Below are 144,179 nucleotides of genomic sequence, written 5' to 3'. Positions count from 1 at the left end.
TGCCCAGGCTCAATGTCGTCGTCGGTCGGCTCGGGCAGCAGCTGACTTCAATGACGATAATGACTCATGGACGGACGTGGTGAGCTGCGGTGGATCACCTCGCTTTACAAGTAGGTGGAGGTAACTACGGTTATGGTGGGGCGTGGCCTTTTGAAAAAATCTGCCCGCGCTGCCTGCACAGCCCCTACCCCCCAACCCCCACCCCCAACATTCAGCCCTCCCAAAGTGTTTGTGTCCCGCGGCACGGCCACCGGCAAGTGGCAACACTGTCTGCAACAATCAACACTGCACTGTAGTGTGAACTAAGGGCCGCGGCTGCCATGATGTACATATATTTATTAATTCATGAATCTTTTCTTGCACTTGGGCTCAGCCTCAGGGCAGGCTTAGTTATTAAAGACTCTCACACAGCCGCAACTAGTCACTGTAAACCGCCGTGACTCACAGTGAACACGCTGCAGCTGCGCACTGTAAATTTGAAAAAACATCAATGTGTGATGTGCGCCGGTGCAGCAGATGTGTAGACCCGGCCCTGATAATTAAGTGCCGGTGCTAAGCACCGGAAAGCACCGGCACAAATTAAGCACTGCAGCCAACCCAGCTCCTCCCAGCATCTTGGTTCATAGGATGAGTCTATTTTACCAGGTTTTGTGTGACTTGCTCAATATTTTGTTCATGCTGGGACAGTTACCTGCAAGATGGAAGCACGCTACTGTCATTGCACTCCTTAAAAACTGACATCAGATCCGGCTGTACCAGGAAACCTTAGGACCATTTCCCTGCATCTGGTCTTCTCAAAAGTAGCTGAGAAACACATCAACAAGCAACTGATGACTTTCATAGAGATCAACAATCTTCTTCATGACACTCAATCTGGGTTCTGTCTTCAGTATAGACACTCAATCTGGGTTCTGTCTTCAGTATAGCGCAGATGGGGTGCCTCAGGGCTCTGCGCAGAGCCCTACATTATTCAGTCTTTATATTAACCCCCTGGCAGAGGTCGTCGAGTGACACAATATTACTATTGTGTCTTACGCTGATGACACACAGCTTATTATTGCACTAACTCGGGAAGAGGAAGGTGTGGTAACTCTATTCAGATCCTGCCTGGTGGATCTCGTAGCATGGATGAACCAGAGCTGCCTCAAGCTCAATGCCATTAAAACCGAGGTTCTTATTCTAGGCAAACAACCTTCTGTTTGGGCTTCTTTTTGGGGATCAGAGGTCCAATACCAATTCCTAAGCCAAAAGTGTAGAACCTAGGGATATGGTTTGAAGTAATTCTAACTTTGTATAGGCAAATGGCTTGCCTAGCTGGGAAATGCTTCTGCATTCTCATAACGCTGAGTAAAATCATTGGCCTCCTCCCTGTAGCAGCCAGGAAAAAATACTCCAGGCTCTAGTTTTGTCCAGGCTGGACTATTGCAATGTGTTGTATATTGGTGCTATGCAGGGTAGATTAAAAAAGCTTCAGAGAGTACAGAATGCAGCAGCACATTTATTACGGAACCTACTGAAAGGCTCGTCCTCGGGTCCTGCTCTTGCTAAACTGCACTGGCTTCCCCTGGAAAAAAAGAATATCTTTCAAAGCTTTGCCCATTTGCTACAAAATTGTAAATGGCAAAGGACCCCCCTAACTCTAGGGTGAGACCCTATCAGCCCAGCCGAAGACTCAGGTTGCCTGGTACTGCACTGGTCATGGTCCCTATCATTAAAAGAGAATGTATGATAGGCTGTTCCTTCAGTTGTAGAGCCGCTAAAATGTGGAACACTTTGCCCGCTTGTTTGAGACAAGAACTCTCAGGAACAACCTTTTGGAAGAATCTTAAAACATGGCTGTTTAGACTGACTTAAAACATCAAAACAAGAGGTTTTTGCACTCTCCTGGCCCCCTCCCGAGATCTTCTTTGCTCATTTTTATTAAATTTTTGATGTTTCATGTAGATAGTGACCTTTTTTGAATCCTAGTGCGGGGATGCTCCAGTTGGAGTAACAATGCCTTTTATAAATGTTATTATTATTTATTATTATTGAAGAAAAAGGTGAAAATCCTGATATTTGGGCTCTTTGCAACCATGAAAGCTCTTGTTCGTGCCAAAATTCTGCCACTAACGACCACGCCAACCTCAGAGCTACAGTGTGCTCCCCACCAACAGTGACCTTCCGCGAAGATCCACCACTGTGGAACTCCAGCGATGGACAAATTTTCGCTCTACAGCATTGACTGTCTGCAATACTCAACCTGCTTATCATGCCGATAGCCTCCTCCATGCGGCCTCCTCCAACGCGAATGGAACTCTTAGCATCAGACTTGAGAAGGAAACTCTTCAGCGGGACAAACCTAGTCCCTGTGTATGGCCCGCGTTCCATCGTGGTCAGCCTAAACTTTCCCCTAGTTTAGTGTGACCAGATAACCACGAGTGGTGCTTTCTGCTTCTTGGTGCCATTTTCGCAAAATTTAAATTCAAAATAACCGTTATACTGATAGGATTCTTGTTCCTCTGATATCATTCTATTTTGTAAAATTAACTCTATATTTCAACAGTGTTTTTTGCTGTTGTTTTCACTTTATTACTATTTCTGTGCTGCATAAATACCGCACACATTGTCTCTAAGTTAAGCCTTCCTATTTTGTGCCAGCATAGCAGGGGGTTAAACACAGGTTAATTTATTGACTTTTGCAGTTCACCCTGACAAAGATTGTGGTTATTGTCTGAGAGGTGCTTCAAACCCTCTCAAACAAAACCCCAATTTCTCACATGCAGTTACATTTCTAGTTCGAAAATTACCAACAAGCTTATTAAAAGGGAAGTTTTCACCAGCTAAAGACATTCTTACAAGAATGGCCCTGCTCCTGAGGCTTGGGAAATCAGCCGTCTACGGCTCACATGGACCGCAGAGATCTCCAGATGCACAGAAACAGCAACTCTGCCGAAACCTCTTCTCCACATTAATTTGAGTAACAACGTAATTGACGTAAGATATTCTGCCTAGAGAAAGCCCCGGCCTGCTGGCCCATGGGCGAAACATGTGTCAGCTGTTTTTTGCTTTTGCACATGCTTACAAATAAAAAGACTGCTATAATCGAGTACTCAACTTTCTGCATATACTACGCTCAATATGACATTTTGAGCTTTATTTACCCTGACATTTCATAAAAATCAAGAGGGCACAAACCAATCAAACACGTGAACAGTTACATTTCCAGTTCAAGAATACCCAACAAGATTATTAAAAGGGAAGTTCACACCCGCAAAAGAAATTCTTACAAGCATGGCCCTGCTCCTGAGGCCCGGGAAATCAGTTGTCTGCTGCTCACACGGACCACAGAGCTCTCCAGACGCACAGATGCCGCAACTCTGCCAAAACCTCTTCTCCACAATAATTTGAACAACAACCTAATTAACTTAAGATATTCCGCCTTGAGAAAACCCCGGCCTGCTGGCCCCCGGGCAAAACACGTGTCTGCTGTTCTTTGCTTTTGCACATGCTTACGAATCAAAAAGACTGCTATAATCAAGTACTCAACTTCCTGCGTATACTACGCTCTATACAAAACTTTGAGATTTATTTACCCTGACATTTCATAAAAATCAAGAGGGCACAAACTAATCAAACACGTGAACAGTTACATTTCCAGTTCAAGAATACCCAACAAAATTATTAAAAGGGAAGTTCACACCTGCAAAAAAAATTCTTACAAGAATGGCCCTGCTCCTGGGGCTTGGGAAATCAGTCATCTGCTGATAGAATGTCTGTATTGTGTTGTTTTTTAACGCTCTGTCCCTTGTCCCCATTGCAATTCATTTGTGCAGAAACTGTCCACACTCCAATTTCTTGACACCTTCTTGTTTTACCTTCGTGATTCCTTGTTGGCACCTTGTCGAGTGCTGAACAGGCACCCTGTAACATTTGATATAACCATCCGATCCGGTGTATGTGAATCCTGCTCAAATGTCATTTACTGGCAAAAGCATTCAATCACAGAATGAAAATAATAACCTCAAACCTGATTACAGCAGTAATAGAAGGTGACTCTGATATACAGTGTCCAAGAAATGCCACCTTCCATCATTGTGCCTGAAAGTTATAGTAACAGATAGTGACTGCACCAAATTAAAACAATATTCTTGAAGATAATAAATCAACAGATACTCCTGTATTTAATAGAAGGAAGCATCACTGGCTCTATACGTGCAACATTTTTAGTAAAATGTGGAATTAAACCATTAGTAAAAAGACAGCTGAAACCTGCCTCTCTATGCAATTTGTTGCTGCTGCTGAAAAGGCCAGCGGTATCAGCAATTATGTTTTCAAGGCAAACAATTAGCCCACTACAAAAAAAAACTTCCGATGAGAATTAACAGCCACAATATATAAATTCAAACGTTGCTTGCTAAATAAACTTAGCAAATGTGAAATTCTGATGTAGTTTAGCCTCAGGAGTAGATACTCAAGTGGACAGTGCGTAGAAAGAGACGCTTTCTTCAGAAAGTTAATTGATAATGATGTCCCAACAACACTCTGCAAGTACATATGATGGCCCCTTTTTGTAGTTTTGGAGCTAATATTAATTAAACACCATCTTTTAGGATAGACAAGAAATTGAAAAAAACCCACTAAACATAACAAGACAGCCCACTGGGACTGATATAAAAAGACATTTCAGCAGATTGAACTAGATTTTTAATTTCTAGTTTTTCAAAAATATGATAAGATGAGTTGATGGGATGTCTTATGGGGTCCATGAGGAAGGCACGTATCATTAAACTTTATCTCTCAATACGACTAGAGGCTTTTAGCATTAGTACTTTGCTGGTCTCTGATGCAGGTCTTAATGATTTCTTTGTTACATCAGGACAGATCTACAGCTATGTTTATAATGCTGTTCACATGCAATCAATTTGTGATTCAGGTTTGTTTACTCAGGTGTAATTCACAACTTAAACACAAAGGGGCATATCAGCAAGAGCCGGCGATAATTATCGCTCAGCGCTAACAGCGTGAGGATAATTATCGCCGGTCAACTCTGAATTTTATTGTGGAGATAGCGTGCTATCAGCAACGCTTATCTCCAAAGCGATAAAATTCAGAGTGCAGGCTGCCAACTGTGCGATTATCGCTGGAAATCCAGCAATAATCGCACAACTTTTGGCGACAGCTTGCTGATAGGGCCTCACATACTTAGCCATGATATCCACCTTACATAGGATATCATGGCTAAGTCAGTTTCAAAGCAGGCGTAAGCAAAGTAGCGATACCAGAGGTTATTGCTACTTTTCTTGTTGCTATGCTGCTTTGCGTGAGGCTTGATAATAGGAGAAGTGTTGCTTAGCGACATTTCTTCCGTTATCCTGGGGAGGAACGCCCACTTTGCATCCCATTAAAGATGCAAAGCTGGGCGTTAGGGGAAATGGTGATAACGCAAGGTTTCACGTGATAGCTTGACCTTGCTGATAAGGTGATGAAATTATCGCAGTTTTTCGTCCGAAAACGGACACTAAAGCGGCGATAATTTTTTCACGCCTCATTGCTGATATGCCCCAAATATTCATAGAAAAAAACTTTGTGAACAAGCCCAATGTCAGAGCCAATAACCCACGCGTTGAGCTCTGAGACTTCATATGGTTTTGCTCTCAGATTGATGAAGAAAGTGATTTATTCTTCTAATCTTCCCACTGATACATTCATGGAGGCAGCTGATAGAAAGTACTTTTGCAAGGGGTTTTCACAAAGAGGGGGTAATAATTAGTTTTTCGGGATTAGATCATTTGTGCTGGGTGTGCGAAGGGTAGTGTAGTGAACAACAATGAAAGTACCTTTTAGAAAATCAATTATAAAAACACATTTGTTCCACGATTGCAGAGGGAAGGTACACGCTTCATTTTGAGGACTATTATATGAATTAGACATATAGAATAGAAGGCTAGACTATGTGTTTGTGCTACAAATATTATGCTTGGTTTATGATTTGTCGTATGATTCTAATTGAAACAATGAACAGTGGCGGGAAAAATACATGACATTTCAGTTGAAATGTATGCAAAGGATTTAAACAAAGTAAATTATAGGGAATCTGGGATGAGCCTCCCAACAAAATATATCACAATCATGTTAGGTGACAATATCGTTTACTGAGAAACCCTGCTTTTTGATTACTGACAGCTATGGGCCAGATGGAGGATGGCAAATACCGGTCGGTAAGGGCCGATTTTGGCCGTTACAGACCGGTATTTGGTGTTTGACATGTAGGGGGCCTTATATTTACAGAATCGGTATATTTACCGATTCTGTAAATTTACCGATTCTGTAAAATACCGAATTGGTAAATTTACCGAATCGGTAAATACAGATGTAGGTGGCACCTTAAACAGTTTCTTTCTCTAGTTTCTTTCAACTCGGGAAGATCGGGAAAATTGCCCACCCTCTAACACACTCTGCACTCATTCAAGTAGTGATCACCCTTATTCTCTCCCGGCTAGACTTCTCCAACAGTCTCTACTTCGGTCTTCCGATCGGCCTATTAAAACGTCTCCAGATGGTTCAAAACCAGGCGGCAAGGCTCATCTGGAAGCAACCAAAGTGAAAAACTTCACTGGCTGCCAGTAGCCCAGCGAATTGCTTTTAAAGCAGGGTGCATCACCTTCAGGGCGCTCCATGATAATGCCCTATTTTCATCAGGCAGTCCATTACTAACTATACACCTCAGCGCAATCTACGCTCTACACATCTAAGGCTTGCAAATGTCTCTTCATTTAAGAAGAAGCGCCAGGGTGGCAGCTGCTTTCACCACCTGGCTGCTTCTCTCTGGAATGCTCTTCCACTTTGTATTAGACAGAGCAATGATCTTCTGGCATTTCAAAAGTCTCTAAAAACGTGGCTCTTCCAACAGGCCTATGCTTAAGATCTGTGTCTAGTGTCATGAACCTACAGCGCCAAGAAACCCAAGGGTGTACGTGCGCTTAAGAAATTGTCATTAACATAACATAACATAACATAACACAGGCCCTTACCGATTCGTTATTTACCACCAAATACTATTTGGTGGTAAATAACGAATACCTGTGTACATGCACATCTGTGCATGTACACCTGTGCCATGTGGCACACATACATGCCCTAAGGGCATGTATGTGTGCCACATGGCACACAAGCCAGAAACAGGGGTGCAACAGGGTGTCAAAGTGACACCCTGTCCCCCTTGGCAATTCGGTAATTTTACCGATTCGGTAATTACCGAATCGATATTTGCCATTGATTCCTATGGCCTTCAAGTCCCATAGGAATCAATGACAAATACCGATTCGGTAATTACCGAATCGGTAAATACCGAATCCTACCGACTCGGTATTTTTTACTGAATAATTACCCACATTAGATTTACCGATTAATCAATACCGAATCGGTAAAATTTGGTATTTATGAATAGGTAAATCTAATTTACCTACATCTAGTCCTATGTCGCAAGAAGCAGAGACATGACCAATAGTTTCATAACACTGAAGTTATTAATACACCACAATAACATTCTCAAACAAATTTTGAAAATTAACCAAGAACATCTAATAAGCACAATGGCACAAAAATGGTTAAAATATAATTAGAGTCTCATCTACTTAATATTAACGACTAGTTTTACAGTGGCCAGGTGGATCTAGCTTATGCTGCGGAGAGGTGGACGATGGGCGGCCGGGTTGCTTCTTGACTTCTTTACAGTCATAGAGGGATGGATCATCTTCCCCAGAGACCCGTGCGGTCATACGAGTATAGAGGCAGATTATTAGACGGGTGGACTGATGGGGGAGTAATTGATTAGGGAACCCCTTTGTGGCACGGGATTGTTCTTCTGCAGGTGTCTGCATACCTCGGCTTTGGGACTGAGATACCATCGGACTTTCTATGTTAGGTGATGTCATGAAGGGTACTGTTTTGAAATCCTTCCAACAATTACAGGAAGAATATCAACACCATCACAGCCAGTTTTACAAACACCTACAATTTCGTCAAGCTATACTTTCACATATGTACGGAACCTTCAGGAATTGCCTGAGTTCAGCTCACTGGAGTGTAGGCTATTATATGGGGGACTTGGTTGTCCATAAAATGAGACAAATATACCAGACCCTGATTATGCATAGCCCTACTACTTTGACAGTTCTGTAGTCGACCCGGTGGGGGGGACTTGGAGGTCTTGCGCAATGATGATTAGACGAAGGCAGTGGCGAACCCTCGTGGTGCGGCCATTGGGTGGGATATTTTTCCCCATGTATCTCAAAGGGGCATGGAGGAGGGGACCTTACATCACACATTCTGGAGTTGTGAAGTGTTGCAGCATTTCAGGGGGGGTGACCTCTTGCCTTGCCCAAGTTCTTTTGTGGGAAATCCCTCTCGATACCAAATTGATCCTTCTCCACAGTACAGAGGTGATGGGGGAAATCGGTATAAGCAGCATTGACTGTTTTTGGGGCTTACCTTGGCCAAGTGGGACATATCCCAGAACTGGAAGGCAGAGTCGCCACACTTGGTGGGGGTTTGGAAGAAGGCCATGTACAGATGCATGGGGTTGGACATTGCGGTTTTCCAATTGTGGGGCTGTCTCCTGAAACATGCAAAGATTTGGTAGCATTGGGTAGATAGATTTTAGAGATATAATATTAACACTTGTGCAACCTGCTATGGCATTGATTGAAATGGAGGTACAATCAAATAGGTACGAGTTGTAAGAATGGGTCCATTTTCTTTGTAGAGTAAATGTGTCTATAGATGCAGGTGATGTACAGGGCTCTAGGGGGTTTAGCCAGGTCTGTGCTTGTTTTGTTTGATTATGCATTACTAGTACTATCAAGACTTGTAGCCTTTATGTCTATACATCCATGCGAGTTTCAATCAGGCCTTCATGTACTGAATAAGTTAATAACATTTGTTGTGAAAAAAAAATATAATTTGAGGAATTCAAGATATGTATGGTTAGAATTTTAAGGCAAAAACTTTCCAGACACTGCAACCCCCCCAACTAAAATACATATTTGTGGTACATCAGGTCCTCAGTGTAATTTCAGGCTGAGAGTGATGCAGTAGAGGTTGGCAAAACCTTGCAGGTAACACATGCCAAAGGTTACTACTCCAAAGGGTACTTCTCTGTCAGAAATCTGTAATAACCATAATCTGAACCTTCTTTGTACTGTCAGGACCAAAGGTGTGGCTACCTAAGGACAACGCACCCACAGGAAAACCAGTTTGGGTAGGGGTTTTCCCTCTCTGGTCCTGTCTCCAACTTGTCTACAGGAACAAAATGCATCCTGCTCACTACTATTGTCTTAGGCAGCACTTCAAAGGCAGCTTTCCTTTTGAAGCTTGCCTTGTGGGCCAACACCTCTTGTAGCCTTCCTGGGAGAGGAGGTCACACCTCACTCTTCATCAACTGCCTTTGTTCCTGAGCCTGGTAGTCATTGACACATCTCCCCAGGTGGGCAGAAAGCTATCTGTGTAGAAGAGCTTTTGGTAGGCCATTAGACTGCATGGGGCACAAAGTGGCACTTTCTAAAAGTTGCTTAACTGTAAAAGTGACATACATTTTGATGTGGGCATCAAGTCACATTTAATGCCACACATAATTTGATACCTTACAGTACCCAGTGAGGTAGTTTTATTCAGAAAGTTAGCCAGTCTAGGATGCCAGCTGGTAACCCTGTGCTAGCCAATGGGGCTACTAACTTTTCTTGGCAAAACATCAAACATAGGGGTGTTGCTGCTAAGACATAGATAAGCCATCATGCCTTGCGCAACAATATGCAGCTCCCAGCCATAGGGCTTCATAGTGGATACTTACATATACTGTTATGGAAAGGGGAGGCTTTGCCATTAATGGTAATTGCCAGTCAGGTTTGCAGTGTAAACACTGCCCTTTCAGTCTGCAATGGCAGGCTGGGGTCAATTTTGTCCTTGCTCACACAGGGTAGAAAATTAGTGCTACAGCCCTGGGTGGACCCTCTGCCTTACATGCCCTTGGTACCTTGGGTGCCAAATACTAGGGACTTATAAGTAAGTCATTACCTGTCAATTGGGTGTATCCAATTTAACATACTTTTTGCACTGGGTCAGAACACTGACACTGAGGTCTGGACAGCTGGCCTCAGTGCACACTCGAAGTCACAGAACCAGCAGCTAGTAGTCCAAATGGGGTCAAAAAGTGGGGGGGGGAATCCTGCAAAAGGCCTGCTTCCCTACAGTTATTAAAAGACATGACATAACACATGTTGACATTTCTGATTGAGATACCAAAAACAAGTGATAACATTCTATAGGCTGTTGTTAAAGGACATGACAAATCCTAATGTGACATTTCTGAATTGGACGATAAACAAGTTAGAACAATTCTCTACAGGCTGTTTTTAAACACATGGCAAAACATATATTGACATTTCTAATTTGGATACCAAAAACAAACCAGAACAACCCTCCATAGTGTGTTAGTCAGCTTGTTAGCATGGGGATATACCGGTCTGTGTAGGATGTTTGTTCTCCAGGTGGTCTGTGTGTTGCCCTGCAGCAGTGGCACTTATTTCTGCCTCAGCTGAAACAATCAATCCAGCAGTATGAAGAATAGTAAAATAAACATTAGTACAACAAATATCCATTTTTAGGGCTAGTGATACTAGGCATTTAGTAGGGGTATATATGCGATGTGCAACTAATAATGCAGGTATGTGGAGCCACGATATTGATGTGTACTTGTAACTAGGCCAGTGCCACGCCACATTTGTTCTTAGAATTCTGGGACTTGTGGTCTTAGAAAACTCAGTATAAACTAGGATTACACATTCCATTATTCGAAAATAAAAACCAAGACTGCCTTACCTTGTCACCCATGGACCTGGAATCTTGCCAGCTATGAAGAGTAGGGGTGGTTATGATCCTACCTAGCACCTAGCAATGGGGCGTCCCAGCGCTAGGTCCGTCCGCAGCGCTGGGACGCCCCATTGCTGGGGTAGCCATGCGCTATACAAGCAGATTTAACATAACATAACATTAGTGTTGTCCTGAATAAGCAGCCCATTCAGCAGGTGGGTGTGTATTGTCGAGAGGATGTCCTTCTTGAGGGATTGAGACAGAGATGGGCTACAGTTGTCCTCCAGGAAGCACTTTATCCAGCTCAGTCCTGGAAACGTTTACTCCATCTACCTCCTCCCAACTTGCCTCTTTCCTCAATACATTGACTAAATCAGGCACCTACTGCTATATGGATGCCTTGTTGGTTCCACTCAAGGAGTAAGGGTGTAGTCCATGTAGTTGCTTGTAGTTTGTAACCACAAATTTAACTACAAGGGTTTCCTCCTGCTCAGTGATAATGTTCTTCCTCTTCAACACTGGCAGCATAGTGGCTTCTCAACAATGCGGTGGTGGCTGCAGGATCCGCCAGTTGAAGAGAAAAAACCCAGAACCTAGGGTGTGAGCTGTCTTTATGCATTTCTGAGGGATCGCATGTCAGGTGTGTCTGTATTCTTTCAGGTGCATATTATTTTCCCAATAATGGATATGCAGAGGTCATGTACATGTCTCCGCCACGTCAGCAGATATTCCACCTCAAGTGCGGAGCTCTACTATTTACTACCATGGGAAATATCCACACACAGGCCAGAGACTGCGGCAATTCTGTGAGATGTAAAATACAATTGTAAGTTACATGTAGTAGCTTTACAGTTGTAAATTACAATTATTGTGACTCCTCCCTGTAAAGTGAGGGGAGTAGTTAGGTAAGTTACACATTTTGAGTGACTTTACACTCAGATTTTGTGAAAAGTCAAAAGCAGTAAAGTTACTCAAACGTGTAAGAGAGAATTACATGTCTAAATTTACTCGTACGTGTATATAACCTTTGTGAATAGCACCAACAATATTTGAGAGGTTAAATTTGTGCAGTGAAATGAACTCACAACAACTAGGCTATATATGACTTGCCGAAATACATGCTTTGTAAAATCCTAAACTAAAGAAATTAATTATTTGGAGGTAGTGAATTTCTGATATGACCTGCCATTTTCTTGTAATTTCTGAGCAACTTCTTTCTGTAAGTTGCATCTAATATGACTGCATCAATTGTGTTAAGCTGTATATAATCCTGGAATCAAAATTCTACCCGTAAGCTACCCAGGGCTCAATGTGCGACCATTTCATTTTGCGGGTTGCAAATTGCGATTCTTTGCGACTCGCAATTTGCAACTTGCAAAACGAAATGTACCAACAAAATGTACTAATGTGTCCTCGACACACTTGGTGATTCCCAATTGGGTCGCAAATGGACCTGCCTCATCAATATTCATGAGGCAGGTCGCAATTTGGGATCCATTGGGAATGGGCAAGAACACAGGGATGGTGGCCTCATTTTTTAAGGGCAGGCAGTGGTCTGTGTGACCACTGCCTGCCTAGGTGATAACTGTAATTGTTTTGCGACTGCATTTATGGTCACAAAAAATCATACATACCGCCTCGCTATTAGGAATGGACGCCCCTTGGCACCTCCCTTTCTAATAGCGAGTCGCAAACCCTGTTTTGAGATTTGGTAATAGGTTACTGACTCTCAAAATAGGGTTTGCACATACTAAAGCCCTTTCTAGTGGTTGCAAACGGCCATATTTTCCATTTGTGACAGCTAAAACCGATCATACACCTGGCCCATAATGACTCTATTTGGTAGGCAATTACAGCAGTAGTTGGACTTCACCCTGCTCCCTTACAAGGAAAGCTGCTGAGAAGTGGCGCCTGTACTGTTTGAGAGATCAGAAATATGAAAGTATTATTATTTTTGCAGAACATGTTGTTCTCTGCCTGTGGGCATGCAACAATAACAGTGGACTGAAAGGGACTGCCGCGAGGGAGCTCAGGAGATTGAGAGTGCATCCCATGTCTACATTTATAAGATGTACTTGCTCCAAGTAGGCCACATTAACTTTAATAAGGCAACATTCCCATCAAAATTTGCAACAGAAACGAGGTTTTCGAAAGACGTCATTACAGATTCAGAACATTAAAATATATTATCAGGGTGTCCAGACAGATACTTTCATTTTATGTTGCTGTAAAAGGCTGTCTTTTTTTTAGCAGATTTTTTTCTTTGTGTGCTTCCTGACATGACCCATCACAAACCTATGAAAAAGCTGTGATGAAATTTTTATGAGGCAGAGGAAAAAAAAGATGTGAGAGTTCTTTTGACAGAGAGATGACTGGAGGTTCAAACAGGAACAATTTATGCACACTTGAAGGGGTGCCAATAAAATCAATGTATTTGGCGCTTGAGGTGAGAAGAGTCGCTTCATATTTCTCTGGTGAAAGGTCCCATTAACACTTTTAAAGTTAGTGTGCTAAATTGTTTTCTCATGACCTTTATTAAAAAGGTTTGTCTGCATGCTTAAGCATAATGTGCTTTGTAACACGTTTGCAACTGAAGTATTCGCAACCTCTGAAGGGAAGAAGTTGTTAATGTTATTATTATGTTTATGAGCATTTTTCATAACAAAATCAAGCCTAGATTGCTGTTCATACCTTAAGCTACATTGTACACTTTAAAGCACATCATTTCATGAATATCTTTCCATGGGCGTAAACCTATTTAGCTATAAATTTAGTGGTGTGGAAAGTTTTTATTATGCTAGCAAACTCTTGCGTAGATTCCGTCTACTGTCCTACCCGAAAGTTATGGGGTTTACGGCTTTTCCTACAATATTCTCACACACATTTCTTGCCCGAAAATGCAATCTTTCATCTCAGATAATACTTATCATTTGAAAAGGGTGTTATGTTTTCCGTGACTTAACTTTAAAAGTGTTTTTATTACAACTTTGATGCTCTACAGACAATAGCCATGTTTTTTTGCACATAACAGCTTATACGGGCCATAAAATTCACAAACTACACATGAAAATTCACCTCTTTAGAGTTTGGCGACCCACAGGCAGTAACCGCAGTATTTGTAACAGTGGTGCTGAGAGTGTGCGATAGGCAAAAATAAAATATAGTAAAAAGAGTTATGCTGATAGCCAGTGCTTAATTTGAGCAGGTGGTTTCCGGTGCTCAGCACCAGCACTTACTTGTCAACACCGGCACTTATGACTGTCTGCCACATGATGGCACTGTTCGTCTGATTTACAAATAAGTGTAACAACAGTTGCTTCTTAATTTTACATACATAAAAATTACCAATACCTGCTACCCAAGCCATGTTTATACCTTTAGGGGCCTGGTAAAGTCTGAATTGTCCCAATTGTAGGACTGTGATGGTTAGTACTTGTGTTGGTACTTTCAATGGCCGGGCTGGCAGGGCAATCGGTGGTGCAAGCTGCAATGGCCTCCTGGCGAGGGCCATAACACTTATTTATTTTCAGATTAAGCACTGACTGTAGGTTTAGTGGGCCTGCAGAACTCTGATGCTATTGTACCTCATCGGTAACTATGCCTCTCTATCTGCGAGATTTACAGGACTACTGTGAGAAAAAATATTACCACACAACCACTAGCTAAAACTATGAACAAACATAATCTGAGCGCTAGCCACTATAGCAGCAACACCTCTGCAAAATGTTCTGGTTCTGTAAACATTAACTCTTGTGAGGGTAATGGAGCAGGGTTGACACTTGGCTGCTTAGGTGAATCAAAAGGAGATGGCTGCAATGCATAATAGATGGTAACTGGACATAATATCGACTACATAATATCGAATGGACAAAATATCGACGGAAAAATATCGACATTAACAAAATATCGACTATAGGAATATCGTTGAAAAAAATATCGACTGCAAAAATGACCCAAAAATATCGAATACAAAAATATCGACTTAAAAATATCGACTAGACAAAATATCGAAATATAGTGAAAGTAAAAAATATCGAGAAAATGTTAGAAAATATTGATTTTATAAAATAATATATATATAATATATAAATAAATAGTACCAAATGTTTAGGAGCGGGTTGTGGGTTTATAGGGGAATAGGGTGGGAAGTAATTTAATAATAATTAATTAGTTAATATATGTGTGGTAATTGTTTTTATTAGATTTTAATTGGTTATTAATTAATATTAATTAGTTAATTGTTTAATTGATTAATTAGCATATAATTTAATTGATTAATTGATTAATTGATTATTAATAATTAATATTTTTAAAAAAAATTTGTATATGATTTTCATTGATACATTGGTTATTAATTAAGAATAATTAGTTATTTATTAGATTAAGAATTAGTATATTATTTACATTTATTAATTGCTAACACATTAATTATAATTAGTTAATGATGTAATTAATATATTGCATATCATTTAAATAAATTAATTGGTAATTAATTTATAATAATGACTTTATTACATTAATTATATACATTTAAATGTAATGTGTTAATTAATGTTGATGTTAATTAATTAATTGGAATTAAACAATATTAATTAATCTAAATTATTATTATAGCTAATGTGATAATATATTTTATAATAGTTTTTTGAAAAATATTTGTTTTTTGTATATATTTATGTTTAATGTTGTGTTCATTATTATTTATAGTGTTCTGGCTTAGTTTCATAGTTTTTGTTATAGGTTAATTGTTTAGGGTTCAGGGTAATTTTGGTAGTCGTGAGTGAAGGTGTATTTAGTGGGATTTGGGAAGTTTTTAAGTTTGTGGGTAAATGGGTATTTTTGAGGTTGAGGGTCAGTTTTCTGTACTTGTGTAAAGGGCTATTTGTAGAGTTCAGGGTCAGTTTTAAGTTTGTAGGTAAAGGGGTATTTGTAGGGGTCAGGGTCAGTTTTCAGTTTGTGGGTAAAGGAGTTTTTTGGAAGTTCAGGGTTAGTTTTCAGGTTGTGGGTGTAGGGGTATTTGTAGGGTTCAGGGTCAGTTTTCAGTTTGTTGGGAAAGGAGTATTTGTAGGGTTCAGGGTCAGTTTGTAGTTTGTGGGTAAAGGGGTATTTGTAGGGTTCAGGGTCAGTTTTCAGTTTGTTGGGAAAGGAGTATTTGTAGGGTTCAGGGTCAGTTTTCAGTTTGTGGGTGTAGGGGTATTTGTAGGGTTCAGGGTCAGTTTTCAGTTTGTTGGGAAAGGAGTATTTGTAGGGTTCAGGGTCAGTTTTCAGTTTGTTGGGAAAGGAGTATTTGTAGGGTTCAGGGTCAGTTTGTAGTTTGTGGGTAAAGGGGTATTTGTAGGGTTCAGAGTCAGTTTTCAGTTTGTTGGGAAAGGAGTATTTGTAGGGTTCAGGGTCAGTTTTCAGTTTGTTGGGAAAGGAGTATTTGTAGGGTTCAGGGTCAGTTTTCAGTTTGTGGGTAAAGGGGTATTTGTAGGGTTCAGGGTCAGTTTTGAGTTTGTTGGGAAAGGAGTATTTGTAGGGTTCAGGGTCAGTTTTCAGTTTGTGGGTGTAGGGGTATTTGTAGGGTTCAGGGTCAGTTTTCAGTTTGTTGGGAAAGGAGTATTTGTAGGGTTCATGGTCAGTTTTCAGTTTGTGGTTGTAGGGGTATTTGTAGGGTTCAGGGTCAGTTTTCAGTTTGTGGGTAAAGGGGTATTTGTAGAGTTCAGGGTCAGTTTTCAGTTTGTTGGGAAAGGAGTATTTGTAGGGTTCAGGGTCAGTTTTCAGTTTGTTGGGAAAGGAGTATTTGTAGGGTTCAGGGTCAGTTTTTGGTTTGTGGGTAAAGGGGTATTTGTAGGGTTCAGGGTCAGTTTTCAGTTTGTGGGTAAAGGAGTATTTGTAGGGTTCTGGGTCAGTTTTTAGTTTGTGGGTAAAGGGGTATTTGTAGGGTTCAGGGTCAGTTTTCAGTTTGTTGATAAAGGGGTATTTGTAGTGTTCTGGGTCAGTTTTGGCCTTTAGGGTCAAGGGGTCTTTTTAGTGTTTTGGGACAATTTTGGGTATTTTAGAGTGCTGATGTATAGTTTAACTTAACAGTGATACATTAAATTTATTACACGAAAATAGATATTATTATAACTTTACATTAGTATACTTTATTTACATAAAAACAATTTATGTATTAGCATGTTTCCAGACAGTAGCTAGAGTGGAGTTGGAATTCTAATTATTAATTGGTTGGTGTCCAGCAACATCAGTAATATTACCAACACTGGAGTTGGATTAATAAAAATACATTGGTTAGTCTCCACCACATTTTATGGTATTACCTTGAGTGTAGTAGGAATAGTAAAATATTTTTTGCTAGTGTCCTGCAGCTTCTATGATTTTAGATTGACTGGAGTAGTAACAATACATATAAAATTGGTCAGTGTGCAGCACATTTGTATAAATTTGTTCATTACTGTATTTTAATAATAAATAATTATGCAACATAGATGTTTTCAAATTAGTTTATTAAACAATTTTTAATTTTTTTATTGTGTACTACAATAAAATCAAAAACAAATATAACATCACATTTTTTTTAACTTTTATTATTCACACAATAACATATTTACATTTATATACATGTGGTAAATGTAAACAATAATTTGGATTACTAGATTCTTTCTGTAAATTTTACATATTCCCATCAGTCATTTACAATTTAAAGTATTTATATAGAAATAACTTAAAACAATGATTTGTTATATATTTCTTACATTAATATTTAATAATGTTAATATTAAATATTAATATAATAAAATATATCATACATATTTCTTTTTAACAAGTAACATGACTATTATTACATTTCTTAGGATAAATTGAAAAAGCAAAATAAATTTTCTTGGTGTATATTTTACACAATGTTGTTTTTACATAAAACATATAAATTGCTTTGGTTATAAAGTTTATAATTGTATAGGGAAACAATATGTTTAATTATAATATCTGGTATTTATCAAATATTAGTAAAGCAATTATATAATTTTGTTATAATTAGAAATAATTATATAATATTTTTTTAATAATTAATAAAAATAATAATTATTTTAATAATTATTATTATTATTAATTAATAAACATAAACATTCATTGATTATTAACAAAAATATATATATTCACAGATAAAATAGAGACTTTTTTCAGGGCATTCTTTATGTACTAAATGGTTCTACTTGTTATATTAATAATAATAAATAAGTTATATTATTTATCATTATTAATTATTCCCATAAACATTTATAATGTTTTATAAAAATTATACACAAAATTATTCATATAAATATACAGAATAACTAAATATTTACATCTTTTATTCAAAGTTTTACATAATTATTTTATATTATTAATATATAATACATATTATATATTAATTTATATTAAATATAGTATTTTTTGTTAATAAAGGAAAATTGTCATGAGTATAGTGTATTCATTTGTTACATTATACATGTGTATGTATTATATATTTTTTATTTCACATTGTTTATTCTATTATCCTTTTACACAAATGGGTTAAGGGGACTACTTTTTTACCGCGTAAGGTTATTGCGCTCCATTCAGGACTGGAGAAGCTCGCGGTTGGGAGTTGCTTCGCGTGGAGAGAGGTAAGGTTATTTTTTATTACAAATTATAAGTAAGTGGTCATGTTTGAGGGTGTAATCAAAGTCTGTAGTGTTTTTTGGTGTATGTATTATTAGTTTAAGTAGCGTTTGGGTGAAAAGTCTGCGTTATAGATGTGTCGTGCTTTTTTTCCTTCAAGTGTAATTTTAAGTGTTCGGAAATGTCTTCTTACATAGTTAATGTTAATTGTTAGTATATTTACAAATGTGAAGGGGGTATTTGTGGGTGGCTTTCGTTATGTATGTTATTTTACAGGTTTCGGTTCCTCGCATGAAAACTACATGGAAGGAAGCGTGTTTTTTAACGGAGAAACAAATGTTTAAGTTATTATGCTTATATTTTGACTTTTATCTCCTATTTTTCGGGTTTGCCTGGAGCGGTTTTTTCACTTTTAAAATCTTTTTCGGGTTTTTTGGAGGGTTTCGAATCGGATTGATACTTTGATATGCGTGACCGTTTTTTTAAAATTGTGTGTATATAACTTTAAATCCTAACGTGTACACACTACTGTTTTCGGGATTTCCTGGAGCGTTTTTTTACGTTTTATAATTTATTTTCGGGTTTTTGAGGGTTTCCCATATTGGAATAGTAAGATATTGGATTGGATTGTATGGATTGATTTTTCCTTGATTGCGTCTCTCAATTCCAAAAATTGTAAGTATTTATTTTACAATTTTGATTGGGTGGGAAATGTCTATTTCTAATGTTATGTGTATGTTATAAAAAATTATAAACATTGCATATTTGTTACGAATTTTTTAACATATTTTTAAAAATTTTGTCAAACAAATATGTTTTATTTATAATTCTTTATATATGTTTATGACATGTTATTTTTATTAGTATTGTAAGAAGACATTCGTATATTTACTTGACATTTTTATAGAAGACTTTTTGCTATTATTGCCAGGTATTCTAAACCTCTAGTTGTAGGGTATAATGTGACTTGACTTTGAAGCAGTCGGAACATTTGTTGGGTTTGTTTAGTGAGTTTGGGCCCTATTTGTGACACTGATTGTTCCATTCTTAGTTCCTGATAGCTTTGTTCTTTTTTCAAAGCTTCAAGAAGGTTGTGGAATGTGGGTTTGCCTTTCTTTGTAGTTGCTTGGAAAGCATTATGCCACCCTTCAACACTGTTGTTTGTTTTCGCCTCCTGGTTTAAAGTACTGAGATAGACATTCCACCAAGGGATTTGGAATTTGGGCTGGCGTCGATGTCCTGATCTGTGCAACCTTCCCACCCAAGTGTCTTCAAAATAGTCTAGCAATGGTGTTAGCTTATCCTCATTCCTCTTATAATATGCGCTGTCAATTAATAAATTGTAATGTTCTGCAACATCTGTAACAGGGACGTAGGCCAGGGCTATTAACTTTTTAACTTGATAGGCAAAGGTGCTATCTGTAGAGTATAGTACACTTAAAGTAGATTTTTGGAGATGCCTCCATATACTCTGATTAAAATGATAATAGCAACCCTGGATTGCTGTGTGGGGAAATGTTCTCAAAATGCTATTTATCATAGCTAATTCGAAATCAATAATTATTTTTTCGGGAAAATAATTATTGATTTCCGTTTTGAGAACATTTAAAATTTCGGTGTATGTTGTTTGCTGTTTGTTGGGTAGCAAACAGTAAATGAAAGGTATGTTAGAATGATGGTATAAACCGTGGATGGAATACAGTTGGTAAAAAGGTTTTGGGCAGGGTTTAAATGTTCCGTCCATCATCCATTGGGGACACTGTTGGATTTTTCGTAAATTACTTGCAGTTGCAAACATAATTATTCTGTTTGTACTGCTTTCATTATCAAAAAGAATAAATTTATCTTTATTGTGTGTGATGGACATTTCGGGTGAAATAATAATTTCTTCAAAACAAGTTGGGTTGGGTTGGGTTGTGCTAGTGAGTCGTTTGGTGCGTGCAATTGTGCGTTTCAGGGAATCAATAGAGGGTAGTTGACCTGAAGCATGGTGAGGTATTTTTACCAGTTCTTCTTTAAGTATTTGGGTGGTGGGTTTGTCACTTTGTGTGCTAGCACTTTTAATACTTTCTAAGGCATCTCTAATTTCAATTTCGGTGACATTTGGGGGATGATTATGTTCTCTAGTAAATAGCACATTAGTTTCCTTGGTAGTGGCCCTCCCATAACATTTGTTGGAGTAATATTGTGTACACTTCCAAAAAACCTTTCTACCACTTTGTCTCTCCTGATTATACACATAACCCATGTAGCATAATAGCAATTTATTTTTCTGAGACATGACAAATTCTGCACCTTCAGTCATTTTGATTTACTTGTTCTAGGAAAGAGTAGAAAGAAACAAAATCAGTACACATTTTTTTACTTATGTGGTGCTAACATCATTAGTGATGCATTTATACTTACAGTTAATCAAAGTAGTAGTCACAGAAGCAGAAATGTCTTTTGAATGATGTTCTTGTATGTATGTCTTTATTTGCTGTTGGTATGAAAATATAGAAAAACAACGTTAATGTTTATATATAACAAATGTATTTCCTACTCAAAAGCAGTTGTCATTTTTGTCTACTAGTGCATTTGATGTAAACATTACATATACTTACTTGTTTAAATAGTAGAATAGTAGTAATTGCTGGAGTTCATCAATTTAGTACAGGTATGATCTGTAGAGTAGATAGAAGAAATAAAAGCAAAATATTATAATTTTAATACTGAACCGTTTGGAAATGTAACAGATTTAAACGTATACTAACTTCTAAATATGTCGTTTTCTTTGTTGTAGGTAGAATAGCTGTATGATGTATTCAGAATATCTGTAGAGGAAATATAAAATAGATAAGATGTTGTTAAGAACATAGACTGTGTTATTTTAGGCAGTTTTAGAGAAATGATAAATATACTTACATTTTTTAAAAGGCGATTCTTCTATATTGGTATATTTTGTGTACAATGTTTTCATATGATATGTAGAATAGATGTATGATGTTTTCTGAATATCTGTAGAGGCAATTTAAAATAAATAACATGGTGTTAAGAATATAGTTAGCGTTTTTTGTGCCAACATTTTAGCAAATAACAATTATACTTACATTTTTCTGAAGGGTATTTTTGTGTTTTGTTATAGTTGATTTTGGATTTTTCAAATGATCTATAGGGAAGATGTAAAAAGCAAGATATGTTGTTTAAAAATGTGCATTAATGAAATTGGCCGTTTTATAACAAACACATCTATACTTACATGTGTAATTAGGTTAATTTTATCGTTTTTGCTGTAGAAATAGCACCATTTCTGTATATCTGTAAATATAATGTCAATTAAAAATAAATACTCTTGTAAATTAGTGTTTAAACAAAGCAGTTGGTGTGTAACAGAGAATTATTATATACTTACTATCTGATTTTGCACATGAAGAAATATGACCATGTAATAGGAATTGTGTTGGAGCAGTTTCTATCAGAAAAGTAGGAAGACATGAAAATAAAATAAGTCTAAGAGTTAGGATATGTAAGGAAAATAGTGCACTTCTAATGTAGTTTTCTACTAAAATGCTGTGTTACTTACTTTATTAATTAGCTAGTAAGCTGGATCTTTAAAGATGTTTATTCTGCAGCAAAATCTTCAAAGTGTTGGCATCTACTTTCCAGATAGGTAGCAGCAACAAATGGTAGAATGCATGTAGCCCTTTTATAGTATATGTGTTATGTGTGCTTTGATTTGATTGGTTTTAGGATGTAAGGAAGCATAGTATAGGCTAGTTTAAATTTTTTTAAGTTAATTGGAGTGTTTGTTGATGTGAGAATGGTGGTATGTGGTTGTTCCCGCATTAAAGCAGGTTCGTGTTTAAATGAAATATATTTATATGTGAAAATAGGTAATGAAAATGTTAGTTAAATGCAAATAATAATAGAAAATGATAAAATGCATGTAATAGAATGTATAGTAAATGTGGATTAATAGTAATTTTATGTAAGAAACAGGTATTATATGTGAAATTTTTTTTTTACTGAGAAATGACTTTTATTGATGATAAAGATGGTATTTTAGAAAGAAAAGTGTGCAAACATGAACTCGATATTATTTTTTTAACGATATTGTGGTAGTCTATATTTTTGTAGTCGATATTTTTGTAGTGTTAGGGCTAATTTCATGTCCAACGATATAATTGTAGTCGATATTTTTTTAAGCGATATTTATGTATTCGATATAGTTAGTACTCGATATTTTTTACTCGATATTTTTGTAGTTTGTGTAATAAGTATAGTAAGTCGATATTTTTGTTGTCGATAATTTGTCAACGATATTTTGGTAAGTCGATAATGTGTCCGTCGATAATATTTCAGTGATCCATAATAGATGAAGCTCTGCCTTTTGTTGTGCCAGACAACAAAAACATAATCGATGGAAATGTTTTGCAGCCTGCATCCATGGACTACAAATATAAGCCCTCACAGAAGCTCTGTCACATTGCATATCCTGTATATATTCGCTTTAGAGGGTGTCAGGAAGCACAAACCTGGAAATCCAGACCTGACCTTCCACACTTTGCAAAACCTTCCGCCATATCCACAGTACAACTGTGGAGTTACACTGTAGACTCGGAGAAAGGGGAATGGGACAAGGGAGCAATGCAGCGATTGGATGTACCACACACATTGTCACGCAACTACGTTTTGGCTGTTTGGTCAAATAACTGCGCTTAGTCAACAATACCACAGCATTGTGATTTAAATAGCAAAGGAGAGCTTCAGTATAACTGTAGCTTGAACAAAGTTGGCCTTTATGCTGAGCAAAATACAATTACGTTTCATTTAACCCCTTCACTGCGGCGGCTATTCCACCGCAGTGCTAAGGGGGCAGGGCGGCCGAGCGGCGGCCGCATGCTGGTGATGGAACCACTCCGTCATCAGCCGCGGTTGGGCTGTGCTCATGACGGAGCGGTTCCGTCATGGCCCCGCCCGCTCAAGTGCAGGCGCGGAATCCGCGCCGTGCAGGCGCAGCGGCAGGGCCATGACGGAACCGCTCCGTCATCAGCACAGCGCCACCGCAGCTGATGACGGAGCGGTTCCGCCATCAGCGTGCAAAGGGTTAATATCTGAATCACCATCAGGATTACAAAAGGCATGTTTACCAAGGAGAGTTAGCTTGTATATTACAAAATAGCTCTATGTAGCATGAAAACATTTGTTAGCACTGCATGTCTAGTTGTCTAGTTTCTAACCTTGGTCATATATGTATTCACTATCTTTACATCAGCATACCATGCAATACAATAGTACTTCTGTGCAACTATACTCCCGTTAGAGTTTGCAATAACTCATAACCTACAGGGTTGATTCTTTGTAGTTAGTTCATAATCCTATTGATGACTCTTGTGAATATAGCAATTATATATGTATCCCAACTGCATAGAAAGGACACTATGGACAAAGAGGAATTTACACTTTATGCTTCAAGATGGCTGCCATTTTCAGTAGGTCGTTTGAGATTCCTGTGGGTTCATGGGACATGTAGTCTTTTTTGGCTCAACTCAGGTGATTCATGAAATACATCCTCCTAAGGCGCGTATGTTTTGTCCAGACAGGACCTAGACCTTGTTAACCCCATAATACTCCTCTTCTTCATCACACATGCATACTGTTGCGCTCGGAGAAGCACGTCATGCTGAACCAGTGAGCAATGATAAACATATCCTATAAAGTATCCTGGCAAGGGGCAGCTTTCCACTACTTAGGACTTATGACAGAGGAGAAAGTGCTCTGCCTACTCTGCTCCCTTTATAAAGTTATCCCGTGCAAGCTGGGATGGGTCCCATATAGACCATTTCTTGAAAGTAAAAGGGTTATGGCTAGACATTCAACTCTCCTGACCTGCTAATTATATAGGTAATACCAAGGAACCACGTTGGATGGCCGATATTATTGAAGATTGGGCCAATAAACTTTAAGTGATGTGTGTGATATTACCATAAATGTCAGCAGCTATTTCACTTCTTTCCACTGACTTGAGTTTATGTTCGGCACAACACTGACAGTATTCATATCACCACTCATATCAATAAATATCTGCTACCCTAAAAAAACATTGTAAAAGACTACTACCTACTCTTCACTGCCCCATTTCCCTTATTGTTACTGGTATCAGACCTGGACTTGTACATCTCTCAGTAAACAGTTATACAGATTGCAAATGGCCCTGAAATATCCATGCAGTGTCAAAATTCCAACTTTGACTATAATTCAGTGGTTGAGCAGCACCACAACGCCCTCCCTTCTTTTCAATAATCCAACTATAGCAGAGAACCCAAAAGATATTTAGACATGTGGTTCACTGAAAATTATTAGGATCATATGGCAGAATTATCTCCCGATCTCACTAATTTGAAGATTGTCTCTGAAAAACACGAATATCTTACAGCTTTCATTATTTTTCTTTTCTACCCTGATGTATGTCTTATAGGATCTTCAAAGGAAAAAAGGTAATTTAGCTCTTCCCGATTTATATAACTATTATCAGACATCTAATTTGGTATATTGCACTAGATTCAATAACAGGATCTTTTTGACAACCACTTCTGTGATCAGTTCGTAGGAGAAACATTTATTTGGTTGGGTTATCCAAAACAAGTATGCCATAACCCTAAACTGGTTTACTATTCCACCCTAAAATGTTTACTACATTTCAATCGCAATTACCCAGATGGTTATGTACTCTGAACATACATACAGAAACTCCTTTAGGAGATGTCTGTGGGAACTAAAGTCCTACTGAGTTAAAAAAGATTAAAAGATAAGATTAATATGTAATTTGGAGATAGGCAATTTTGAAGATTTCAGTAAAATAGCACCAAAAAGCACAAAGCACCATCTGGGGATATCTGGTCACTCCGGAACGGGACAAAGTCACAAGTTCTGGCAGACTGCAATGGTGCACGTACCGCCTACAGGGACATAGTAAGGCTCGCTGAATACAGTACCTTAAATCCTGATTTCTAGAGCCTTTTGAGGACCAGTGCAGAAAGTGCATCATGCAGCTAAAGTGATGGGTACGTTCGGAGTCACGGCAAGGCTGCAGTGCAAGGTCCTTTGTCGCCGTTGAGGATTCTGTTGACTAGGGCTTGTGATGCGAAGTCTGGCATTGAGGATGCGTTGCGCAGTTGGGGCGAAGTGTCGGTTCCGAGGAGCTGTGAGGCTGTGATGCAGAGTCTGGTGTTGTCAAGCCTGCTGTTGACGAGGGAGGAGAGGGCTTGTGCATAGGATGCATCACGTAGCAGCGGCTTCGATGAAACAATGGGCTGTTGTGCAATAGGGATTTTTGGGACATTTCTGATCCAAGCAACAGCAGTCGTGCATCGGGTCTGCTCAGGGTTGCGCCATGCAGCAGAAGAGACATGTCAGTTCCGCTGGACCCACAGAGGCTGGCAGAGCACCTTAGGCCCACTTCCAAGGCTCCAGAACTGGGCTGGCACCACTTGCAGATTTGTGTCACAGATGGCAGAGTCCAGCTGCAGGTGCAAGGTTGTTTGAAGCCTGTTGTGTCCCTGACGCTTCAGATCAGGAGGCCAGCCAGCTAGACCTTGGAGTCATTCTGGGTTTCTCGGTTCAAAAGATGCAGATCCAGTTCTTCTCAATTAGTCAAGAGGGCAGCAGGTCAGCTCAGCAGGGCAGCAGACCTTCAGAGCAGCAATCCAGCAAAGTGGCAGACCTTACAGAAGCATAGCAGTCTTTCTTCCTGGCAGAGTATCCAAAGGTCCAGAAGTGTACTGAAGACATGGTTTCTGAGGTCCATTATTTATACCCAGTTCTGCCTTTGAAGTGAGCGAGAAGCTTCCAAAGGCTATATTTTGAAGTTAACAGGTGCCATGCCACCCCTGCCCTGAATCCAGACTCACTATAGGGGCTAAACAACCTTTGTGTGGATTTGGGCCACAGCCTATTCAAGTTTAAGTAGGGCTGCATCCAGCTTCTAGCGGCCATCCTGCCAGGGATGGCACACCTGAAGTTTCGATTGTGTGAGTGCCTGTCTAGGAGGAATACACAAAGTTCCACTGTCAAGTTCACCCCGTCATGTGACCCAAAGACAGGCAGCAGACACTAAACGGCTAATACAGGAAAATGCAAACTTTCTAAAAGTGACATTCTCAAAATTATAATTTAAAATCTGACTTCACCATCAGTTAGGAGTTTTTCATTACAAGTCCTATGACATCAAACATGAACTAGTTATCTGCTCCCATTTGGAAATTGTAGCCTATTAAATGTAATACGGTACTTCCAAACATATCCCATCGGACAGGTAGGCCTTGCAGTAGTGGAAAACAAATTTAAGAGTTTTTCACTACCAGGACATGTAAAACTGAAAATGACAGGGCCTACCTTAAGGGTGACTTATATGTATAAAAAGAAAGGTTTTGGCCTGGCAAAAGGATTATTTTTCCTGGTCGAAATAGCAGTTTAAAACTGCACACACATCAATGGTAGACCTGAGATATATTTGCAGTGCTACCTAAGTGGGTGGCACAATCTGTGCTGCATGCCCACTAGTAGCATTTGATTCACAGGCCGTGAGCACAGGTATACGCCACTTTTACCATGTTTTAGGGAGTGAGCACATGCACTTGCAGCTTGGAAGGGAAGAAAACTGGTTAAAACACAGGGCTATGAGAGTAGTAACCATAGCAATAAAGTGAATTAAGGGAGTTCATTTAATATGTTATCGATGCTTGGGACAACAACCTGACAATGGCCCAAACGGTCCTTGTATTTGTCTTCTGATGAAAATCTAGGGTGAATACATGGTTAAATATAGGTCTCATATCTTCATGAGAGTTGTTGTGTAGCATTTATAGCAGACTTCAAAGGCTGTGTTTGGCAGTTCAGGACAATTCTTGATATTTCTTATATTACAACTTAGGCTGCCTTACACTCATATGTTTTATCTGTTTTGTATAGGTAACGCCTCTGATATAAACCTTTGAGGTAGATATATGCCTTTTCATCAGACCTCTCAAATGACAGTCACACAAAGCACTATTTTACTTTTTGCACAGTAATATTAACATAATTTAGCAGTTTCTATACTCTTGTGCAACATTATCTCATTTCCTATGTTTGTTTGGAAGAAATGGCAAATATTGGTCTACATTGCGCCCGCACTTTCACTCAATGGGAGGTTTAGGGCTACGATGTGAGTCTTTGTAGGTGCCACCTGATATGCGAGCAGCACTTATCGAGGTCTTAAAATGTTGTTTTAGACTGCATGGGTCTATCTCTGGCGTTGATGTATTCTACACAATGACTTTACCCTGCATGGATGCACCTTAGCTGTTTTGCATAGACAAAGCATTTGAGGTGGCCTAATAATTTGAAGCTACTAGCCGCCCTACATGACAACTATATATAGCACTTTACCTTCTCACTGTACAGATATAATTTCTTTCTTACCTAAATCTTTGCGCTGCACGGACACACTTTAGCAGTTTTTGCATCGACAAAGCTCTGAGGGGGACTAATACTTTTAAGGTACTATCTGCCCTAGACAAATACACACAGCAATTTACCTACTGGTTGCATAGATACAATATTATTACTCATCTAAGGCGGCACCCTGCATGTATGCACTTTAGCTGTTTTAGCACCAATAAAGCTCTTGAGGCGACCTAATACTTCTAAGCCATCGCCGTTCTAGACTAAAACCACACATAGCACTTTTATCCACCTGTTGCATAGTTATAATACTATTTGATGTCCTTTTCTTATTGTTATTCATATTTAGAATCATTGTACAATAGTTGTATTGTTTTAATATAACTAGATATGCCTGGTTTTATCCCAGTTCCTTTTTGCACTGGAGGTGTGCGCCCTACCTAGCTAGTCTGCACCTCAATTGCGTTGTAGTGGAGGATGATAGATACACCAGACTTTTGAACCAGACCAATGGCATTAAGGGAAGCTACATGAAGTAAATGTAAGCCCATTGAGGTGTACAATCTATGTAGGCTGCATCTTGCATCTGTGAAAATGCAGAAGGGTATGTATTGTTTTAATGTAGTGCATGTATTTAGGCAATGTGAAATGTATATATTTTTATAAATGAAACTTGACTTGATTTGATAAGCAGTGATAAAGTGCCCAGAGTCCTGTGGGCAACAAAAGCGAGATCAGCAAAAATAGTGTATGTAATAGCAATAATTCTGTTGGGAAGACCACCCTAAGGCTGACGAGTTTAACATCTACTCTCAAAATGCTGACTGCCCACGAACCAACATATGAAGGAATGGGTCAACGGGCTACATTTATTTGAAATACTGAGAACTTTGTAAATTTGATTGGGAAAACATAGAACATGGTAGAATAAAATAGGTTTACAGAGGAGTGATGTAAGGGCAGAAGGTTCTGAGAACAGCCTTAAGTGGGGTTAAATTAAAAATGCAACTATTTTCTCAGTGGTTGTTTTACTATACCCCAGCTTATATGCATAAATATAACCAATACATTCTAAATTTATCACTAGATGCACAGGAATAGAAACATGTGGTTACAACATGATACAAGGATTGGTCATGTCTACTTTTTCAGGATTCCTGGTACATATTTTTGTATGTAATAAAAGCGTCAGGTACAAATCTGACTTGATGCAATTTATGTTTTACTAGGAAGTGCAAAACACCTAGGAATATCGTCTATTGGAATGTGTGGGTGGTGACGGTGATTGCCAGAGCTGTATTTACAAGTTTTTGCTAAGTGAAATATTCTCCACATTTTCAGTTATGGATTAAGAAAATTAAGGATTAAGAAAAGGAAAAGGTGTACTTTAAAAGAATACGAGCATACAATGCATTAAAAAAAATATGGGGTTGGTTTAAGTCAATGGTCCAATGATTTTCTTTTGGCTTATTTATTTCTTAGTAATTTAGATAGATTGCAAGTGCTTTCAGATTCAGATAGAAGGATGGCTTCACGAGCTGCCTCTCTACCTCCAGGAGCTTCATGTCCGCCCTATGGAGTACCACCCAATAGTCCCAGCTTACAGGCCACATCCTACTCCTCTCAATGTGCATCATGCTAAGTCGGCTATACCATTGGACTATATACAGAGCTTTGCTTCCCAAATCCATAAGAGGGTGAAAAGTAGAGGTGGAGGCAGGGTTCTTGTGTAGGAGTTTATTAAGATACAGGCAAGAACAGGTGGTGCCAGGAAGCACAACTGTACTGCAATGAGTCAGGCAGCAACTGACTCTACAATCCGAATACATACTATGTCATACTAAGTCATAAGCATTCTAAAGGTAGGCTCGCACCAACACGAGCCTTAAAGGAAAACACATGGGAAATGAAGAACGATACAACACATCCCCCCCCTCATAAGGAACACAAAAGGGGAAACATAGGAGAGAGGAAGAGGAAACCCAGAAAGGAAAGTAGGGAAAAACGAGGGAGACAAATGAACACTAAGGAACTACTTAACATAATCCTTAAGCCAACTAGGCAAAACTTTTGGCCTCTTAGAACTTGAACACATACTGCGACCAGGGTCATGCAAAGCTGTACCAGCTTGATCTAGGTCATGCGAGGCTTGAGAATCAGGAACGTCACCTAGCGTCCTATTAGAAACTTTATCAGCAGGTAATGTGGGAGCTGGAACTGTGTCTCTACTAACAGAAAAGGATGGGGTTTCTTGTTCAGGATCAGGAGAAACTGGAGAACTGGTTACCACATCCCCCTCCCTTAATTGAGGAAGTGAAACAGCGGATGCAAGTTGGGACTGCAGTTCACTGCCATGAAAGTAGTCTTCAACCCAATCAAAGCTAGAAAGTTTGCCTTTCACGATATTACCCTCATCATGATTCTGACAAATATCCAAAGCCACATCTTTCAAGTTCCAGACTTTACCATCACTTAACCTGACTGAGTTCTTGAGAACTTCCAGGACTTGTTTAGGTGAATCAAACTTATTCTCACCCTTCAAAACTTTGTAAGGCTTCCTAATCCTAACCCAATCTCCAGTCTTCACAATGACATCTTTCACACTATGACGTTGGTCATAGTAAGCCTTACTCCTGTCATGAACCAATTCCAATTTTTTCTTGACCTCAACAGGTGACCACTGTTGGACACTGTCTTTGAAAAACCAACTAGGGTTAACCTTACATCTTGGTAGCCTACCTCTCATCATCACAAAAGGGGAAACTCCTGTGCAATTATTCAAGGTCACTTTGTAAGACCACACAGCCTTTTGTATCTCCAATTTCCAATCCAGACCTTTGTAATTTGCAGCTTGCAAAATGCCTTTAATCACTCTATTGAAGCGTTCGACAGTTCCATTGCCGCTAGGATTGTACAAAGAGGTTGTTTTGTGCGTAATACCACATCTCACAAAATAATCCTTGGCAACTTTGGACAGAAATTGTACACCATTGTCGGTTAGGATATTAACTGGTAAACCTTCAACTATGAAAATTTTATCTAAAAATTTCAACACAGCCAGAGTATCTACTTTATCCACAAATTTAACTACAGGCCACTTGGTAAACAGATCAATGGCAACCAATCCATATTCCTTCGGGTCCCCTACAGGGCCAAAAATGTCCACAGCGATAGTTTCCCAAGGCATGCTAGGAATGAGCCCATCACTCATAGCTGGTCTCAAAGTCCTCAAGGATTTGTCTGCTGAACTGCAAACAGGGCAACCTCTGACAAAAGCTTCTACTTCACTGTCGACTTTGGGCCACCAAAACAAACTTTTCACTGATAGTTTAGTCCTTACTATGCCAAAATGCCCCTCATGACATAATTGTAAAATCCTTTTCCTTAGCCCAGAAGGTGGAACGATCCTGTCCCCTCTCAATAAAAGTTCTTTCTCAAATGACAATTCAGATCGTACTTCCCAAAAAGGCTTCATAGAGCCAGGTAAGGATCTTTCTTTTGGCCAACCATGACAAATAAACTTGGATACTTCAACTAAATCCTTATCAGCATTATGTTCACTCAACCAATCCTCCCTGCTAATGGCTGGGAACCCAGAATCATGTATAAATGCCACACTAACGCTTCCCCAAGGGTCATCCACACATTCTTCCAGAGGGGAAGGAAGTCTTGACAGACAATCGGCAACCACATTGTCTTTTCCAGGTACATATGTGATATTGTAAATGTATTCTTTCATGCGCATAGAGATCCTTGCCAACCTAGCAGAGGCTGTAGCAGTGCCGTCCGTGGACACAATGTGGACCAATGGTTTGTGATCCGTCCTGATGTGAACCATTTTCCCCCAAACAAAGGCACGAAAGTGTTCTAAGGCCCAAGCGCAAGCTAGAACCTCCCTTTCTATGATGGGGTATCTGCTTTCCGCAGGTGACAAGGCCCTGGATGCAAATAAGATGATTCTGTCTCTACCCTTTTCATCCACTTGTGACAAAACTGCGCCCAAACCTTTGTCACTAGCATCAGTTGTCAGGACACAATCTAAATTAGGGTCGAAACTAGACAGAGCGCTCACTTTCTGCAATTCCCATTTGATATCAGAAAACTCTTTCTCACATTCTTTAGACCATTCAAATTTCACATTTTTCTTCAGTAAGGATCTAATGTGATATACCTTTGAAGCAAAGTCTTTGATAAATTTGGCACAATACTCCGCCATACCCAAAAAGGATTTGATTCCTTCTTTAGAATCAGGTGCAGGTGAAGTAACAATAGTCTCTATTAGCGAAGTTTTTGGTCTGACACCTTCCTCACTAATTATATGGCCAAGATATGAAACACTTCTTTCCCCAAATTTGCATTTAGACAATTCAACAGTCAACCCAGCAGCACTAAGTGTGTCAAAAACTTTCCACAGCTTTACGTCATGATCTTCTTTGTCAGTGCCAGCAATTAGAACGTCATCTTGAAAAAAACAAATGCCATCCATATCGCCAAATAATTTGTGCATTAAACGTTGAAACACTGCCGCGGCTGATGCAAGGCCGAATGGCATCCTAATAAACTGGAAACAGCCAAATGGTGTGATGAAGGCTGTTAGATGTCTGGATTCGGGTTCTAAGACCACCTGGTGGTAGGCAGCGGAAAGGTCTACTGTGGAAAACCAAGTCGCTCCCCTTAAGGAGGAGACCATCTCGTTAATTTTTGGTAAAGGGAAACGTTCAATCACAATATTTTGATTAAGATGGCGTAAATCAATACATAAACGGATTTTACCGTTGGATTTCCTGGCTACGACTATTGGACTAATCCACTCTGAGGAGTCTACCTCCTCGATGACACCCTTAGCTAATAGGCCTTGAATTTCTTTTTTTACTTCGTCTCTTATCAACAAGGGAATAGGCCTAACCTTATGTACCTTGGGTTGTGCATTTCTTTTGAGCATTATTCTATGCTCGAAACCCTTAAGCTTTCCTAGTTGTCTGCTTACTACGCTGGCAAACTTGCATTTCAAAATATCCTCTAATTTGCTGCCTTCATCTACAACTAGCACTTTCTCCTTGCTATTGGGGTCTAAAATGATATGGAGATTCTTCTGGTCATACCACCCTAGAACAGAGGGTCCTTTTTTTGCTATGTATAACTTGCCCCTGGTCATCCTACCTTTAAAAATGAAGGTGAGCCACCTGAAACCCAGAAGGTCAATTCTTCCACCTGTATAACTCACAGGACTAACATCTGAGGCATTTAACTTATCACCTATCTTCTGTGTGAAATTTTTCCTCCATAACTCTTCGTTGATAATTGTATAAGGAGATCCTGAATCTGCATATACCTTAACTTTAACACCTCCTAAGGAGACTTCACAGATAGGTTTGCCCTCCATTGCTTCATCAGTAATGTTCAACATATAATTGCCTTCCTCAGTAATGTTCAACATGTAATTCCCTCTCACATTTTTTACACAACCATCCTCATCATCACTACTTCCATCAACACACACATCTTCATTCCAAATACATTTGACATTAGTACGTCTGCGGCACATTTTGCTAAAATGGCCAATGAGACCACAAACGCTACACTTTTTCCGTAAGGCAGGGCATGACTTGTAGTAAGCCATATGTTCTCTGCTACCACAACGGTAACACTTTTTATCTTCCAACTTGTTATCTATTCCTTGGCTCTTGAAAGGTTGACCAAAATTTTTGTTATGAACTTGCTTATGCTGATATTTTGGTGTTCCTTGGATTTTGAAAACAGCTGATGACGCCTTGTCAGAATCCTTAACCGTATCTTTAATTACAGTGGCGCACCTTCCCGACATTTCTGATTTCCTCATTATTGCAAGTACATCGTCGAGAGGTGCATCGCCATTCACCCAAAGGCGATCTTGAATAGGAGAGTTGTCGTTGTGCATAACCAGCTGATCTCGAATAAGTTCGTCATGCAGGTCTCCGAATTTACAGTCAATAGCAAGTTTTTTAAGGTCATCAACCCATTCATCAACTAATTCATCCTTTTTCTGTTTCCTTTGGAAGAATTTGTGTCTCACTACACCTATACACACTTTAGGTGCGAAATACCTGTCCATATCAGCAATGGCATTGTCAAATTCACTTGAATCAGCATCAGCTAACTTCTGCATACGTGAATATGTTTTTAATCCTTTAGGACCTAGGGAATGTAGAAGTATTCTTTTCTTTTGCTCTGGCTTCATTTTAGCATTCTCATCAATAGCACAGATGTAATTATTAAAATACTCTTTCCACTCCACCCACTTCATGTCTGGTTGTGAACCAGTAGCCCAAAAGGGTTGTGGGGGACTAATAACAAAGCTTTGTTGAGCCATTATTGCTTGAGAAAAGCTTTCACTTTGGGACTGATCCCCAGAATCCATAAATAAGGGTACGCAAAGGAGTTATTAAATTGCAGCTTATTTGCAATAAATACAAATTAATAATTATGTGCCCCGACAATCTCACCTGTTCTCCTGGTAATTGCCTCTTAAATAAAGAAACCACGTTAAAGTTCGTTCGTTGTTTAAAAAGATATTCCCTTTGAAAGAAACCCTCAGCGCTGCTTCGTTCGTTGTTTGGTCGTTGTCCCGGTAACTGTGAATTGCAGCTCCTAAGATGGCCGCTTCGCGGGGTCACGCAACGTGACCTTGCGTGAATACATCATCGAGATGATTACGAAGCTGGCGCGATTGTTTGTACGCGCAGGAGCAGAGCGTGCATGGATAGTTGTTTCGCGCAAGAGTAGAGCGCGCATGGAACTTTGGAGGCGCTTTAAAAAATGCAGGCAGCGCGGTAGTAAGTAACTTCTCGTTCTCTTCTTCAAATTAAACAAAGTCAATCAAAGTCTCAAAACGCTGGGGTTAGGGGGAAGGGGTTAAGAATAATTACCCATTTGAGGCTATTTTCTTTCCTCTGTGAAGTTTTCTTAAACGACGTGGTTTCTTTTCTTTCTTTCCCAAGAGATGGAATGAAAAAAAAATAATCTTCAGGTAATCCCGATCGTCGCCACTTGAAAAGTAGAGGTGGAGGCAGGGTTCTTGTGTAGGAGTTTATTAAGATACAGGCAAGAACAGGTGGTGCCAGGAAGCACAACTGTACTGCAATGAGTCAGGCAGCAACTGACTCTACAATCCGAATACATACTATGTCATACTAAGTCATAAGCATTCTAAAGGTAGGCTCGCACCAACACGAGCCTTAAAGGAAAACACATGGGAAATGAAGAACGATACAACAGAGGGCCATTTCAAGGGATTAGAAGATGGGCTGTGATTGGTCAACTATGAAAATAAGTGTTGGAGATACCAGATCTGAAATAAGAACATCTTAGTGTGTGGATCCACCATTTGTTTCCCTAAACCACTTCTCTAAAATTTGATAAAACTAGAACAGTCCGACTGTATGATTTACAGTTGGAGGATGGGCACTCTGACAGATATCACACCCGCTTTATTACAAGTGCATACAGATATCATACTGAACTTACAATATCCTTCATGTTCATGGCAAAGTACTTGTCCACCAAACTCTAAATCAGGGCCTAAGATATTATCCACCCAAAAAATCGAATATACTCCAGGGGGACACTGTAAAAAAATCACCCCCTAGAACTTTACCAAAAAAAGCAAGACTTAGTGTGCCACTTTGAGTTAGATGGTTGGTCCCCAAGTGAAAGTGTGGCCATGGCCCTACCTCAGCTGGCCCAGCAGAGGACTGCTTACCAAAGGGCCTCATTTATGAGGCCCCTTGCGCCATTGGAACTTCACTTTTTCTGACGTTCCATGGCGCCGAAGCCTGCATGATATTTATCAGGCAGCACTAACCACTTTTTTTGGAGTACTGCTGCCTGACAAATATCAGTCCCTATTCTGCGTTAAAGGGGAATGCAGTGGGTGTTGCTGGGGGTGTTCCCAGCAACATCCATGGCCTTTTGACACTGCCCCAGATTTACGAGAAATCGTAAATCTAAGGCAGTGCCAAAAGCTTACGCCTCCCCAGGGGAGGCGTAAGGGAGGCACAACGGGGAGAAATATCTTTATTTCTCCTCGTTTTTCCTTTTTCTATGTGTGCTGCATTCTGCAGCACACATAGAAAGAGTAAACGCCTCTTGGGGTTATTTTTGTTCAGAGAGGTTTCCCTTCCTGTAAAATAATCATCCCCGCAATGCCGGCACTCTTGCACCATTGTGCAAAGGTGCCTACGCTGGCGCAGGCAGCCCATTGTGTGCCGGGGCAGGGGAAAAGGACAGGAATGCGCCGTATCTTATAAATACGGCGCATTCCTGCCCTTTTCTTTTGCCATACGGAAGCGCAGCAGGAAGGCCTGCTGCGCTTCCCTACGGCAAAACCTCATAAATGAGGCCCCATATTTTTATATCCTGTCTGGCTTGACAGGGATTTGTACTATCAAGAGTATCAGCCACTTTAGGTAAAATTGCAGTGCTGGCCATTAGACCCGGGCAAGGAAAATCAGTGTTGAAGGCCAGCCCAGAATAGGGTCAGCTTTCTGACTTTTACAAGCTGGTGGTCCCTGGTGAAGTGGTGGCCGGCATAGGTAAACGCAGTGAGGCATGATTAAATAAATAAATAAATAATACGTATTCCGTCGCCCGCCGACTTTCCCCCCTGCCGCGCCCTGATACACGGCACTTACCTTTGACGGTCGCCGCTGATCAGGTGATGGTTTCCAACTCCGCGCCAGCTGAAGCTCCAGGATCAGAAACCAAGATTTCCCCCACCTTTAAATGTGGAGGGGAAACCATACAATTGGTGGAAAGGGCATCCGCCTATTATTGGCAGATGCCCTGTGCCTGACAAACCTCAAACAGCCTAATATATATGTATTGTGCTCAAACTGCTAGCCAAACTTAAATTCATATAAGGACCTTTGCAAAGGTATAGAGTTAAATAAATACTGTTATATTTTCTTAGGGGGTATATTGTATAATATTCGCAAGGAATCACAAATACAAAAACATATTCTACAAGGCGGCCAGTGAGGATGCACACAGACAAGGAATATTTGAGGTAGGGGCATGGCTAAGCCTGAATTTAATAACCAGAATGTGCATGAACAACAGGTGCATAATATAGTCAGAACCTCGTCAAAAATCAGTAGATGGAATTCCTGGTAACGCTTTCCAAGAAACGTGATTACTTTGATTTCAAAGGCAGCATAATGGACAGTTTTCAATGAGCAACCGGGAGTTTTTGTAGCAATCTCGAGGTGGTCATTCGACGCACTTTGCAAATGGACCAGCTGGCGTCGAACCAATAGTAACGTGCAATTTTCCTGCCACTCAAAACACAGGTTCATACCTTTACTCCAGCTTACGTCCACCCAACCCATGTCGTGGTAATGATATAGTCAGTGAAACAGATATTTGTTGCCACCGTTGTGCACCTGAGTAAGAGAACCGCAGGCACGCGTCTGGAACTATTCGCGCCCATTGTTCTGCCTCGCGCACCTTCGAGTTTTTCTCTTGAGAGGCTCGCGCCCTCTATGAATGGATGGAGAGACTGACACGTGCAATTCAAGCAGCAGTGAAACGAGAGGTTTCCAAGAAGGGCTCGCTTCAGAACTCTCGAGTGACAACTTTCACTAATAAATACAATTTGACACTTCTTTTCTCCTGCTGTCTAGTGCTCTTCGTTTCTGTTTTCTGTGTTCCGGCATCCAGTGTTTTCTCCATTATAGTATTGTTTGCAATAAAAAGATTTAACCTACTCAGAGCATGGAATGTGGCAGAGAGCTTTCGCCTAATCAGTTACAGTTTTTCACTGCAGAACATTTATCATTCAACAATGCCTTGGCAAAAATATATAAAACTTGAAAGATTATGAAAACAGTAACTTTCTCGTTGGTTGAACACAAATGTGTACCAAGGGGCCTGAAGATTCTTATTTTTCCATCATTTGCAGACTTGGGACCTGATTAAAAGTATAGGTGCAGTCAAGGGAAAATCCCTGGGTGCACATATATGTATGGCCTTATTAAATCTCCATACCTGTCTCATCTAAACACTCGGTCATCGGGTTAGGGAACCTAACCAAAGAATTTAAATTTCCACACTAAAATAGGAACGTTCACAGTCTTTTTTAATAAAACATTAGACAGTTTATACACAATAACAAATTAAAATTTCAAAGCGCGATCTTTGAAAGGATATATATATAAAAAAACAATTAGTTTTAACAGTTGATCATAGCAGTTCAATACATTTCATACACATAAAAATTATTAAATCAGATATTAACCATCAGAATCATTTAAAGTAAAAAATCACATGCAAGGTTTACATAGAGTGAAAAAGAATCTTTTGTAATATACAAGCAAACACAATCTTCAATACACCCCTACACAGTGTGGCTGTATGATATTATTACCACTCTTAATTGTTTGATCCAAAGGTTGTTAGGTCATGGGAAAGTGACATCAATGGTACTACTTTTATATGCGTATCAATTGTTCACTGGACCTGGTTTGGATTTTACAAGAAAAAATTTGCGTCGACGCGTTTCGGTGCGGAGAACAAAAGATATTGTAGCACCTTCCTCAGGACTGCCGTTTCTTTGGGGTCACCGGCTTCAAAGGTTATTATTAAAACACCCTTTCTGTAAATATATGGGGAAAAAAGCAAAGTATCACTATTTTCGGATAATTCATGACATTATAGAATCATCTCATGGTCTCATCACCCAGTTAATTTATACACCCTTCCTTTTGTCTAATAATTTTATCAATATTTCACATTTTTCTCTCCCTCCCTCTTGCTGTGAAATCTTAGGAGAGCTTCACATTTTCACACACCTGGCCTTTCTCATCTAGGTGTGTATTCTATTACATTCATAGTAAATGAACAAGATATGTGTAAATCATGACATTTGACTTAAGAGAGCATAACATCATCTTATATCCCTCCGTTTCCCTTTTAATGTGGAAATATTAAGCCCCGTATTCTACTGGGGGCCTAGTCTGATCTTGTCATATCAACACTATCATCGGGTTAAACTGATAATATTCTAATAAGTTCTTACCAACTGGGTATATAGGCAGGACACCCCTGTTGGTGGGGATTAGGGATTCAGGTCCTGGCTTCTGGTATAAATATCGATTTTCCTGATAGGGGTATAACAGATAATCTCAAATTCTTTGTTACATATGTTCTCTCCCTGTTTTACACTAGATAAATGAGGCCGTTTACCTTTGCACTCTAGAAATAATTGTTGCTGTGCTTCTTCTCCTCCTTGTTTGTATTTCCTGGCATTTACACTTTTCTTGAGCCAGCTACATAAAAATCGAGTCAAAAATAGAAAGACATGGTACTATTTCTAGCTATAATCCCCCATTTCTTCTAATACTGTGTCATTCTTTCTTTTTCTCATCATTCTTTTTGAAAACAGTAGCGCATTATCTACGCCTATATATTCATTCAGGCTGATTACCTTTCTTCCCGGGTGTGGAATGCGGCAGTAATGAGCCACTCATCTATCTTTGCGATATTCAATGGTGTTTCCACTCTTCTTAGACCGTTAGGGTTTTTTTTATCTATTCAAACAAGGGATGTCACATTAGAGTTCTAACAGTGTTAAAAGGCTAAGCCCACCTCTATTATACGTCTTTGATTTACTCTATTATAACCGGCAGTATCAATTTGAAACTATCTTACCTTAAAACATAATAAAACTTTTCTTGGACGGGCATATATCCACGCGATTTCGTCCGTGAACTGGATATGTCCTGTACGGATAGATAAACAGGCATATATATGTGTGCCTCTGATATTCGTTTTCCGTTACGTTTAATCTCTCACAATCGGGCTCACTAGTTTTGGTCTCTCTCTATCTAAACTATTACTTGGTGGATTTGGCTCTCTATCTACGCTTAAGCTGTCCTATGTTTCCCGTTTTCCCTAGCCTGTTAGCAGTCGGTAAACCCTCGCCGGTGTACTATTTCTGACATTCATTATTTACGTTTTATACGTTTTGTACTATTGACGGGGACGGCTTACCCCTTTTCTTGCCACTAAGTCATCTGGGTGTAATGATAATACCCGTTACCTCACGTATAAGTAAGTTATCCCTTCCTCCCATGAGGCTTCTTTAAAGAAATAGAAGTGGACATTATAATTTATTACCGGCGGGTTCCCCCTTCGTTCACCAACTAGACGTATGGGACTAAGGAGGAGAGAGACTACCCCCGTATTGCGTCTAATCGGTCTACTGCTCTCACCTTTTCCTTCTGAAAATCGCGTTTCTGCCTCGTCCTCTCGCCTTGGATAACAGCGGCCGCAGAACGCTGTATTTATGTGAGTTAACATCTAGGATAATTGATTACACCTGAATCGCGCGCATGCGCTTAGTAATGACGACCTTGGCAAATGGTGGCGCCATCTTAAGATGGTATTATTATTATTCTATGCAACGGTTAAACCCTGTATCCCTACGTATCCTGTATTTTTTATTTATGATACATCTTAGTAACTCTTGAACTAATGATGTTCTTTACTGGATTTTAAGTGCTTTGTTTTATGTTCTCACCGCTCGATCCAGATTTTACATTTTCTTTTTTTTTGCTCTGTTTGTAGTTTCGTTTTATGTATATAATTCAGGGGCCGGTATCACTATATTATATCGATAACGGGAGATTATTACGGGGGAAGTATTATGCACATTAATTTTATGTTTTACTTATTTACTACTAGCACTACAGACGATATTATTACCCGTAGGTGCTCTTGATGGTATAATTCCCCGGTGATGCTCGTGGTAAATTCATCATCAGCTATAGGGGTCCCTTTCCCCAAAGTAGTATCCGCTATTTCGACGGCCTATTCAATGGCCTTACATGTTATGGAACTGGTAGAAGGAAGTGTCAGTTAGTCCATTTCATATCTAAAGGGTAATTATACTGATCTACCTACTCTGTTCTATTTATACATTGTTTTCTAGCATCTCAGGTTGCTTCTTATTCTATAGCTTTTCCTTAGTGAATTATATTTATATTAGGGCTTCCCACTCTTCTCTTGAATTCAATCCGCATCTGATGGTGTTGAATTTTACCATGAACCATTGTTCCTGCTGTTTCCTCCTATTCTTACTGTTTCCTAATCTGGTTTGTTCCCTTATCCTTTCTAAGATGACCCATCTCAGGTCTTTTTCAGTGTGTCCCTTCTCTTTCCATAGTGTCACTAGTGGTGCATTCTCCTTATTATTTTTAATTGCGGATTTATGTTCTCCTATTCGTAACCGCAATTCTCTGCCCGTCTCTCCTATGTATGCCTGATTGCATGGGCACAGGATCATATATATTACATTTTTAGTTTTGCAGTTGTTGAGGGTGGTAATTTCTTGTAAGGCTCCATTATGTTCAACTCTTTTGGTGACCATACACAAGTCACATAGATATCTCTCTCTAGATATCTAAAAGTATAGGTGCTACTTATCGCACCTGGTAAATAGTGATACCACGGGGTTCGTTAGTTATTGGGTTGATAAATAGAACCTATTACACATTTCTGGCGAATAACATACAGATTTTGATGTTTAACGCAAGCTAGAAATTGGGTTTCTGGTTGTCAGGGACATGCACCCTGTCCCAGCAGAAACTACAGTCCTAGTTAGGGTAAGCCACAAAACACACTAAATTATCCTGTGCTCACCCTATGGTAGTTTGGCACAGAATAGCCAGGCATAACTCAAGGGTCATTGTGTAAAGTATTTATGCCACACTTCAAACAGTAACATAATTTTAAAAAAAACACCACAAAAAGAATTAATACCAGGTTAGCAAAATAGAGAATAATTTTATAAATAAAACAAGACCAAACGACAAAAATCCAATAAATAGAAGGCGAGATACAAATTTCTAAAGAATAAACTGTAAAGTAGTGCTCAGAAGCGATAGACGCCTAAGTGGGATATCTGGGCATGCCGGACCAGGACAAAGTGAAAAGTTTAGTCCGACTGCGATGGAGTGCGGGCCATACACAGAGACCCAGTTAGGCCAGCTGAACAAGAGTACCTTGATCCGGACTGCGACATAGTCGACCAAAGCAGCGGGTACAGCCAAAGCTATGCATTGGCGTCGAGCCACACAGTGGATGAGATGCATAGATTTTCTCCATGAAATGGCAGTGATGTGTTGGTTCCAAGTGCGATGAACTGCTTCTGAGTGTGATACACTGCTACTGCTCCTTCAGCAGAGGATGCGTCAGTTATGAGGGCAATGCACTGGTTCCACAGTTGTAACAAAGGCCCCCGCAGCCCCTGTGGTGCGGGGGGGAACCCGAGCTCCAGTAGCCCACGAAGCGCACAGTACACTCACTTAAAAAGTCCATCTGGGAGCTAGTTTTAAAGTTACATTTGTCGCTCAATGCTCATAAATTAGAAGGTGCATGCTGATCAGGTTTGTTGTCTTCAGGGTGGGGCATAAGGTGGGCAGCCAGGGCTGGTCTGACTGAATTGTTATGCGCAGTCAGTGTAAACTGTACATACGGAGGCGGTGGGTCTGAGTCGGCAACTGGGATTAAAATGTAATTGCAACAGCCATGCCCTTATTTTATTTTCCTGTAACGTTCGTATGTATATTAGGCAATACTTAAATGATTATTTTCTGCAGCTTTGGCCAAACATAAGCCCCTGCTGTGGGGGCAGAACTCCAGAGGGCCTCCTCAGCATGTGTGGCAGGTGGTGGGCCGGGGAGCCCCCCTCTGTGTACTTTGCATGGGGCCCCCTCAAGTTTTGTGCTGCCACTGGCTAGTTTCAAAGGCAACACGCTTGGTCTGCTTCACTCAACGCCGATGATAAGCCAGGTCCAATCCACCTAAGGGTAAGATGCACTGGTTCTGAACCGAGAAAATATAAAGATGCGTTGATTCCAATGAGGATGAATAGGTTGGCTTATAGAAGCACTTTAGGCCTCACTTACAAGGGCCCAGGACTGGGGTGGCATCAGTTGGCAGGGCAGACTCACAGATGGCAGAGTCCAGGTGCAGGTAAGATGGAAGTATTTTATGTACTTGAGACTTAAATCAGGAGGCAAGCTAGCAAGCCCTTGGAGTCACTTTGGGTTCAAGTGAAGCAGGTCAAGTCCTTCTCACCCATACAGGGAACAGTAGGCAACATTGCATCGTAGCAAGACAGTAGTCCAGCAAAGCAGCAGTCCAGATGGTAATCCTTTCAGCGACACAACCGTTTTTTCCCCCTGGCAGAGTCTTCACAGGTCCAGAAGTGTACTGATTTGGAAAATTGCCTTTGGGAATAGACCATCAGTAATCTTCCTCTATGTTTCATCCTCTTGAATAAACATTGGTTGATCCAATGAGCTGATATGGAGTGAAGGGCTCTGGTTAGGGCTTAATTAGACTCCAGTTTCTGCAGCCAGAAAAGTCCTTACCCTTATGCTTTGTGGACATACAAATAAGCAAAATAATGACTTTAAAAAAAAGATATGAATCAAAGGCTTTTGGTAAAGTACATTTTATTTTAATGATGGTTGCTAAGGGGATTAGCTTGGATCTACCTCAAAACACAAAGAGATAAGCAGAGAATAGTGCAAGGCCAAAACATAGACCCTGAAAATAGCAAGGTGGCCCCTTTATGAGGCCTTGCTTTACGTTTTGTGCCACCAGATTCTGCAAACAGGCTAAACAGAAATGCTCCCAGAAACATTCTTCCTACAGCCACTTTCCAATTCGATGCAGCATAGATGCCTCCCGTCAAGGTAGCACATACTTGGCTGCCTTCTTTGTGATCTCCATACCCTTTACCAATTATCTTCAGCTGACCTTCGAATTACCATAGGCCTGCTCGACCGCCTGCCTGATATCGCTGTCCCTCATGTCCATTGCGGAGCCTGAATCACCAAGCCACTTCTTGGTGTGGTGTGCCATTGCAGAGCTTCCCAGTGAGCAGCTGGAGCCTTTGAGGTGCTCAACTTGGGTCTGGAAGCTTCACAGCACCATTCTTCACCGGCTTAGTGTGCATAATTCTGGAAGCTCTTTCTAGAGAACAAACCGAAAACCTAATGGAGCTCGCACCACTAATTCACTTTACTCAGCATTATATGACCTTGCCAAAGGCTATCTCTGGGAGGCTGTCACTTCATGTCTTTGTGCACTGTGCTCCTTCCATCTCTAAGTCCTCATTCAGTAGGAATAAGAGCCCCTGGTGGAGATCTTCTGATGGGCAGCAGCTGGTCAATTGTCTTTGCCCCCTCGCACACATGTGGGTTGTCAACAAGAGCTCAGGTTGGAGCTATATGGTGACCTGCTTCCAGAATTGGTTGTATAACAGAGGCCAGACATCATTGCCTGGGCGCAATTCACATTAACCTGATAGGCAAACCCCATCATAGCTCTTGCTGCTGAGATGATGCTCTGCTCTTTCATCCACCTGTGTTGCGGATGAGTTCATGGTTCATCGTAGCCTGATCCTCATCCTAGGACTTACTTGATCAGGTTGATTTTCCTGAGGTGCAGCAATGATGGCCAGGAAGTGGCCAACCTGCTCCTTCTATGCTATGATAATTTTCTGTATGTGGAGTTGAAGTAAAGCTACCCTGGGGGTTCAAATGCATCACCCGATGTGAGATATTGCTTTCTCTGATGTCCTTAATGACATCCCTTTTAATAAGGCTTCTTTCATCAAAGGTGATGAGCCCGAAACACCAAAAACAAGCCTCGTAATTCAAAAGCTGCAACATCAGCCTTTTTAACCCAGCTTTACATGTAGCATCCAGGAATCAGCAAAGGCAATGGCTCGTATGCATATAATGACAGACATTTAAGAAGCAGCTCTAAGAACATAATTCAAATTTAACAAGTGCTCCCATGACCAAATACAGCAGCCATCTTGGGAGTAGGACTATCATGTTAATGAACCACAGAAACAACACAGATTTTTACTGTATTTGCAGGGTTTCAACTATTGTGCATAATGGTTTATCTGATTAATCAATCTGACTAAATTAGCATACAATACATTCCAAGTTACCAAACGTCTTCTAAAATTGATTTAATCTGGTGTGTGCCCTCATGTAACATGTTATATTGTCCAACAAACCAGAGTGACTTCTGCATCCAGGGCCTATAACTTGTGTCAGTTGCACATGACCCACCATAACTACAGCTGTGAAGATTGTTTGTTCACAGCTGACAATGTGTAATGGGCTCTACTCCAAGCTTTAAGGCAGTTGGCACCAAAGTGGTCACCAATAACCTTAACCACAATATATGTTCAATCTGCATCCTTTGTAATACTAATGCTTAGGGACATTTTTCTTAGCTCATATCGAAATCCAGTAGCCCTACATCCTTATCACCTGTCAATCCTGACAATTTACATATAGCTCCCTAAAATAGTCCAACCCCCACAATCCCATTTCCATCTCTAGCACTCACAACCACCCCACCAATATTTCTGTTAAACATTCTTCTCAAATGCATAATTCGTAATGTAAGATTGCAAATAAACATCACCCAAAGATACCCTTCTTATAAGTACCTAAAATCCCGACATTCTCTGCTTCACTAATACATGTTTAAATACTCAATCACAGGCAATAACGAACTCTCTTGTACTCTAAGGCCACTCCCTTTTATGACGCAACCAACACTGTAAACAAAGTGACAGCATTGCCATCATCTTCAGACACTATCTGCAATGCAAAACTACTTCCATAACATGATTGAACATATTTAAATACCTTAAAGTTTCCTTTTCCAGATATCCCTATCACAGCATGCGTATCATCAACATCCCACGAAACATGAATCCAAGTTTATAGATCAGCTTGCTGGATGCCTCACAAAAAGTAAATAGTTCTCCTCAATAGCATCAACTGGGAAATTACCAATTCCAATTTGTAATGACAATTAGATGGTCATCTTCATCTAAATGATTTACATCAACACAGCTCACTCCAGACTTCCAACAGCAGTTACATTCTCCATCTAATTGTCTGTGATGCTACTTTGGTAGAATATGTGAGGTTACAATGCGATCAAAATTATCGCGGTATGTTAACATCGCAGTTTTTACAGCGCAAGTCGTTATAACGACTTGCGCTGGGGGGCGCTGGACTTAGGAATAGTAAGATTTACTACACCAACACCAGTCTACGTACAGTAGGGAAGGTATTGGAATAGTAAATCTTACTATTCCTTAGGTTATAGCGCCATCCAGCGCAAGTCGATGTAACGACTTGTGTTGTAATGGCTGCGTTCTAAATGCATTGCGGTGTAATCACCGCGATCTAAAGGATGTTTCCCACTTTGGTACAATGCTTTCCCCCTTCAAGGTCAACAGGTGCAACCATTTTGTTGTTCCCTTCGACAACTCTCTTCCATTACAACCTTCCAGCTCCAAAGGTAAGGCTCTAAAACATGGTCTCATACCCCTTATGAGAATCATTCACCCTTCCTTTCGAGACTTGCTACCTCCTTAACTCAACACCTTCAAACCATCCATGATCATTAACACCATGAAGAATATCATCAGCATTATTCTCAACACCATCAATTCAAATTGTTCAATGGCTGCCTAGAACTTTTGTATAGTGATTATAAGAATGGGGGATTGAGTCCTTAAGTCTTTAAACTTTCCCTCAAGGCTCTATCCTTAACCTTTTTTTGTCTTGCCCTAGAACTAACCCAGGATGTCAGGGGTTAATTGGCAAAACCATAGAGACACCCATCCCATACGCTGGCACATAGACACACAGACACATGCATGCACATGCAGACACACACAAGCACATACACAGACAGCCCATTCACGGAACCACACTGATCCCACACTTCAAATCAAACAAATTATTTACTTGTCTGCCTCTCTCCCCCACTCCTGTGGTACCTCTCCTCTGTTCTTCTGCACATGGGTATTGCTGAACTCCTCTAAGATACTACGTTTGTGTTGTTGTTTAGTAAGGTTCCTCTAACAGAAATATTCCATTAGTGGTGGTATCTTTGCTTATCTCTGCAGTTCCACATTTTTTTTTTAAACAAATTTTTATTGTCATATTTGCAAAAGCAACATAGGACCCTGTCGCCCAGGGGAGCCTGCAACAATAATTATCATGATATCAATTGCAAATGACATTTCCATGGTATCAACAAACATTACAAAAAGGGGACTAAGAACCACCCCCCACCTACCCTACTCTACCCCTCCAACTACACCTCCCAACTCACCCTACCCCCGACACCCACCACCACCCCCCCTCCTCCCCCACACACCCCCAAACGGTTGCACAGCTCACAATATGAGGAAGATGAAATTTTACATGACCAATATGTCCCCTGCGTGTACCCTATGTTTAATGTATGTGCATGTCATACATGCATTTTCCCTTAAGTGGCCTGAATCACAAGGCCTCTGCATTTACGTCCTGCATTAGGATGCCAGTCATCAAGTCTCCCATGTAAGAAATATTAAGTTAGCATTTAAGGCCCATGTATTTGCATTGTGCACTTTTAAATAAGTCACGATGAACCAGTTTTGTGGTTCAGCCTGAGCCTGTTTCTGAATTAGGGCTCCAGGTCTCCAGACACTCTGAGAGCTACAGTTACGTATCCCTGACCTCGCATACTTCTGGCTCAGCCAAAAGAGACCCAGCACGGAGTGCCAAGACAGTGTTTTGCAAAATAGTTATCTGCTTGTTGTACAGAATCACATTCCTGCCCAGTGAAGAAGGTAAACAGAACCCGTCTGCAGAGAAAGGGCCTAGCCTTTCTGTCTCCGTTTAAGTAAATTACAGAGCTTGCATCCGTAGAAAGCCCACGTTCCCCATGCAATGCACGAAGAAATATATGCCCTCTCTGGCTCTTAGTGATGAGCGACCTTTGCTTCAGATAAAACATCCCCGGACTCAAGATATCAGATAATACCAGACGTGCTGGTCGCCCTGACACTGAAGGCCTATCTACTAGACTGAATGTCAGCTTTCCCCCCAGTCACACGTCAGTTGCACGTCATGATCAAGTTGCACGCACAAGTAGGGCAAAGTTCCAAGCCTGCCATGCACCCCCCTCCATGTATCCACCCACCTATGACTCACCTATGACTCATCAAGTGTACACCCTCATGCACGCCCACATGCTCTTATCTTCTTTTCTCTCTTGCTCTGCCTCGAGCGCTCCTCCTATGTACAAGATTGCACGTATAAATATGTAATCAGAAAATAATGTTTAGAAGACCCTTCCTGAACCTTAGAGGTGATGGAACAGATTCTCCCTTAACTCGAGTTATTGGAATAAAGCCCTTTGACTCGGATACCACGGACTCTGCCTCTCATTTAATGCATGACACTTTGTTTATTTATAGAAATTATGACAGGGTAATATTTTATTTACCACAAATAGGTCCACAAAAACCACTCCAGTATGTACTACACCACCCTCATAACAGGATGGAGGCCATCCGTTCGTCCCGTCCATTCCATGCTCCAGACTCTCCCACATCTCCCCTCTTGCCCATCCTGAGGGAGCTCATCCTGCTCTGTCGGGGGCTCCAGCCACACCCCCCTATAATCTGGCCAGCGTTTCCAAATTTTAAAATGCTTCCGCGGGCAGCCCCTGGCTACAAAGATCGGGCGCTCCAGGCCCATGTAGAAATCCAGACCCCTCTTCCAGACCGTCATCTAAGGGGCCCTGGGGTCTTTCCACCCTTTAGCTATATCTCTCTTAGCAGTGGTAAGGCCTAGTAGCATCAAGTGTCTCTTGTAAATGTTGCCCCCAACCCCATCCATGACATGCAATAAGGCAAATTATGGCGTGCTCAGGAGCTCCCAACCCAACACCTCAGCTAAACAGGCCAGAACCCCACTCCAGAAGCGCACCACAATCTCACAGCTCCACACCGTATGGAGGAACGTCCCCTCCTCACTATGGCAGCGGAGACAGTTCGGCGAGGCAATCAGACCCGCCCGATAAAGGCGAACTCTTGTGTAATAGAACCTGTGTAAGTATTTGAACTGGATCAAGCGGAGACGTACCGCTATGGCAGCGCCCCTGGGTGAAAGCCAATGCCTCCCTCCAATCCTCCTCCTCCAACCCACCCACGTCTTCTTCCCAGTGGTCCCTGAGCTTCTGAAGCGTTAGAGAACTATGTGTGACTAGCGTCTGGTATATGCGAGAAATCTTTTTAGTTACAAGGTCCCCCACAAACACTTTCGCCTCCAAGGGGTTGAAGTCCGGGAGGGTCTCCAGTCCTACCAGCCTAGGGGACAGGGCGTGGCGAAATTGAAGGTAGCGAAAAAATTGAGAGTTGGGCATATCAAAATCAGCTCTGAGCTCCTGGAAGGATTTCAACATGGTATCATGCATCACATCGCCCAAGGTCAAGATGCCCACATTGTCCCACCCGGTAAAGCCTTGTAGGGAGACCAGCGTGGGGAAGCGGCCATTGTGCCATAAAGGCGTCTCTGCCGTCAGAACGTTCCACCGCCCCACACGGCGTAGGGCTTGCCTCCAAATGAGAAACACCGCCCGAGCGACCGTTGGCAGTGCACTCCGCAGGGGTGCGGAGTAGAGGATGGTATGGAGTGTGTTGGAGCCCATCAAATCGCGCTGCATAGCATAGGCTGGATCCGCACGATCGCCGTACCACCAGTCATTTAGTACCAATAGATGAGAGGCCTGAAAATAGGAGAGAATATCCGATGTGGCCAGTCCTCCACAATAGGTGGAGAGGAAGCACATGCGCTATGCCACACGAACTGCACCCCCCTCCCATAGGAACTGTCCCAGAAGGGAGTTGACCTTGCGAAACCAGCTAGGGGGATTTGGATACGGGTGGTTCTGGAGTTGACATAGCAGGCGCGGAAGCGCCACCATTTTGAAAATTGCCGATCTGCCATAAATAGTAAGCGGCATACGCGGCCAGGTCTTAAGGTCTGCCCGTACTCGATCCCACACCGGCACTAAGTTTCGTTACCAAGACACGGCTGGGGTATCTGGCAGAAAACCCCCCAAGTATTGAAGCCCTCCAACCGCAACCTATCGGACGGGCCCCGCAACCAGTCAAACCCACTCAGCTATGCGTCCATCTGCACCCAGGCAGCGAGCGGCTCCATGGCCAAGGCAAACAGGTACGGCGACAGCGGGCACCCCTGCCGGGTACCGCGCCGGATGTGGAACGTAGAAGACACGGCTCCCGCCACCCGAACCGAGGCTGTCAGATCGGTATACAAAAGGCGCATGTAGGATAGGAAGCGAGGGCCCAGGTTAAGCCGCGGGAGCAAGACAAACAAGTATACCCAGCTAAGGGAATTGAACGCTCTATCCATATGGGCTAGGAGAAGCGCCGCCTGCCGCCCTGTGCCCCGAATCGCCTCCATAGCCACATGGGCCCGTTGAATGTTGTGTCGGGTCGCCCGTTGTGGCATAAAGCCAGCCTGGTCCGGATGCACCAGATCCAAGATATAAGGGAGGAGCCTATTAGCCAGAGCTTTAGCGAGCACCTTGGCCTCCACATTGAGAAGCGAGATGCGATGATAGGAGGAGTGCTGCTCTGGGGGCCGTGCCGGCTTATGGAACACCACCACCTCCACATGCCGCCAGTCTGGGGGAGGCCTGCCCTGATCCCTAGCCTCTTCCAACGCCGCCCGATAATGAGGGGCCAGTTGGGTATATTGTTTTTCTTAAAAAATTCACTGGGGAAACCATTGGGACCGGGGGGGGAGGCGCTGCCGCGATCTGGACCACCAGTTCCCTTCTCAACGGGAGCTCTTGACATTCCCAGATGGGGCTCCAGTTCCACTAATTTAAAGGTAGGCTGCCACCTGCCACCCTCCTAGAGAGCTGCAAACATCCTCAAAACCTCATGTTCCCAGGGGTTTGTCCAGTTATCCAAATATCAAGTCTAGAGCTGGGTAATATGAAGAAAACACAAACACATAACTACCATTGATTTTGCATATTTGACATTTTTTGTAAGTGGACTATAAAGTGCAAAGAAATTAAACACAGATAGGACGTCAAATTCTGAATATGGACCTGTAGGGAAAGCTTTTTCCTCTTGTGTTTGAAGAAAACCCTGTGTTATGAGCGGATCAACAGACATTTATCATGCAAGGCTAGTCATGGATATGAAAAGAAAAGCTGAACTAATTTTTGCTTTTAAAATGCCAACTGTAACAATGTGTAAGTCAGCTGTAACTGTACATTTCAAAATTTCGAAGTACCAACTGAATTGTGCTTAAAAAGGAAACGTAGCTTCACATCCATACTTACATTTAAAAATGCAACCACTTGCTTAAGAGCTGGTTATCAAGGGAGCAACTCCAACGCTTTGAAACTCTGGAATTTGCTAAAACTCCTTCTTGCGAGTTGCTTTTAGGAAATAGTTAGGAACATCATTCTGGTGACATATGTCTAATTAAGTAAAATAAAAAACATAAGTCACAAGCAATATTCAAAATATGTTCTGCTAAGGTGAATTTTCTTACTTGTCATATTTTCTGTCTTTAAAGAAACCAATCTGCTCTGAAGGCCTAAAATCCTTCCCTTCAATTGAGTGCTAAGTGGCTCATAGGAAATTATCGCTTTTCAAACCTCCTACTCTCTTCAGAATTGTGACCAAATGTCATAGAGTAAAGCTACCTTCCAACAAAGGCTTCTTTGGGGCCTTCCTGATCACATCCACATGACTAAAGGTTTGAAGACACGCCTCTTCTTTGAGGAGAGAGTCTATGACTTATCTGTAGAAGCTCTTAGAATGGATGCTATTTTTTGTTGATCTGGTGTGGGCCGTATTGGATTGGCTTTCAGAGGACATGTTAAAGGATGATGGTTAATTGTAAACCAGGCTCAGTTGTTCCAAAACTGGAAAAGAAAGCTTTGTGTGCTTGATTTAGCAGCAAGTCAAGAGGAACTTGACTATGCTGCTTTAAAAGATCGAATGAGATTACCTGGGAACCTGAGCTGGATTTGGTTAACCCCTTCCACGCTCATGACGAGCTGGGCTCGTCATGAGGTAGCCTCCTCGCACGCTCATGACGAGCCCAGCTCGTCACGTAACATGCGGTTCCGCAAATCTCAGCGTGCGAGCGGAATTCCGCCCGCACGCATGCGGTTAAGGACTGCTGCAACCATTCTCAGATGAGAGAGCTGAAACAGACTGAGAAGAGAGAAGCCAACCTGCTTGGAAAAAAATCCTATCTGCCTAGTGAAAGTCTGAGAAGTAAATACTCCAGCTTTCTGGACATAGAAGCTGTTCTGTAGGTCTGAGAAGTTAGCCTCTTGCTCACCTCCAACAGGAAGGGTCCAGGATCTGAATGGTAGAACTCTGCCTCTTGTCAAACATCTCTGAAACATTGAAATGCGAATTCAAGGAACAGTAACAGATGCATTTGCCTGTGAGACAACCAGCATGTCCTCTGATGATGGGACTTTTGGTTGAGGTAACAATCATTTTCCACTTAAACGCATGGCCAGGTGTCCAAGAGACCTTCAGTGAATGTTTTGGTCTTCAGCACACTAGTGAAAAAGTTATACAACTTTTGAGAAAAGTTGGGAATTACAAATATTTAATCTTTTCATCACTGTGGCCAGGGGTAAAGTATATTCAATGAACATTCACCATTGGTGAATACATGTTCCTAGTTTGTCCTACTTTGACCGTTTATTTATGATATTCAAAGCTACCTTGGGGGCTTGAAAGAAAGGTATCCAGTCTCATTGACCCCTGCCTTGCCATACCTTCCAGCCTCGTCCTTCTGAAAATGTTCAAAATGAGGAAATGTTTCAATGTCCAAAGATAAAAGGCTTGGATTGGGACAACCCTGACTAGACCTAAACCTCAATTCTTCAAAAAGCATGAACCAACAATTAATCTCAGACCGTGCTTCTTTAACTTTTTTTTAAACTGTAATGTTGTTTTGGGGTTTTTGTTCAGGTGCAATTTGCAATTTTCTCAAAGGAAAGCCAGTTGGTTGTGCCAAGCTACCAAAGGGAAACTAAGGATTTATATCAAAAACTGTTTATTAACTGGAAACAAATAGTCTGAACTTTGCAGGAGCTCATAGGAACTCATATTAAGACTGAGGCCTCACTTCCAGTAGCTTAACAACATCAAGGTATTCTATTAATGTTATGGTAAAATAGTTTGGAGTTGCACCCCATAACAGATTTTTAAAAAGAAATGATTCTTACAAATCTAGAAATAAAGATAAGCTCACTTTGTGAAAAGATAAATGTTCAACAACGGTTAAGTAATTTATTTATATTTATATTTCCTTTTTGAGTTTGAAAACTCTTCATTGAAGAGAATCAAATAATAGAAATGATTATAAATTGAAAAAAGCATATAAAACACTTATAGATAGCAAAAAGGTAATTGAATCGATCATAAAGTATTTAGCCATGCTACCAAGTACATATATGGTACCATAATACATTCAATAAGATAATTAGCATTTTAAGAGTTTTTAAGGTTCAAAGAATGAGAAAAAACAAGGAAAGTAAAAGAGGGGAGAGAAGGAGGGGAGGGAAGGAGGACAAAAAGGGAGACATCCTGGGAGAAATAAAGAAGCGTAAACTTAGCAATGTGATGTTAATGCATACAGCAAGCTAGAGATCCTTCAAAAAGAATGATGGGGGTTCAAAAGTAGTAGTAATAGCTGAAGAGGTAACAAATTGTCTCGATAGGAAGGATGTGAGTGTCATCCATAGTAGGTCATGCTTAATCTTCAGGTGTGTGGTTGTAGTGTTAGCTCTATCCAGTCTATGATGATGACATATTGTATTCCACCCCCCCGACAAACAAAATGTATCGTAGTGTTTTTCCAGTTAGTCGTACTGATTTATGATGCAATAGCAATACGTAAGTCAACACATTTTCCAACCATAACTTGAGAGTGCCATATAAAAAATAAACCTCCAACAAAATGGGTCATTTATCAAAAGGAATGTTATTTGAATAAATATCATTTCTCTTATCCCAAACTTGTAACCAAAATACATTTACATGAGGGCATTAAAAAAAACATATGTAGAAAATCACCCCACTCCTTAAAGGCAAGGCCAACATTTATTGACAATAGAAAGTTTGAACCTGTGAAGAGCCGTGGGGTAAAAGATAATCTGTTATAAAAAATATAATTTTTGTGTTGTGCTAGCTGAGCGTGAGGATGAGTGTATTATGGATTCAGTGGCGGCTCCTCCGCTATGGTGGAGGAGTGTCACACCCCTGCCAGCTGCCGCAAAACGCCAGGGAAGGAAAAATAAAACGATAATAAACATGATTTATTATAGTTGTATTTTTCCTTTCCTGCCAACACAGGCGGCTGGTGAAAATGGATGAGGGGGGTGGCTTACTAGCAGCAGGAGGAGACAAAAGAGAGAGAATGAACACCATGAAGCAGCTTCAAAAAGTGCTTACTGCTTCATGTCCCCATATGAAAATGATTTACAGCAATTTCATTTTTTTGGAGGACGTAGGTGTGTCATTTTTTTGGAGGACCTGGGTGATGTCAGAGTCCTCCTGCGCATGTGCTGGTTGAGCGAGGACTATTGCTAACTCTCGAGGCCCAAGCGAGGTGAGTGATGTCAGTCTAATGGATGTGGCCACACAAAGCAGCAGAGGTGAGATTTTAATGGGGCATTTATGCTGTGGCCCAGGGAGGGGTCATCAGAGCGCTGTTCACATAGAGGGTAAGGGGCAGTGCAGTGGGTGGCAACAACTGAAGGATTCCCTTTGCGTCCGGACTTCTATTTGTTTCCTAATGCGATAACGGAAGCTGGGGGAGTGGGCTGCAGAAGAGGTCGCCTGTGCAACTCCAATTTCGGGGATAATCAGTGGGCAGCAGGTGTGTAGTTGTCCATGTGTTAAAAAAACAATTGATGGACAGAATGCAGAACAATGTCATACATTCACCCCTGTACAGAGCTCTGGGCCCAAATCCATCGTTTTTTGCACACCATGACATTCCAATTTGGACCCAGCAATATGCAAATCAGTTTTGACCCTGTGCCCAATGGGAACAGTCCAGTCCGAACTGCCAAGCCAGGTCCTCCCTGGACTGGAAACAAGTATCCTAGGATCGGTTTCGGGCTTTCAGCCCCCCAAACAGCCAGCTAGTTGATGTGTTGGATGTATGTTGATCAACTGGCACATACAATCGAGACATCAGCTGACAGTAGAGCCTTCTTTATGAGCACCCAGTTGTTGGTTGGTGTTTTATCAAACTCTGGAAGAATTACTGTGTGCGCAGCTTCTCTATGTAAAATAAGGGTTCTGGAGCGTTTTTCTTTCTGAAAATATGTGCCACCGGTCTGCCTGTAGAAACATGCTTTTTGAATGAAGGCTAAACTCTCGCCAGTAATAGGGGTGCTGCCTACTTACACTGCAACAAGCCAATGTGAAATTTTGGGGCATATTATCAAGGGATTTATCTCCGCTTTTTTGGCTTTAAAAGCCAAGAAAGCGGAGATAAAATTATCTCCCTATTACCTAGCTGTCGCTAACACCAGTTAGCGACAGCTAGTAGGAGATAGCGACCAACTTGGGCCCCGCTTTGCATGTCAGAGATATTTATCACTAATGACATGCAAAGTGGGCGTGCCAAGATGTTAGCGACTGGAAACAGTCGCTAACATCGCTATCTCCTATTACCAACTTTTGGAGATATTCGCGCTAAGCGCGAATATCTCCAAAAGCTAACACCTGCCCTGAGCAGTTCTTAGCCATGTTATCCAATGGCGGGTGGATAACATGGCTAAGAGCATTAGCTCGGTAATGCATGAATATCGCTGACTTTACAGCGATATTCATGCATTTCGGCCGATTTTTATCGCTTAGGAGATAAACCTTGATAATAGCAAGGCTCCGAAGCGATAAAAATCGCCGCAACACGGCGATAAAATTATTGCCGCTAAGCCAACATAGCGATAATTATCGCTAGTTGTTGGTAATATGCCCCTCTATTTTTATTTTTACAGTGATGCAGCCCTTTTTAAAAAAAAGAATCATGGAAGTGTAAGCATTTGCTACTGGCAATTAGAAATCGGTCAAGCGCAAACTAACAGAGAGCGTCAAACTAAAGCTCTGGCTTGGCTCCAAGAGTAGAGCTGTAATTCTTAAAAATAGTTTGAATGCAAATCAAGCAGCAGATAGCACGTAAAAACACGATAAAGCCTCTTCAAAATTCAAAGTAGGGTATTTCAGTCGTTAACACGGGAAACATGTCTCCTCAGTCCATCAAATTATACCATAACATTGAAAGGTATTTGATAAAAGTGATCGTTTTTAAAGATTGTATTTAAGAAACTAAGCACTACCCGGCAAGTCAGTTGTCAAGTGTGTCCTATTTGCGGCATAAGGTATTAGAAAAGACTAGAGGTTTTTATACAGCACGCATCCTGAACACATATATTTTAATGCTCTTTCACATGTGATAGTGAAGAAGGCAAGTTGAAATATAATATTTGTATAGGATCATACAATTTGATCAAACCGGGAAGCCGGGGTTGAGCCCAAGTTTTCTGGTTTCCATGTTCTGTAATTCAGCCACATGGGTGTTTATAGCTCTCTTTTTTCTGTACATCAAACGTCACTACTTTACTTTTTATTCTTTGTACATGAAGTCAGTGGGTGGGGGGATCAGGTAAAAGCCTCTGGAAAGCTCAGCTTGGGTTGGGGTTGATGGTCTGGCTTGAACCTGGCTCGAGCTTTAAGTGGCTCTATTTAACATTAGAGAATGCAGGGAGGAGCCAAGCTCGCGATCGTAATGGTCGCTCTGTAGCTCGGCTCTGTCAGCCTTCCGGCCTGACTCGCAAATCCTGCCATATATCCTGCCCCGGGACGATGCACTCGAGCAGAGATTAAAACGCAACGTGTTGCTCTTACTCACCGTCTGACCTGGAGGCTCCTACGTGCCGCTACTCCGAAGTTGTGCCCCCTGAGGAACCAGGGCCTCCGCGGTGATGAAGCCGGGGCCTCGCCTATTGGACCCAGCCTGGCATTGTTGTACGCGTCGGCCCCGGCCGAGAGCGTGAGCCGCTGGCGGGAGACCGTTGTGCGAACATCCCGGTGGTCCTGATCCGGACTTGCCTTGGCGGCCGTGGAGCTGGTGTGGGGCACGGTGCACCGAGGGCTGCTCGTGTGAAGGGGGCCCCCCTGCCGCGGCTCCGTCCGTCCATCCTGGAGCCTCGCGCCCGGGATCTGCTCTTCGACCACGCCAAAGGTATTGCAGGCTGCAACCTGACTTTGGCGGCTCTCCTTTCTGCACCAAGGCTGCCATAGCGGGACCCCCTTGGTATCTGTGGAGGTCCGCATCTGAGGCCCTGATCCGGGAGTCGTGGGAGGTGGTGACGAGCCTGAATCCACAAAATGGCGGCCATCGAGATAGACCGTGGATATCCTCCGGACGGCGGACCTGGACTACTGGACTGCACGGGGGCCTGGACATGTGTGCGCGAGCCTACAATCGGCGACCTTCTGGAAGCACTGCGGTCCTTGCATGCGGCCTTGAACCCCATTGCCTCTGGGGTATCGGTGCGGTCTGCCGCCATCTTAGAGGGCCGGTCTCTCACGGTCCCCTCTCGTCTCGGTGATGCTTCTGCCTCACCCCCCTCGGCCGCGCTGAGAACTACTGCCACTGGCCGTCGACAGGTATGCGAACGATTGGCTTCTGCACCTCCTGCGCTTCACTGTTTGGAGTTTGGGGGCCGGATGTCGTTCTGGGGTCGGATCCTACTCGAGTGTCCGAGAAACATGATGGCTTGCTACATCTATTTGCCTTGATGAGGTCGTGTTTCTGCTCTGCAGGGGAACCCCCGCTTTCCCGAGCGGCGAGACTGAACTCCTGTCTTTTCCTGCCCCTGTTAATATTGTTGGGACACTTGCACTGTATACCCGGACTTTTGATCTTTTGCTTATGGATTGCCCTCCCTGGCCTACGTCTTCATCGGACTATTTTTTGTTCGTGTGATTGCCTTGCACCGAATTGTTCGCTTCTCGCTGTCGTATGGTGGGAGTTGCATGTAGCTAAGGAAGGCCTGGGGTGAGATACATTGCTTCCGGTGGATTGCTGGTATACATATCCATGGCGAGCTTTCCCGTGTGCATAGTGTGGTGGGTGACCCCCTTGTACGTTTTATGATGCTTGAGTTGTATCGCTTTCGTCTACACGTATTACGATTGACTGGTTGGGCGGAGGGCTGAGGCCGATCATTTTGTTTTTACTTCTTCACTCCTCCCTCACATCTTTTTTGTCTTCTTATTCTTCTTTTTGTCTCCTTATTCTTTTTCTCTTTCGTGTTTCCTACACTTCGGGTTCGGGATTAGGGCGACAGGCACGCTGCTGGGGGGGTAGGCCGTAGCCTTCTGCAGGGGTGCTGGGTGGGATGGGTGGGATGGGTTTTCTTTCCCGGTTTATTTTCCTTCGTTCTATGGCCCTTTTGTATCCCTTTATAGGAGAGCCGCGGCTGTCCCTGCCTCCCGTGGTATTATAGGGATGAGGTCTGGATTGCTGCTTCCCTCCTTTTGTGGCTATGCTGCATTTCAGTGCCGACTCCCATCCCTTCCTTGTTGCTAATACTCCTGCTCTTTCTGTGTCCTTACTACGGGATGCTTGTCTCGGCGCGGCGCTCTTCTCTTTCAGTCTGTATTTTTCTTTTTCCCCCTTTTCTTTCCCCTCCCCTTCTCTTTCTCTCTTTCCCTAGGGTTAGTATGACGGGTTGGCTTTAGCGATGTTAGTGTTCCGGTTCCATCGTCCTATCTCTGCTGTGCTATTGGGTGGTAGAGGTGCACACGATGAGTCTATTTGTATGTTGATTTGAATTAACCGCATCTGCTTTCGCATTGATGTAGACTGTAGTGATAATTTTCCGCATTGCTGCCTCTTTAGTTTTCTTATGGCCAATAGTTTGCTCTGGGAACCTGGATTCATTTATACTGTATCCGAGCCTGTTATACTCCTTATTGTAATATTATAAAAATTAACCTTCCTTCTTCCTGTTTGTGGGCCGTCCAGATTCTCCCCCCCCTTCCTTTTTCGAACTGTATTGACTGCATATTATCCTGATTGTATCTGTATATTTTTCTTCTGTATTTTTTGGATTGCTCTATTGTATTGTGGCCGGCCGGCCGGTCTGGTTGTAGGCCCAGATTTGTATTTCCTTTTTGTACAAATAAAGGTTTACAAAAAAAAAACAAAACCCATTAGAGAATGCAAAAGGTTTTTTTGCATTCTCAAAGACAAAGTGCAGCTCTCAGACAAATCTGCATACCCAGTCATAATGAATGCTCCCAGAATTGAGGTGCGACCCTGTGTTAAGGATAACACAAGGTCTGGCCTTTGGGTATATTTTAAAGGGATTATTTTTGTAAAAGTGAGAGTGGATGCTTTGTCTTATTTGTGTACTCCTAAGTGTATGTGGTTTTCACCACCTACTCACTGCCCTTCCCTCCAAGCTTTCATTTATCACACCCCAACACAGGGCAAACTGTATTTGTGATTGCTTAATGACTATGAGGAATGTCCTTATTGTTTTCTCTCCAAATGTTAACTTTAAAATGCATAATTTGTCCCACTGTTCCTCAAACATTTGTTGAGGCCAGCACCCGAACCCTCCTTATGTTAGTCAGGCTCACCCGCTTTGTTTGAGTATTTGAACTTGTCTCATACTTTTACGCCTCACCAATTTGAAAAGTTACAGGCCGCCACCGTTTGGAACTGATTTTATTCCAGATATGGAGAGAGAATTTTGAAAATTATGTTCCTATTGTAATTTGACACTAGACTTTGGTCTAATGGCAGGGGATTTATTTAGGGTCTTATATATGAAGGATGGACTCACTTCACAGGAAAGGTTAAGGATAGAAAAAGAGGGTTGAGCATCGAATTTTAAGAGTAAGGGTGAAGAAAATATTTAAAGAATCACCTTGAGGTGTTCGTATCTGGTAGTATAATAGGAAGAAATTCTGAATTTGGGATGAATGTCATGAAAATCAAGGGGATGGAGGGGTGCTATCTGAAAACAACTGACCTGTAGTTCTATTCCTTTTATGTATCCAATCTTTCTAAGAGGAGACCCTATTATTTAGTTTGATGTGTTTGTTATACCTAGATAGGGAAAAACTCTAGATTTTCTAAATTAGATTTGGAGTAAATGAGGAATGGAGTGAATAAGGAAACAGACTGAGTGAGTATTAGTGACTAAAATGACTTCGGAGGGTGTGAAATATAAACCAAGTCTTGAATAGAAAAAGGGATGATGATAGAGCTTTTCAATTTGCGGCAAAGGATAGGTTTGAGTTGGAAATCATTTGAAAGGGGGGGTCGCAATCTGAAGGGTAAAGGCAGGATGATACTGCTAGAGGTTCAGAAAATGTATCCCACCATTATCTTTAGGTTGTTGTAACTTTGCTAAATATATAGGGACCGATTCTCAGAACTAATCTGAGACGAAATCCAGACTTAAGACAGACTTAGGACAGACTTAAGACAGATTTAAGACATACTTAAGACAACATACTAACTTTACTACTACTAAATTCCTTCTGTGATTACCAAAAGTAGTAAGTTTAGGATTTTGTCTCAGATTACGTCTGTGAATCGGGGCCATATTGTCACTTTCCTCCTTATACATTAAAACTGTATCAGTAAACTATTAAGGGATTTAAAAAATGTATGTGGGAGAGCAACATGAAGCATGAATAAATAGAAATTAATAATTGGCAGCATCATCATTTTTATAATGGTTAGCCTACCCTACCAAGACAAAAATAGGGGAGACCATCAGTCAGTCAAAGTTGATATTTTGGATTTAACTGCATTGCGGTTAATTAGAATAATGTCCCTGATGGGACTGGAATATAAAATACCTAAGCATTTGATGTTATTAGAATTTCAAATAAAATCTGTTCAACAGCTTGAAAGCAATATTTATTCAGCTGTAACATTTCTGATTTGTATATATTGAGTTTGTATCCCAAGACAACAGAGTATTCATTTAAGAGATGGAAAAATTCAGGAATGGTGCATTGAGGATCGGAGACAAAAAGCAAAATATCATCCGTGTATGAAGTGAATTTACCCTCATTGTCTTTGTGTTTAAAATGGGAAAAAGTAGAGGATAGAGCGCCACTATGCAAACGAAAGCACTATGAATGTGTATCAAAAATAGAGGTGTAAGTTGCAGAGTATAATTAGTGGATATATTTAAGGATGTGTTGTGGCTGAACCTGTGCCACTTTAATGTTGCAAACATGAAATTCCTATTAATGCGGTCAAAGGAATTTTCAGTGTCCAATGTTATGGTGGCATTGGGATAGGTAGATGTGAATGTCATGTGGACAATGTTTAAGAAGGTTCTAGAGTTATCTGAAAAGCATATTTCCTTCACAAAACCAGATTGCTCTATACCAAATAGATCTGAAATTATTTGGATTATGTGCAGAGCAAGAACTTTTTGCAAATATATTACAGTCTGCATATATGAAGGAAATAGGTCTATAATATCCACATAAGTACAAATTCTTGTTCTTTGTGGGAAGCAAACATAACATAGCTTTAAGAAATGTGCCATATGCCCTTCCTTGAGAGAGAAAATATTGAATCAAGAGCAATAGTTTAAGGAATGAAATATGTGAGAATTGGGAATACAACTCGACTGAAACCCTGTATGGGCCAGGAGCTTTATCCTTTGGAAGTTTGGAAATTGCCAGGATGATCTCCTTCATGGAAATTTCAGTATCTAGGGAAGAAAGATCTACTATTTGATCAGTAGCTTTAGGGATAGAGTGTAAAAAAAGCATTCAGAGCTTTCTTGGTGGTGGAGGACTCTGAAACGTAATACTGAAAATCATTTTCTGTGAAGTATTCTAGAATTTTTGAATCACTGGAATATCTGATTCCATGCTTATCTGTGTTAACACTAATCTTGGATTTTTGCTTCTTGACTTTTAAATAATCTGCTTGTAAACTACTGGCTTTAATATGGCCTCCCTCGTATTTAGCATTAATTTTTAGTAAGGTACCACATGCACTGTCAGGGATTGCCAATTGTATTGTAATTTGGCCTGAGTCAATCAATAGAAAATGTTTTCCTGACTAGAGAAGAAGTGTTCATGTTCAAGGGTTTTAATTGTTTTGAGTATTTCTGAAGAATCTTTAACTACTTTCTTCTTTTTTTGTTGCCTTTGGCAGTCTCTTTAAATCATCCTAAACAAAATAATCTGAATATCAGAAGTGAGATTGATATCAAAATAATAATTAGAATTTTTTTACAATGTAATTAAACATCATTAAATCTCCATCTGTTAGAGCGAGGAGTTTCTGATTGAAGATCCAAGTTGACTATAACAGGGGCATAACCTGAAATAAGGATAGTGCCAATGTCAACGTGCAACATAGATTGGAAAATATTTTGTGTGAGTAATATGCAGTCTATTCTACATGTGGAATGGTATTCAGGGAAATAGAAGTAAGCCTTGGCGGTGAACTCTTTCCACACTCTGCATTACGCAAAGCTCGCAGAGTTCCAAAAACCATCAAGTTGGCTAGCGCAAATGAGGAAAATCCACCTCCCGGCGAGATTTTTCCTCATTCGTGCTTGTGAACATCAAGTTGGCGACTGCGAGCAAAGGAAATCAACCTCCCGGCAAGATTTCTCAATGCGGTCAGTTGGATTTCTCAATGCGAGTAGCCGTCCATAATCACGACTGCTTATATTGAGAAACCGTTCGTTCGCGTTGAGAAAGCTGCAGCTCAAGTAGAAAATCTACTCGAGTGGCAGAAAGGAAGCAACGCCCGTTTGTGCCAGCTTGCGCTGTGCATGGTGCCATTCGCGATAATTTCACAGTGCGGACAAACACCCGGTGCTGAAAATTACAGTGAACGTCATTTTTCTAACGCACTCCGCTTGCGAGCTCTGCGTAGCATGACAGAGTTTTTTTGCACTTCACGGAGGTCCACGTAGCGGAACTCCGCGAACTCCGCCCAGCTTAAACAGAAGGTACATTCCAGTTCATCAGGGTGAAAACCTCTCCAGGCATCTATCAACCCTCTTGAAACAATTGATTTTTTAAAAGCTTTTTGCATTTTGGTGAGTGAATATCAAGTCTGAGAGTGTCGATCAATACAAGGGCCCATTAGCTGATTTTAGTCTCCCCCTATGAATGAGGGTATTTGTTGGCTAGACATTATTAGCATGGAGAAACTCTCCCAACATTTTGGATCAAATCAAGTGGGGCCATAAACATTGCAAATAGAAAGCTAACTCTCATTTATCTTAATTTTCAAAAGAATCCATTTGCCCTCATCATCTTTAACTTCATGTTCAATTTGTAAATGTTAGGATTTGTGAATGAGAATAACAACACCATTTTTGTTATTAACAGCAGTAGAATAAATACCCAAACCATTGTCTTTGTATTGATACAAAGTCCTGTTCTTTAAGATAGGCTTCTTGTAGTGAAGCAATCCAGCACCGAAACCTGGGGGGTAAGCACCCTTTGGGGCATATTAACAAGGCGACGATAAATACATTATCGCCGCTTTAGATAATTTTATCGCCGTATCAACAAGGCATCTTAGCGTTGGTTTTCAACGCTTAGCGAACGGATTTAGTATCGCCTAGCCTCGCATCGCTAATGAGATGCAAGGTAGGCTTGTGGTAGGCGTGTCTGGGAATACTTCAGGGAAATCTATCGCTAATGGGGCTTCGCGATATTAACAACGAGGCCCCGTCAGCGTTAGCGTTGCGATTTATATCGCTAACAGGGGCTTAACTTAAATTCCTGATTTAGGCATACCTGTAATGGGGGGTGGATTATGTGGCTAAAACCACAGGCCCTATCAACAAGATTATCAGCATTTTCAATGGAATATCGCTGGAAAACCAGCGATATTCCATTGAAAACGGCAATAATCCCCGCTATCGCTGGGATTTTTATCTCCATGGCGTTAAGCGTTGTTAATACAACGCTAACATGGAGATTATCGCCGGCGATAGATTTCCTCACGCTAACAGCAGCCAGCGATAATTATCGCTGCCGCTTGTTAATACGACCCTTTGTTTCTTAATGGGGATATGTAAACCCTTTCTGGACCATGAAATAATAAGAGTTGGGTGTGGATGAAAATATACAATGAGAGCTTAGATAAACCAATATTGGGAAGAATGGAAACCTCAAGGAAATGTAAAAGGTACATACATATTCCGCAACAACTATATAGGGCTGCACATTGATGTAGAAGTAGTGAGAAAATATGGGGGAAAAAAGGAAAAGTTTATAGACAAAGCAGAGACAATAGATAAGAAAAGAAAAGACAGGGAGATACTGTAACTCCCTAATAACAGTGACGAGGAGATGGCAGAAAGCCCTGAGGTTCTAGCCATAGGTTTAGTAGTAAACCAAAGGCTACAATAAGTGTGAGGGGGTGGAGTGTAAAATCCAAGGATAACCTGGAGTGGACCCCCAGGGAGAATAAACAGAAAAGGTATTCAGTGTAAGAAGAGTGACTTAGAAGGAAGTTAAAAGGAGGAGAGGAAGAACAAAAAACTGGGTGAGGACTTACCAACAGGGACAAGGTAGTATACTGGTGACTGATGAAGTGATGTAAACAAGAGAGCACTGGAACAAAGAACACGTCAATTCAAAGGGCCTGTAATTATTATAAATCTGTGTAGAACAAGAAGAGACTAGGGGGACGGATTCAAACTCCTTAAAAACACACATAACTCACATTAAAACAATCAGCTAAAACCATTACAATCAAGATAAAATCTGGCAGCAGTAATATAATCCATGACAGTACATCCTTCTCGCCCAAATTAAAAAGCCATAATTCTCCATTACACTGAAAGGCAACCACAATTCAGTAAACATATACAAGTATTTAAAATGTTCCACATTTAAAAGAAGGCAAAAAGATCAATTTGTAAACATCACCTCATCAATAATAAGAATATATTGTACATACATTATCATAAAGTCCATGTGCTAGATGGTGGTCAATTAATGAACATCAGCATTCAACACTATATTGCACATAGTTTATTATCAAGTGCAAAAATACAGCAACACTTGCATTTACTTCCAAGGTTACCAACCACATGTAATCAAAGACATTGAATAAGTAATCAACTTTGGGCACTAATGATTTTCTTATAAATGAAACAAGTGGAGGGAATTATGGTTGCTGTTACTTCTAGGGACGACCTTCATATGTACCAGGTATGGCCATATTTGCAAAAAGAGCAAGCTATCATCAATTCTAGTGGTCTGATTATAAACCAATCTATCAATCAATCAATCATGAGCTCATAAGGCATGGCTACTCACCAGTGAGGATCTCAAGGAGCTGGAGGGGGGCTGCTGGTCCTTTTGGGTGGGGGATCATTGGGAGAACTAGGTCTTGAGGTCCTTTTTGAATTGGGTCAGCAACACGGATTGCCTGAGATAGAGGGGCAGAGTGGCCCAGGTCTTGGCTGCAAGGTAGGAGAATGTACCTCTGGTTCTGGTCTTATGGATCCTGGGGACGGAGGCTCGTGCGAGTTGGGCAGAATGGAGTTGCCTGGCGGGGATGTGGAATGCAAGGCGTGGTTCAGGTTTGCCGTTCCTTCGTCGTGGAGAGGTTTGTAGGCATGTGTGAGGAGCTTGAAGTTGACTGGGAGCCAATGGAGTTGTCGGAGGTGTTGCGTGATGTGACTGCGGCAGGGGATGCTGAGAAACAGTCCGGCTGTAGCGTTTTGAACATTCTGTAGTTTCTTCAGCTGTCTCTGGGCGACGCTGGCATAGAGTGTGTTGCCATAGTCGAGTCTGTTGGTGATTAATGCTTGGATGGCCTTCTTTCTGGATTCTGCGATGATCCATCTGAATGTCTTTCAAAGTAGGTGAAGCATGTGGAAGCAGGATGAGTGCGGTCCACATGAGTGGGTTAAATGGCGGTATTGGTAATTTAATGTACTGTTAACATGGGCACCATAAAAACGTGCATGTCTCCTTTACTATGGGATGGAGTCAATGTGGGGCAGTCTGCGGTAGCAGTGCATTTTCCAGAAAGTGCAGTACAAAGGTCCTACAGTGGGTCGTATAGAAGAACCTTTGTTTGAGACGAAGAATCAAGTTCAGGAATTTACTTTGCAAAAGCAGAGTCATGTCTTGAATCCACAGGGCACAAATGGAGGATGAGGGTTGAGCTGAAATCTAGGTATTACATTTTTGAAAATTGAACTACTCTTGTAACACTGAATAACTTGTTAGTTACAATAGGTTAACTGAAAGACAGTTACTAACTTGTGATATTTGTTTGATTTTCTTACTGACTTCCCTATCATTTTCCCGCAAATATCGATTATGAAGTGCCAGTCAAGGCTTACTAGAATTAGGATAAGACTCTGGACTTATATAATGACAATACAGAAAGATAGCTTGGCACACAAGGTGGCTTAGATGTGCATGATGTATGGGATAAAGTACCTGTTGTAAATTATAAGGACATTACAAGTCAGTGAAGAGTTCAGTGACCATATAGAGGAATAGGGTGATTAAGGGAATGGGGATGTCACAAGTCACATGTAATAAAGAACTTAGCGACAGGCTTTTAAACTGGGATTGCATACTCCCATGTATACAACTACTGAAATAAAATGTAATAAAAGTCAGCCATATGTGAATACAACTAGTTAGTGTATCACTGCCGGTATCACCCTGACGGTGTACACCTAGTACAATGATGTACTGATCTGCATACGATTGTTTATAGAATGAGCTTGGTTATGCAAGTTCATAAATAGTCACAATTAAATCTCGTTTATTGTGCGTTATGCAGAAAGAGCTTAAGCTCTATTTGGGTAGATCCATGTTGGGCACTGTTCGCAGCAAGGCTGGTATACGTTAACTTACACAGTCACTTTTCAATGCATAATGCAGGCCAAGTGCAGGTATTTCTCTTTACAAAGAGCTGGATCTGGATCAAAATGTGGTGGGAAAAGACTGATCAGCATTGGCCAAAGATTATAATGATCTGGCCCAATGTGCAGATGGTTGTGCCACCATCACCCTGTGCTGGACCAATATCAAGCAGTGCTGTCTGGTGTGGATAGCTCTCTGTTGTCAAATGTGCACCAATGGCATAGAAATATGATGGGCCTGCCATTCTAATGTAATAACATTCATAAATGCATGAATGTTTTCTAAGCTCACTGCTACAATGTGGTTATTATTATTGTCTAAAAATAAGTGTGAAACACTGTAATAGATGTCACTTAGGAACAGGCCTGTTGAAGGGGTATGAGGTTGGTGGAGTGCACAGGACTGCTAGAATATTTTTTCTTGGTACCTCGGTAAAGAAAAAGTGACTTAATTTTATGCATGTAGAAACTGCATGCAGACGCAGCTTATTTTGCTGTAATTCCATAGTGAACAAGCATTGGTAATGCATTGGTTTTGCTTATATAGTAAATAAAGATCTGTTTTCATCAATTATCGTCTTGTAGAAGGAAAGAGCTCCCTGACAGATAACACAGGAGTGAAGAGGATGTGGTGCAGATGCCACAGCTGCTGACTCAAGAGCTGGGGATCCCGGTTTGAGTCTCAGCTGTGCTGCGCAACATCCTCTGTTTCTATTCAAATCACTTAGGGGCTTATTTACAAGCTAGCGCGTCACTTTTAACTTGGGAAAAAGTGACGTACCGGCGGCGCAAGAGGCTTGTAAATATGCCCCATAATCTCTCCGGTGATAAACTGTTTCATAAATATGCTGCAATAGTAAAAGGCAGAACTTTAGGAAAAGATAGTTCCACCAAAGCGGATCTTAAAAAGGGAGGAGATACAAGTGCTTGCATACATGTTGCACTGGAGCCCCAATATCTTCCCCATTTATCATTTTCTCATTGTGATATGTTTCTCATTTTGTCAGATTGTTTTTGGCCAACATCACACGTTACTTCACCAAGCTCAAACAGGACTGGGTTAGTATCGTACAACGGTTGACTAAGAATTCTCAATGTTGACCGAGTATCATACAGTGCTCACCAATACCTATGGCTGTTGTCAGTCCAAATTTGCATTGAAGATCCAGTAACATGGAGGTGATACTGGTTTCAGTGCAATAATATTTACACATATTTTAAAGGGTTGTAGCTCATTTTTCTACTAAAATTAAGTGTGGAACTGTGTTGGTGAAGTGGCATGATGTTAGGCTTCACTGTGGTTGCGCCTGAAGCACACCCTTTTTTTTGAGTATTCACACTTTGTGTCTCTTTTTCAATTTTAGCGTGCAGAACTCCATAATGCTCTGTCCCAAACAAAGCACTTAATATAAACATCCCTGGAAGTGTCGCGGATGGTCCGTGTCACGAAGGAGTTGCACAGCAGTGTGCACATATGCAAACAGTATTCACGCGTTATCCATATTTTCTCAAGTTCAACCAAATTTATTCCAAAAGAATAATAAGAAAGAAAAAACTTCTGTGCCCTAAATGTGAATTCAACTCTGCTTCTCAACAAATCACCCCACAAAACTCCACCCACAGTAACTCCTTATTGCGACTGACATTACATCCCATTTTTTTTTCTTCTGAAAGGGCCTTGAGTGCGATGTTAACAAGGAGGGCACATTGAATTGTGCATTTTGAGAACTGGGGTAGCTTCAGCGGGGAGCGTAAATATTGTAGGATGGGGTTGAGAACAGCGTGGTTAAGAGTCTCACACATGTTTAAGTCACACTTGTGTTGGCACAGTGGTGTTTGGGCCAAACAAAGGTTCAAATATTTATTGTAAAATTATTGAGCATTGGTATTGTTCACTGAAACATGTTCTTAATGTTATAGATACCCCTGAAGAAGGTCGAGAGGACCGAAATGCATTGGGTAGAATGAAATGTTCTGGAATTGTGAAGTTTCGAGCTATCACCTGTAAATAAGCCTGGATGGGCATTTTCAGAGTACTAAGATGCATAAAGCACAGAAACTTTGTCTTTGACGTGATGGTGAAAAAATTGATTACATTTTGGAATAAATTGGGATGAACTCGAGAAAATATGGAGTACGCGTGAATACTGTTTGCATATGTGCACACTGCTGTGCAACTCCTTCGTGACACGGACCATCCGTGCCACTTCCAGGGATGATGTTAGGCTTTACATACTTTTTTGCGAGGCCAGGGGTCAAAACCTAGGGCTTAATTTTCAAATGTAGACTTTTACTTTTGTTTAAATTTATGCTTGTTTGGAATTCACAAAACTACATTTTAGTTGTAAGTTTATGAGGGTGGAGACTCTGAAGTCGGGCATAGAACTTCGCACATTAAAAGATAGACATGTTGTATCTGTTTATTTGCAGTGTTCTCCACCCCAACTGCAGAGTCGCCATACTCGTAAACTTGCGGTTAAAGTGCAGTTTTGTGAATTCCAAACAAACGTAAACTTACAAAAAATTGTAAGTTTACCTTTGTGAATCAGGCCTTGATGTGGGATGCAAACATGGCTTCTGGTGCCATATAGGTGTGTGACCATGGTAGGTGCTTCCTTATTAATGAAGATGGCAGAATTCCTTCCAGTTACAATCTATGACTAAACTTTGCTGAAAGAGTATAGGATCATGGAAAGGGTAGTGCGTAAGTTAAGACATATTGCTCTTTCTGTTCTCCTCAGCTCCGCCCCCTCTTGTGACAGTCCTGGATGGGATTGCCAGAGCTACTTGGACATTGATTGTTATTACTTGATTAAAAAAACGAAGTCTGAGAAAGCAGTGATCTGTGAGTATGCATGTTCAAGCCATGATGCAGAGGCCGATCCTTGCCTGAGGGTGATGACCCTGGTCTCTTGAATAGAATCCCTGTTGGGGGTCAGAAGCTTTCCCTCCCCAACCTCCCTAGTCTCACCTTGAACCTTTCCTGATTCTCATGTTGTATCAAGCCAGTTCTCACAAAGCACTGGGCCAGAAATGGACATCATTGACAGGCCCAAGATCACACATCTCTGGGCCAAAGTCACACATAGATAATTTATTAATATCGATAACATTGGTAGAACAGCACGTTTATTTCCAAAGCAGTGTGATGTCATATCAATAAAGCATGAAATAATATTTCATAGAGTAATCCGAACTACTAGACAGGATATTGGGTAAGGTGTCAAACTCAAGAAAATAGTATTTTGTGGACATATGATTCAACCTCAATGTTGCTGTTCTGAAAATATCTCCAAGGCAGCATTTCTAATGAAAGAAGCAATTGCTGGTTTTCTAATTGGGCATCTCAAATATGGTCTTTGGACTTTCTGGTACGCATTAGAAATGCATGCAACTCTCCAGTTGACCATGGACTGTTTGGAAACAGCCAACTTGGGGTGGATAGATGCTAGATGGCGATGATGTGAATTTAATTTCAGAGCCATGGGTTGCGTTACTTCCCACCCGCAAACCTAGCAATAGCCCCACTTCCTTCTCTGCACCATTCACTGAAACCTTTGAGCCTCCCAATGCATCTCTCTGGAAACGTCTGATTGTGATTGGGTGTGGGTCTGTTTACTTTCATTGGTATTCCACCAACAGGCATCCTTGGTGTGCCATGATTTATTTTTTACCTCTATACGTGGTAATGGGGTCTAAACATAAAAAAGCGTTTATCTTTTAGCCTTTTATTTTTAGCTTTTGTTGTCTCTGTGTTTGCTTTGTTATTTTTTACCTTTCATTTGCTTAATGGCTCTTTTTCTCTGCAGGTTGTGACTATGTGGTCGATTAGGATCGCGGACGGAAACGTGTACCGTCCACCGCGGAAGGTGGCAAGATACTCCGGACCTGTCCGCGTAAAATCCGCAACAGCAATTAGGATAAAACATGCAAAAAACGCCGACCGCGGCGTACGGAGCACACCAATCCCCGTCCGCGGCGGTCGGAGTACACCTGAGTCCGCGGCAGGCGGACGGAACAGAAAGAACACCGACCGCCGCGTACGCACATGACCGCGAATACATCCACTACCCCCGCGATACCTGCGCAATGTCCGTGTCCGCAATTAGGATAACTCCGCAAGTACCCCGGTAGTCACCGCCATCCACGTCCGCAGCGGTACCAATGCACCGAGAATCCGTGCTCCACAGCGGAACGACAACACAAACAACATCCCTACTGTCAAACCAATGCCATACATTGTGACGGAAGTTATCACCAAACACACGAAAAAGAACGACCACCCACCGAAAACATCCAAACCAATCACAACACACAATGATCCACCGCCAAGCACCACACAATGCACACCTGGCAACACTCCCACCTAGCACCTGACTGCCAATAACCATTCAGACACGGCCAAGACACACACCATAAAATAACTCCCACCCACTCCACAAATCCTCTGCATCACTGCATAGCTGCTAGCAGGATACACTACTGAACTGACAGCAAATACATATATCATTCACACAACCCACACCCAAACACACCCACCACACAAAGACCCACCACACCATTCCTACACACCACACACCTGCACCTCCCCATTCACGCAAACCCACACCCCGAGCACCACACACCATGGCACCAAAAAAAAACCCAAAATTCACTGACACCGAGTTAAAGGTTATGGTAGATGAGATAATCCGTGTCGAACCCCACTTATTCGGGGCCCTAGTGCAGCAGACCAGCATAGCCAGGAGAAACAGCATGTGGGACTGGATAGTCACCAGGGTGAATGCCTCCGGGAGCGTCCCGAGGACGAAGCAGGATATACAGAGGCGGTGGCATGATCTCAAGACCCGAGTGAAATCCATTCGAGCCAAGAACTATCTCCGGGCAAATCACACAGGCGTTGGAACCCCCCCGGAGCCCTTACCCTACACGGATTGGGAGGACAAGGTGATGACCATCATCCACCCTGAGAGCCTTGATGGACTTGCTGAGGGAGAAGAGGCTGGTAAGTACAAACCAAGCACCATGAGCACAACTACATGGTGTGCCTCACACAACTGTGAAGACACATCTCCCAGACCCCAACCCATGCATGCAGTCCACATACTCACCAACGTCGAAATCACTCCAACAGGCCCCCATGTCCATAGGGATGGCGGTGGTGGTGGTGGTGGGTGGTGGTGGGTGTGAGGGGACGGAACTACAACTCCCAACAGGCCCCCATGTCCATAGGGATGGCGGTGGTGGTGGTGGGTGGTGGTGGGTGTGAGGGGACGGAACCACAACTCCCAACAGGCCCCCATGTCCATAGGGATGGCGGTGGTGGTGGTGGGTGGTGGTGGGTGTGAGGGGACGGAACTACAACTCCCAACAGGCCCCCATGTCCATAGGGATGGCGGTGGTGGTGGTGGGTGGTGGTGGGTGTGAGGGGACGGAACTACAACTCCCAACAGGCCCCCATGTCCATAGGGATGGCGGTGGTGGTGGTGGGTGGTGGTGGGTGTGAGGGGACGGAACTACAACTCCCAACAGGCCCCCATGTCCACAGGGATGGCGGTGGTGGTGGTGGGTGGTGGTGGGTGTGAGGGGACGGAACTACAACTCCCAACAGGCCCCCATGTCCATAGGGATGGCGGTGGTGGTGGTGGGTGGGGTGAGTACCAGTGCAGACAGAATCGGCAACAAAATGAAAACAACCTGTCAAGTCCACATTACTTATTCTCACATTTCCGTTTTGCAGGTCATCCTAATCTGACAGCTGGAAGCAACACCCGCCCTCCAGACTCGCCACTCACAGAAGTCTCAGGGGACGATTGGGCAGCCACCTCCGGGGCAGAGGATGATCCCGGCACAAGCAGGCAGCCAGGGCCATCTGGCTCCCAGGTCACACCTGCACCAACGACTACGGCCTCTGCCATTGTCACAACACCGGCCACTGTGACCTGCACAGCCACCACCAGCACCACCTCCACCACCACCACTACTATCACCACTTCTGCCCCTGCCCAACCCACCGGCCAACGCCGTGCCAGCACCATCCCAGCCACGCAGGGAGAGTGTGAGGCAAGGCAGAGATGCAAGGCCAGATCCGGCAGGCAGGAGCATACGCCAAAGACGACATGAGGATACCAACACACACAATCCTGTGCAACAGTCATTGGAAGCACTGGGCAGGGTGGAGGTAAGCTATCAACGTGGTCAGGCACAGGCAGACCGGGCCCACCAGGACTTTGTTGACAACACTGCTATGTTGGGGGCCATTAAGAGGCGGCTTGGCCAACTAGTGGACATTTTTACCATGACAACCAACATGCGGATGCCATGTACATCCGCCAACACCACCCTCCCCACAACCCCACAAACAACGCCACCGCCACCGCCACCGCCACCTGCGGCGGATGTGGTACCTGATGCCCCAGCGCAACCAGCTGACTCCGTACCGTCACAAAGACGGAGGGGCCGTCCGAGGCTGGAAGTGGGCGAGAGCAGTGTGGAAGCAGCTGGCACACGCTCCAAGAGGAACCGAAAATGACTATAACAGTACCTGAGCATGCCATTCACCCTGCCAACTATCCGGTCCCACCTGCCACAGGCCTGCTGTACTAGGCAGACACCACCCTATGTGGTGTCAGCACGGACATTTCATCTGCCATAACCTTCTACTCTCACTCACCCACCCCTTCACTCATTTGTAAATATGCACCTACACCCATGCACAATTTGTAAATAAATGCCACTTACTCACTCAATCATGAGTTGCCTCCATGTTTATTCACATGAATGCATCAGAAACAGATGTTACTAGGTACAGGTATCCAACTGGTACAGAATCATGGCGCTGCGGGAGTGACCTAGGGAAAATAGAAACCGCAAAGACATGTCAGGAAACATGATCACACTCATCAGAACACACTGCAGTGCAACATTGAACAACCCACATGCATCACAACAGTAATGGATGAGACGACACACATCATGGAGACGTGCATTGGCCAAAAATTAACACACACACACATGCATGCATCACATAGCAGAACACAGAGATGAAGCACACCACAATGCCACAACACCAGCACACATTCACAGGGCATACCCAAGCAGCACAAGAGGAGCACACTCACAATCAAGGGAAGTAGCGATCAATGATCTGGCGCCTCTGGTCCACACCTTCCTCCTCACCACTATCCTCATCAGTTGACATGGGTGGGTCGGGATTGCGAGGAACTTGCAGTTCATCAGGGTCCAAGAGCAGTTCAATGTTATAGCGCACAGCCAGGTTGTGGAGCATGCAGCACGCTATCACGATCTTGCATACTTTGCCTGGTGAGTAAGGCAGGGCCCCTCCAGTCTTATCCAGGCACCGAAACCTAGACTTGAGCAGGCCAAATGTTTGTTCTACCACTCGACGTGTCCTACCATGGGCATCATTGTATCTCATTTCTCCAGCTGTAGTGGGATTGCGTATGGGACTGAGCAGCCAAGGCCTGTTTGGGTAAGCCGAGTCGCCTGTGTTGGTGGGAGAGAGAGAGAAACATCACAACCTGCATTGTGGGGCACACCATGCCACACAGATATCACTCATGTCACCACAGCATACTCACCAACAAGCCACGCTTGTGCCGGACGCAGATTAGCCATCAGTTGGGGGACCATGCTGCTCCGCATGATGTGGGCGTCATGTGCAGAGCCAGGGAATCTTGCACACACATGTGAGATGATGTTGTCGGCCTGGCACACCACCTGCACGTTGAGGGAATGGAAGTGTTTCCGATTCCTATACACCTGCTCACGTGCCCGTGGTGCAATGATAGCGATATGCGTGCCATCAATGGAACCCACAACGTGTGGTATACGACCCAGGGCATAGAAGTCAGCTTTGACCGCTGCCAACTCCGCCGCCTGAGGGAAATGTATATAGTCATGCTTGTACAGCATCATGGCTGTCAGTACATCCCGGAGTACCGTGCTGAACATGGCCTGTGACATTCCCCCGGCATCTCCAACTGTGTACTGGAATGTGCCTGTTGCAAAGAAATGGAGTGCCGCCATCACCTTTTGCGTGGGTGTCATGGAACCTGGATAGGTTCTTCGCGGCTGCAGGTGAGGAGACAATAGGGTCACAAGTTCCAACAATCGACGGCGATCCAGCCTGAATTTCCGGATCACCTCCTCGTCCACCATATCCTCCAGCACAGTGTATGGGCGATGGACATTTGGAGCCCTCCTGTGTGGGAGTAGATGGAATGGAAGTCAATTCACATACAACGCATGTGTGTGCAACTCAATCACATGTCAACGCCCTCTACCTACATGTAGTATCCAGTGTATGAATGTCATATGTGTGACTCCTCTGATTGTCAGGACAACATGGATTGACGTAGCAACAATGTGCATCCACTAGCAACATGATGTTTAGCAACATGTGCAATGCACAGTGTCTCACCTCAACATTACTGCCAACCAGACATGTGACATGACCCACATGTGTAGGCCCAACATCACATGCACACATGCAAGTACATGCACACATACTAAATTAAACACCCCCCCCCCCCCACCCCCCCATTTCATGATGCACCAATGGCAACACCAGTAATGGTGGGCATACGGACATCACATGCATGGGGACACAATAGGCAACACACATGTACAGTACACAACAGAACCCCCACCATAGTCATCATCTGACACATACCACTCACTGACAACTGATTCACAGGTGCCCATACATACGGGATCTACTGTGTACATGTGAGGTACGACAAACTTGTGTAGGGTACTACCCGATGTGGACATGCACACGTGATGGACACTTGTGGCTCACCGATGGACATGGTATGGACACACATGGGATGGAGCATGACATGTGTAGCCGCGCAATCACGCACACAACCGTGAGCAGGCAGCTGCAGACAATGGTACAAGGTACATCATCAGCTAAGATGCAAACATTGACCACGCCATGGCGGTGCACTGCATCCGCTGTTTACGTCTGGGCATACGCGGCCCGCCTTCGACATTCACATTGTCTGCACGTGCACAGACCGTCACGCTCACACACCGGCAAGTGCATGTGCAAGGTTCCGGGACGGATGGTCGATTTGCAACAATGTTGTATCACTGGCGCCAACATGGCGGGGCACGTGTTCGGCGGGGGACGTGCAGGGTAACACATCCATTAGCTGATGTCAATGCACATGGCAGGTCATGCCCCCCCTTACAGTGCCATTGCATCATCCAGCCTTCACCGGCCGGCCGGCCGGCCGGCCCTGCCCTGCCCAGGACCGCCGTGCCGGCCATGGCAACCACCGCCATTGCACGGCTCTTCCACTACCGCCGTGCCAGGCCCTGCCCAGGACCGCCGTGCCGGCCATGGCAACCACCGCCATTGCACGGCCCTTCCACTACCGCCGTGCCAGGCCCTGCCCAGGACCGCCGTGCCGGCCATGGCAACCACCGCCATTGCACGGCCCTTCCACTACCGCCGTGCCAGGCCCTGCCCAGGACCGCCGTGCCAGCCATGGCAACCACCGCCATTGCACGGCCCTTCCACTAGCGCCGTGCCAGGCCCTGCCCAGGACCGCCCTGCCGGCCATGGCAGCCACCGCCGTTGCACGGACCGCCAGGGAACGCCGGTAGTGGAAGGGCCATGCAACGGCCGTGGTTGCCATGGCCGGCACGGCGGTCCTGGGCAGGGCCTGGCACGGCGGTAGTGGAAGGGCCAGGCAATGGCGGTGGTTGCCATGGCCGGCACGGCGGTCCTGGGCAGGGCCTGGCACGGCGGTAGTGGAAGGGCCGTGCAATGGCGGTGGTTGCCATGGCCGGCACGGCGGTCCTGGGCAGGGCCTGGCACGGCGGTAGTGGAAGGGCCGTGCAATGGCGGTGGTTGCCATGGCCGGCACGGCGGTCCTGGGCAGGGCCTGGCACGGCGGTAGTGGAAGGGCCGTGCAATGGCGGTGGTTGCCATGGCCGGCACGGCGGTCCTGGGCAGGGCAGGGCCGGCCGGCCGGCCGGCCGGTGAAGGCTGGATGATGCAATGGCACTGTAAGGGGGGGCATGACCTGCCATGTGCATTGACATCAGCTAATGGATGTGTTGGCCTGCACGTCCCCCGCCGAACACGTGCCCCGCCATGTTGGCGCCAGTGATACAACATTGTTGCAAATCGACCATCCGTCCCGGAACCTTGCACATGCACTTGCCGGTGTGTGAGCGTGACGGTCTGTGCACGTGCAGACAAAGTGAGGTGCGAACAAGGGCGGCGTGTGCCCAATAGAATGTACGGTATGCTGTGCAGCGCAACACCAGGGCCAGTCATTGGCCCATTTCCAAACACGCTTCTAGAGCTGCCCAATGGATGTCGCCGTATGCCACTGACATGGCCACAGGGCCCTATAAATGTGTCATGTGCAATACCACACATTCCACGATCACCACCGACTGCTGCCTGTGACCATCACCTTCAACTGCTGCTGCGGAGCTGACCACCGACTGCTGCCTGTGACCATCACCTCCAACTGCTGCTGCGGAGCTGACCACCGACTGCTGCCTGTGACCATCACCTCCAACTGCTGCTGCGGAGCTGACCACCGACTGCCGCTCTAGTGCCCTACTCCGTGACCTTGCCATGTCGAGAGGCAAAGAGATCCGGTCTCGTCCCTTCACCGCCGCGGAGCTGGATGTCCTCGTGGACGGTGTGCTCTGCAACTACGGACGCCTGTACGGCGCACCCGGACAGGTGGTAAGTGCAGTGGGGGACAAGTTGGTGTGCATGATGTGTACCATCACACCTGGGCTCTGGGATCTTGGCGGTGTGATGTGGGACCAACGCATGAACCGCAATGTGCATGGCTGCTTGAGAGTAACGTGTTGCCCCAATCTGTGTGACTGGCCAACTGTCCACTAACTTGCACCCTTTTGTCTCCCATCATGGTAGGTCAAGCTGCACCTTCGCAAGAACGTGTGGAGGAGCATTGCACGTGATGTACGAGCAGTGGGGGTGTCCAATAGACGACATACACACTGCCACAAACGCTGGGACGACATTTCCAGGCTGAGCAGGAACGTAGCGGAAGTGACACTAGGGATGATTCCAAGAACGGCACGACTGGCCCGACGCTCAATGACCCCTCTCATGCACCGTATCATAGCTGTGACGCACCCTGCCCTGTCCGAGCGGTTGCGTGTGGATGACCAGCAACGTGGCGGTAAGCATACTGTCAGTGAATGTTGCTTGTGAGTGCAATGCATGTTATGTTGGCCAGACACATTAGTGACTTCCGTGAATCGTGCGTCTCGTTGCAATGCCATGTTGGTGACATTGGCGCAGTTAAAAGTCACTTTCCGGTGCGGCATATTGAGACGGCACTCGCTAAGCAGTTGAGTGTTGGTGCACATGCTGTAGTGCTCCGTCACCCCATGGCAAGACTGGTGTGCAGATGTAGTTGCTCATGCCCTGTCCGCATGCTGTACATGTCGCACGGACAACGCCACTTATTTCGTGTGAGGATGACTGGTAGGGGTGGCCCGTGTGTAGGTTGGGGGATCGAAGTACATCGTCAGCAATGGCAATAGGGTTTCCGTACCAGTACTGTACGTGAGTGTGGCCGTGACTTACACCTCTTTTCTGTGAATTTCAGCTTTGGCAGTGGACACTCAGCCACAGACCGAGGAGATGTTTGAAGCCAATGCATCCGGATCAGACGTCGGGCACACGCAGACTGACACAGAAGGGGGCAGCGCCGGAGAGGGGGACAGGACCGTCCCGGAGGACTCGCATGTGGAGACAACATCGTCAACGTCTTCCGACAGTGTTGGTGAGTCAGCACTGTTGTCACAGACTGGGAGTGGGCAATCAACACCTTTGGTCGGGACACAGCACACAGGGCCCACCCTGTCGCCTACTGCACCATGTACTGTTCGTGCACGCAGGAGTAGGGGGAGCAGAGTAGCGTTCGGTGCCAGAACCGCTGCCCCGGCCTCCGTGAGCCAAAATGCTCTTTGTGCTGAGGCTGTTGATCTGCTGCGACAGCTGTGTGTGGGGCAGACCAATATGATTAATGCTTTCCAAGACCACGATAGGAAGTTGGGGCAGGTGGTAGCTTTCATGGAAGGTATGCATGGCGATCTGGCTGCTCTACACAGGCCAGTGCAGTCATTGGGGAACAGTGTGTCGTCTGCCATTGTACAGTCGCAGGGACTGGGAGCAACTTCTGTTCCACCATCTACAACACTGGATGTCTCAGGGGGGAGTCAATTGTCTGACCAGGACTCGAACACAGGTCATTGCACTAGAAGCAGCGTCAGCCAGCACGTCAAGTCTCGGAGGGCTCAGACACCATCCCCTAGGTCAGCTAAATCTGTTCACAGAGACACCGTCAGAGACAGTGGAGTACAGACACGTGATCCAATAGAGGGTTTGGGTTCAATGGCAAAACATGCTGCACAGGCATCCCACACACAAGGTACTCCCAAGGCAAACCTTACTCCCAGTTCCATTGACACTACCTTGGACATGGACAGTGAGAAGAGGAAGGCACCTCATGAGAGCAGGGACACTCCCAGGGGCAGGGAGACTAGGAAGGAAGGAGCCACTCCCAAGGGCAGGGAGACTAGGAAGGAAGGAGACACTCCCAAGGGCAGGGAGACTAGGAAGGAAGGAGCCACTCCCAAGGGCAGGGAGACTAGGAAGGAAGGAGACACTCCCAAGGGCAGGGAGACTAGGAAGGAAGGAGCCACTCCCAAGGGCAGGGAGACTAGGAAGGAAGGAGCCACTCCCAAGGGCAGGGAGACTAGGAAGGAAGGAGCCACTCCCAAGGGCAGGGAGACTAGGAAGGAAGGAGACACTCCCAAGGGCAGGGAGACTAGGAAGGAAGGAGACACTCCCAAGGGCAGGGAGACTAGGAAGGAAGGAGCCACTCCCAAGGGCAGGGAGACTAGGAAGGAAGGAGACACTCCCAAGGGCAGGGAGACTAGGAAGGAAGGAGACACTCCCAAGGGCAGGGAGACTAGGAAGGAAGGAGACACTCCCAAGGGCATGGACAAGGACAGTCACAAGACATACGCACCTAAGAAGAGCACGGACACTCCCAGGGGCAGGGACACACACAGGGAGAAGGTGTGTCCTGGGGATGTGTACACCAAAGACAAGTCTGCTGCCTGGGACAGGGCACCATCCAGGGAACAGGGAAGATCCACAGACATCATTCCTCCTACGGAAATTGGACATCCAAGGGCAAAGGCATCTCCCATGGACAGTGGTGCTGTCAAGGACAGGCATACATCACCCCTTGATGCACTGCGGTTGCTGTTTTCTGGGAAACGGAATACAGATGTCTCCGCAGTGGAGTCACCCCTTACCTCCACTCCCATCAGGGCCCGTCACGAGCGGATGGAGGTTGACCCTGTAGTAGCATCCCCCATGCCACATGTTGCAGAGGCCAGAAGGCAGCCACACAGCAAACGACAAGCTGGCTCAAGCACGTCCCCAGAGAGCATTCCCCCGCCAGCAGATGCACCTCCCATGGTGGGTGATATTTCTACCCAGTCAGGCCCACTTGCCAGTCCTGTCCTGTCCAGGGTGCAGTCACATGTCACCAAGAAACAGAAACACACACCATTGACACATGCCCAACCCGATGTCGGCCAATTGCAACTATCCCCCGCTCCCAGAGCCACCCTGCCTCCTGGCCCATACAGCCCTCATGCTGCTGTATGCCCTGTGATGTACTGCCTCTGATGTACCTGCTCTGGTGTCCACACTGCCCTGTTGCTGTTCACATGCTGCTGTATGCCCTCTCATGTGCTGCCTATGATGGACCTGTGCCTTGCCATGGACTGTTGGTGCACTTAGCCCCTCTCACGTGCTGCCTCTGATGGACATGTTCTGTGCAATGGACTGTTGATGCACTTAGCCCCTCTCACGTGCTGCCTCTGATGGACATGTTCTGTGCAATGGACTGTTGATGCACTTAGCCCCTCTCACGTGCTGCCTCTGATGGACATGTTCTGTGCAATGGACTGTTGATGCACTTTGCCCCTCTCACGTGCTGCCTCTGATGGACATGTTCTGTGCAATGGACTGTTGATGCACTTTGCCCCTCTCACGTGCTGCCTCTGATGGACATGTTCTGTGCAATGGACTGTTGATGCACTTTGCCCCTCTCACGTGCTGCCTCTGATGGACATGTTCTGTGCAATGGACTGTTAATGCACTTAGCCCCTCTCACGTGCTGCCTCTGATGGACCTGCTCTGTACTCCACAATGCCCTGTTGATGCTCTGATACTGCATTCTGCCCTCTCGTTTACTGCCAATGATGTACCTGCTCTGTACTGCACAATGCCCTGTTGATGCTCTGATACTGCATTCTGCCCTCTCGTTAACTGCCAATGATGTACCTGCTCTGTACTCCACAATGCCCTGTTGATGCTCTGATACTGCATTCTGCCCTCTCGTTAACTGCCAATGATGTACCTGCTCTGTACTCCACAATGCCCTGTTGATGCTCTGATACTGCATTCTGCCCTCTCGTTTACTGCCAATGATGTACCTGCTCTGTACTGCACAATGCCCTGTTGATGCTCTGATACTGCATTCTGCCCTCTCGTTAACTGCCAATGATGTACCTGCTCTGTACTCCACAATGCCCTGTTGATGCTCTGATACTGCATTCTGCCCTCTCGTTTACTGCCTATGATGTACCTGCTCTGTACTCCACAATGCCCTGTTGATGCTCTGATACTGCATTCTGCCCTCTCGTTTACTGCCTATGATGTACCTGCTCTGTACTCCACAATGCCCTGTTGATGCTCTGATACTGCATTCTGCCCTCTCGTTAACTGCCAATGATGTAGCTGCTCTGGTGCCCACTTTGCCCATGCTCACGCATACACTGTGATTATACCCCTATTTTGTACAATAAAGGTAGTCTATCAAGTCTCGTGGTCTGTCGTTGTCATTCCTGCTTGCGTACTACAAATGTGTATTCGTATTTGCTTCTCATCAGTGGTTTCGGTAACATGACACTCCCCCTCCCTACGTCACGTCCCTTGCTGGTATTCCCCTCCAGGCAGCCAATGGTTTGTGCCTTACCTGCGTCGTCGTCCATAGTGGGCCATGACTAGGACGTGGTGGATCGCGAAGAGCATCGGGAAAGCGTGTAGCGCTGGGTCCATGGTGGTGGTCAGCTTGCGGTGGGTATCTCTGCTATGTCACCTATGTTCGCTGTGGGGATTCCGCCGTGTTCAGACAGGTTGTTTTTCCGCTGCGGTTTTATGTGTATTTTCCGCCATCTTGATTTGGGGGACGGTCTTAGACGTCAGTACGTACGGCGGGGCCTCCGGATGTGTTCCGTCCGCCACGTGGTCGTGTGTAGTTCGGCGGCGGTGCATGCTTTTCCGTCGCGGACGGAAATTTGACACGTTTTCCTATCCTGATATGGCGGACGGAGTATCCGCGGCAGGCGGACACGGAAAAGGCTTTTTCCGCCTACTCCAGGGCCGCGGGGGCTCTTCCGTCCGCCATCCTAATGAGCCCCTATGTGTGTTTAATTGTTTTCTGGTAAAACGCATGTTTGACTCACCAGAAAAGCTGTAGACACTGGAGTTTAGAAACTACTCATTAGTTAAGTATTTCTTCTAAAGTCTCATTCTAAAGAGATAGTTTGCGCATTACGGGGCGATTTATACAGGGAGGCGCCTAAAGATGGCAGCTTTGAACTATGTAGTGATTCATGAGTTCGGCGACACCCTAGTGGTGGTTGATGAAAATGATGTGTGGTACAAGTTACAAAAAATGTGTACAAATAGGGTTAAATAGTGCGTTTTAGAGCACATTTTCCATATACATTTTCTAAAAAGCTGTATTATCTAAAAACAGTACTTTCATGCGTAGCAAAAAGTCTGTCTGTCCCTTGCATGTGCACCTGCCCTGAAGGAAATCTGAGACATTAGTGGTCAGCTCAATTACCCATAAAGTATCCAAAAAGCTATATGGGATTTTACTTGGCCTACCATTTACCGTGGCATGAATGCTAATGTCTACATATCGGTTGCTTTAATTCTTCATCCTTCCATTTCCAAGTAGATTCTCAATCATATGTTGTAACCGAAACATCCCTAGAAGGGACAGGTGAGAAGAATTTTTAAAATGCTCACATCTCAAATTGTGCATCCTAAGACCGAATATAGTATTGAGCAAGATAGATTTTACTTATTCGTACACAAATGATGTAGCTCCGGGTATAGAGATCTTGCAACCTTAGCAGCAATTGGGTTACACTAGACTTACACATTAGGGTTTCACACAAGGTATTTATTATGATTCAATCACCTGCTAAGTTGATATTTGGAAGTACAGTAACTTCAGATTGTTGATTTATAAAAAATGTTCATATTTTGCATTCAAACATTTTATTTTTGAACAAAAAACATGGTACCCCAAACAATTTTGTAATGCAAAAAACACTTATTTTGTGCCTAAAGTATTACCTTTCACTTTTTTGTAAATAAATAATTGATGACCGAATATCAATTGATTACTTTCATCAAGTATTCACGTATACTGCTACAATAGACACATAGATGCTGCCTTAGCTGTCCAATGTATCATCATTTAATCATAATACATGCCCCAATTCACCACTGTTATATGATAGGGTTACCAACATACCAAGCGTGGTCCTCATAATGCTGTGGATCACACCAAAATGCTAAGAATGACCACAAATATGTTAAATACTTCATTTTGCCCTAGTTGGGAACCGCCTACAATCATTTACCCTAGAGAGTCACTATTAATATGCCAGAGTCAGCCTTTTGTCCACTGTGGAAAAAAACATGCCATGTATGACCCTAAAATGCCAAAAATTGCTATCAATATGGCAGGGCCAGCTTGAATGGTCCCAAATTGACAACAATTGCATAAATATGAAAGGGCCAACAGAGAAGGTCCTAAAATAACTGGATTGCCATTGTGTTTTAAAGATCAGCTGAGAGGGCCACGGTATGGCAATAATCAACTTTAAACAATAGGCAAAGGTCAAGCACATGCACACACTTACTCACATGCACATTTAAACACACACAAATACCTGTGTGCAACTACACACAGTCATCATCATCATATAAAACTTTTTTCGGTCATTTGTACAAAACACCATCAAAGTATACAAAGATAAAAACATAAATAAATATGCGGTTAAAATAGTATTAAACCATTACATGCATAGGTACAAATTACAATCTGAATCAAATTAAAAACAAACATATGAAGATACATACATTCATTCAACCTAGTCAAGCTAAAAGGGATTCTATGCAACCACCAAGCATTTAGGGTACTATACCATATGTACCGACTTGATATTTTGAGATACATGTACAACATAAGGAGGGAAAAAATTAAAAAATAACTTCATTGCTATGCTAAAAATATGTTGCGAGTCAGCCAAAAGGAAAATAAAAAGCGACTAAGGGCAAAAATTATTGGCCCTGAGGTATCTACTTTTAAGATCCTAAATGCAGTCTGGTGCTGCCTAGCACCCAGATTTGAACATAAAGGTCGAACCCATCTCCTGCACAGCTGCCGGTACTTGGTGCAAAAAAACAGGATGTGTGCTTCAGTTTGGTTGACTTTGCGGCAAGCCGGGCAAGGATGTGGAGCAAAGCCAGTCGCCTCTTTCCCCAGAAATTTCAATAGCAGATTGCCATATCTAAACCTAATATACAAACTCTTAGCAAAAGGGGGTTACAGTCACTTACCTCCACACATAGGCCTTTGGAAGAACACACCCAAACACTCCCTAGTAAGCACCTGCTGTCACCAGCACTCTATACAGAATTGATGTTATAGTTAATTTCTTCAGGTCCCCTGCACAGGTTCCCTCAGCAGCTCCTTCACTAGTCTCTCCTCCTCATCTTCTGATGCACATGCCTGTGAGTGTCTGAAAATTATCTGGTTGTCACCATGCCAACAATTACACTTTAAGTATGATGCTGAAGCTTCAGATTGGTTAGTACTTGTGTCACACTTAAGGCAGTACTGTAAAAGAGAGCTCTGATACCTGTTTGAAGGCTTGCCTTCTGTCAAACAGAGCACTGTCTGTTCATACTCTAAATGCACACAATATTCATGTCTGTTTTGCCGACTTTGGTGACTCAATCACCAAGTGCATTTTCATTTTTGGTCTACTGCCCCTCTTAGTCTGAAGTTGTACACAACACAGCTTCAGTACCTCAGACGGACCGTGGTAGAAAATGGATGAGCAATGACAAAATGTCCCTATGGGAGACCTCACCATAGAAAATGGGAGGAGGAGCAGGATAAAGGATATATTAGGTATCAGAAATACACCCTACCTGAGTAACTATGGATCACAAAAGTATCTGATACACTTTGATAAGCAGTACAGAGACCTCGGTCACTGAGATCGGTACGTTAATGGAAGAAAAACCCAAATTCAGGGTGTTCCCTAAAAAGGATGAAGGCTCTTGCTTACCATAGTGACATTCCTCATTATAGGCCGCTCCTTACTGTGGTTCCGAAAGGGATCATATGGTGGCTCTGGTGAGAACCTCTTTACAATGAGAAGATTGTCTTCTTAGTGTTGCAGTGTAGGGGACCTATGAAAATAAAAATGCTTCAGGTAAGGGAGATTTTATAGAAATGTATTAATCCCTCTGTCACATGCCCAAAAACGTTGAAATCTTTGGGAGAGCTGGCAACGGAAATCTCAAATATGTTAAAGTCTCATTTCTCATGAGTCATGGGGCTCTCCTAGCGTGGGATCCATGTTTCAGCCAATTAAAAACATCCCCCACAATCCTGAATACCTGAGTCCTGCAGTGGTTCACCCTTACATCTATCCTAGCATCATAATTCTTTGTCAACAGATGACAGAATGCATCCTGTTTGGGTGAGGATTAAAAAGGTTTACTTGGCTTTAACATTTCATATAGTTTGGATAGGACAAGGTATTTGCAAATTGTGTAATTCTGAAATACCTCTGCAGCTTACATTCGGGTGGTCGTGGATGGGGTATGTTTTGGTGAAAGTGATGGGGACACTGCTTATCTTACTCAGTATCTCACATCTGAGTCAACTTTAAAGTGGGATCTAAAGTTTGGGAAAATAACAAATCCTTCTACACACTCTATTTGTGTGGATATGACTGGGGAATCTGATCAATCTGTGATCCTATGGGGGATATTCAAGACCTGAGTAATTCTAAGCTACTTTAGTATTTTACATCAGGAAGGACCAGTCTGTGATTTTTTATTGACAGGTGAGCCCGACGTAGGTATTTGGGAACTGAATAAATCTCATCTTCCTCTTCTTTTTAATTTTCAGATGAACCTGACAGGGACTATCTTTTATTTGGGTGCACATGACTATGGAAACGTATTGTATTCAGTGAAGCTGAGAGAACAAACAGGTATCTAACTTCAGCCATGTTATAGAGTCATTGCTATTGAAAAAGAATCACTGTTTGTGAGTTTGCAGCCATGCCAGATATTTTTTTAATGTCCGCCCCCTACAACATTGCTATACCAACAGTAACACATTTAAGGTTTGTCTTAGTTAAAGATTGCAGTGGCCTTCATGCTCCTCATAGAAAGATGTGCTCCTAGGATGCTCTCAAGCCAAATTCTATTCAACCCACACATGTAGGCTATGGCTTTTAATCATTCATGAACAAAGCAACAACACTATAGCCACGCCAGGGGCAATGTTCAAGTAAAAGACATGATAGCATACCCAATCAAGGGCAAAAATTCCACAGATCTACCCAATATGCCAATCCCTAATCCCGTCAGATGTATGCTAAGGATCCGTTGATAGGGACATAGTGGTTTAACCAGGCTTGTCAGTTTAAATATAATGTCCGTGTGTATATTATGGTTGAATGTATCAGCAAACCAGTGTTACAATGACTAAAATAAGATGAAGTTTGTGGTACAGGGGGAGATGGGGAGAGAAGGGAAAGGAAGGTACCCAGTGCTGCCAGGAAATGTATTGTTGTATAAAAGAAGAGTAACCATGGCATGTTGAGTACTTGTAAATGGTACCATGATGTTGCTTCTGTCTCACTGTCTCACCATGGTGAAGGGATAATCTTGACCACTTTGCTACTTTCTTAGCCATCACAACTCACTCTGCTACTTTCAGATTTCTTGTTTTTTGTAACAGTCACAACATTACATCACTTGACCTGTTTCACAAGGATGACATAATTTTTAATTTTTGTATTTCTTAATTTGTATTTTTATTTGCAGTTTTTATATTATTGATACAGATTTCACATGTTATATGGAATAAGCAATACAATGGGAACAGGCATATAAATCCAATGCATTCTTAACGTAATTATAAAAACATTACTACTAGAATCCATTGGGTGTGGCATGCATATATCACACTTCTAAAATCAGTGGCAGTAATTACAATATATTGTATGTGCCCAGTGAGGATATTCGTAGTTATCACTGCTAATTGCCATGTCCCAATATAAGTCTGATCCGATCTGCCTATTGCAACCAGGTAGGACCCATGTAATTTAAAATGCATCTCATAATACAATGTATGTTAACATGAAAATAAAATTATTAAAACAAATCAACACATCAGTCTTGTTTCATGTTAATGAAAACAGTTGTGCCATGAGAATATTTATCCCGCAGTCTCGAGCCCCCATTCCACAAGGTACAGATGAAACGGAAAATTGAAGTCGTCCCTGCCCCCAGATGTATCCACTGTGTTCTCCTTTCGCAATGCCTGTGCCACATTGTTATGGGTGGTACCAGAAACATATGTTGCTTTAAGAGTTTGCATCAGTCCTATTTCCATTGCCATCGGCTAAGTTATTACTATCTGATTCCTGGTCTATTTGTTTTTGCTCCGACAGTTTTGTGTCCCAGCATTGCGCGGTGGGGTATTTACGCCTACCTGCTATCTTCTCCCTATGCAATGCCGTCCTTTCTGCTTGTGCCCATACCTCTAGTGAGTTTATCCAGCTGATGAGGGCAGGGGGGGTGTTTGTTTTTCCTTTGTTTGGTACTTAGTCTTTTAGCTACAATAAGACCCAAGTCTTGTGAGAGATTTGGAGTCTCTTAGACAGCATAGCTCCTGACATTTGTTTTATCACAGAGACTTGGCTACATGAAGATGCATCTCCTGATGTGTATACTGCCTTTCCGTCACAGTACAAGATAACTAGAGTGGATAGGAAAGAGAAAAGAGGAGGTGGCTTACTTGTAGCCTCCACCGAGGATTTAAACATCATAATTTTAGAAACCATAATCTCGAATCACGTAGCACTATGTATTTTCAAGATAGATGGCCTATCAAATGGCACCTGGAGAGGGGCCCTAATCTACAGACCCCCTGGACCCAGAGAGGATTTCTCTGACAAATTGTGAGAGATCATTGCTCCCCACATTTTGGCCTCTGATAATTTCCTTCTAATCGGAGATTTCAACCATCATGCCGAAATTTTATCCAACACAGACACCGACAAACTGATCTCAAACATGAACACGCTTGGACTGCGCCAACTGGTCACAGGTCCCACCCAAAATGCCGGTCATACACTTGACCTTCTTTTCACCAACTTTTTAGGCATTATAATAGAATCCCCAGTTCCCCAACTATGGTCAGATCATCACCTGTCAAAATTTGCCTTTTTTAATAATATAACCAAAACTGACCACACTAACAAACTAATATCACGAAGATCTTGGAGTAAAGTTACTCAATATCACTTTTCAAAGCACTTCTGTCTAGACCATCTAGGCCAAGAAGTTAGTGTAAATCAAATAGCACATGGCCTTGACAAAGCAATCACAAAGGTGTTAGATAAAATAGCTCCTATTACCCAGATTAAAATCAAGCCCAGAATCGCTCCCTGCTTCACAGACCAATTAAAGATCACTAAGTCCCTGTGTCGAACCGCAGAGCGAAAATGGCGAAAGAGTAAAAATACGGATAATCGTAAAATCTATAAAGAAATCCATCATAGTTACATGAATGACATCAAATCGGCAAAAAAACTATTTCTGCTTAATCGGATAAATCAGGCAGAAAACTCTTGTAAAGAACTATCAGATCTTAAAAGAATGTACTACCCCCACTAACCAGCCGTCGATTCCTAATTCCAGGAATGGACGGACTCGCTTTCTAAATTCTTCGAAGATAACATTTTAACCATTCACAGCTCCCTTCCATCACAATATAACAATCCTTATTCCGATAATGTGCCCGGCTTGTTTTCTGACCCCCCACATACTCTATATGATTTTGTCAAGTGTGACATAAAATCGGTCACTACTGTCATGTTAAGGATAAAGTCAGGCTTGCCTACAGACCCAGTACTTCCAAAAATGTTCCCCACTATCGCACCTGTGCTATTAGAAAATCTAACAAATCTATTTAATAAATCCCTTTCGGAGGCTGTTTTTCCCAAAATATGGAAAGTTGCCAGGGTCAGACCCATTCTAAAAAAAAAACGACATCAGATCCAAATGTACTTCAAAACTATCGTCCCATATCCCTTCTCCCTTATTTCGGCAAAATGTTGGAATCTCTCATAAATCAACAACTAGTGGCCCACCTTGAGAACCATGGAGTTCTTGATCCCTCACAATCTGGTTTTAGGGCGGCACACAGTACCGAGACGGCACTGGTCGAAGTAACGGACAACATCAGGATGGCTCTGGATAAACATCAGTCAGTGTTTCTAGTCCTGCTCGACCTATCTGCCGCCTTTGACACCATCTCCCACAGCATTTTAGAACATGGGCTGTGGGAGATTGGTGTCAGAGGAAATGCCTTAAAGTGGCTCCAAAGCTATCTAGCTGATCAATTCACTGCAGTCCAAATGGGCAAAAATGTATCAGAGGAAAGATCAGCTGTGTTGGGAGTACCTCAGGGCTCTATTTTAAGCCCGACCCTCTTCAATTTGTATATGACGTCACTGGCCAAGGTGATCAGACTCTATGGCTTTGACGTCATATCTTACGCGGATGACACGCATATTCTGGTCACCGTTGGCCCAGATCCTGCAGAAACAAAACAGCGTTTTAAAAAATGCATGTCCCACATCAACAGGTGGATGCGTTCCAACTACCTACAACTGAACGGGGGAAAGTCCGAGATTATGCTCTTTGGTAAGGCTCAGGAGCACTGGTCTCCTGACTGGTGGCCATCTGATCTTGGCCCCTGCCCAACTCCTAAACAAACAGTATGAAATCTAGGCGTCTATATGGACAATCAATTGTCTATGAAAAGTCAGATCAATAACATCACCGGCACCTGCTTTGGAGTGATGCGAAGTCTTCAAAAGGTTTTCAAATGGATTCCGATTGAAGCCAGGGAACCATTAGTCCAGGGATTAATAATAAACTGTATGGAGTACGGAAATGCTCTGTTGTTTTCTATTAACGAAAACTTCATGAAAAAGACTCCAAACCTTGCAGAACACGGCAGCTAGGCTGGTTCTCGATCTGCCACCCAGATCTTCCTCTGCCCCCTTTCTAAGATCATTACACTGGCTTCCGGTGAGGAAGCAAATTCTTTTTAAGGCCCTCTGTCTGACACACAAGCACATGTATGGAAGAGGGCCCAAATAATGGTCTAACAAACTACGCTGGTACCAGCCCAGCCGGGTACTTTGATCTAGCAACATTTAGCTGCTTACCCCCCTAAGAATCCGCACTGCTAGAACAGGAGGTCGGTATTTCTCCTTCCTTGCTCCGGGCTCATGGAATAAGATCCCTGCCTATCTACATACCATCCCTGACCATAACCGCTTTTGAAAACAGTTGAAGTCATTGTTATTTGATATATAAGCCAGTGTCTAGTCAGAGCCGTCTGCAAGCGCCATGAGACTTTGGAGTGATGTGATGCGCTATACAAATGTCCCTGATTTGATTTGAAATGACTCTGTGCTTCTTGGACCAAGAAAAAAAGACCCAATGTGCATTCTTCCCATGTGTGCCTGCCTTCGGGGTCTATCACTGTATGTTGCCAATGCTGGCATCACATCTTGCCAGTAAAGTTGTAATGTGGTGCAGGACTATAGCATGTGTAGTAAAGTGGTATCTATTTGCATACATCTCGGACAAGCTGAGTTAGTTAGTTCAAAGTAGTTGTTTATTTTGTCAGAGGATAGGTATGAGCTCTGTATGACATAGGTCTGAATAATTCAGAATTTTGCATTCCGTTGTATCCGCATAGGACAAGCCAGGATCGTGTTCCATGCGCTGTCGGACCAGGAGATCCCCTATCCTCCTCCCACCGGGTGCGGAGGGACGTCAGAGGATGTAGGGTATGCGTTAATAGAGCCTCCGTCAGCCAGCGTATTATGTGACTTCCATTGCCCATTACATGGAAATACTGAATAAGCAGGTGCATTTCTGGTCCAGTGTTCATGGCCCCCATGCCATTGTAAGGGATTGAATGATTGAATTGTGTACAAGGAATTGACGAGTCGGCAGATCGTATTCGTGGGATAGATTATTGAAAGGTGTCAGAGAGCCGTCCGTGTAAAGGTCTTCAAGCTTGTGTGTCCCGGCGACATGTCAGTGTGAAAGTGCACTATTAGGAGAACCCGTTTTATTCCTCTGGGTTCCCAGGAGGGGCAATGCTGGAGTGCATGGAATGTGTCTCCTAGTAAGATATAGGCTGCGTTTGTAACAGCGATGAGCTAAGGCTTAGTAGGTCGGAGATGGGGTTCATAATGATGACATGATGCTGCAGAGGGCAGAGACTCCAATAGTGGAGAAAGCCAATAGGCCTAGCCTTTGCAAGGTGGATCAGTGGTTACATTTATTTTATTGCAGGTGTCCACAAAAGTATAAATATTAAAAATGTGAAAACATGACACTACCTGGGGCGTGGCTTGGCCAGCGAGCATGGCGGCCGTGTAGAGCGCGAGCTCCGACCAGCCTTGTCAGAATCCTTCAAGTATATCCTGCCCTGGTCCTTGTAAACGGGTCTCAACGTGCTGGTTCGGTGCCTGATTCGGGCGGCCGTCCCCTGTCTAAGAGTGGAAGCGTGGGACTGATTTTAGCGGCCAGGGCGTCGCCCGTGATTGAAGCGCTCCGGAGCGGCCTACACAGCCGGGGCCTCAATTTTGGAGTGGCCCGGCGGATTGGAGAAGTTGCAACGTAGACGGAAGCGGCGCAGACCCACCGCGTCTTCCGGGGCCCGGGGCTTCCACAGACAACGCATTGTGCGGCACGGCGGCGGATGGTGCTGGTTGGGCCGAAACCAGCGGGGGCTCCCGATTGGGAATCACTGGCCGCACTTGGAGCAGAGGGCATATCGAGCCGCTGCGGAGCGGCGGCGCCTGCACACCGAAGGGCGCGATTGCACGACTACAGACTGTACAGATCTCCCAGGTCAGTGTTACTACGAGTGGGGACGTGGAGGCCGGTGGTGAACATTCGGGGGTCTTGTCAGGCCCCGGTGGGACACTGGTAGTGGCATTGGTCCCAAATTGAACTCGGGCCTGGCGCCGCTGGGGTGTGCAAGCTAGTTGGCGTGGTCGGGGCCCTCTCGCTGCTACTGAGGACGCTTGTGGAGAGCCCGCTGCCCCCCTCCCCCCTAACATCCCCGGGGCGGGAGTCAGACGGTTAGCGGCCATATTTGGACCTGGGACCTGGTGGTGTGCTGGTGCCACGTAACGAGAGCGCCATGACGAGAGGTGGTGGTGGCCAGGGTAAGCATGGGCCCATCAACAAATTCACGGAGGCTGGCCGGCGCGAAGGGCTCATCGGCGCTGGTGCCGGACAACGCTGCCTTCATGGCGGCGATCACGCAATCCCGGGACGTCTTAGATGCCAAGATTCGAGCGGTGGGCTCGGACGTAATGCTCCTCCGGCAAGACCTGCGGAACGCCGTGGAGCGTATCGCGGGCACAGAGACACGCATTATGGAGGTGGAGGACGATGTCTCTTCCCTGAAGAAAAGAGTCCTGGTACTTGAAAGGACACAGAAGGGCCTTGTCCACAGGGCGGAGGAGGCGGAAGGGCGGGCGTGGCGTAGTAACCTGAGGTTCATTGGTTTTCCGGAGGACTGTGAGAAGGGTAACGCTGAGAGCTTTCTGACGCAATGGCTGGAGAGCTGGATTCCACCTGAAGCTCTCTCTCGCTGCTTTGTGATCGAGAGGGCCCATCGGGCGCTGACGAAAAAGCCGCCGGTGGGCGAGCGCCCGCGCCCTATGAGCGCTAAAATCCTGAACTATGCTGACAGGGATGCGATCCTTAAGCAGGCGAGGCTGAAGGGTAAGCTGACATATGACAACGCCAGTATCCTGATCTTTCCAGACTATACCAAACAAGTGCAACAACAACGCCAATCCTTCACAGCGGCTAAGGCCCGCAGCTGCAGTACGCTCTGCTTTATACTGCTAGGTTGAGGGTGATATTTCAATCTCGCACCTTCTTCTTTGATACCCCGGAGAAGGTCTTCCAATGGACTGATGAGACTGTAAAACTTCGACCCAACACGGCGAAGGGGGGAGAGTCTGACTCCTCGACGAGCAATTCGGCCGGGGAAGGCCAGGAAGGTCGGCATAGGCGCAGAGGCCGTTCGCGCTCAAGCCACAGCTCGAAATCTGGATCAGCCACGGGTCGAGGCGGGGGTGCCCCGGACGCCCAGGAAGATGCGCCTTGACATTTGTGAGACCTGACTGATACTTTGCTTGAATGCTTCCTTTGAAGGGACCAGCCGTAATGCTGTCGAGGCTGGCGTCCCACAGGGTTAGTTGGGAGGGTGCGATGGCCTAGTTCTACATGGGCTGCTGCAAGGGACTTAGTTGGAGGGGGTGGTTCGTGGCTCCCAGTTTGGGCCGGGATCATACTCCGACCACGACAGGTGCTTCCATGTTTGGGAGGTGCGGGGTGGGGGGTGGTCAGGGAGAAGTTGGGGTTTGGTTACGAGGGGAGGGGGTTTGCGCGGGTACTGCGGCTTGCTGACTGTTTTCAAGGTTGCCAGGGTGGCCGGCGTGGCATGAGGCTGCGGCACGATACACACCTTCAATGGCTATGGATGATGAGGGAGTGCGGTTAGGCCCGGGTGGGACACGAATCCTGTGCTGGAATGTGCGGGGCATGCTGGATAAAGTGAAGCGGGGGGCTGTGTTTACATGGGTTAAGAGGAGGGGGACGGACATACTCCTCCTGCAAGAAACGCATTTGCTTGGTACCAAGGCGTTGTGCCTTCAGAGAAATGGATTCATACACGCATACCACGAGTTCACGAGAGGGTCGCGGGGGGTGGCAGTCCTTGTTCACCGGAGGGTCCCATTTACTCATAAACACACGTGGACAGACCCACAGGGTAGATTTGTGTTTGTACATGGAGAGATCAGAGGTGACCCAGTCCTTATTGGTAGTGTTTATGCCCCGCCCCCGCTACAGTGGCCCCTAGTCGAGAAATTGCTCTCCTTGTGGGTGGTCATGCCAGACGCCATGTCTGTCGTGGGGGGGGATTGGAATGACGTGATGGATGTCGCACTGGATAGATGGCGCAGCGCAGATGGTGCTAGTGGAGTGGCGGGTGGGGTCGGCCACACTTCCAGGTTGAGGGCCTTGGCCACGGGTCTGGATTGGGTGGACACGTGGAGACACAAGCATGGCGCGCACAGGGAGTACACGTACTTCTCAGCAGCACGGGACTCCTTTTCCAGGCTGGATTACATTTTTGTTCCGAGGGGCATGGCGCATAGGGTGCTGTCCGCCGAAATCCTGCCAAGGGCGCTGTCTGATCATTCGCCGGTTTATGTCATACTGGATACTGGGCGAGCCCGGCAGCCCTTCAGATGGCGGTTGTCACCCTGGCAACTGACGCAGGGGCCCTACAGGGCCCAAATGACATGTGAAATTGCTCACTTCTTCTCGGAGAATGAGGGCACGGTTGACACTGCCGTGATACTTTGGGAGGCGATGAAGCCCACATTGCGTGGTGTGGACATCTCGTGGTGTGCGGAGGCGCGCAAGGAGAGGCGTAGGGACCTAGTGCGGCGCGAGGCGGACATAGAGGCGCTGGAACGCAAGGGCAGAGAGGAGGGCGGAGGGGCGGCCAGGAGACAGCTTGTTCTTGCCCAGCGGCAGTACTCAGCGGTGCTTCTAGACGAGGCCAAGCAGGCATGGCTGGCCACGCGTAGTCGTATCTATCAATGGGGCGATAAGTCCAGTAAGATGCTGCATCGTTTATGCCAAGGTGTCAGGCACGCACAGCCCCTGCCCCAGATAGTGGGACAAAGTGGGGAGCCCCTCATGGAATCAGCGGCATTGGCTGAAAGCTTCGCCACATACTATGAGGCCCTCTACGCGCCACGGGAATGTTTGGACGCGGAGGTTGTGCACCGCTTTATAGATGACCTTCCACCTAGGGCCGTCGCAGACGAAGCACGTGAAATACTAGATCGCCCCCTGTCGGGCGAGGAGCTCGCCACAGCATTGGGAGAACTGAACCCGGGGAAAGCTCCGGGGCCGAATGGGTTCCCCAGCGAGTTCTTTAAACACTTCATGACTCAGCTGAGCCCGCACTTCCGCCCGGTTGTGGAGGAGGCGCGGGAGTCGGGCTCGCTGCCACCGGACTGGCGCCATGCGGAGGTGGTGGTTTTTTTGAAGCCAGGGCGACCCCCAGAGGCGCATGAGTCCTATCGCCCGATATCTCTACTTAATACAGAGGCTAAGATACTTGCCAAGGCCCTCGCCAATAGACTCAAGCCATACATTACCAAGCTGGTACATCCCGATCAGGCGGGCTTCATGCCATAGCGGGCTACACGCCACAATATACGTCGGGCACAGGTCGCTGTGTCGGCCTGGCGACGGCTAGGGGAACAGGCCGCATTGTTCTTAGCCGACATGGATAGGGCCTTCGATTCCCTAAGCTGGACTTATCTTTTTGCTCTCTTGGGGTGGCTCAATTTGGGCCCTCGTTTCTTGGCGTATGTGCGGCTCCTCTATACAGATCTTACGGCGGCGGTGCGAGTGGGGGGGTGATCTCTCGCTCCTTTCGGCTCGAGCGTGGGACGAGGCAGGGTTGCCCCCTCTCCCCGTATCTGTTCGCCCTGGCTATGGAACCTCTCGCGGCGTGGGTGAGAACGGATGCTCAGCTCAGGGGTTTCCAGTGGGCGGGTGGCGTAACGGATAGGATAGCGTTGTACGCGGATGACGTCCTGTTTTTTCTCACTAACCTGGGGCGCTCGGGGCCTAGGCTCCTGCGGATTCTGCAAATCTTTGGCGAAACCTCTGGATTATACTCGAACCCTCGGAAATCTACATTGTGGATTCTGGGCGGCCCGCAGCCGATTGGGGACTGGGCCGGGGAGCTCCAGATAGCCACAGATGGCATGAAATACTTGGGAGTGTTCCTGTCGGAGGAAGCCTCCGTTGCTATGGAACGTAACATTACCCCGGTGTGGGAGCGCACAAGAGACGACATCAAGGTTTGGTCTAGAATGCCACTCTCCATCCATGGTCGGTCGGCCATCTTTAAGATGGTGGCACTTCCACGTTTGATTTACCAATTACAGAATCACCCGGCCCTGATTGCGCGTAGTTGGTTTGGGTGCCTCAACTCGGCGCTCAGCCGCTTTCTGTGGGAGGGGGGCGTGGCGCGGGTTGCCCTGCAGACCTGCTTCCGGTCAACCTACGCCGGGGGCTTGGCTACTTCAGACGTCCTCTCTTACTACCAGGCGTCCCATTTAATGGTCTTAAATGATTGGTGGTATGCAGACAGAGGCGACCCCGCCTACGCGGTTGAGAGGGCCATGATGGGCACGGTGTCCGTCCATACGCTGCTATACTCGGCGCCGCTCAGGAAGGCCCTGCCATCAGCTACGCAGGTGGTCTTCCAGGTCTGGAGGCAGACGCTGCGTAGGATGGGTTGGTGGAACGTGCTAACCTGGGAGACCCCACTCTGGCACAATGGCCACTTGCCCCAGTTAGCTACCTTGATGGGCTTTCGGGGTTGGGATGCGATTGGCATCTTTACCCTAGGGGATGTCATGTCCAGGGGCGAGCTTAAGTCCTTTGAGGACCTGCGTGCAGAATACGAGATGCCGAGAACTCAATTTGATAAATATCTTCAATTCAGACATGCCCTGACGCCGTATATAGTGGGGTTGGATGACCTGCCTGAATTTAGTCCGATAGAGGCAGAAGTCTTTATGGGGGAGCTACCCGACAAAAAACTGTCTCGAATTTATCAAACCGTGGTCCGACACTGCACCACCGACCTGCAGCACCTCAGAACAACTTGGGTACAGGACATTGGGGACCTAGATGAGGAGGATTGGGTGGAGGCACTGGAGAGCCCTAGGGGAGCCGCAATATCCACGCGCCTGCGACTCATACAATTTAGGTACCTACATCGGACACATTACACTAGGCAACGCTTGTGGAGGGTGGGGCTGATAGCGTCCTTGGATTGCCTTCGGTGTGGGACGGAGGTTGGGACGTTTTTCCATACTGTGTGGGAGTGCAGGGAGTTGCGGAGATTCTGGACAGGAGTGCTACGGTGTTTGGATGAGGTCCTTGCATGGGTTATTCAGAGAGACCCTAAACTTATTCTGCTGCATGTTATGGCTGGGGTGGGAGGCAACGGGTACAAGCGTCATTTGCTCCTATTGGGCTTAACTTTGGCTAAGCGAGACATTGCGCAATCGTGGAAGGCGCCCCAGGCTCCCTCCCTAGCGGCCTGGAAGCGGGGTATGGACTTCTGTATGGGGATGGAGCAGCCCGTGTTCGTGGCCAGGGGGTGCCCACTTAAACATTACAGGGTTTGGAAACGGTGGGCGGACCCACCTACCGAGGACACCGCAGACCAGCCTAGGATCTAGCCGGACTACCTGGGCAGTACAGCACAATTGTCGATGCAGGTGCTAGGCCGTGTACTGAAAATGTCTTATCTATCGGTGCAAGCAGCAGCGCGCAAGGGGGGGGAGGGAGTTGTGGGTGGAGGTGGGAGGTGGGGCGGGGGGAGGGACATGTTCAGTGTATCCTTGATTTGTATACCTTTTTTATTGCTCTCCTTCTATGATGTACCAACTAAAAATGATTGCATGTACGTTCAGATTAATGATGAAGGTGATCGACTCTGGGTTACAGAGCGTTACAGAATATATGCTTGATATGCACTCAATAAAAATCAGTTTAAAAAAAAAAAAAACATGACACTACCTAAACGTGGTCTTCATAAGCCTGCAATTAAAAATATAAATGTAAAAATAATTTAACAATCACATATAAAGCTTAATAAAACAATATGGATGCATCCTAGAAAGCAGGTTCAGAAAACCTTTAAAATGTTAACATATATCGCAGGAACTTATGACTCTAAATTGGTGCAAAGAAAATGTGCTACTGGTTTTTAATTACTAGAGAAATAATTCAAACTCACAATCAAGATTAAAAAATTAAATAAAAGGGACCTGCATCCTTTTTGTGTAATCACTAGAACTTTGAGACTTGTAAACTGTTAAGTCTGAAATTGAACATATAAATGGATGGTTGACACCAGCAAACTGTAGGTAAAGCGACAGACACTGGGACAGGAAGGTGAAACGAGTGGCATTAGCTAGTACCTTGGTCCAGATATAAACATAAAATAATAACGGGGCAATAGCACCATTTTCCATATTTACAAGGTGCCGTTAAGCCACTTCGGTGTCTTACCGACACGTTGTAAATATGCTCCTTTCCGCTGCAGTCCTCTGTGGCAAAGGGCTGTTCAATGGGTGTTGCAGTGGGCATTCAATCACAACACCCTTTGCTTTTTGATGCTGCCACAGATTTACAAGGCTGAAGCAGCACCAAAAACGAATACCAGGCATTAGAATGGTGGTACAAGGAGACATTAATAATTTCTTCTCCTTTTTTCTCTTTTAATGAGTGCTGCATTCTGAAGCACATATAGAAGGTACAAATCGCCATTATTGATTGTTTATGTGCAGGAAGGTATCTGTTCCTACAAAAAACAATCACCCCAGCAGTGCAGGAACCCTTGCAACATGGCAGCAGGGTGCCTTCTGTGGCACAAGACAGCTTTTTTGCGCCAGCGAAAGGGGAAACACAGGGGTGAATTGTATTCTTGTGAATACCACACATCACTGCATTTTGAAAATGTCCAAGCGTGGCATTACCAAACTTGCCGCTGCTCCACGCTCCGGCGTTTTCAAGTAAATATGCCCCTCTATTTGGGATAACAGAACTCTCCATCTCTGCGCACTCTACCCTCTATGCCAGATACCCCTCTAGTTCAAAAACTGTTTAAGAATATACAACTGGGATGTAAGGAGTAATGCATACGACAAGGTACATAGGTTTGAACAGTAAGAAACAAATAGTCTCACATAATGTTGTTTAGTTCCTACCAATCTGTAGGACCTGCGCATTGTTCGGAAAAACATAAACTAAGGGCTTGGTGTCAAGACTGATTCCAGACACCCCCCAGGATATGTTGGACCATAGACCAGCTAGCTCACTTTGCCACCATAAGCCCCCTTAAACTACAAGGGAACGAATGGTTTCTGGCAACCACTGAACATGAGAGCCCTGATTCCTCAGGAATCGTGGAAAGTCAAGTCAAGTCAGAATTTATATAGCGCACTACATACCCATAGGGTCTCAAGGCGCTTGAGGAAGGGGGGGGAGGTTTACTTATCGAATATCCATGTTTTAAGTTGTTTTCTGAAGGCTAGGTGGTTTTGAGTAAGGCTGAGGTGGATGGGAAGGGAATTCCAGGTCTTGGCCGCTAAGTATGAGAAGGATCTTCCTTCCATGGTGGTTTTGTGGATGCGCGGGACAGCGGCGAGGGCTTGGTTGGATGAACGCAGCTGGCGGGTGGGGGTGTAAAAGGAAAGGCGCGTGTTGAGACAATCAGGTCCAAGTTCGTATAGGGCTTTGTGTGCGTGGGTGAGGAGACGGAACGTTATTCTCTTGTTAACGGGGAGCCAGTGAAGGTCTTTCAGGTGAGCGGAAATGTGGTCTGTACGGGGGATGTCTAGTATGAGTCTGGCTGAAGCATTTTGGATGCGTTGGAGTTTTTTCTGTAGTTTCGCGGTGGAACCGGCGTAAAGGGTGTTTCCGTAGTCCAGACGGCTTGTAACCAGAGCGTGGGTGACTGTTTTTCTTGTTTCGGTGGGGAATCCAGTGAAATGTTTTTTTGAGCATGCGTAGGATGTTGAAGCATGAAGATGAGACGGCGTTGACTTGTCTGGTCATCGAGAGTGAGGAGTCCAGGATGATGCCCAGGTTCCGTGCGTGGTTCGTCGGTATGGGGGCTTTTCCTAGGGCCGTTGGCCACCAAGAGTCGTCCCAGGCGGAAGGGGATGAGCCTAAGATGAGGACTTGCTGGGTACAGTACAGAACCTTTCGTTCAGTCACTCGTGCTCACTTTTTCTCAGGGAAATATACAGAAAAGACACAGTGGGACAGTTTTCAATTATATTTATTGAACCAACATTATTCGTGCATACAATACGTGTGTTGCAATGATCAGTAGACAGAAGCAGTTAAACATGATTACAAGCACCAACAGCAAAAACAGTAGATGTAGTTCTACCATGGTGCTAAACACGTGTATATACAGGTATATAAACAATGCAGTAATCTGGCATACTCCTACTATGTGAACCTGAAGTAAGTGTACCTAAAGTGTGTGTAGGTGTAGAGCTAAGAATCCCCCAAGGCAGGATCCAACCCCATTACCTATGAGACAGAGTGAAGGACCTCATCTTGGTCTCACGCTATGTCAGACAGGTGCATGGTGGATTCTCAGCATGCATCGGCCCTCAGTGTCAGTGGAAGTACCTATTTTACTAATCAATCTGGATGCCTATTATTTATAATAAAAGTTGGCCTAGAGATGTGCATGTTAGATTTGTGATGCTGTGGATACGTAGATTGTATTGTCACCTTGTGGATGAAGTTAGGACGACTTTTGTACCCAGTGTGTAGAGAGGCCTAGTACATGATGTTCAAGGCGTCGTGATAATGTCTGAAGCTGGATGTGTAAACAAAGTAGTTTCAGAGAAGAAAATCCAACATTGTTGTGCATGCAAATGTGTGCAAAAGTTCACAACTGAAATGTTATTTTCTAGGGCAATGTACTAAATAAGCTGCTTTGCAACATGGGCCTAACTCGGGAATACAATACAAACTCATAGATCGATTCAATGTAATGTTTTTGTATCTAATTTACTGGTACTTAGGTTCTTACAAAGTTAAAAATCACTGAACTAAAATCATATCATGTTCAACTTCTAGTTGCCCCACTTTCATTATATAATCAAAATACATTTCACTCCAAAAATTCTTCAAAATACTGTCAGATTCTGCTTCGAAAAAGCAGATTGTTCATAGTGATTAAAAATAAGTATCAAGGCTCTAATACTTAGGCAATAGGTCTGCAGCAGCCTAATCCTTTGGCAAAGTCCTGCAAAGGCTGTCACAGGTTTCGCAGTTGTCGTAGTGCTTCTTCAAGGCTGCAGGAACAACAATTACTTCTTAAGTTTTGCATCTTATGAAAGTCACCAAAAAATCAACAATCCACTTATTCTATCATTATTATTGTTATTAAAATTATAAGATTTTTAGGGCGCACAGCTACTCCAAGGGGTTTCTCTATACTTTATATATACATACATGTTGGACTTGGCCCTTTTCCCCCAAACTTGTTCGCTTTTTGCCCCCCCTCATTTGAAATGTGTCCCCCATGGTAATAAACCTGTATAGGCCATGTGTTGTGTGAGACACCTTGTTAATATGTAATGTCATGCAATGGTGTGAGCACTTGTCAATTTCCCCCATTGTAAAATGTACCCTGGTGAAATGTTGTGTTTTTAAAATGGCTGCCATGGCTGTGCGTTGTGCCATCTGACTGCAGGAGGTTAGCAGTCTAGTTGTTAGGTACCCAGCCACCCCTGCATTTGGAGGGAAAGCCTGGCACCCAGGGTGCTCTACTCCTCCCTCTGAGCCAGTTAGAACTAGTTCGCCTGTCTGAGGTGGGTTAACGGTCTAGTTGTCTGGTACCCAGCAATCCCAGCATTTGGAGGGACCTTCTAGAAGCTTCCAGCCTTTCTGGTATAGGGAGAGCAGTAGAGATGTGATGAGCAGAGACAGAGGTGGGACAGGAATGTGAGGGGGCCTGCTGCAAGGGGATACCACCACTTGGGCCTGTGTGCTGGACCCTGCACCCATCTAAAACCCCTCTACTGTCCCCAGGGCTTGTAAAGCCCCACTTCAGGAGTTCAGGCTGCCATGTGGGAGGAGGGCCACGCTGCAGTGGGGATGGTGAAAGCCTACCACCCTGCTTTGATGATGCCCCCACTACCTGCTGACCTGGCCCAGTAGTGCTACTGTTCTGTCTCCCAGGCCCCTGAGCAAGGAGGGCCCCCTAGGTCCCTGGAGCTGCTGGGACCCTGCGCTACGCAAGCGCTGCGCCAAGAAGTGCCGAAAAGGGAAGGAGTGTTGTGGACTGGACCCCCCAGGAGGTGAGAAGAGTTACCCTGGGACCCCTGGGCGTGTTACTGGGACTGTCCGCCCCCCTTGCGCTGTGTGCCTAGAAGCGCTGGCCTGCAGAAGACTGCTTGTGTCCCCAGAGTGCTGTGACCAAGACTGCCCTGCTGATTGCCTGCCAAGCGCTATAATCTGGAAATCGCTGTGCTGCAGAAGCGCTGTATGGGGAGGATTTTACCCCCAAGGAGCTGTGCTGTGAGGAGCTGCCTGTTAAGCGCTATGACTTCAAAGCGCTGGAGAAGTGCTGCTGGCCCTTTGAGCCCCAGGGCCCTGAAAGCTGTGTGGCCCGAGAGAGGAGCTGAGCGCCATGAATAGCGCTGTGGGTGCCTACCCCACGTGTTCGCGCCCTTTTGTGGAGTGAATAGCGCCGCGGGAGCCCACCCCACATGTAGGCGCACTTATGGCATGTTTAAAATAATTACCAGAAGGGTGCATGCCCCTACCGCCAAGGAGAACCCTGCAAGGACATCAGGAGCCCGGTGAGTGAGGGCTCGACTGAGTGGGTTGGGGGTGTGCCGGGGCACAGGGTCGCTGCCCGCCCCCAGGACTGGTGTTTTGAGTCGACGGGCGGAGGGACTGAGATCGCCCCCCCTGGAAAAACTGTGACTGGGCCCTATTGGCCACTCGCAAGGCTTGTGTTGACTTGGTAAATAATGCCCTCATGTTGAGGAGAAAGCCCTATGCCCCAAGCTAAGTCTAGTGGTTAATGCCCGGAGGTCCCTCTACTGAAGTGCCAGGCCTGATCTTACAATTGTGTGGCTGGTATTCCATTTTCTTGCAGGAGGTGCTCGTGAATTCCTGCCTGATGTTCTAGGCCTGATATTGAAGTTGTGACTATGCAAATGCCATGCCCCATGTGAATGCTACGGTTAGGCTTCTGTGTTCTTTCTATGTGATGGAGCCTGATGTTAAGGTCTTGCACCTAACGTTGATTTGATGGTGTACTCACTTTCCCCAGGATGCCACAAAGAGTTATTGTTGGCCATGGTAAATGCGAATATGCCTTTCTAGGCCTGATGTAATGTTGTGTGCTCCATGTTCCTTTTGTTAAAGTGGATGCAGATGCCATGCAGGAGTTACCTTCATACCTAATGTGTATCTTATGCCTAATGCCTAAGTTTACGCCTACAGCTTACTTCTAGGTTGGGCCAAGGAAGAAGGTCTGAGTTTGCTCTGCAATATCAATCATATGTTTATGCATTTCCTGACATTCTTTTTATTTCAGCTGGACACCATGGACTTACTTACCTTTTATTCTTTTCCCATTTCCCATGTGAATAATCCCCCCTTGCATTCATTGCCCTGGCGCCAGTTAGCGCCCGTTTGTGATTACTGCTATTATTGTGTTTTTACCTTTTGCAGGTTGGAGATAATACACAACTTATTCTTTTTCCAACCAGAAGCAGTGTCGTGTCTCTTTTGTGGTGTGCCTGGTGTATCGTCTGTTGGTTCTGCGTGAATGCTTTACACGTGTCCTCTGAAGTTTTGCCTGCCCACTCTGCTCCATGCTACCCCCCGTAGAATTGGCTACCCCATTTCTTACAATACATATTCGTTTCTAATACTTTACAATATCAAATCGATCTAGGAGTTTGTGTTGTTACATGTAAGAACATTGGCTTTGTTAGAAACATGTTGGTAGAGGTAAAGATTGAGAAACAACAATGACCCCAGGACTAATCTCTCTGTCAGCTATTTGCATGTGCATTTAACCCTTTAAGTTCAAGAACATTTTTGTTGATAAATATAAAGGTATCTATAAAAGGTACATAATAATATCCTCATATCATTACAACAGAGTTCTGCCATATTAAGGTTATACAAATCAGACTTATGAATAACAAAATATAAAATATAAAACGATACAGATAAAATCTGACTAATAATAAAATATAAAAGTTAATAGGATAAAATATAAAAGTTGATAGGTGCATTTCACCCTTTGTTGTCCATGCATTAGCTGGCAGTGACAACAGCCCCTATGGTGAACCTATGATACACAGAACAGGTAAAGTAAGCTGTAGAGGGGCACAGCAAATGTCCCTCCAATCAGAATGTTCTGTGATGATGACTAAACAATCGATTGTGATATTTTTAATGTGTCTGGAAAGAGACTGGCTCACATGAAAACCTTCGATGTTTCTTTTTATTCAATAGTATTCTGCAAGACTCTACTTCTTATAGTAACAGAATGATATGAATGCATATTTACTGCCATTGTGTATTATTCTCCTAAGGGGAGTGTGGTATAATGATAGAGCCCACTGACCCAAACAGAGAGTGTTTGACAGGCCAGAAAGCAATCATGTCCACTGAGCAGAAACCTCACAGTCACACACCAAAGAAAGCCCCTCCTCACGCTTATGTCGCCTATTTTCGATTTTTCGTCAGATGTGGATCCCCTACAGGGACAGTCAGACTCAGCTGGTGGAAATCAGACCCAATTTAGTCAGAATTTAACAAGCTCTGCGGCTTTTAGGATGCATCCGTCCCGTGTGTTTTCTTAAATAACAGAAACAGAAATCTGCCACAAACAATACTTATTGAGGAGTGGCAGCTTCAACAAAGGTTGGCAGTGAAGCAAATGTGTGCTCTCAATTAACAAAATTGACAATCACAGCACGTGGAGGGGGTTTATCACCTCAACAAATTTTATCTCACCACATAAAAATATATAGTGCGAAATAAATCGTATGCCAGTGACTAATTTCCTATTTAATTTTTACTATGCACTCAAAAAAAGCTCTCCTTAAGCACGTAAACGCCGCATTTCATCATATATGAATAGATGGTTTCATATCCAAGATGTCCTGTTTTATAATATATCTTTTTTTTAAACCCGAGCAGACTGTTGTCCTGTTTGATGCTGCAAAAATAATTGATAAAGAAAAATACTGGCATTGGCAACAATGAAGCAATATTTTTTCAAGTGTCATATTTTTGACATGAATAATGAGGTATTTAAAGCCATCTCAAGGGTATTCTTTGACACATGTTGCCCATTTGTGACCTTTTGAACATCATTCATCCAATTGTGTGATGTCTCAAACCCTCCATGCATAATAAACTGGTGTGAGTGCTTTACTGCTTCCCGCCTGCATACCTTTCAGTCAATGTGGATGCAAACAGAAATAAACAGGAATTAAATTAGTTAAAATATCAATTGTCATGCATTAATTTTGAGACAGGAATTGGGGACATATTTGTAGTATCCCCTATCATGGGGAACATATGAACAAGAACTGAGATGGAACTTGATGCTGCTTGGGACATAGCGTTTGATCCGAATAGATGTGATAAAATGAGAAAAGGCCTTATAACATGGGAATTACAATTGGATTAGGGAAATAGAAACAGAAAAACTAACTTAGATGTATAATATTTATCTCTCCAAAAAATGGATTTTTAACAGATTAGATGACAATCATGGGGATGCTGAAAAATAAATTTTAACGATCCACCAGGAAGGAGGATTAGATTACAACTTTACAATAGAGTAAGTCTGCATTATCCCTATTTTTGAGACAATAAAGAATACTTGGGAATGAATTTATAATATGGAAGTATAATGGTTATAAATTATTAATTGCATGGAACAATTTAAAAAGTTTGTCCCATTTCGAACCCAGATAATGTATTTTTGTTTTTCTTTGAACTTGTGCTTTAAAAGAGAGAACTTTACACTTAAGGTAATTACTTACAAAATTGGCTATGGAGTATTAAGGTGGGAAACCACACGCAACAAAACAGTAGGAAACCTTGTGTATCAAATTTTTGCGATTAGTTTCTCATGGTAAACAAAGGAACCTCACTCCCAGGTGCGACTGGTTCAGGTAGAATAGTTCAAATAAAACAAATACATAAATAAAACCACTTACATTGTGCTCGCCGCATCACAGAGTCGTCGATGCGGCAAGCACAAGTTAAGTGGTTTTATGATTTTTTTTATTTTATTCTACCTATTACGTTGTCTGTTGATTGTCCCCCTATCCCCGCCTCATCACTCCTACCTGAACCGGCCATGCCTGCTCATTCCAAGTAAGAGTTAGGTGAATGAGTTAATTTCTGCTTCTAGAAGGAATACTTTGCACAAACCTACCTACAAGTCAGAATGTTCAAAGTATCAGAGGCATTATTCATGGAAAGTGGGCAGAGAAAATATATGTTTAAAGATCAGATTATTAAACAAATCTATCCTGGTATGGTATAATTTAAGATATCTCATCCGCAAGCACGTCTGTTCCTGTCCGTGCCTGGACCGCGCCCAGCACCAGACCCCCTGGCTCCCACGAACGCCACGACACCAGCTCCCGCTACGATGCCGGCACCCTCCGCGCACTCAACGCCGGACGATCACACACCTGCTTCCTGGCCGCCCCGAAGCGCACCCAAGGACCATACTTGTGCCGGAACTACAGCTTCACCAGCATCCGGCCCACCAACCCACCGAGCAGGAAAGAACCCAACTACCTCAGATGCATTCTTCTCAAAACCCGCTCTGCCCGCAAACACGTCATTGAACTCTGGGACCTACTCGGCTCAACCACCACCTGGCTGAACCCCTCCTCGGCACCTGACATCGCCATAGCCATCCCGGAAGGCTACAAGATCACCCGCAGAGACCACACCTATGGAATAGGAGGAGGAATCGCCATTGTCCACAGGAACACCCTCAGAGTCTCGACCAACACCGACGACACCCTTAGCACCGCCGAACACCTGCAATTCCAGATCCACACAGACCCCAGCACCACCCTCAGAGGAACCCTCATCTACAGACCCCCCCGGGCCCTGACCACAGTTCAGCGACTCCATCGCCAACTTCGTCAGCCCACACGCCCTCGCCTCCACAGACTACATCCTACTTGGGGACCTTAACTTCCACCTCGAGAACAACAACAACACCAACTCCACTATCCTGATCGACAACCTAGTCATCCTCGGACTCAGACAACTCGTCACTAGACCCACCCACTCCGCCGGCCACAGGCTCGACCCCATCATCTCCGCAAGTCCCCACGTCTCCTTCAAGCACACCACCGAACTCCACTGGACTGACCATCACTGCATCCACTTGACCTTCCTAGAAACCCACCATGCACCACCGCACCCAACAGATGCCTCGCCGCTGCTGGAGCAAAGTCACCAAAGAATAGCTAACCACCAACCTCACCCAGAGCCCACCCGCCGACCCCACTGACCCCAACACCGCCGCCCACAACCTCAGACAGTGGTTAGACGACTGAGCCAACACCGTTGCCCCGGCCAAGAAACCCTCCAACAGCCACACCAGCAAGAAAGCCAGCTGGTTCACTGAAGACCTTCAGGCCTCCAAGCAAACCTGCCGGAAGCTGAGAAGAACTGGCTCAGAGAAAGAACACTGGACAGCTACGCAGCCCACAAGAATGCTACCCGCAGACACCATCACCTCAGCAGAGCCGCCAAAAGGGCCTCCTTCAAAGACCGCCTAGACAACAACTCACACAACAGCAAAGAGCACTTCAACATCGTGAAGGAACTCTCCAACCCCAGCTCCAACACCAACAACATCCCAGCTTTGCTGGACCTGTGCGACTCACTGGCCACCTCCTTCCATCGCAAGACCGCAGACATCCATGACAGTTTCAACGCCACGACTGCCCCAACAACCACTGAGACCTCCGCTCCCATGGCCAACATATGCACCAACTGCTTGCTCTCCTGCACCAACACTAACAACGACGACACCATCAAGATCATGTACACCATCCACTCTGGATCCCCGTCAGACCCATGCCCTCACTATGTCTTCAACAAAGCCAGCACCACCATCGGACCCAATCTCCGGAAAGCCATTAACATGTCCTTCGAGACAGCGACCTTCCTGGAGAGCTGGAAGCATGCCGAGATCAACGCCTTACTCAAAAAACCCAAGGCAGACCCCAAGGACCTCAAGAACTTCTGGCCCATCTCCCTGTTCCCGTTCCCGGCGAAGGTCATCGAGAAGACCATCAACAAACAACTGACCCGCTACCTCGAGGAGAACAGCATCCTTGACCCATTCAATTCTGTGTTCTGCAGCAACCACTGCACCGAAACTGCCCTCATTGCTGCCACCGATGACATCAGGACCCTGCTAGACAATAGAGAAACCGCGGCCCTCATCCTGCTGGACCTATCAGCTTCCTTCGACATGGTCTGCCACCACACACTACGCACATGCCTCCACAATGCCAGTATTCAAGAGAAGGTCCTGGACTGGACTACCTCCTTCCTCTCCGGCAGAACACAGAGCTTCCGCCTACCCCCCTTCCGCTCCAAAGCCACTGAGATCATCTTCAGCGTACCCCAGGGCTCATCCCTTAGCCCAACGCTGTTCAACATCTACATGGCACCGCTCGCCCACGTCGCCCGACTGCACAACCTCATCATCATCTCGTACGCCGATTACACCCAGTTGATCCTCTCCCTCACCAAGGACCCTCTCACCACCAAAGCAACCCCCACAAAGGAATGAAGGCCGTCGCCGAATGGATGAGGAACATCCGACTGAAACTGAACTCGGACAAGACGGAGGTCCTCATCCTCTGACCCACCCCATCAGCCTGGGATGATTACTGGTGACTGACCACACAAGGAACAGCTCCAACACCCACCAACAGCGCACGCAACCTAAGGATCATCCTTGGCTCCACCCTCTCCATGACTAAGCAGGTCAATGCTGTCTCTTCCTTGTGCTTCAACACCCTCTGCATGCTCTGCAAGATCTACAAGTGGATCTCCACTGAAACAAGAAGAACGGTCACCCAGGCCCTCGTCAGCAGCAGGTTGGACCACGAAAACGCCCTCTACGCAGGAGCCTTGGCCAAACTCCTGATACGGCTTCAACGCATCCAGAACGCTTCTGCGTGCCTGAACCTCGACATCCCTCGCCGCAGCCACATCACACCCCACCTGAGAGACCTGCACTGGCTCCCCATCAACAAGAGGATCACCTTCAAGCTCCTCACCCACGCACACAAGGCACTCCACAACACCGGACCAGTGTACCTCAACATACGACTCAGCTTTTATACCTCCACCCACCAGCTCTGCTCCTCCGACCTCGCCCTCACCACAGTCCCCCGCATCTGTAGAGCGACCTCCGGAGGCAGATCGTTCTCCCACCTCGCCACCAAGACCTGGAACACCCTTCCCATCCACCGACGGCAGACCAAAGACCTGCTGGCTTTCAGAAGACTCCTCAAGACCTGGCTTTTCGAGCAGTAGCAGCACACCATACCCCCAGCGCCTTGAGACCCTCACGGGTAAGTAGCACGCTTTACAAACGATTGATTGATTGATTGATCTTGAGCAAGATATTTTCAACATCATTTTTTATTCAGAGTTGCACTTCAATCTCCAAGGCAGTCTCATGTTCAAGAGTTGCAATGCCTACCTGATTTCACCCAAAAAAGGTACTCCCCCCTACTGAAAATTGAATATCAGGTCAAACTAGTAAAATCATTGATGATACTAAAGTTTACTACTGTAACATTGCATACACGTGCCATGCCACATTTCAGATTCAGAGACTGTCGAATAAGGCAGATCAAAGATATTTGAACATCAAGAAGAATTAATACCTGCTGTCAACCATGAAATCTTTTTAGGTAAGGTTTGAACCACCTGAAATGAAATAAGTAGCAGCCCATTATTCACCAATTTAAATCTTCTGTCTTGGCTACTCATACCTCATTATTTTAAAATGGTTAAAACAAAGGAAACATGAAGGAAGCACCCCTAAAGTGTAGGCAACCACATGTAGTGATCTCTACGAGAATACAAAGGGTATTGAGGTTTCAGAAAAAATCAAAAGGTTTAATGTCTAAACAGTCACTTAGTTTCTAGCAGCATAGAGAATGATGCCATGATCTTTGACCAAATGTCTATGCTATTACTCTCTATGTTCTTGTTCTTTGCCCAATGAAGACCCCACATCATATGACTGAAAGAACCCACCATTCTGGTTGGGGGCACTAGTCTGCCATCACAACATCTACTTGTGTTGATTTATGACATTTGGTTCTTATGACTGTAGTTGGAGAATCCACCATATCTGTCACTGATTAAGTTCCTTTTCTCATCCACCTGCTTTTGCTTACTGTGGAATAATTCCAATATCTGGACAGGTGTTTGACTGATTCTGAGATTACATTGTTTCAAAAAATGAGCTGTCTTATCATTCAAACATGATGTAGTTTTGATTTCCTACCCTTTGATCAGGGCATATTGCAGGTTACATTCCCATCCAAAAACAAATAGTGGTCGGTCTAAAATTCTTATTATTTTTCATTCTTTATCTATAAAATACTTTGCTCTTCCACACATTATGGACTATTAAATATATATGTCACACATTTCATTGAAAGTCTTGTTAGGACATAATTCTTCCATCATGAGGGATTCATTTTTACTTTAGCTGACTTTAGTCTATTGCAGAATGTGAGATCTTATTTCGGGGAACATGGGTCAAGCACAGGCTACTGGGCCTTGCCCATGCGGACTGATGTTACAGGCCCATTCTACTATGGCTCTGCACACTGGACCAAACACAGCCCCGTCTTCAGTGGTAGCAATGGTGAGGAGTCACATTCTTCAAAGGGAGGTTAAAGTGGGGATTCAACTGGCTCAATAGTTAACAAACACCCAGAAGCATAATAACTTAATTGACCCATTACTTATCTAATAAAAGAAGTACTTTAATACACTCTGAAGGATAATATTACACAGTACAAAAAGGAGATTTTCGAGGTTTAGTAAACATATTCCAAGGTGTTAAGCGGAGAAACCAACGTTTTTTAATTATTATTATTTTTTGATGATATAGTATACCAACCTTCGATGATGTCCATCTGCAGGAGGGGTTAGTGGCAAGGTTTTGCCATTGTCCAGGTCTTGTGCCCAACTGTCCTTGGACAACCAAAATTGGACGCGCAGTTGGGGTTGAGTACAAGGCATGTCCTATGAACATCCCCCAGCTGTCTGTTAATAGGCAATTCTCAATTTGCATAGCTTTTGGACATGCACCGCATGTTGGCCACATCACCCAGACTATGGTAAGGAACTGTGTCTCAGTGAAAGAACTTTGGCATGATAGCCACAATGCTCACAGTGAATGTTCATTGTTATGCATATTTGCATTGGGAATTGAATTTCTTTGTTCAGGATTTGCTAAAAAAAAAGGGTACTACATTTCACAAAACATTTGCAGATCTGCCTACAAATTCACTGATCCTTCAACCTGTCAGTGGATTAGCATATCTTTTGTGAGAAACAAGTAGAGATGTAAAAAAATTTCATAATTTGCTTATGTTAAATTATGTTACAGTATTGCAAAATTACATGTAAGTACACAAAATGCAAATCCATCATTTAGCACTATGCTTTTGCATGAAATGTGCCCTCTCATCAAGTTTTTTTCAGCATTACGTTTTATTGAATTTAAAGGTCAAAACAATATATGTGATATGTAAATATCAAACAAAACAAACTCAGCAACCATCATAGCGAAAACAGAGCACGTTCTCCTCCCGCTACCCCAACAGCCTTCTCACACAGATAATCGAAGCAACCATTCAACCTCCCCCGCACCGTCCTGGCCCCCCATACCTCAATATGCACTTGCGACCTCAATCTGCACCTGCGCAACCTCGTAGTACTTTTGGACATTCGTGAGCGCAATACCCATATCAAAGACTGACCGCCTCAATGTAGACATCGCAATCCCCCCAAAGGAGGGACTGCACCCGGACCTCACATCAATTTTTGACTCAAGGACACATTTCACTCCCCAAACATTTCCAAAAAAAGGCATTGTGAACACCAGTCGCTTTAGTTTGTGTCTGCAATTTTTTTATGCAAATGAAGCCTACGTGAATGGTGCATAACTACAAGAAAGTGCATTATGGCATTGTTTCAGTGATTTAGCATAACAAGCATAATTCGAAATTCCGAAAATGACGCAAATTATGCCTACGCGATGTACATTTCACCCAGGCCTAGAAACAAGGGTACATTTCTAATTTTTACATGCTCCCAAATACCTCTAATTTGCTCTCAGGACCATATTTCAGGGTGCCACTTTTGTGGTATTCTGTAACGGTCACCACAAGAACAATTTTTAGTAGCTGCCAGAATCCATGATACCTCTAAGGATCTGCAAATCCTGCACTGGACATGGAGATGCTCCCTCTTCCAAGTGGATTTGTTTACTTAAAAAATTATTATCATCCTATGTTGTCAGGATTGAGAGGCAGGAATGGTTTACAATTCAACAGTGAAGGTATGCAAAACTCTTTTACCTACTAACTGCAATCAAAGCCATTTATGGAATGTTCTGTGACCCTTTTGAACATAATTACACAAAACCAAGCATAGCTTAATTTATTGCAAGTTAGGTGAAAATGCAGTCAGCAATTTTTGCTGTATCTGAGTACAAATATTCCTATGAGAGTTAAAATAGAAAACATTTATCCCAATCTCTTTTTTTTTTACCCCACATGCTCACCGGATTTAGATGTACAAACTCTGACATTGCAAAACGAACCAATGTAGTCTCAAAATATTTGCTCAAAGTGGAAAGGAGCAATCATCAGTTCTTCTTTCCATATTGTGCAAAGTGTGCCCAAAATGGTGGAAACAGGATCCAAAGCATCTTAGGGCATTCAGGGGTCTCGCCCATGGCACAGCAACAAGAACATGCAGAATGAAAACTAACAAATATGATGGGCTTGTTACTGTGACCAGCACTCTGTAAATCTCCAGGGCTGATCTTTGCATTCCACAAGATTTTGCACTGTAAAGAAAACACAGGCTCCATGCCACGCAAAAGACAATGGGGCTTATTTATGAGCCTATGCGTCACTTTTGCCCCGCTGTTATGTCACTTTAGTGATGCAGCGGCACTATGAAATATGTGCCAAGTTGAGCCCTATTTAGAAAGTGACTCTTCTAGGCAGATGCATCACTTTGTAAACTCCTGCGCGACCTTATACCTGCGTCATATTTAAGATTTCAGTGTGACACATCTAGGAAACCATAGTGTGAAAACCTTATGCCTGCCTCGTGGCAGGCTTAAGACTGACGCAGGCCATTTCACATTGGCTTGCCGCATGTGAAAGGAACATTGCTGGAGTTGCGTCATGCTTCCGACACAACTCCAGCAATGCGTCAGTTTTGCGCCGAGAGATACATCAGTAATACTGACGTATCTGTCATTCCTTGCGACATGATACACCATACAATAAATATGACACCTCAATCATGTCTCAAGGAGGGCACAGTGAAAACTGTTGCATTGCTGTTTTCACACAGCGATGCAACAGTGTTTATAAATGAGGCCCTATATTGTTGCCAGATTTTTAAGAATTCCAAAATGCATATTCAAAAAGAACTCCCTTGTATACTTTTTATATTTTTTCTTTGTTCATAAGTATGACTTTAAAAATAACAGGTGATTGTTGAGCATGAAAAACATTTCCTGTTGGCAATTGGGAATGTATGCATGTATATGTCCATTGAAATGGAACATAATGGTTGCAAAGTAATCATCATGACATAAATATAATTATATCACATTATTGTTGTCAGATTTCTTTTCAGTTTTTCATTGCGCACCCAATTGTGCGTGCATCAGTAGACTAAGGGCACTTTATACTAAGCATTATCATTATGTACAGCATATATGCTGATGGACTCCAAAGAGAGTCCACTGTAATTTTTCATTGTCAAAGAAACATTGTGGTAGCTTCATAATCAAAAGCTAGATTCTATTTATACAGTTTGAAAAAATAAATTGTAGCTTTGGGAATTTTTTTTTAATTAAAAGTACTGGTGTACTTATGAACAGGAATAAAACATCTTACATGATACTTCAACTGTAAGGGAGGAATTTGACAATAGTTTTGCATTTCACATTGCTCTCCCTGTTGAAAGTTTATTTTACATTAGCCACGTTTCATATAGTTATAAAAAGAATATGAACAGCTAGTACCACTTCACTTATCCACATTAGTACATCATATTTGTGATAGCTTTTAATATCCAATAGCCTGCCGAAATATAACTTGAGATAATATAGTGTACAACTGTGCAAAGATAACTTTTGCAAATCTTAAAATAATTATGGTAAAACTGAGGGCCATTTTTCATAAAATTATCAATATCAAATTGTCAAAAATTTAACCTGAAGGTTATTGAATTTAGCTTCAGCTCATTTTTCCACCCTGTCCCTTTCTCAGTCAAACAAATAGTGTTCAAAACTCATAATCACAGAATGCAGACAGCAGGGGTAGGCAAATCCTGCTGGGTGATACCATAATGATACTGATCAATCATACTGAATTTACAGCATCAGACTAAAAAGAGAGGTCTAATCTTAATTGAGGTGGGTATAACTGGTGTAATTCTCCCTAGTGTAAAAACTAAATTACTTGTAATGATGTCTAACTATGTGAGAAGCATAATCCAGCATTTATCCCTATTTTCTTAGTACAAAATGCACCATTGAGTCCAAAATGGGTCCAAGGATGCATTTTGTGCTAAGAAAATAGAAATGAATAGCAGTAGCCGGCAGCCACTTGCTCTCTCTTAGTTTGTTGTCCACATGCTCCTGCATTAGGATTTTTGCTTCATATTACTGTTAATTACTCAAGCTGACTTAATAGCATAATTTTGTAGGACCACAGTAATGAATAATTACTGAAATTAATCTGATGACTCTGGCATAATTAACATTTCACCCACGGTTAAATATTACAGGCTAAGGCTTCAAACAGTAGTAGCAATACTGAGAACATTATTCAAAACCTCCACATATAGAATGAAATAACAGCCATGGCAAAAGAGCCCTCTGATGAGGCAAAAAAGTTCTCAATTTCTGATTTCAATGTAATTCAGAATGAAATATTTGTGACTGAAACATCCTCCCAATTTCTGAAAATATAATATTTTTACTATGAAGTACACAATTTTCATTTCGGATGAAAAAGCTCAATCTTTAAATATGGAACCTTGTCATTTTCATGGAAAATATATGTTTGACAGACAATATCAGTTTTGCATTGTAGTAATGAGAGCTTTGGCCACAAATTGCATATTTGTCATGTTCAATAGGCATTTACTGTCACCTATGTACACATTCCACCTTTTATCATCATAATCAAAACCAGTGATGTCTTTCTCATGGAGTGAATATTCATGACTGTCACCCGAGTGATACCCAGACATACATCAGGAATATCCACAATAAGCTGAAAATGGAAACACTATTTCCAGCACCAACATTATGTAACGTATAGTCTTAGCGACATCAAAATTACTCAAGCTATGCCTGGCATATATACCATTTTTTCAAGGATGACTAGACTTTTGTGAGGAATTGCCACCATATGTCAAGTATAGGCCACCTTCATTTATTTATAATTTGTATGCACCGTGTGGAAGGCCCATGAGGATCAGAGTACTTTACATAGAGCAAGCATATGTGAGTAAAGTGAAGTCAATGTATAAAGTGTAGAATAATGAGGTAAACAAAAGCAGTACATGAAACAGATATGCTGACAACATAAAATAATTTGCAGTCAGAGACCAGCAATATAAAATAACAAAAAGGGCAAACTGGTCAAGTGTCACTACCTAGGTATAGCCCATTTATGTTGTGATTGCATTTGTTGTAAAAGCATGTTTTGTAATGCATGCGTTGTAATGGATGTTTCCCACCCTGGAGCCCTATAAGCAGACTGCAGGCAAATTTGGAATCCACATGAATACAAATATCAGGACAAATACATCAAAGTGGGCTCACTGGGAGAGTATACAATATGCACAGGGAGAAAGAATCCGACATGTTGCAAAGAAGCTGATCACGATAGTAAACATCTGGTCAATGAAGAATAATAGGAGTGTCTTACATCATACAGTGACCCATAGCATAATAGATAAGTCAGAAATCAAGCAAGAAGATGTCATGAATTGGAGGTTGTGAAGTAAATGTTTTTGATATTTTCTAAGTAGCAGGAAGGTAATTGTAGGACAGTTGGAGTGAGGGAGTTCTATACAATCGGCACACATGCAGACAAAGATTGGCTAGAGGTGCATATTTTCCTAAAGACTGATATTTCAATTAATAGAGAAAGTGAGCTTCAAAGTTGCAGAGATACTATTGAACAACTTCAGTTACTTAACCAGATAGTATAAGTTTCAGAGTAGATCAGTCTGAGGAAAATGCTTTTGACTCATTGCAAGATCAACAACCTCTGCATCACCATTAGACACACTACCTCCTGGGGTATGGGAGAAGTTAGGAGATGAGCTGGCTCCTCCAACCTTGCAGTTGTGTAATCAGCCATTGAGTCAGGAACTGTGCCATCTGTCTGGAAGAAGGCAATAGTTACTCCCCGTCTTTGCCGATTACCTGCTGTTGTCAGGAGCTCCCTGGCTGTTCGCTGCTGCTGTTTGCTGGGCTTTCCTTGGCGCCGCGGTGCCTGCTTCCATCGTCCGGTCCGCTGCCCTGACATCGCCGGTCTCCTCCCCCCGCTGCAGCCTCTGACCACCGGTGCTGCCGCCGAGCGGGGGAGTTGAGACTACAAGCCCCACAAGCCTCCGCGACCTGGACGGAAGTCGCGTCGAGGCTGAGCGCGCCAGGAGGCGCACAAAAAGAGGCATCCCTTGCTGGGGAGCGGGTGTGTCTTTGCCGATTACCTGCTGTTGTCAGGAGCTCCCTGGCTGTTCGCTGCTGCTGTTTGCTGGGCTTTCCTTGGCGCCGCGGTGCCTGCTTCCATCGTCCGGTCCGCTGCTCTGACATCGCCGGTCTCCTCCCCCCGCTGCAGCCTCTGACCACCTGTGCTGCCGCCGAGCGGGGGAGTTGAGACTACAAGCCCCACAAGCCTCCGCGACCTGGACGGAAGTCGCGTCGAGGCTGAGCGCGCCAGGAGGCGCACAAAAAGAGGCATCCCTTGCTGGGGAGCGGGTGTGTCTTTGCCGATTACCTGCTGTTGTCAGGAGCTCCCTGGCTGTTCGCTGCTGCTGTTTGCTGGGCTTTCCTTGGCGCGGCGGTGCCTGCTTCCATCGTCCGGTCCGCTGCCCTGACATCGCCGGTCTCCTCCCCTGCTGCAGCCTCTGACCACCTGTGCTGCCGCCGAGCGGGGGAGTTGAGACTACAAGCCCCACAAGCCTCCCCGACCTGGACGGAAGTCGCGTCGAGGCTGAGCGCGCCAGGAGGCGCACAAAAAGAGGCATCCCTTGCTGGGGAGCGGGTGTGTCTTTGCCGATTACCTGCTGTTGTCAGGAGCTCCCTGGCTGTTCGCTGCTTCTGTTTGCTGGGCTTTCCTTGGCGCCGCGGAGCCTGCTTCCATCGTCCGGTCCGCTGCCCTGACATCGCCGGTCTCCTCCCCCCGCTGCAGCCTCTGACCACCTGTGCTGCCGCCGACATCTGACATGATGCAAGATCAGAATAGTAATATAACAAATATCACTAAAAATACACAGAATCTAACAAAGTGTGATATTAGTACACAAACATCAGAAATAGTAATACTAGAAAGAAAAATAAAGGAAACTCGGAAAAATCACAAAGACTCTACCATATATTCCCTGAAGAAACTCTTCAGAGAAGAACCATCAAATACTCTCAAACAGTACTCCATTTTTTCGATTCCTAACAAAAAGATAGATTCACATAAAACTGTGTGTGACAAAGATGATCAGGAAACCATCACTAAAAATATACCTGATGCAGATCAAGGAGACAAGATTTCTAAAACAAAAGAAACCCAAGAGGAAGGGGGGGAAAAAAGGAGAAGAAAGCCGCAAAGAAGAATTCATAAAAAGAAAGCGCACAAACTCAAATTTCAAAAACCAATTACTCCTCTAAAAATCCGAGAGGGTCAAAAAGTCACTACAATTCCCAATACTACCATAATCGAGGCAACCAGTGACAGAAAAATCATACAGAATGTAAAATCATTGAATCCAAGAGCTGATGAATATCTCCCGGCCACACTACTCTCAAAAATAGGGCTGAGAATTAAAGGAGCAGGAGAAGATGACGATAAGATATCCTTACGCGGGGAAGGAACATCGTCAAAACATCTAATAATTGAAGAACTCTTCCCTATCGATAACATGCCACTCAATCGAGGAAGAATATTCAATCTTCTCCAAAAAATATTGCCTCTACAATGTCTGACAAGTAATGAAATATTTATTTATTTATTTATTTATTTATAGTGTTTTATATAGCGCGGACAAGACCCGTGGGTATCAGAGCGCTTAACATAAAAAGATTACAGATTGACATTATAGTAGCAATTATAACAACAAACATATATGAGGTAGTAGGCGATATGCTATCAGGGGTGATTAGATAAATATATTCCTAACGTCTGTGTCATTAGCATTAGGAGGTGCATAGGCTTAGCTTGTGTCATAGTCATATCGTCAGGCTCGGTGAGGTAGGGTTACATAGTATTATCAGTACAATTCCATGAGTAATTAGCAATAAGAGTTGGATAGGTTTAGCTTGTGGCAAGGATTAAATAGATAAACCAAGTAGGGTAGAGAATTATATCATTATGGGTGTGAGATACAGTGTAGAGATCACATATATATGAGGTAGCCTTAAAGTGTATAGCCGAGGTTTGATCGGGAATCAGTCATTTGTCTAATTGATCTTCTAATTATTCATGATGAGTCCGATCTTCTTTGTCTTGAGTGTTCATATTAATGGTCGGTAGGTATCTCTATGTAGGGTATTTACTCATCAAGTGGTTCTTCAGTTCCCGTTTGAATGTTACAGTGTTTTGAATCACCCTGATGTTAGGAGGGAGTGAATTCCAGACTCTGGGGGCGGCTCCGGAGAATGCTCGGTCATAGGTCTTTTTCTTCCGGAAGAAGGCCGGTCGTAATAGCAACTCTTTAGCGCTTCTAGTTGGTCTGTTACCTCCCGATAGCTTAACTTTCTTGGCTAGATATGTAGGCGTGTTGTAGTGAACCGCTTTGTGGGTAATACAGGCCATCTTCATTTTAATTCTAGCTTCGTAGGGTAGCCAGTTTAGTGCCTTTAGGTGGGGAGATATGTGATCGAATTTCCTCGTTCCCGTGATGAGTCTTGCCGCAGCGTTGAGACAGGCTTTTAGTGGTGCAGTGGATGTTTTCGGTAGGCCAGCTAACGTGGTGCAGCCATATTCAATTCTCGAGATCACTAGTGATTGGATAGCCAGTTTTAGATCTGCTTCTGAGATAAATAGACTTGGTGATCTTCCCCAAAAAAGAAAACAGCAAATTAGTGATGGTATCATTCTGGTCACCAGTACTTCCCGGGATTATTCTCAGAGAGAAGGAGATATTACATAAATATGGCTATGATGTAATCGAAAGACCTGAACCAAAGGAAAACAAACCTAATAAAAGGTACAATGGCCCTTCAAGTTTAAATTCTGACATACAAAACAAATATCAGTATAAAAACACTATCAATTTGGAAGATTCTGAATTAAACTGTTTAGGAAATGACACCCTAAAAATTCACGTGAACAATGGTGAAAGGGTAGTATGGAGCCAAGACTTAGAAGAAAATGAGGTAAAAAAACCCACAAAGTCTTGGGCTTGGATCTCGGAGACGTTAAACAGTAAAAAAATTATTAACCACCAACAATATACTGTTTAGCAATGGCTTGGAGATCACTTCATGGAATATGGCCGGAAAAACAACTAATAAAATGATCGAAGCAACTAAAAATCAACCTAATATCCTGGTTTTACAGGAAACTTGGGCAACAAAAACATTTTGCCAGAAAGGCTATTATGTTTATGATATTCCTGCAAAAGAATCCAATCGGGGCCACGCTAAGGGGCCGATTAGGATGGCGGTTTTTCCGCATCCTCCGGGCCGGCGGAAGTGTCCGCTGGCCTGGAGGATGCGGAAAAACCGCGGCGGAGACTCCAAAGACCCACCGCCAAATTAGGATGGCTGGTGGGTCTGGAATTCCGTCCGCCGCTTTTCCGCCGCGGTCAGCTTCCGACCGCGGCGGAAAAGCTATAACATGGCAGGCGGTGTCTATGAGACACCGTCCGCCATATTATGATGTTTGTGTAAATATGCTTTTCCACGGCGGCTTTTCCGCCATGGAAAAGCATACGGCCATTCACTTTGGGGGCCCGTTGCGGGCCCCCTGGGTGAATGGGGGGTGCACATGGGGGGTACCTATGGTACCCCCCTGCATTTGCGTACACAAAGCAGCAGGCACCGTGCGGTGCCTGCCGCTTTGTGCATGTAAATGCAACACATGCATTTTTATCATTGCGGCGGGTGCAGCTTGAAGCTGCACCCGCCGCAATGTTAATAATAGAGGATGTGACCGCCACCCTGGCGGTCACATCCTAATTGCCATGGAGGGACCGCCGCTGCCCATGCGGACGGTCCCTCCTACTCAGGGGTGGCGGACGGACGCAAGTCCGTCCGCCATCCTAATCGGCCCCTAAGGGTGGATTAGCAATCCTGTTAAGCGAGGAATACTTATGGGCTCAAGAAATCGTCGAAACCAAATCCGAAAACTTTCAGTGTATCAAGGTGTCATTGAAAACACACATTACAGCTCCCCAAAAGGCAATTCTGCTCTTTAACATATATGCCCCACCCGGCACTAACCAAGATGCACTATTCGAGGATATCATGGAAGCAATCATTCATATAATAGAAGATCGATCATACATGTCATACCTAATCATGGGAGATCTGAACGGAAAAATCTCAAATATTGAAATTGGAAAATGGGTAAACCTATACAAAGAAGAAACATTGGAAAGAGAGGTAAATTGTTATTATCATTATTGCCAAGTTTAAATGGGACAATCCTGAATGGCAATGTGGAAGGAGATATACCGGCATCTTATACTAGACGGGGAAATGGAACTTTCTCAATTATCGACTATATAATCTGTGGAATGGATTTATTGGAGACAGTCACGCATTTGCATACCAACTTTATAGATGAGAGTGATCATGCATTTTTACACCCAACTACTCTCTGGATGGCCACCCCTTCCCCTATAAGCCAGATAACATTTTATAATAGCACAATTGAAGTCAACATCACAGTGCTTAATTTGTAAAATATGAAGTCCAGGTGCTCAAATGTTTGTCGGAGGCCACACCTACTTTCCCTGGCTCCACCCACTTCCTCAACTGGGTCCACCCACATAAACTATTGGCTTCACCCACATCTTCAACTGGTACTGCTAACAGTTAGATGTAATACCCGATCTGAATTTTAGCAAGGAAGCCTTCCTCATAAGCAAAAGCAACCATAAACGTAATTTAACTTAAAGTAATGAAAAATGAAATAGTGATGTCGGAGTTTTTCAAAACTGTTCCTGAAGCTCACTTGGATTATACCATAAAGCAGAATGCGTGGGGGCGTACTTGTCTACATACAATTAAATATCTTCAGATTTGTGAGTTCGAAAGTTGCCTCTAATGGGTGTTCTACGTTTAAAAAAAGTTGGACAGGCTTGTCAGGGGCACTGAGACTGGCACTTTGGCAATGCCTGATGTGCAAGTATAACACTGCCTTTAAAAGCAGGAGTGCATTTACTAAAGCTATGGGCAACAATTTGTCTCTAGTGCAGTCTTTTAAAAAAGCAATAGTTGATGGGAAAGGCAAGTGCAAAACCAGAGTAAGCCCATGTTGTGCTCAGCTTTTAGGTTCTTATGAAACAGCTATACAAAATATACTGTTAGCACCCGTTTTTGCACTCCCTACGATAACCCAAAAGTACCTTTTTTTTCCAAAACAATTGCAAGGACTTTGATATTGTAAGAAAACCAAGATCTGGCGAACATAAAGGTTTCCACATTCTAACATGAACAAGAGAGTAAAGTCAAAGCTGTAGGTTGAGAAACAACAATCTATCTATCATGGAAGAGAAAGCTACTGCAATTTTTTATGGATATTCTTCCTCTGGGATGATGTATACAAACTTCAGATTACATTTTTTTTTAAGTGACATAAATTATAATGTATGCCAGTTTGAACAAAAAGACGTTGCCATGCTTTCAATATAATAACTTGCAGAAAAAACTACCAGGCTCGTGTGAGGGCCATGCATTTCCTTAAACATAGTCTTTCATATAAAAAATAAATATGAGTCAGCCTTGATTACTGAAAATATTGTCCGGCTGTGGTGTTCTGAGAATGACAAGCATGTATTAAAAGAGAGGGAAAGGGTTCGACGGAAAACGAAAAATAAAAGGAAGCATCAAGAGGGGGCATGTAAGAGACAGAAAGATATTAAGAAAGAGGGGGGAAACAAGAAGTAATAAAGAGGGAGCGAGAGTGAAAACAGTGAGAGGGACAGGGAAAGAGGGGGGGACAGAAAAAGATAGTGAAAAAAGTGTAGGAGAGACAAAGAGACTTACCAACTATATTTGCATTAAAGGTATTTTCGTGTGGTGTATTCCTAGAGAGAGCGCCTGATGCATAGCTGGAAATACCAGTACTTTTTGACATGATAATAGTATTTCCCTTTGGCTTCTAATTACATTAGTAATAACAGGTATTACTTTAACATCGAAATATTAACTTGTTCAACTGCAGGATCGCAAAAGGCTGTGACACCAGCCAGGCCTCAAATGTGTGCCCCTCCGGTGCTGATAAGTCTCTACTGCACACTTCTAGTTCTCTAAGTTATCTTTACAAGGTTGTACGACCTTCCCGCGGCTTTAGGAGTGGAGCCAAATTTCAAAAGAGATCTTACAAATAGGACTGGGTGTGTTGTCACGTAGCTGCAAAAACCTTACAAAGTTCGGTCATAAAACTGCTTTGTGCTCGTTTTGTAAAGAGAACGTTCTCTTCACCACCCCGCTGCAAATTGATTATATTTAACTGTAAGTGCTGGTCAGTGGCTATGTAGACAATTAAAATCACTGCAAGACTTGGAAATCTGAAGAAAAATCTGCGCACCTGCCTGCTGCACACAGCCCGCGGAAAGAACTAAATCATCCAGATTCCAGCCCGGGGCAGGGCCTTCCTTAATTTAACCGTTCCCCGGCCCTAAATTAAATCCAGACAGACTACGGCAGCCTTTGTAAGATAAAATCACACTTCTACTGTGCCTGTTTGGGACCCGACAACTGGACTTACCCATGGACTCCCTGACCTCTCAATCAAACCAAGGTCTTTTGCGTAGAATAAGATGCAGTGTGTAGAATCTGGATATTTTATTATTATCATGTGTACGGCTGACGGCCGTGGGCCGCTACTAGGCCAGGGCAAGCACTACGCACTCGAGTAGTGCATCATGGAATCTTGTGGAACTGGAGCTATCAACACGGTCCTTTACGACACCACGCTCAAAAAAGAAAAAAAACAGCTTTGGTATGACAATGGAATTCTTACTGTTTACTCGTGGTGGTGAGTGTGGGGCACTGCGTTATTAACTTACTAGATATGCAGAGCTGTGCAGGCCGACTAGTGCCTCTGTTCCTCAACACCGGCGGGCTGAGTGACTCGAGGGTGGGATGCGGCTGCGCGGGTGTGCCAGGGCATCACGTGACAATCTGTAAAAAAAACTGCGCACGCTGCCTGTTGCATACAGCCCCGCAGAACCAATTACATTCAGATTCAAGGTCAATCAGTGTCCCTACTCCCGCCCACCACCGGCACGACTGAACCCAGGGGCTGCGACCGCCATCGTATTATAGGAATATTGGATTTAGGCAGCTCTCACAGCTAAAACACTTCACCGGGATGAAATACCAACACTCTGCACAATAAAACAGTCATGCCGAGACTTATCAGCAATGCCTTATGTGACGTGCAGACGCCACCATGTGTAGACCCGGCCCTGATAAGTAAGTGCCGGTGCTAAGCACCGGAAAGCACCGGCACAAATTAAGCACTGCAACATCAATCAGAGGCGGATTTTCTGGAATTCATCTACCTTGGACAACATAACCGCACTGATTGCACACACTCAACTTCTAACGAAAATACATTCAGACGATCCAATAACAAATTTTGAATGTATAGTTAACAATCTCAAGTGTGCTCTCTTAGATAAGTTACAACTGGTCACTCCTGGAAAAAATAAGAACAACAATAAAAACAATACCCGGAACTCACCTACAGCAAAAAGGCTTAATAAACTCATTAGAGCACAATACTTGAATTTCTCAATAACAATAACAACTCAGGCAGAAATTAATAAACTAAAAAATCAATTACGAAGAGAGAAATACAACCTTAAAAGAATGCTGCAGGACTATAACTGGGTTGACATTCAAATAGCCGCTAAACAATATAATCAGCGAAAATATTGGTCTCTAATTGCTAAATTAACTGGAACAAAAAAGAAACTTCAAGCTATCCCAGTCTCACCTCAGGACTGGGAAACTTATTTGAGTGATTTATATAAAGCAAACCCAATTAAATCAGAAGGAAAGGACTCCGATACTACTTTGGAAAGGAATGTTACCCCGATTACTCAGACCACAGCATTCTCCATTGCTATGCATATCCGAAAAGCAAGAAGCACTGGCGCTTCAGGCCCTGACCAAATACCCATCAAGGTCCTTCAAGCTGACCCCAATGAGTGGAGCCTGATGCTTTCACCCCTCTTTAACCACATCTTCAAAACCGGAAAAATACCAAAGTCATGGCAGGGGAGTACCATTATTCCTATCTATAAAAAGGGGAACAAAAACACTGCTGGTAACTATCGTCAAATAGCGTTGATGGACGCTACCGGGAAATTTTTTGCCGCAGAAGTATTGGATCGACTTAAAGTCTGGGCATTCTCGCAGGGTTTAATACCAATGTTTCAAGCAGGTTTCAGACCCAACCATTCTGTCACCGATAATATTTCAATACTTCAGACCATTCTTGATAAATATACAGTAGGGAAATCTCAGTCAATATATGCAGCATTAATTGATTATTCAACTGCTTTCGATCGTGTTGACAGACCGACTCTATGGAATAAATTAAGGAGGTTAGGTATCCCTGAACAATTGCTGCAGATTGTTGTTAATCTTCATACTAAAACATGGTGTCAAGTCCAAATGGGGTGTGAAAAAGGTTTGACTAAAACAATCCATACGGCTAACGGGCTCAAACAAGGGTGCCTTTTAGCGCCGTTATTATTCTCATTGTACCTCAGTGACCTGCCACTCCATCTGCAACAAGGTTCAAGTCTGCCTCCAAAGATTGCTGCACAAAGCATACATGCCCTGCTATATGCAGATGATATTGTGATGTTGGACCTTACGCCCTTTGGTTTGCAAAAGCTTCTAGATATTTTATATAAATATTCTAAGGACAACTTCTTAATCCCAAACTTAACAAAAACAAAAGTCGTTTCCTTTTCTGGTAGGAAACAAAGTGTAAAGTATCGTTGGAGGCTTGGTGGAGAAAAAGTAGAAGAGGTCGAGGAATATACTTATCTCGGCAGGATCTTCTCAAAGAGTCTGAAAAATATAAAGCAGATCAACAATTTAAAAAGGAAATCAGAACTACATGCCGGGGCCCTCTCCAGACTGTATTCTGCCACAGGGAATAGGCACTTCTCCTCACTACTAAAAGTATACAGAGCAAAAATTCCCCCTGTTTTATACTATGCCACAGAATACATCCCAATAAAACAGTGGTCTTATATGGACCAAAAAGAAGGGAATATTTTGAAGAAAATTTTGAAGGTCGCTGAATCTACACCGGTGCAAGCTTTAAGACTTGAATTTTCAATCACAAGTTCCTATGCTACAGCTGTTGCTAATGTTATCAGGTGGGCTTATAATCTCCTTCATGCAAAAGAAGGTTCACTACGATCCTTGCTAAAGATCGAGACTTTTGATCGAGACGCTTCAAATCAAATATTCTTCAGAAATATGACCGTGGTATTTCAAATAGCTAAGATCAGCACTGAAATTTTGCTTACCTGGTCACCTTCGCAACTGAAACTCTTTTTAAAATGCTTTACTCCTAAATTGAGTTTTGAACTTGATCTTGCACACTGTAGCAAATTATCTTTGTATAAACTCTACGTTGAGACATTGGAGTACAAGCATGTACAGACATACCTAGGGTTTTCCCTTACACATGGTGCAAGGAGGGCAATTACAATGCTGCGATTAGGTATTTTACCAGAGTTAACTTTTACATCAAGATGGACATCAGGTGGATCCCCATTATGTCCTCTTTGTCAGGGGGGAAATCAGAACATTGAGCACCTTTTATTTATATGCCCAAACGCAAACGTAGTAACAGCACGGTCAAGACATCTTGATCCTATATACCGTAAATGTAGAATTTCATCGGTTAAAGAATTGTTACTCGTGTGCAAACAACCACCTAATGAATTTGTATGTTACAATTTCTATAAATTTTTAAAACCCTTTTTAACATTATATTAACCTGTAATGAATCCTTTGTTCTGTAACCGTCCTTTTATACAATATTTGTGGTCCTCAGTTGAGTACCAAAACAAATAAAAAAAAATTGATTTGATTTTGATTTTACTCCCCTTCTAAAATAATCCTCAGCAGATCCACTGATCTTGAGCAACTACAGACCCATTTTGCTCCTTTCTTTCCCAGTGACAATAGTGGAGTGATATGTGAGTAGGAGGCTATCCCACTTCATGGAGTCCTTATCCCTCCTTGAGGATGAACAGTTTGGGTTCTGACCAGGGCATGGCACTGAGTTTTCCATAATCAAAGCACTTGACAAACTGCAGATGAGAGTGGACGGAGTCAGCCAACAGTCTTGGTCATGCTTGATCTATCGACTGCCTTCGACACAGTTATCAATATAATCCTCCTGGATAGATTAGCCACAATTGGAGTGGGAGGCTCAGTGCTGAAATGGATAGAATCATACTCGGTTGATCACTGTCAGGCCGTTGCTTCGCCTCCCTACCGCTCTGAATATAAAAGCTTGCATCAGGGAGTGCCGTAGAGGTCAGCACTTAGGGCCTGACTAGGATGGCGGGCTGACTCACATCCACCCGCCACCCTAACGGAGATGGGACCACCAAACATAGTGTCGGTGTCTCACAGGCCAAGTTACAATGCAGGCGCCACTGTGGAGGTTGCATTGTACATGTTTACCATTGCGGCGGATGCTGCTGGCTGCAGCACACGACGCAAGGGAAAAAATGCAGGCTTTGCATTTCCCTGCACTACGTGGCAGGCATCAATGCGGTGCCTGCTACATGGTGAAGGGAAATGTAGGGGGCCGGGGAATCAAAGTGACCGGGTAAAATGGGGGCCTGCTATGGGCTCCCAAAGTCCATCTCTGCCAGTCTTTCCATGGCAGATTAACCGCTATGGAAAAGCTGGTGGGGATGGACCATCATAATATGCCGCCATTCTGGGCAATGCCACAGGCAGTCGGAAAAGGACTGTCTGTTGGAACCATGGCGGTCGGTCTTCCCGACTGCCATATTTCTGCCCGCCATAGTAATCTGGCAGGCGGAAAACCGTATTAGGATGGCGGTGAACTAGCCACCAGCAACCTGCCGGTGGCGGGTTCACCACCATCGTAATCGACCCCTTAGACTTGCGGCGCTGACCTATGCCATTTGCCCATAAATAAGCCCCTTGGTGTCCAGTCCAAAGGTCAGCACTAATCAGAACTATAAATATCACCAGGTCCTGGAGAGGTTAATCCCCAATAGTATTGGAATATTGGAAGCGTTATTGTATCAAAAGACTATATAAATAGTTTTTGTTAGTTACAAATCATGAATCTGATGTAATTTCACATATAAATAAAAAAATTAAAACTTTTTTCCTCGCACTCAAAAAACTAACTCCCATTGAAAACGAAGTGTTACACTAACTGCATTTGCTTATGAATGTGCATTTGATAATATGATGCTGAAGAACAAATAAAACAGGCTTCATGCAGATGAAATGACTGTATTGTTATAACAGGATAATGGGACTGCTGTGAGAAATCGAACATTCAACTTACTTTCAAATGAATAATATTTAATAGAAACATCTCTTGGCTAACTTTTCGTTCTGAGAATCTCAGATTAGGATATAACCTTAAAAAGGAGTGCATAGGACTGTACCGGTGATGTTAAAGAGCCATTGAAGGGTAATTATCAAGACCAAATATAATTAAATGCTATTTTTTTCTAGAATAATTTTTCTCTTTTTCTGTATACACTGAGCAGAACACACAAAAATAGATTGCAGACAGATACATTTTATTGCAAACATCATCTCTTTATGGTGTCTGGCCTATGGTCTCTTAAGAGAGTCCACTGTAATTCTTCACTGTCAAAAACAAAATGGAGCGGTTTTATAATTAAATGGTCGAAACTATTTGTACTACTGCAAAACGCAAATTGCAGCTTTGGGAAATCATTATTTTATATAAAAAAAAAGCTAGGGGGCACTTAAAAAGAAGAAAAGAGACATGGAAACATTCCATCTGATCTTTCGGCTACTAGTCCGTGGTTGGCACAAAAGCTGTTCTTCCTTAAGTCGCTCTCTGATTCAGCATTGTTTTTTATATACCATATTAAATACTATTGTTAAAAAGTGTAAAAACATAAATACTACCATATTTCTCCTCCTCAATAAAACACATTTGCAGGGGGAACCACAAAAAGTGACTAAATTATCTGTGCTTAACCCTGGGTAGCTTAGCACAAAAAGCAGCTATGTTTAGCTTAGAGCCAATGTGTAAAGTATTTATGCAGCACACAGACAGTAATAAAGTGAAAATACAACACCAGAAAAATCCCAAACCAATTTAGAAAAATAGAGTAAATGTTGATAACTGATTTGACACCAAAATGAGAAAAATGCAATCAGTAGAGCCGGAGTTATGAATTTTAAAATATTTTAGTGAAAATAGCATCAAAAAGCTCAACGCGCAAACTATGGATATCTAAGACACAAGTTCAAGCTGACCGTGATGGAGCACAGGTCGGATAGAGTCACCAGGCTTGGCCCGTTGAAGTTTTACCTGCTCAAATCTGTGCCAAGAGTCCTGTTTGCGATGGGGATCCTGCCAAGCCACAGCAAACGCTACTCCACTTCTAGTAAGTAAGGGCAGAAAATGATCTTGCTTACTAGAAGCGGAGCAGAATTGCTTCCTATGTGTAAAAGCAATGTCAGCTCACACAGGAGGTGGGGAGCCAGCAGGTACCACGGGGGCCTTCAGTACCCACCTGCAGTCCCCAATGTTTAAAAAGGGGGTTGCCTGGGTGGGACCAGGGCACCCACACTACACGTTGGGCACCGGCCTGTGGGGCCTAAATCAGCCCAGGGTGGCCATGTCCCCTCTCCCTTTTTAAAAAAAGAAAGAAAGAAAGGATCAGACCCCCGGGGATGAGGTCCCCAGGGTTAAATTTGCTGACTGCCCCCCTCACTTTAAATAGAAAAAAAAAAGGCCAGACCTCGGGGGATGGGGTTCCCAGGGCCAAAATCAGTCCAGGGAGGGTAATGAAGTACATTGAAGCACAAGGCACTTTACATTCGTAAGCACTTGATGAAGGGGCAGTACACGCATATGTAGGCTGCAATGGTCGGCACACACCAACATAAGACGAAACCTGGGCAGAAGATGCAATATATAGTGTGAGTTTGCAAAGACAGATACCATTGGTACTTTACCGTTGCAATTCGGGTGGACTATGGGACAGGAACAGTCCATTGCACATACATGGAGGATCTGAACAGGTCTCTTGAAGCTATATGAATGAGTTGTTACATTTCATGACCCAGGTTCTAGCATGGAAAGTGCTTAGGCTGTATTAAGTAGTGGTATTGCAGCGCTATTTATGCAGAGTTACTTTACAATGTCAAATTCATATACGAATGATCAGACACTTATCGTTTTCGTAATATATTACGCTCCTGTCATATGATGCTGTCCAGAATATGGTGACCGAACTATGAAGCCATGTCGAAAGGCCATTGTGAAGTCTAGTGGTTGTTTGAGATTGATTGTTGGTGGGGGAGGGTTTTTCCCACAATTAAAAAAACTTATCACATTGTAAAACTTTATGGGCAGTTGAAGGCTCTGGCCGAAACATATCCCCAACTTGCACTTTTTAGCACTATGAAGGACTAAATAATGAAATAAAAACTGATTTGCAGTACCTGTGCTGGTTGTGCTGCCCGTTCTTCGTACCACTCTGGTGTTGGGATTTCTTTGCAAAAGACGGTGAGAAAGAAGTTGTTAAAAAAAGATATATATATATATGCAAAAAAGCCTAGAGTGGCTGAAACACGTTGGTGGGGAGAACGCTTATCAATAAAATAGGCAAAACACTATTCAAGAGTGCGGCATCCTTTGTTGTGAAAAAATAATTGGGCCAGGATCCGGCCCCTGTGCAGAGCACCCGCTGTGGAGCGCCCTCGGAGCACGAGGATCACTTTGTTTTGTTTTTTTAAATTTGTATTTATTGGTCAGCTTGATAATACTCAGAGAAAACAAAATAACCGGTGATTCAATCCGGGCAAACAGAATACTATTGCACATAATTATGAACATTAAATACAAAGTCCAGAGAACAGAAAGGAGGGGAATGCATTGGGGAAAATCGTTTTACATTAATCAAAAGAACAGAGACCAAGTAGTAATAATAGTACCACACACAATTAGTTATTCAACCAAAGCCTAAAGGGCCCCCATATTTTCAAACCCCTTTCTCGCCGCCTCCTACCCCCTCCCAAAAACACTGCTGATTCTAAGTTATAGAGGGCTAATATCCTTGCCTTCCAGGTTACAAACGTGGGCGGAACCGGGTTGATCCGTTCCGAAGTTATGCACAATCGAATTAACGACATAGAAATACACAGAAACGCTGCCTCATGGGGGGGCCCTAACCACAGATATATCTGCCTCACACCCCATAATAACCAATTCAGCAGATAATACTACCGGGAGCTTAAGAGACGTATTAATAAATGATTGAACATCTTGTAAAAATTAGTCTAGCTTAACACACGAGAAAAACATGTGTGTATCGTCAGCTGCCGTAAGACTACATCTTGGACACCCATGAACACTCCCTATTTTGATATTTTAGCGGGGGTGAAATACAAATCAAATAAGGCCATGTAGCTTTGAGAGTGTAAGCTCCCTGAAATTAAGACGGAGTTAGAGAGTTCTAATGCATTAACAATATCCAAACCACCCTTCCCTAACTTGGCTTCTAATTTTGCATTCTGCATATCAAGGTCGTCCGGAAGGGCCAATAATACATTTTGATAAAGATCACCAATACGAGCCCTCCTTAAAATCAAATCCATAAGTGAGCTTCTAGATAACGCAGTTGGAGCATTATGAAGAAGCTGAGTTAAATAACTGCGTACCTGAAGATACTTTAAAAATTCATGAGTATCCAATCCATACTTGTCTTTTATAAATGAAAAAGAAGCAATACTACTATCATGAGCTAGATCACCAAATACATGAATACCCAAAGAACTCCACCTGATTGTAACCAAATCTTGAAAAATAGATGGCAAAAGCCTAGCAGCTGCCAAGGGTGTATAAAAATTGATGTTAGGAATTGAACATTTCCGACGCACCCTCCGCCAGACTGAGAACATTGCTAGAATAACCTTGAACTTTGTTTTTTTATAGTAGCTGGGTTCTAGAACTGAAAGAAGGGTCCCATTGGCGTCTGCGCCTAGGCCAGTCTCAAAAATAGACGGACTGCATGCTGGTGGAAGTGAGGCTCGTGCGGCAAAAAGTGGGACAGCTAGATGCTGTACAAGAGCAGCCCAATTATAGAGCAACAAATTAGGGATTGACCACCCACCTCTGCCTAGTGGGAGACACATCCATTTGGCAGCCCTATGCGGAGAATGATAGCTCCACAAACCCCTATTAAAGCATCTTTGCGCCCTAGAAAGACTAGATTGGGCAAATTCCAGGGGTATGGTCCTAAAGATATATAAAAATGTTGGCAAGACCAACGTCTTTAGTACATTCCTCCTACCAAATAAGGACAAATGAAGGTTATTAAGCCTTCGCAGAGTGGAGTTCACAGTATCTATAATGGTTAAAATATTCATTTCCGGTAGTTGCTCAACTGCAGCGGTAATCTTAATGCCCAGATACATAGCATTTTGCACAACTGGAGCATCAGATGATCCCATGGCCGATGACTGAATAACCTGGGTTTTTTGGACATTAAGATTATAGCCTGAAAGTTGTCCAAAGGCTACCGCCAAGGTCTTGATTGCTGTGAAAGAGAGTGACACATTGCTACTTAGAACAACAATATCATCAGCGTATGCCAGCGCTTTAAAATCGACCATATTGATCTTAACCGGCAGGATGTTACGGGAAAGATCTATCTTACTAATAAAAGGGTCGATTTACAGAGCGAATAACAGGGGTGAGCAGGGGCAGCCCTGCCTTGTGCCCCTGCCAATATCGAAAGGTTTTGAAATCACCCCTGAGATTGACAGGGTTGCCTGGGGGGCTATATACAATGACTGTAGGGCATGAATAAAATTTGGGGAAAACCCCTTCCAATACAAAACCTTCCACAAGAAACCCCAAGCAACCCTGTCAAACGCCTTTTCGGCGTCTAGCAGGATTGCTCCGAGCGGAGACCATGTGGCTTGGGCCCAGTCAAAGAGAGCTATGACACGGCGGACATGGTCTGCAGTGTCCCTTCCAGGAAGGAATCCATGTTGGCGGATAGATACCAACGGTGATATTACCGATGCTAATCTACCCAGCAAAATTTTTGCGAAAATTTTGCAATCGGTAATAATTAATGAGATCGGGCGGAATGAGGCGGGATCTAGCTCTGGCTTAACTTTTTTTTTAAACAAGATGATCGTTGTTAAACGCCAGGAATCTGGGATCCTACCAAGCTGAGCTTCCCTAAGAATAGTTAAAAGGTCCTCCTGAATCTCAGCCCAAAATGTAGTATAAAATTCCAAAGGAATGGAATCAGGACCAGCTGCCTTCCCGCTAGCCAAAGAATTTAGCGCTATCTCTAGTTCAACACATGTAATAGGTGCAGCTAAAACCTCGTTATTATAATCCGACATTTTCAGGGTACTGAGCCCATCTATGTAGGCGCTAAACCCAAGGTCAACTACTCGGTCACTAACTTCCTCAGTATACAGAGACTGATAGAATTCTGAAAAAACTGAACCCACTCCTGCCGGGGTATCCTGGATAACCCCCTGAGAATCCCGAATTCCACAAATACGGTTAGCTAGGCCACGCTGCTGCAGTCGTTTGGCCAGGACCCGGTCAGATTTTTCGCCGTACTCGAACATCATCGAGCGATACTGCAGATATTTGGACGCAAGATCCTGGCCAAAGAACTCCAGCAGAGAAGCCTTTATTCGGGCAACATGCGACTGACTAAGGAGTATATCCCCGCCCTCTCTAATCATGTTTGTCAACTGAACCTCTGCACAGCGTAATTCCTCCATCCGCCCCCTTATTTGATCTTGAATCTGCTTCTGGCGAAAAAGGGAAAAGCTTTTAGTCTCGCCACGGACTGCGGCCTTAAGTGCATCCCAGACTATTTTACTGGGAGCGGACCCCCTATTAATATTCAAAAATTCTTTTAACCAGGATTTCATATGATCTACATAAGTTGATTCTAACAATAATTTTCTCTCAAACGTCCATATTCTAGGTGCTCTAGCAGCGCCCATTATCATACAGTTGATAATCAGAAGATTATGGTCCGAGATGATTCTAGGGGAGATAGTGATTGATGCGGTGCCTGCCAATTAGTCTGAAACAAAAAAGTAGTCCAACCGGACCATTTTCCTATGAGGGGCAGAAAAGTATGTGGAGCCGTCGATATTGCTACAGTGATGAAACCATAGGTCGCTCATAGGATGTTCTTGCACCAGGGCTTGCAAAGCTCTATAAACTCTGAGTTTTTGACCCACATAATTCTGCCCTCCCACAATATCAAATTTGGCTGATAAATTAATATTAAGGTCCCCACAAAAACAAATAGGCTGGGGCCACAGGGACAATTCTACATTTAAATAATCTATAACTGCTGGATCGTCCAAATTTGAGTTATACACGGTACAGACCGTCAAAGCTGTCATTGATCAAAAGCTCCGCAATAGCCCATCTACCCCCTGAGTCTTGACTGGTTCTCAGACAGGAGCCTATACCACGCTTCAGGAGGATAGCTACCCCTCTTATCATAGAAGACTGGCGTGAACAGGCTACCAACTCAAACCCAGGGACTTTGAGACATTCCCTATTATTCCAAGGATCATGAGTTTCCTGTAAGCACAGTACCTCTAAATGCAAAGTTTGTATGATCCGTGCAAATAGGGCTCGCTTCTTACCGTTATTTAGCCCGCACACATTCCAGGACGCTATCGATATTTTACCCAATGCCATTAACAACTATAGAAAAAAACAGCACAATTTTAGATATTCTCTGATTTAATCCATGATTGCCTTGATATAAGAAAGTATTTCTCAAGCTTAAATTTTTGATGCGCCCCAAACCCAAACCATCCCCCCAAACCCCCCCGCTCCTGAATGACCGCCCCCCCTCAGGGATCCACCCCCCACACAAGGCTGGAACCGTAGTTCCGGTGATGGAGAAGCTGCAATAAGCGAAACACCCCCCCCCCCCCCCAAGAGTCGCTGCCAATTAAACAAACTGTAAGCCAGAGAAAGGGATATGCCTTCTCGGGACAGCAAATACTCGCAGGAAAAAAATATTTAGAAACACACGATTAACCCCTTATGAAAGACAAAGCCCCCACTAGCTTGAGACAGAATGCAAAAACAAAATTGCCTTCACAAAGCAACAGCAATTACATCTTTTTATAATGAGTCCAGAAGTGATTTTGCTTGGATCTCTGACTCAAAAATTCTAGTCTGGCCCTGAAGTATGACTTTAAGTTTGGATGGAAAAAGCAAAAAAACCTGTACCCCCTTAGATTGAAAGGGGGCAATCAATTGATGAAGCTGCCACCTCTGTTCTACCGTGGCTGGACAGAAGTCTGGCCTCACAAAAAATTGACAGCCTTTTCCAGATCTTTGCCTATCGGGCCTGGCTAGATCGTAGATTTTGTCTCTAGCTAGGAAATTGTGCAGACAAATTAGAATAGTACGAGGTCTGTTCAGTGCCTGTCCCAAGCGTTGCTTTGGTTTAAAGGGAAAACTATGGGCACAATGGATCTCCACCCGCCAGTCCCATTCCTTCACCTCTGGAAATGCTTCTGAGAACAGGTCCACAACAAATTGGCGAGTGTCTGACCCTTCCGTGCCCTCCGGAACCCCCAAAATTCTTAAGTTGTTTCGACATGCCCGGTTTTCAATATCAACAAGTTTTGCTTGAATGTCTACCCTTTGTGACTGGATTTCATCCAACGTGGATTTTTGAGTCACCAGATCGTCTTCAAGTGAAGAAATCTGGGTTTCTGCCTCCGTGACCCTGGTAGCAATGTCGGTGCAGGTCTTAATAACTCTGCGCGGGGAATTTTGGACCCTCTAACAGGCCCCATGTGCTCGAGCACTTTCTTGCCGCGTCTCCTCTCGGTGGGCCATTATAGTTTGATAGATAATAGCCAGTGAAATTTCCGCCAGCGGTGAACCTGGATTAGACTCCAAAACAAATGGTGCTAACACTTGAGGGGTGGGCTGAGCTGAGAAAGAATAGTCCCAGGCCAACAAGCCTATATTAGCCCCAGAATCATGAGGTGCCTTCCGAATCGTAGGGAGACCACTAGAAGTAGCAATGGAGTTCAATACTTCATTAGTGCGCCAATCACCCATTTCACTGCCCTCATCGTCAGTATAGTCTTTATCTAGCCCATTATCTTCCACTGAAGATCCCGTGTGCTCCGTTAACGAAAAAAAATTATCACCATCTGTATCCATCTCAGAACTCACGGATGGTACTAGAACCTGTAACAACTCACTGTGCGGGGCTAATATTTGAAGGTTAAGTGTGGAGCCTCTAGGGACTACATCTCCCAGAATCCCGTTTGCATGTGCTCCCAAGTCCAGTATAGAACCAATATCTGGAACGGCCCCGGGGAGTGTGTCTGAATACTGTGGCTGCTCAGTTTGGGCAGTTAGAATTGGCAATTTATCCCCCACCGTGTTTTTGCCCCCAGCCTTAGGGGAGGCAGAATTAGTGGCAGTCATTGTCTTACCGACTGAAGCTATAGCCGATGCTGAGTCTGTAACAGCAAGCTCTGTGACGATCATAGAGGCAGCAGCAGGGCTCTGGGCGACCTTAGTAGATGAGCCAGCCCGTGATTTAAACATTGCCGGAACCGGGGATGACAGCGGCTTCGCCATTTTCGAGGTCGCAGTCTTTTTAGAGATGTCACTGGCTGGTACTGTAGGTGGAGGCATAGAACGAGCAGGGGCTAAAGCTAAGGCTGAAATAGACGCCGGTACCGCTCCGGTTTTGAATGAGGCTCGTGGTAAGCTCTTTAACTGATTTTTTGGGGGCATCTTGCCGCTGGTAGGTGTTCGGGCAGTCCGGCCTGGCTGGCTTCGTTGAACACAATGCAGTGCGGCCAGGCTTCCGCCGGAGAAGCACCGTGCTGCCAAAATTCTATGCGGGAAGACGTGATGACAAACGCAGAGCCGCCAGAACATCCTTCAACACGCCAGGCTAGACACGCTTACTCAGGACCTCGTGCGCGAGGCAAACGCATTGGCAGCGGCTAGGTAGGGGAGAGAAAGCCGACACCAGCTCACACGGCCCGATTGCTGGCCGCCATCTTGCCAGTCGCACGAGGATCACTTTGAATCCATATAATATATATATATATATATATATTCCAACCTTTCGTCCACAGATAAGAAAGAACGATGTCCAAGCCTCAGTTGTATGCAAAATGGAGTTTAATTCACATCCCACTCGACGCGTTTCGGGAAAGCCTTCCCTTTGTCACGAGTGGCTTGGACATCGTTCTTTCTTATCTGTGGACGAAAGGTTGGAGTATTGTGGGATTGGCGATCCCGTCCGAAGCCCACCGCTGCAAAGGGCCAGATCAGCTTAGCGCCAAAACTTTCTTTGGAACTATATATATATATATATATATATATATATATATATATATATATATATATACATATATACATATATATATATATATATATATATATATATATGTATATATATACATATATAATATAATATATATAGAGAAAGCGAGATCCATCTATATATATATATACACATATAAATCCAATGTATAAAAGAAATTCGAAGGAGAGGAGATATGCTGCATGCAGAGGCGTAGGAAGAGAATAAATGAGGTGTACCTTTTATTTCCTAACAATGGGTCATAAGCAAAAATCATTGAGGGTGTAGACTGGTTAGAACAAGAGCCAGGAAAGAAACCCTCACCAGGCTTATAAGTGTATGCTTTAATGCAGCTTTAAAACGTGAAGAGTAATGTAACTGTTAACCATGCACTCCAAGCATGCTTTAGCTCTTTTGGAAAATGTAAAAAATATCTGCTTACAAATGCTTCAGAATAATCGGATGCACTAAACACTGAGGAAATAAGATGTCCTATACCACAGTGTAGACTTAGAGTAGCACACTCACACAGCAACCAGTTTCAGCTAAAGAACCCTGCACTCACAAACCTAAACTGAAAACAGAAATGAATCCCTCTCAGGGCCTCATTTACAAACTTTTGATGCACGGCAGCAGGCCTGCCTGCTGCGCTGCCATGCATCAAAAGAAAAGGGAAGGACAGCCACGGCCCGCGGAGGGAGTTCCAGTGGGAGCAGAAAGGTGGGGCGGGGGAGGGGCAGGGTGGGGGGTGCTAAAAACCGGAATATGGATAATTGCGGCTGGGGCAGGAATTCACCGTATCTTCTGGATACAGCGCTTTACTGTCCTTCTCCCCTACGCCGGCAAAACAAACAGCAGCCGTACACCAACACAGAAACACTTGCGTCATATTGCAAGTGTGCCTGCGTTGCGGGGATGATTGTTTTTGGGGCAGGAAGGGACACCTTTCTGCACAAAAACAAATATTGATGGCATTTTCCTCTTTCTATGCGTGCTGCAGAATGCAACACACATATAAAGAGGAAAAACAGAGAGAAATAAACATATTTCTCCTCTTTTCCCTACTACCCACAGCAGTACCCATGGAATGCCCCTTTCACACAGTGTTCCGCATGAAAGAAGCTTTTACGTGGCCTTGTAAATATGGTGCTTCAGATTGCGCAACCAGAGCGTCAAAAAAGAGACGCTCCAGTGGTGCAAAAGTGCCATTAGGTTCTCGTAAATGAGGCCCTCTGTTTGTAAATCTTGTGTGCAGCCTTACAGCATTGCATCTTAAAAGGGTACCTTTGGACGCAGGCTTCACTCCCATCTGACTGATTGTTAATTTGGAAGACAAAATGAAAAATGTGTAACTTTGCACATGTCCTGAAAATATTTGAAAATAAAAACTGCCCTTAACAAACTAAGTCTTCAATATTTCCCACCTGGCATCTGGTCCTTATTTTAAGAAATATGAAGCATCAATAAACAGAACTTTTGCATGGCCACAACTGGCGCATGGTGCAAAAACAGTAAAACGTGATAGCGCTACACCTGCTATCCTGCTGCCCATGTGCCACCTCACCTTTTGAGGCTGTCATTTTTGTACCACTTTGATGTGTTTGTCCAGGGCAATGTAATAATCATACAATCGCTAACTGTTAATACTATCTTCAGATTGAACAGGCAGATGTGATTGGTCTGGGCGAGCACACTCTCCTGAAACTCAATGTGCATGCCCAGTCCAAACAGAACACACTGTCACAATGCTGTTTTAACCCATGCTACACTAGTTTGCAAGGATAATTGAAGCATGGGTTGATGAGCTGGGTGGCAAGCAAAAATACTGATGTAAAGCAAGAAGTACATTTTTTTTAAATAGGTAATGAGGCATGCCTTTTCTCATCACTAAAAGAGGGGTCGCCCACGAAAGGTGGAACACTGGGCCACAGGCACTTTGCCCAGGCCTTAAAACATCTCCGAGGGGCAGATTTACTCATATTTTACATAGTGTTTGCATCACGAAAGTGATGCAAATCAGCGCAAAATCTTTTTTTCCCGATTTACTTTCCAGCGCTAAATTTGTTTAGCGCTGGAAATAATGCGAAAGTCATGCGAAAGTCATGTGAAGCAGCGCTATTTGCATTACTTAGCGCAAATGGGGAATGCCATAGGTGGTGCATGGGAGTTCCCATGCAGCCACCCAAGGTTTCTGATGCTAAACTCAATTTACTAAATAAAGTAGACAGTGCTTAGTGTCAGAAAACTGCTCCCTTTTAAATTAGGAGCAAGGAAGGAGCAAGGAAGGAGAAAGGTTTTCTTTCGCCTTCTTTTTCCGACTTTTTATGTGTGCTGCACTGTACAGCACGCATACGAAGAGGGAAAAGGGTTTGAGTGAGTCTAAGCCTGGTATTTTGTACTGGAAGGCTATCCTTTCAGGACAAAAGCTATACTTGACTCACTGAGACACCCTTGCACTATGGCACATGGTAGCTGATTTCAGCGCTAGGGAAAGGGAGGACATCATCCTATTTCTGTAAATATGACACTCTCCTCCTCTTCTCCTCTTCACGCAGCGCGGCATTTGTGGCTGCTGCACTGTGCAGCGTGAATACGTGTTAAATTTGGCCCTGAGTATCTTTGTTCTTGCATGCCGATTTACCAGGTGCAAGAATAACAGATCTGATTTCACTTACAGGATAATCCAGCTGGCAAGTTTGCAAGGCAGCCCTCACATGTTTACCTCCCTCCACAAAACCCTAGGCCATGTCACATGGGGAGAATGTAATGCTTTCCCCTGCCACCTTACAGTCTTGCCTGGCCACCCCCACACTCCCCACCATCGTCCCTCCTCCTTCTGCCCTCAGCAGTCTGCCACTCACATTTACTACTTACTCTGAGCTGGTGGTAATTGTGAGTGAAAGTCCTCACAGAAAAGGGAATTGTGCCTGGCAAAACCATGGGGCATATTACCAACAACTTGCGATAATTATCGCTATGTTGGCTTAGCGACCTTATTTATATCGCCGTGCTGCGGCGATTTTTATCTCTTAGGAACCTTGCTATTATCAAGGTTTATCTCCTAAGCGATAAAAATCGGCCGAAATGCATGAATATCGCTGAAAAGTCAGCGATATTCATGCATTACCGAGCTAATGCTCTTAGCCATGTTATCCACCTACCATTGGATAACATGGCTAAGAACTGCTCAGGGGCAGGTGTTAGCTTTTGGAGATATTCGCGCTTAGTGCGAATATTTCCAAAAGTTGGTAATAGGAGATAGCGATGTTTCCAGTCGCTAACATCTTGGCACGCCCACTTTGCATGTCATTAGTGATAAATATCACTGACAGGCAAAGCGGGGCCCAAGATGGTCGCTATCTCCTACTAGCTGTCGCTAACTGGTGTTAGCGACAGCTAGGTAATAGGGAGATAATTTTATCTCCGCTTTCTTGGCTTTTAAAGCCAAAAAAGCGGAGATAAACCTCCTTGATAATATGCCCCCATATTTGCATGATTATTCGACCTACATGTATAACTGAAGCTGTACTTAGAATTTTACTATTGAGAATTTGAATAACAATTGTGCAAGAAAGTGAAGTAACTCTTAACTACAGCCTGACACTCAAAGAATCATGCCTACTAGTGGCCCTTCATTAAATTGTGTTCATCTTCTGTGTATCAGCTTCCATTAATGTAATAGATGCCGGACTATCTGTGAGTGCTGCTCACTTTTTACAAATGCTCTGGATTGATCCAAAACTTGGATCCGGAACACTTGAAGTGCACGATGCAGCTGTAAGGCTGACATCTCATGTTTGCACCCAGCTGAGATCAGGTGCTGTCTAGAAGCACAGATCTCAGCAGTCATCATGATGCAAATGAGATGAGTGCTGTAAATATCTTTATTTATCCTTTGCTCTCCCTAGAGAACATTGCTAATATTTATTGTATTTTACCACATTCTGATAATGGCAAGTGTGTCAGATATTCAGTACCGCGCTCTCGTTTTGTAATACCATACACCATTTTTCTGTGCCTCCGAAGACAACATACAGTGATAAGCATGAATGTAAACCCGCTCTAGAAAGAATTCCCAGTCTTACTTTACCATCACAAGAAACTGTTGTTTATATGCTCAGGAGCATATGTACAAGCCACTTTCGCCACCGGAGCGTCACTTTTTGACGCTCTGATAGTGTAGCCCCTTTTCACATATGTGCAAGGTGGCGCTAAGCCACTTAATGTAGCTTAACACCACCTTGTAAATATGCCCCTTTCCGTTGCAGTCCTCTGCGGCAACAGGGAGTACAATGGGTGATGTAGTTACACCACAATACTTATTGCTTTTTGATGCTGCCTAAGATTTACATGGCTGAGGCAGCGCCAAAAACTAACACCAGGGAATGAATGGTCTTAGCTTGGCGATGCGAGGAGAAATTATTCATTTCTCCTCGTATTTTGCTCTTTCCATTTGTGCTGCATTCTGCAGCACACTTAGAAAGAGCAAATCGCCTTTCAATATTGGTTATGTGCAGGAAGGTGTCCCTTTCTGCACATAAACAATCTCCCCTGAGGCGTAGGCATCTTAGCAACATGGTGGCAGGATGCCTGTGCTGACGCTAGGCAGCTTTCTTAGCGCCAGTGCTAGGGGAGACACAAGGGTGCGCTGCATTCTTGTGACTAACGCACATCCCTGTGTTTTTAAAAGTGTCGTAGTGCGGCGTTGCCAAGTTTGGCTTAACACCGCGCTCCAATATTTTTTAGTAAATATGCCCCTCAGGGGTGACATGACTTCTGCTGGCCCCTGGGGATTCTAGGAATCCCATTGCATCCCCCATCTCATATCAAGTCATATTTCGAGCACTGTATGGATGGTTTGACAAACATTGACTTGAACATTCCAAGGGAATCACTTGCTTTAGGGGGGAGCAATGGTGGAGTGGTGTTGGAATTAAAGTCCAACACCTTCCCTTCTGTTGCGCAGACTAGAGTTAGAATAGTAAATTAAACTATTCCAAGATCCAGCGCCCCTTAAGGCAAGTCATTAAAACGACTTGCGTGCAGAACAAATGCGTGCTAAAGACGCATTTGTTCAAAGGACGGAGTTCCTAAGGCATTTGTGAAATACGTATGTGGAATTCCGTCATACATTCATAACTCAGAGGCATAAATTCATGCTGCCGAGCTCTTTAACATTCCAGTACACTAATTATTTTGCCCACCATGCCACCCCAGACAGGAACCAACCGAATGCAAAGGTACTCCATTAGGAGCAAACCAGCTCGAATTACAAAGCCAGGCTCCATCTGAACAGGAACACAAGGAGGCCAAGACTGGTTTCAGCCGATTTGGTCCTCTTCAGTCAGGTGTGGTTTGAGTGCTGTGGCACAGTTAGCACTAGACCCATGTCTGGGCACACCCATCACGCATGGGGCGTCACTTTGAGGTACACAAAATATTGATAGGTGGACTGCTTAATTAATATCATTCATTGGCAATCATTTTTTTTGCCCACAAGCAGGAACGAGCCATGTGCAAATCAGTCTTGATCCCGCTCCAGTAGAGGCAGTCTAACCTGAAATTTGTGCAAAATGCATACCATATGTTAAAACGGTTTCAGTTCTCGTTTCACTCCAAATGCTTATAAAAACATATTCTTCAATTAAATGCAATTTCTACTGTTCAACACAGTAACAATGTTACTGCTAGCTAGCTCAACCTCTAATCAAATAAACAAATGTTTTTTTCGGAATCCTTTGCTAAACAGGAAGGATGATGCTCTATGTTGAGAGGTGTCAAACCTCCTCTGTTAGGTGGCTGCTAGAAATGAAGGCAAGCACAAGCTACCAGTCCTTTGACTGAGGAGGCCTTTGATGAGTGACATTCAAGTTTTGACAGATGGCTGTCAAGCAGAAGAGGGCTGAAGTTCAGGAGGTCTGTTGTTCGGGGAGAGCTACATATCTGCATCCCATTCATATCACTTCATGGCTTCCCAGCTTGGGGGGGAGTCTGAGAGAAATTGGTCACCAGGTACCGTGTTCCTTGTGTGTAGACCTAGTATCATGTTCCTTGTGTGTAGACCAACAGACTGCCTTTCACCATCTCTTAACTACCACATAATTCAGCAAAGGAACTAGTTGCTCACACAGTACTTCATTTGTAAGCGAGTATATACCAAGGCAAAACAATTTGCTTGGATTTCAATTGAATGTCAGTGTACTAACTATCAAGGCTCTGTAGTATTTATTTCACACCATGCTTCTTTAATCCACTATCAACACTCCCTGTTCCATTATCTCACTCCAGCAGAGTCTTGCTTTTTCAGTTTATCAAATGTTTTACATCTTTCTTTCTCTCTCCTTTTTTTGACTCCTGCATGTTTTTCTGTTTCTTGCTCTGGATCAAAGTCTGATGAGAGAAACATAGGTGCCAGTCACAAAATATCGGTGACAGTTGTCCCCAACTACAACCACAACCACCTGCTCAAATAACGCACCGGGCCTCCACTGCTGTTTGGTTCATTGTATGACATAAGAGCATGATACCGCCTGCACATAAGTGGTTAGTTTGCAAAAAGAGAGGCCAAATGTGTTTCTTAGGAGCCCGCCTCCAGCTCTGCAGAATGTTGGGTTGCAGAATACCAAGACTTTCTAGTCTTGATTCCATTTGACACCTCTTCCTTCACCATACACATTGTATAGCTTTATCTTACTCACGTTTTGTTTCATTTTTGCTTTTTCTCCTTTTGTCAATGTTTCTCTATCTTTCTCTCTACCTCCTTTTTGTCTTGGCTGCCCTTCTCATTTTGTTTTAGGCTGAATTCTGATGATGAAACATA

The 144,179-nt window shown here is 43.8% G+C and overlaps 1 long non-coding RNA gene across 1 annotated transcript; it reads right to left on the bottom strand.

Annotated features, from left to right (window-relative positions):
* Window positions 1-38,103: 38,103 nt before the first annotated feature.
* Window positions 38,104-123,852, bottom strand: LOC144792391 (uncharacterized). Its single transcript, XR_013602553.1, has 3 exons — window positions 123,770-123,852; window positions 85,273-85,396; window positions 38,104-38,524 (listed from the first exon to the last, which is right to left on the bottom strand). It is a non-coding gene; the product is annotated as an uncharacterized LOC144792391 (long non-coding RNA).
* Window positions 123,853-144,179: the final 20,327 nt, after the last annotated feature.

This window comes from Lissotriton helveticus, chromosome 11, assembly GCF_964261635.1.
Source record: "Lissotriton helveticus chromosome 11, aLisHel1.1, whole genome shotgun sequence".
In the NCBI taxonomy this organism is placed as follows: domain Eukaryota; kingdom Metazoa; phylum Chordata; class Amphibia; order Caudata; family Salamandridae; genus Lissotriton; species Lissotriton helveticus.
Note: the sequence above shows the minus strand (reverse complement) of the source record. Positions and strands in the feature narration are given on the sequence as shown.